The sequence below is a fragment of the Chlamydotis macqueenii genome, chromosome 2, assembly GCF_036417535.1.
Source record: "Chlamydotis macqueenii isolate bChlMac1 chromosome 2, bChlMac1.mat, whole genome shotgun sequence".
Taxonomy (NCBI): domain Eukaryota; kingdom Metazoa; phylum Chordata; class Aves; order Otidiformes; family Otididae; genus Chlamydotis; species Chlamydotis macqueenii.
This window is the reverse complement of record NC_141557.1, coordinates 16,449,039-16,551,957: the sequence shown is the minus strand read 5'-3', so window position 1 is coordinate 16,551,957 and position 102,919 is coordinate 16,449,039. Positions and strand designations below refer to the sequence as shown.

The 102,919-nt window shown below is 39.4% G+C and overlaps 2 protein-coding genes across 17 annotated transcripts; one reads left to right on the top strand and one right to left on the bottom strand.

Moving 5' to 3' along the window:
* Nucleotides 1–2,067: 2,067 nt before the first annotated feature.
* Nucleotides 2,068–21,133, bottom strand: LOC104473446 (microtubule nucleation factor SSNA1). 13 transcript variants are annotated; one of them, XR_015257820.1, is made up of 6 exons: nucleotides 19,990–20,134; nucleotides 19,374–19,527; nucleotides 18,569–19,063; nucleotides 6,715–7,254; nucleotides 5,448–5,871; nucleotides 2,068–3,601 (listed from the first exon to the last, which is right to left on the bottom strand). XR_015257820.1 is itself a non-coding variant. In XM_086742098.1 (3 exons), the coding sequence occupies exon 3, from the start codon at nucleotides 18,992–18,994 to the stop codon at nucleotides 18,650–18,652; it is 345 nt and encodes a 114-aa protein (XP_086598224.1). In that variant the 5' UTR covers nucleotides 18,995–19,063; nucleotides 19,348–19,527; nucleotides 19,990–20,134; the 3' UTR covers nucleotides 17,374–18,649. The 13 variants fall into 13 exon arrangements, 9 of the variants coding, with proteins under 9 accessions (XP_086598224.1, XP_086598223.1, XP_086598227.1 ...); XR_015257822.1 differs by lacking the exon at nucleotides 5,448–5,871; XR_015257823.1 differs by lacking the exons at nucleotides 5,448–5,871; nucleotides 6,715–7,254 and adding an exon at nucleotides 3,873–4,942.
* WAC (WW domain containing adaptor with coiled-coil) lies at nucleotides 20,164–81,193 on the top strand. Of its 4 annotated transcripts, none has more exons than XM_086742095.1 (14): nucleotides 20,164–20,287; nucleotides 21,076–21,112; nucleotides 22,543–22,738; nucleotides 45,829–45,935; nucleotides 46,712–46,827; nucleotides 47,265–47,377; nucleotides 48,850–49,158; nucleotides 58,851–59,096; nucleotides 61,101–61,223; nucleotides 61,740–61,888; nucleotides 67,086–67,204; nucleotides 74,501–74,687; nucleotides 78,136–78,263; nucleotides 80,975–81,193. In XM_086742095.1, the coding sequence occupies exons 1-14, from the start codon at nucleotides 20,271–20,273 to the stop codon at nucleotides 81,042–81,044; spliced, it is 1,917 nt and encodes a 638-aa protein (XP_086598221.1). In that variant the 5' UTR covers nucleotides 20,164–20,270; the 3' UTR covers nucleotides 81,045–81,193. The 4 variants fall into 4 exon arrangements, with proteins under 4 accessions (XP_086598221.1, XP_086598220.1, XP_086598219.1 ...); XM_086742094.1 differs by lacking the exon at nucleotides 20,164–20,287 and adding an exon at nucleotides 20,801–20,932 and having other exon boundaries at nucleotides 74,504–74,687; XM_086742093.1 differs by lacking the exon at nucleotides 20,164–20,287 and adding an exon at nucleotides 20,801–20,932.
* Nucleotides 81,194–102,919: the final 21,726 nt, after the last annotated feature.

The following is a 102,919-nucleotide window of genomic DNA, read 5'->3' as shown; positions in this document are numbered from 1 at the left end:
TTGACACCGCAACAGATGAGGTCTTGCGACATGGGATGCATTTGGTCCCATGGCAGGGAAGTTACGTGCTGCAGCTGGGAGGGACGTGAGCCACCCAGGCAAACCATTGCTAGGCCTTGAGATCTGCCACACGAAAGTGGCTGAACTCAGCAGCCTGGCAGCCAGAGGCTGCGCCGAAGACAGACGCAGCCACTCTGACGTATCCTGGGCATGTTGGACTTGCATGCGAGTCCAGACTGATTTGGTTTGTGCAGTGGCCATTTGCCCATGATTTCTTCTCCTCTGGTGGGATCCTCCAGTGGTGCTTGTAGCCAAATCTGCAATATAGGCTCTACCAATAAAATACTTCTTAACCTGATCAGTATTGTGTTTACCTCCTGATGATCTGCCCCTGGAAGCTGTAGGTTATGTTCTTGCAGCTGTCCTCACAGCTGCTGCCGCCTGGCTTCCCGCATCAGGGGAGGAAGTCAGAAATGCTGCTGGTTTGATGGACCAGCTCTGCTGATAGCTCCTTCTCTCTCCTGTCCACCCAGATTACTGCACTGCATCCCCTGACTTGGTGCTGATAAGGATTCGAGGGGTGCCATGCAGCTCCCTGGGGAAGCCAGAGAACGTGTTGCTGAGGATGACGCTAAGTTAGCCTAGTTGCTCTTTTTATTTGTTCAGTGGGAGAAATAACAAAATTATCTATGGACAGAACAAGAAAAGACAAAATATGACAGACAGAAAAATCTCAAATGCAAATAAAATGCTGGATCTGTGGAAAAAGACCGCCCTTTGAGCAATAAACACAAGATACTGCAATCAGGCTGTCTGCATTTTTTAAACCTGATTTGAATCCTGCTTCTTCACTGTCATCAGTCAGCTGGAGGAATGAAGCAGCAACTGGCCAAAGCAAGGACCAGATTGTGAAAGGATTTTAGGTGCCTGCACATGCAGGTAGGCATTCATCAGGACTTTTTAAAGTTCCTATGAAATAGGGACCAATTTTGTTGAGCTGCTGAACACCTTTAGGATTATGGCCATAAGTAATCCTAAAGGCATACGCAGTACTGCAGGAACTGAGTTGTAAAAGAAGAACATTTAAAATGTGTTTCCTCTAATCCTGGAAACGGCCAGGAAAGTGTCAAATCAGAAAGGCCAGAGGAATGCCAGACAGCAAAGGAATCTGCAGGGTGGCAGAGGGAAGCACTGCTGCTCTGCCAGGCAGGGCAGTTTGCACAGATTGCCACTCTGCCCTCGTATTTGCCTCAAAGTCATCATGTGCTCACTATAAACATATAAATATAAACATATAAATGAAATGTGTAATTCAGGAGAGCAGAACTTGTCTACTTTCAGCAAGAATTTGTAGCTTGAGAGGTTTCTGAATTCCTCCCTGGGTTCATTTGCAGGTTTTGCCAATCAGTGGCAGTTCTGCCACAAGAATATTTCTCTCACTTTTTAACAGGTGGTCACTGGCAAGTAACATCTATGGCAAGTTACATCTATAAGCCACCTTCTGTGTGTTTTAATGTGATTGATAAATGAAAGAGCAGTGATTTGTACTTTACAGGTTCAGTTTGAATGAATTAAGCATCACCATTATGGACATACAAAAAATATGTTGTATTTTCTTGCCCCCAAAGTCTGAACTTTTCTTTTTCCTGCGTATGAGGTTAACTGCATGGATTTTTGGGATAGCTGTGTGTGCTGAATCACTCTTTAGAGGTGCCAGATCTATCCATCGACTCTAGAGGGAAGCAAAGACAAGCTGGCTTGTAAGTTAGCCCTCTCACTTAGACGCCTGTAATTAGGTGGGATGGATGCAGGCCCTATAGTAAGATGTATGCTGCCGTTACCCTTTCTGCTTAAAGGATTTGGCAATTCTGCTCTCACCGGAGTGTCCTGAATTAAGTGTCTTGCACTGAAAAATCCCAAAATGTTTAAGACACTCATGAACATAAGCTCAAACAAAGGTCATTATGAAATATTCATATGCCTATCCCCTGAAGAAGGGACTCCAGAAGGATGGCACTGTGGGGACAAATTGTAGTTACGATGTGAGTTATTATGTCACACCACCCATGCAAGGTTTTTCCTATCCAAAATTTATTGAATGTTAACGCTTGCCTTTCTGAGTACATAATCATCACAATTTCTTTTGTAAATGTACTTCTTACAAATTAAATGCTAGAGGCAGCAGAAACGTATTGCAAGTGAGAAAATCATTTGTTTAATCTCCTTGCTTGATTGCAGATAAACTGTAAATCAGATTTTATCTCTTCTTAGTGAAGTAGAAATGAGGGGATGCATGAACTCCTAAAAATAACAGAACGGCTAAAATCCCTGCTTTCTCTGGAGAAAATGTAGCTCTTTGGGAAAGTGCAAGAAATACCATCTGTGTTTCCAAAACTCTGAAGTTAATTTATTGCAGACATCTCTCTATTTACTGTAAATGGACATATTTTGTGTTGCAAAACAACATGTTGCAGTACTGAAGAATAACCTCAATACTCCCATCCAATTAACTCCAAAGGGTTTTCCACCTGAAAAAGCTCTGTTTAAAAGATCAGTTTGTTTTGCATCAGACATCAAACCTGACTATCTGTTTTTTAAAAATGAGTTTCATACAAATACTGACAGCTGTTCACAGAGGAAGCTGAGAGGAGAAACTGTGAAGGAGTTCAGACTTTTGTGACAGACTGTATTTTTCTGATTATCAGACAAGAAGTGTATTTAACGACTAGCTGCCATCTTGGTGAGAGGGTTCTTCAGAATGGGCAAATCTATGGGCTTTCCTGACAAACTCTCCTTTTCATTGTACCTGCTAAGCACTGTCGTTCCTTGCAGTTCATGTTAGGTGTAAGGTAGCATTTAGAAAATAAGCTTTTTCATCAAATTATTTAATTGGAATTGAAAAAGAATTTGGAACATAATTCTGAGATGACAGAAATGAATATTTGCTCTAATAGAGCATATCTGATGGGAAGCCAGGGGAACACAGTACTTCAGCTGACGGCAGCAAAGCATATTTGTTTTAAACTACGGCTGGAATTGAGCCATAAAGTACAGATGGAAATGTGTATTACACATTTACAAAGATAAGTTTGGAACTAGATTTTAATCTAAACTTTTTTGGAGCGTAGAGACTTTCCAGACAAATGCTACCCTGTGACATGTAAAAGAGGAGGCAGCACATGGGAGGCTGAGGCACTGTCATGCTGTTGTTTTATATTTGAGTGCAAAAAGGTAATATATCTGTTTTTTCTTGTAATGCTTGGCCTTTGAACGACTGAGAGCTCATCCAGACATCAACTGCTCCTGTGGCTGCAAAAATCCTCTTGAAGAGTTGTTATCTCATTTTTCTCCCAAATCCAGACAACTGGGATATGAGGATGTAGAAAATGTGGAGTCATTTAGGCAAGCGGTGATGCAACCACAGAGAGGCGAGCCCCAGAAGGCAGCACCATGGCAGAGCGGACGACAAAGCTGGGCACTGTCACCGCTGAGACAAGTTCAGCACAGAAAAATGTTTCTGGAATGCATATGAGATTCCTCATCCCCGTCTCATTGTCCGGGAGCTTAGATCAATACCGCTGCAGCAAAGATTCCCAATGAGCTGAAACAAAACAAAACAATGCATTCACAGGAGCATTGCCATTCAAGAGCACGCACTTCCCAGTTAAAATGAAGGTCAGTCACAAACTACATCTCTGATCCCTCGGGATTTCTCTCTCTTGCTCTGTTTAGGCAGTTTAAGACTGCTTTGATATTTGAGCAAGGCCTTTCCCCGTGCACATCTGATCTTGATTACGGTTTATGGCAATGGTAATTCTTTACCTCCCCAAGGCAGCAATTTTGAGAAGAGAGAGGGAAAGCAAGTACAGTACGATTGTTCAGGAGAGAGGCACACTGCATTGTCTTTTAACCATTTCTCCATTTTACAGCTACGTCTCTTCCCCATGGATCAGATTGCCCTTGCACACAGCAGCACTAATACTGAGCTCTTTCTGTGGGAATGCCCCATATCCATCAGCGAAATTACTCTGTCTGGAGGCAGAAAACATCAGGTTGTGTATCTACATACCAAAACACTGACTTCTGAACAATGAAATTGTGGTTTGGGTTGGTTTTTAGAGGTTTTCTGTTTCCTGGGGAACACAAAGTAATCAGGTATCAATAAGCACCAAAGCTTTTCCTCTGGCTGCAAAGCGCAGCAGCCAGGTCTTGGGGTTACCCTCCCCACCTCTCTCCCGCCTTACAAAATGTTTGTACTCCGTTTCTGGAATGCAACTTTGTCAAAAGAGGTTGGATTTCCACATGGATCAACTTTGTGCCAGTCATAATTGCCAAGCTGCTAAACCAAAAATACACTGAGGCTTTGCACAAGAGAATGGGATGGGTGAAACTGAGTCTTGCACTGTTTTTCCATATATGCAAAAGAGAGAGGCAAATGTTCCAGCCAAGAACAAGTTGTTGAGAGCATTTGGGACAATGATGTGAAGGTGGCAGAAAACACTGGATGCTGACTTGCTTTCTCCTATAGGTGGTATGAGGCATTTTGTAACAGGCAATTATAATTGCAGTAAGATTTTTCACATCAGTTTGTAACATACACTTAACTCCTTTATTACTTTCACTTCTCTGGCTTGGATATACCGTGAGCATCTCTGGTTCATTGAAGCTTTTCATGGAGTTTGCAGTGTGGAGGGCTATTGAATAGGAATAACTGCTCTTGGAACTCTGGCACCGTCAATCTGCTCCCAATCAAAAATTATTCTTACAGACTTGGGAAATGATTTAGAAAATGATTTAATTGCCTTTCAGGCACTACAAATGCCATCCTGTTAGCAAAGACAAGTGATCGGTTCGGTTTCTTTCATAAAGGTGACCACAAACATTGCACTGGGAAGCAGAAGTAGCTGTCAATTCTTGCAAGTTTCGTGTTTGATTCTAGTGCCTGGCAGAAACACAACAGGCAGAATTACCAATTATTTTTTGTTGTTGCTTGCTTGTATAATACATTTTTAAAAGCTTAAATCTGTTTTATTTTATGTCTACATGCATTTTAAATGGATCTTCCAGAGTGCAGTAGAAATTCCTAGGTACACACTGTATTTTGCCATGAAGATACCAAGGAAATGCAATGAACAAAGGATACTCATAATATTTTCCCTGGAGTAAGGAAATATCGTAACTCCTCACACATAAGCCTTTCCTGAAAGTAATGCAAAACTTCCACAGTGCGGGAGAGGAACAAAGCTGTACCAGCTCTCACTGTTCCAGTGGAACAGCAAACCGGCTTGAGAAACATTTTATAAGCCAACGCTTATAAGCTAATGCTAAGGAAGGGTTCAACATGGGATTTTCCCCTCCATTTTATTATTTTAATTAGGCCTTCATTATTACCTTGGAATGTACAATTTGTGGAGAATACCATGTGAAGGAAAAACAGTGTTTATTACCTGTATCTGTACATTTTCACCAAGATGCAATGGCTGAAGTGTTGGGAGCCCTCCAGCCTGCTTGGATAGCTGGGGGTGGGAGTGGGAGCTACCAGGGAGGGCCAGTGCCGCACAGTCAGCAGCTGGGTGGGTGCCCAGCCTCGAGTGGTGAACGCTACAGAAGGAGAGCTCTCCTTCACTCTGTCGTTCTCTCATAAATCAGCCTAATTATTCTAACCAGGAGGGCTGTGTCCCTCTGCTTCGAGCCCTGCTGGTTTACAGAGAGAGGGAAGTACATAAAAAGGAACAATGCTGGCTGCTGCTGTGGGAGGGAGAACAATAGTTCTGACTCTCCTCTCTGCCACCGCCCCGTGGGATGGCTTCACACACGCCCATGGAGTTACTCCAGATCAGAACTGAAATCAGACGTAGGGCTCGTCGGCATCTGCTGAAAGAAAAAGCAAGTAAAACAGAGGGCAGAGGCATGTTGTTTTCAAGGCTCTAAGAGAACGTTGCTAAGGAAAGAAAAGGATGGGATATAAGGGTTTGCAGTGTGTCTGAGTAACTGATGCACTATAAATAACTGACCTGAGCTCCAATAGCAGGATCAAGTCTTAGCTTTATGCCTTTGGATTTTTTTTAGAGGTATATTTTAGTTTTTGAGTTAAAACTCCACAATTTGTCTCTTAAAAGATGTATTTTGGTCCATTTTCTTGCTCTGTATTATTTAAATCTTGCAATCATGAAAATTAGAAACTTGTTTTTCTGTAGTGAAATCTTAGATTCTTGTTTACTACATGAATCTGGGAGCTGAAGCTTTAAACAAACCACAAACTACCATGAGATTTATTACAGAAATATGAGAGCCAAATTTATACGCAGCCCTACTCATTGTTTTCTATATTTTTATCATGTTCCCTCTTATTGTCCCCTCACTGTGATGACTGAAACAAATAATTCAGGTCTAGATCGCATATTATTATACTCGCAAAGCCTCCTTGCTATTGTTTGGGACAAATTGAAAGCATTTGCTGAGAATAATTGCGGAATAGCATAAAAATTCATCTTCATTTTGCTTCATTTGCATTATTCTATTGTGATAAATAATTGTTCATGTTAGAAACTAAATTTATATATTTTTAATAAAAAACATTTGAAAAATTAGACAATTCTGGCAGTTCTTTCTCTCAGAAAAATTCCTCTGGATGTTCTCAGCAGCTTATCCTGTCTTTTGCAGTCTTAGTTTTACTAAAATGTCTTCATCCTGCCCTTTATACAGCATACTTACTTCTATCTTTAGCTCCAGTTTGATAAATTATTCCATTTCAAATCCCATCTCCAGTCTCCAGCCAGATGTTGTGATCATGTTTTTGGACTTTCACACTCCAAAGAAAGCCCCATTAGAGAATTCTTTTCTTCAGTCATCTTCCCATCTACCTTTGCTGTATTCATTTCCATGAGGTAAATATATTGTGATGTTAGGAGATCCAATAGACCCTCTTTCAGCTCTGAAATGCCTCTGCCTCTCCATTGCGCATTCTTCTAACATTCCCAATTCTGGGAAGCATCATGCCAAGCTGATATTTCTTCTGGCAGATAAGGGGCCACATACCACTGCTGGATGCACTCTCTCCCAGAAGCCAGCAGCCTTTCCTTCCCCTGCCATCCCCTGGAGCTTCCAGCTTCTGCTGGCATGTGAACTCCAGAGTTCAGTTCCCAAAGCAGACCTTGCTCCATGACACCTGCAGATCACATTGAGGCTGGACTGCAAGGAGCTGCCCTGACACTTCTGAGTAACATAGCAACTGCAGAAAGCTGTGTGAAGATGCTAGAGACAGTAAGAGAGGAATTTAAATATAAGAATTAAATATATGTGTACATATATGTAAATAAAGCACATTGTGCCCTACAGCATCTACAACCATAGATTACAAGAGTGCCCTTCTTAAAGTCATCTTAATTGCATCTTCTTTGACTGGAGTATAATCTGGGGTGAAATTTTCCAGAGGACTTTGACCATCACCAGCTTCCAGCATTCAAACAGACAAGCATCAGGCCAAGCACAAAGTGTGAGACTGTCATTAAGTCATGAAAAATATCTAGAATTATTTATATTTGCCTTTTATTTTGGAGCCTTTCATGTTTACTCAGTTTTGTGTTTTCAATCTCTTCTTTACAAGGAACAGAAATATAACTTCAAAGGTGGGGGAAGAACAAAGAAAATGCCTTGATTTCAGGAGCCAGGCCTTTGAGAAATGCACCAGGAATCCTGAATCTTAAAGTCCAGAACATCAGCAAGCAGACCACAAGACCCACTAACTTCCAGTAAGCCTTGTGGTATAAAATCCAGGAAAAGGATGCAGGTACAGCACTTAAAATCTCTCCTGGATGAGATTATCCAGGAAATGTACTGTTAGCCAAAACAAATTATTTTTTATATCTCTTTAAAATATTTGGCTGTGCTTTCCCATCAAACAACCAAATGCAGAAGTTATTTAAAGGAAAAATGTTAATGCAAGGGAAGATGCAATTTAAGTCCACAGAAGTCAAGTGACACCTCACTGTGTTTGGTTGCTGCTGAATTCACCAACACTTGAAACTATAAAATACATATCGGGACAATCTAAGTTAAAAGGGTCATCCTACTGAGAAACAAGCTTCTTCAATCCAGCTACATCAGTATAGTACTATATGGTGTAATAATACATGGCATATGAAGCCAGTGAATTGGACTTTTAACTAACAGGTACAGACAAATTTCATACCTATATAAGCACAAATATGTGCACTGCTTTATTAAGCTCATGTAAAATGAAAAATATATTTTAAAATGAACAAGTCTGAAACCAAAAATCCCTGGTTTGGACAGGCAGTATTTGCAATCAAGAAACTGCACACAAGAGTACAGCTATTGGAAGAATAATTGGTCCACAGTGACAAGCAAACACAGCATTTTTGTGTTTCTCCTTCCCCTTCAATGACTACTGGCTTTTAGAATTTGCATGATGATTTTTTTCTGAAGAAAAAAAAAAAAAAAAGAGCTCCCATGTTGCAGCTTTAGCTGCCTCCCATGTGGAATTGGCTTTTCTTGGAGCAAATTATCCCATTTATTATTATTCATTCCTTTAAAGATTAATAAATTCTTTCTGTACTCAGCCCAATAGTGATGTAGGAGTGAGTTAACTTAAAAAAAAAAAAAAAAAGAGGGGGAAAAGAAAAAAAAGAGGGGAAAAAAAAAAAAAGAAAAAAGTCCTCTCACCACTTTTGCAAGCAACCCCGCTCAATTCAGAGCAAGGCTGGCAATTTTGTCCTTTTGTGTTTTCCTCCTCTTGATGGAGGCCAGTACCAGACACTGCTCTGCCCATGGTTCTTTCACTACATTATCACAAGTCTGCCCTTTCTTTGTCAGAGATGAAATGATGCATGCTAATAAAAGAAAATAGAATTTGTCTGGTCTGAAGAAGCCAGTTTGTCACCAAGACTTTGCTATCAGTAAATAAAAATAGAAACCTTTACGCAAACCAGCCGGACTTTAGCTAGTGTGAAAATAAGTGAGCTACTATCCTCTCTGAAAAACTATTTTTGCATTCAGTCACTCCAGACAGCAGGAAAACCAATTGTTCCTTAAAACTTTGTAAAAGTCTGTGCAGACACTGTTGTTACCCAGAGATTTCACAGCATGCAGGCTTTTAATTAACTGCCTCTCGTTCCTCTCAGCAGACGAAGGCATCTGGAATGTTTATCTCTAGCGCACCTTACTGGGGGAATATATTAGTTTGTAAAATAGAGCAGGATTACAAAGAAAATTGCTGAATATGTACGATGTCTTGACATATCTTTTTACAAGTAGCCTTACTGTGAGCATACTCCACTGTATCTTAGCATGTGCTCATTATTTTGAAATATAGGTTGTATTCAGAGCTTTCAAGAACTACACAGCTGACCTGTAACAGCCTCCTCAATGAGATCACTGATCTGCCAGCTCCAGCATTATAGTCCTTTTTCCTCTTTTTTTTCTTTCAAGTTAGTCTTTTCTCAAACACAGTGCAATAATTTCTGGAACAACCTCAAGTCACTCTGCATATAGCCTTAATACTAATGAAATTACAGCATCCCATATAGACCTTCTTTATTTGCAGAATACAATAAACAAATTCAGCATTTGCTGGGACAAGGATATTCTCATTGACAAACATGATAAACTTCTGTTCTTTTATCTCCACAGCATATCAGGAACATCACTTCAACCTAGAAATCTTTTTAGGATGGGTTTTTCACAGGGTGAAACTCTTGGACTAGGTGTCTGTCGTTTCTCTACCATTTAATATTCTTATCCTGTCTAACCATAACCTTTATGGTACTATCAAACTGATTGAAATCTGTTTATCTTTCCAAACAATTTTTCCAAGTGTGCCAGAACACGTCTGGACAAAACGAAGATACTGAAAGCATCTCTGACCCACCACACAGCAGAAGAGCAGTGTGTTTCTGGTCAGCAGATTGGGAGAACTGAAAACAGGGTAATTTTGCAAGCGGCTGGGAAATTGGGGCAGCAAAAGCTGTTGCAGCTGGAAGAGGAGGCTAGGGCTACAAATGAGGGTTTATACAGTAGCAAGACTGTGGAGGCAGAGAGCGCAGAGAATACAGAACCTAATGCAAGTTGTTAATAGCCAGTCTATTCAAATTGTCCTTTCTAACGGCAGACAGTAATGAAATATTGGACAGGTTTTCTACCAAGAATATTCTATACTTACCAAAATGCTCAGTATATTTATATATATATTTCAATGTGTGTGTACATATTTATTGTGATACATTAAATAAAAGAGTACTGCTGTCAGGTGTCACCTGTCCTAGATTAAAGTATATTTAACCAGAATTCATAGAGCCAACTTCTTTTCCCTATAGAAGAGCCCTATCCACTGATATCTCTACAGTTCCTGATTTGCCATGCTACTTCAGTTCCATTAACCCAAAACGAGCTGTGGTGGAACATGGTTGCCATACAGCCTGTGACTGTTATATGTAGTCAGAATGCTGTTATGTGGTCTATATGCTGTTATAGGTGGACTAGAATTCAGATCCTCCATAGTGTTTAAACACTAAGGAGCCTTGATACCTAGAAAACCCTTAAAGGGTGTCGGTACAAATACCCAGTGGTCTTATATAGACTAGCGTAAGGTAATAAGCCTCATTAAAATGAGACAAAACAGCAGGGTGTGTGTAAAGACAAGCTATCTGAATAAGGTTAGGTGTGTGAAAGGTAATTAATTAGCAACGATCATTACAAGTTCTTTCTGTTCCTCTGACCCATCTCCTACAGTCAGCTTCCAAAAACCCGTGAGGAGGGGCTTGGAGAGAGCAGGTTTGGAAAGTGAGAGTAGCTGCTCTGGAGCTGGGATACTTTGTCATGAGGGGTGTATCCATGGGGATAAAGTAAAAGTAATACTTTTAAACATCATCATGACGCTGCATGCAATGTGAATTGAGTAATAACAAAAAGTATGCATCTAGTCAGTTATACCTATCTCCTCCCCCAACACACAGGTTGAGAATACATAATCCACTTGGTTTATGTCAAACATCAAACAGGACATAAATCCCTGGGAAGCAGTCCAAGCAGTCCAGAGCATTCAGTTGAGGCTGAAAAAGCAAAGCCTCCAATTCCCAGATCTGTCCCTGATTTGGGGCAGATTACTACTGAGCGTCACTGCCTATCAAGGGGGATAAAGATATTAACATTCTCTGTAAGGTACTTTGTGATCTATTAGTTGGAAGGACTTATTTACATATACTATATAAATATATCCATGTATCTACTCGGCATTTTAAAACACTTTTAAAAATAAAAATAACGTGGCATGAAACCAAATGTTCTTTCAGTTAAACTGCTGCTGTACAGGTAGTTTCTTTCTGACATTCCCGAAGAAAACTCATAAATTCACAAGCACAACATGAATGCATATGGCAGAGTGCCTCCACGGAGTACTTCATTAAAAAACAAACAAACAAAATCTGGAAGTACACTCCACATTGAACAAGCAACACTTGTTGCAAATCATTTGAACTACTAGGGAGCCACAAAACCTGCAACCTGACTGAAGGATTGGACAGGATTTGACCAGGAACTTGGTGTACTACAAAGTGAATACAAATCACTTACAGTCTTGCAGGCTTCAGTGGAATTTCGGCATCTGTATTTTTCCCCTTGGCCACAGGTTTTTGAACTTGGAACAACCTGAATCTAAAGCAAGAACACTTTAGGCTTCAGAGAAAAGCCCCTAAAGGGAATAGGATTTTAAACAAATATCCTTCTCATGGGGTCCTATCTAATGTTGCATGTCACTAAAAGACAGTTTCAAGAACAGAAACAGGTTACACTTTTCCAGCAAGTCCAGTGACTCCTGAGTACACAAGATTTCTTAAGTGTGTCCACGTGGTCAACTGCTTTTTTGCAGCACGAATTAACCGTTGCTGAGCCTAATACTAGCAGCAGCGACACTGCTTCCAGCTGTACCTGAACTCCTGCATTTGCAGTTAACCTGACTGTGATCAGGTATCAAATTCCTTGTGACTGACAGCATGGACTGGGTTTTCTCTTTTTCAGCTTGGTTCAGTGGACCTTGCAACAGTAAACTGTTCACTTGGCTTGAATCGTCTCGCAATCTTTTACCATGAGCCAGGCTAACAAAGATGCTCCTCTCCACAGGTAGGTTGTCTCTACCAAAAAGGCAGCTCCTCTTTTCCCCATTCCCCCCCAGAATGAAGTATCCATTCTCTTCATGTTAGCAACAAATCTTGAGGACAGACCAATATTTAATGAAAAGTACCTTGAGTTTGCCAATTACAGCAAGTAATCCCACTTACTAATGGACAGTAAGCAGCACAAATCTCTACCAGGATTTCTGTTACTGAACAACTGCATAAGCACATGAAAAGTTACTGCTAGTTTTTTTTTGTTTTCAAACATCTGACAGAATAGCATTCAGCCCTGAATATCAACTGTATTTTAAAAAAATGCATCATGGGGGTCTAACTGTCATGCTGATTTTCAACTCAAAGCGTTCTTACTGTATAAGAAAAAAAGAAGCTTAAAAAAAAAAAAAAGACTGCAGAATAGGAAAAGGATTTTGTCTCTGGAACCAAGAGACATGCCTGATTAGAATGAGTCTCTAAGTTGTATCAACTTGTTAATAACCATGTAACAACAAAAAGAGTATTACAAGTAATAATTTGATCTAATTCTGAATACAGACAGGGAGATTTGAAAGCATTTATAAAAGAAATTTGCTACTTCTTTTTACTACATTCAACTAAATCAACTATATGAAGTGGGTTAAAAAAAAGTTATAGATCTGCCATGGACTATGATGGAAATGATTTTTTGAAAGTGTTCCCATATACCACATATCAATTTCTGTCAGAAGGAAAACCTCAAGCTCATTACAAAAGCCTTGACTGGAGCATGAGAAGCTATGCATATGAAGCTAAAAAAATAACTATGAAGATTTAACTTTAAAATGCTCCATGACCAGTCTATTTGGTACCACACTTTTAAAAAATGTTTAAAATTAAATGTTAAAAATTGTTCAGCCTCTTACATTGTTTTACAGTCTCCACCTAATACTCCTAATGTTCTTGATTTAGGCTGACCACTGCAGGAAGCTGTGTGTCTGCGTCTAAGAAGATAATAAATGAGAACACTTAACACTGTTATAAATCCTTCAGGGCCAAGTACATATATTCTGTAAAACACGAGTAGTGGTAAACAGTCATCCCACTTCATATACTTTGAAGTGAGGTGTGAGCAAAATCAAAGCTCCCACCACAGTCAATGGAATCACGATCAATCCCACCTCCAGAAGAAGACTGATATGACTTTTCTCACATGCCTTTTCTTGAACATGATCTCTGTCTACAGGTGCCTGTTTTCCTCCAATACAGCTGAATCCTATTCCAAGAGTAACATTTTCCCATTTATGTTCAAATTAAGCATACATACAAATATTGCTTGCTACACTCAAAATGCAAAGATTTGACCCTATTATTTTAATGGCACTGCTAAATAAGGCATCAAAGTTTCTACTAAAATTTACTAATTTACTGTAGTGGTTACTGCACGAACAGATAAAAAACTGCAGATTGTTCCACCCCACAAGATTTTGTGAAATGACTTTTGAAACCACTACAAAACGAAACTGTTTTATTAGCCCCAGCTCTTCTAACATCATATTTTTGTACAAACTGCAACACTGAACTACTTTTCACACAAATCCCATAAGCTAAAGCTACGAATGATCAAACAATATATAGCTCCCTTTCCTGCAAGCCTGAATGTCTCCATGTTTTAATAGCTAACATGCAAGTCAGTTGCGCCACCTGCATGTGTCTGTTTTTTACAGCTACATATTGAACGAAACTTCATCTGAAAGTCAATTGAAGACGACAACAATTAAGGACTGCTCTGGAGCAACCGAAATTAAACACAGAATTATAAAGCAGTAAGGGGCAAAGCACAAAAAAAATCCCCAACATTCCCAGTTTGGAAAAAAGGCATAGAAAAGTCATTCAAGAAGCGGCCACTGTGCCTGACTCACTCCCCACACAGAAACACAACAACTGACAAGGCAATTGGTGCACAAACTAAACCAAAGGCTAATCTGTCCTTCTCCCAACAGAGGAAAAAAGAAGATATTTGTATCTATATTTAAAAGCACACATAGACATTAAAAACAACACTAAATAAGCACTCTGATTTTAGGAAAACTTGTCTGTCCATCTGTTAGAAAAAAAAAAAACCAAACATACAAATCAATAGTAAAGCATCTATTGATACTTCTTCACTCACTACTGAAGAGTAGGAAAAAACCTTATTAAAAAAAAAAAATTATCCACTTCTTACATAAAACCCCAGGAGCCCAGGATCTACTCAAAGTTAAGGATAATTTCAGCAACTGCCATGAACTACATCTTCTAACTAAAATTTCTACTAACAAGTGAAGTCATCTAAGGAGTAATAGATATCGGTATTCTGTGCAGGACTCATCTACATGATTAATTAACGGTAGACATTGGATCCTTTTGCTAACAACCTTCTGAATGCTCTTGTTCCAGAATTAAGAGTACCTTGTTCCAATTTAGCTTAATCAACTTAATCCATTTGGAGTGGAACACACACTACAAGAGCTAGATGGAATTGTGAGACTTAATTCTGAAATTACAATCTGAGACCCAGTGGTCCGGGTTTAGATTATACCTTGCTTCATTGTTTGAGTGAACAATTCTTCAGGTGTTTGAAGATGCCTGGTCTTCCTAGTCTGAAGACTTTCTAGTTTGAGGAAACATCTCTCTTGCATTCACCAAGTTGAGCACAAAAAAATTGCCATCCCTCTGCATGAATTCTCCAAGGCCAGACTGACACACATGCAAGTGCATTTATTACACTGATAGGTTTTATAAAGAACGGTCAGTCCTAAGTAATTCGCCCATCACTCTTACCAGGGCAGGAAACAACAGCAACAAGCATCTTGCACAAGACTGGCAGTACACTTACCCAGCAAACGGGATGCTCAGATCCACAGCCTCCTGCTGGAACTGGCCACTGTGTAGCTGAGCATGCCAGTTTCCATGGCCAGAAAGTAGTAAAAGGCAGAAAGAGGAAACAAAATGTAGGTTTCCTCTGTAGCTTGTCAGCAGACTTAAAGGAGGAGGAGCAGAAGATCTGGACTTCTGGTGAACCTCTGAGGATTTCTAAAATTTGATTTACTGGGGAGCAGGAACTGCAGGCAGTGATTCAGTACAAGTACACTTAGAGCAGACAGAAATCAAGAGTAAGTCCGCCTCTCTTTCTGTCACAGCCCCTCATGCTCCAGTCTTCCTGAACCAGCACTCCACATCCATGCTTTCTCTTTATTCTCCACGCCAAAAATTAGGGCCCACCCCAGTCCACTCACCTCCATTCCTGTAAGGTGACCAGCACAAACTGCATGCGGGGAGGTATCTGAACCGAAGGATAAGCATCTCCACAGAGACGGTTAGAGACTGTCAGTGACTGCCTGTATAGGAGATTTTACCCAGTGGTTCGTGTAATCACCTCCGCACAGAAAATTACTTTCAACATACCAGCCATAAACAGTTTCTTTGGTAACCACTAAACTCTTTCATACATAATAAACTTAGCTTACTTTGCAGGAGTCAACACTCAAACATTTTGAAAAACCTGTTAATCACTACAGTTCTATGTGCTAGGTATATATTTAAGAAGAATTGCTATAAAAGCTGTGAATCATTACCTCTCCTCCAGTTATGTACTGTTATTTGGAAACCAGGTGGAGGTGCCTGTACATAAATTCAGGAAATCAGACCACCACTCTAAATGTATTTCACTGGAGCACTGAATCAAGCACAGGGAGGAGTTTCAAAACCTGTGTATCCTCACAGATCAAATAAGCTACAAGACATCCAGCACAGCTCTTTAGATTAGGCACTACAATTTGGAAACTTGCACTTCTGTCATTAGGGCTCATAGGCTGCAAGCGCTCAAGTGAACTACTGCATCTAACCCAGTGAGTCATACAAAATCAATATAAAATTTAAGTCAGGAGTAAGTACGATGCTACGATGCTTTCAGTTTATAACCTACCTTATTTCACGACAACTTTCTGTTGCAGGCTAGCCCTACAGAGCCCTACATTATTTGCTGTAATCTGCAAATAATAATTTATGTTCTAGCAATACTGTGTATTTAGTTTGCATGTCTCCTATTCTAAACAAACTGAAGCCATTTAAGAAAAGCTATTTATGGCAAGACTTATACTACCTGAAAAAGCAGTGAAAAAGGCTTACCACTTCAATAAAAGGACACAGTAAGTCCAATTGAGTCAATACAGAATATAATGGTAAGAGCTATTTTTCAGTAACACTCTGCAGGTGCACTTACTTCACAATGAGTGCCACACTCCAGAGCTATTCTACAAACCGGCAAGCCTCAGAGATATGATATTATTGCTCTCCATTTGTGAATCTGAATTTAAACAGAAATTTTACAGATTGAGATCAATGAATGGAATTCTAGCAAAATTGCAAATTTTGTTTTCAAGTTGGGAGGCCCCAGTGTGTCTAAATACTAGCCAACAGTTATATCTTCCCTTAGTTTTGTAACTTAAAAAATTCAAACATCTCCAGTATTTTAGTTTTGATAGTGTAACAGCTATACTTAGACATACTAATGGTCATGAAGTAGACTTCTTTAAAGACTTATAAGGCTTCTCTTAAAACTTTTTTAGTTTTAAGTCTAAGTAGAGCAAGAAGAGGCATTATTTATACTAAAATTATTCTAAGGCAAACAAACTTGTAATTATTGTCTGAGACTGACAATACAAGAAGTTAACTGTACTGTTCTCTATAAATGAGCTTTCTATGATACAAATTTTTCCCACATACACCATTTCAAGTTCCCTTTCAGACGATAAGCAGTTTATATAGGCAACTCTAAAAAAAAGTCCTTGCTCTTCAGTTAATACCTTTTTCTGACTCTCCTATTTTGATGTAAATTAGTTACTATGACCAGATGAAGGGAAGAGAGAATGCCCAGAAACATCCAGTCAAATAATTACTTTTTTTTCCTACTAAAAAAATAGCAACATTTTTGTGTTTCACTTCAATATAAACAAGGTGGTTCTGAATACTGCAGTACTGCAACAACAGGAGTAGCCCTGAGATTATCTAATTTTATCACCTCAGCACTACTTGAGGGAAGCCAAGGGAAGTGCTGTACCAGTAAACTGTTGATTAGCTCAGTCACACCAATCCCTGATGTAGCATGGCAACCAGAAGAACATAAAATTTGCTCCATACTATTGGTGAAGAGCTATTACTGAAACTATTCACATCTACGTACTCTTTACACTTGCACCTGAGAGAGACACATAGTTATCAAGAAAGGAGATTACAACAGCACTTTCTTCAATTTAGTTAACTGGTATAGAATGAAGATGTGACTACAAGATACAGCTTAAAAATAAAGTTACTGCTTTAACCCACAAATGAGCAGGACAAAATGCATGTGTCTGTACCACACAAACACAGAGAGGTTTAGTAACTACTAGAAATAGAAAATAGGATTAAATTGAGATTTCTGCCATGCTGGTATCTCCTCCCTGGTCTCTAACCTAGGTTCTATTTTAACCTCATCTGTAAGAATTCCAGACAGCTGCAAACTACTTCTAATCTCATTCTCTACTTCAATCTTTCATTTGTATTTCTCTCCATTCCAGCTTGTCCACTGTCCTTTACAATCTCATTACAATTATTTAATAGATCAGTATAGAGCTAAAGGGTTTCAAGAAGTTCTGTAATTGGCTTTCAACTAAGATTATTTTCTTTGGCCTTGTATTTAACTCTTTAGCATTTTTGATTGAATGGTAGTTTTTTGGGGGACTTCTAGACACCATTGAAATACAGTTATCTTTTCCTTATCCGTAAGTGGATTAGTTGGTCTGAGCTTACATGGTATGCCCTGCACATGGGACACACGCACTTAGATCAGAACCTGTCTTTCCCCCCAGAGTGCCTCCTTTCTCAACAAGGCTTTTGAGTACAGCTTCAGAACATGCATGAACCATATGTAGTCCTACATTTTAAACTTCCATGCCCTGCATTAGTCATGGTTTCTCACCTTATCCCTCCATTATTCCATGTAATTAAGAGCTGATTGTAAACATATCTTTGTACATGCATCAGACAGAACTCCAAACTCCTAGAAGCTAAATAGTTGGTTTCTATTTGATCCCTAATGGTAAAGCCTAAACATTTGTAAAGTAAAAAAGAAGTAGTATCTGATCTACTTGCATCCACTAATCTTCAATGAAACAGTAATTCACTGGTAGCCACCCAGAGCCAACCAATAAAATACGTTTTGTTTTTCCTGTCTTCAGAATAGCCTTGAAGCATAACCATATCAAAACTTGCAGCCTCACATCTGCTTCAACTACCTATTTACAACATAGTTTTGTAGTGTTTAAGTAATTAAGATTTTTTTTTAAACAGCAAAACACCAACTTTATTTCATCTATTTTCTAGTGCATTTAAAAATAATTAAAAAAATACAGAGAAGTTGGAAGAAAATCCTTCTTTGCTTATACCTTGTTATAAGGTTCTGTGGCTAACCACATTTCTCACCTAGTGGAATTTTTAGCACTGTGGAGTCCAAAGATTTGTCTGTTTCACGTTACATTGGTTTTCAGTTCTGGTGTATGCTTTAGGCTTCCCACTTCCTTCTTCAGGACATTAAGCAAAGTTCTAGAACTATCCAAAATCTTCATGTAAGCAGCTTCAGTTTCAGCCAGAATTTTATCAAGCTCATTCCGTGAAGCTATCTTTTGGGCCAGGTTTTCAGATACACACTCCAGTTTTTCACTCAGTACCTGGATATCATGCTGAAGTTTATTTCTTTCCTCTTCTGCTTGCTGGATTTGTTTGTTCAGCTCTTCTTTTTGCATACATAAGTCTTCAATGCATTTCACTAGCTCATTATTGTAACCCTGAAGAACGGCTCCCTGCTGAGTCATCCTCCACTCCCCTCCCTGAGCTCTGCCACTACTCCCTGAAGCCCCTTCTCAGCAACAGCCTTCTGCACTCTAAAAACAAACAAAAAAAAAACAGAAAGAAAAATTATGTAAGAGAGTTATCACAAATAACGCTAGGATAGGACAGATAGAACAACGGAGAACGATGCGCTGCTTAATGTTAACATGCTAGTTCTCGGTTGTGCCACATCTCTTCCTTTTTCAGGAAAAGGGCAGAACAAAATTCGGCATCTACACTATACCTTTACTGAAAACTTGTCTCTCCTACAATACCCTCGTAGCAATGCTCAACTCTGGTATGAAAAAACCCCATATATTTCATAATATGTTAATACCATTCTGAATAGATGACGCTTTGTACCTCAGACCTCGAGGGTTTGGTAAAAAATAACCAAGTGACCCTTTCCTTGGAGAAGGCTCAGCAGTCACCAGCAGCAGCATCCACTCGGCCTGATGAAGGGGATCTTCCTCGCCAAGCGAGCGCCAGCCATCCACTCCAGAGAGCCCAGGGCCACCTGAAGCCCATCCCGGGCTACTCATGGGTCCGGGATGACAACTTTACGCGCGTCCCGAGACGCAGACGAGCTGCTTTGCTCGCCGGGATCGGCCGTTAGCGCCCCTCAACCGCCACCCCCCCAACCCTCGGCGGCGGCCGTTTAACCGCGCCCGGGCCGTTCTGCCGGCGGCGTTTCCCCAGGGGCCGGGAGAAGAACCCCGCCATCGCGGCTCGGGAGAAACCGGCGCCAGGGCCGGGCCCGACCCGTGCGGCCGCCGCCTCCCCCAGGGACATTTTAACAACCTCTTCACCGCCGAGCGCTTCCCCGCAGAAGATGAGTCGTGCACAAAATGGCTCCCGCCTATAGATCAAGTCCCTAGGCGGAAGGGGAGGAGGGGGTAGATAAGAGGAAACCTTCCTTTCCCTTTCCCATCTTGCGGCCGGGCGCCACTTCTCTCGCAATTCCCCCTATTGCCCCCACCTGCCTGGCGTTCCCGCAGAGAAAGCCGGTTACCCCGCCGTTGCCCCGCTCCCGCTCGCCTCGGCACGCCCGTGCGGGGAGGCGAGGCGCTGCCGGCAGTGCGCCCCCCCCGGGCAGTGAGGACTCCCCTGGGCCAATCAGCCGGGTGCACCCGGCCAACGGCTGCTCCGACCAGCAGTGCGTCCGATTCGCCTGGTGAGGGGTGACGGAAATACCCGAGCATTTCCGAACGCGGCGCCACCCTGACGGGAGCGTGAAAAACATCTCTACGGAAATAACCGATGTTTTCCGAAGACAGGTAGTGTTCGGGAGAGGAGGACGAGGGCGGGCCGGCCGGTGGGAGGAGGAGGGAGGGAGGGGAGTTACGGAAGGAGCCGATGTTTGCCGAAGGGAGAGATTGAAGGGCGTTGGGCTCGGCGGAGGCAGCCGATGTTTCCCGAAGGCAGAGTCGCCCGAGAGCAAAGGGGACAGAGGGGGACGGAGCGTGTCGGAAAGAGCCGAAAAGAGCCGACGTTAACCGAGCGCGGCGTCGCCCGAGTTTCCCGGATGTAGTTGGAGGAGCGGCGGCGGTGGCGGCGGCGGGCGCAGCGGGGGGAGGAGGCGGCCGCGGCGGCAGCAGCAGCAGCGACGGCGGCGGAGTCCGTGCTCCCGGAGTGTCTCAGCGCGCGCGGGGCCGAGTTGCTGGCGTCTTCCCTGTCGCCGTGCGCGGAGGAGATGGGCCCGTGAGCGCTGCTCCCAGCCGAGCTGCCTGAGCCGCCCCCTCCCTCCCTTCCCCCCTCCCTGCCCCCGGTCGGCGGCGAGGCGGAGCGCTGCCTCCCCCTCCTCCCCCCTCGGCGCCTGTGGCCCGGCCGCGGCCGTCCCCTCCTAGTCCCCTCACACTCACACACACAGGCCGGGCATTGATGGTAATGTATGCGAGGAAACAGCAGAGACTCAGTGATGGGTAAATCGCTTCCTCCTCCTCCTCCGCTGGCCCCTGGCCCCGCGGGGTCTCCCCCTCCCCTCCGCCATGTTTGGGCCCCCTTCCCCGGCGGCCGGTAACGGTTGTTCGCTAACGTCTCTCTCTTTCTCTCGCTTTCTCTCTAGCTGTCACGACCGCAGGGGGGACTCGCAGCCCTACCAGGTACCTCAAGCGCCGGCCGCTAGGCCCAGGAGGAGGAGCAGGGGAGGAGAAGGGGGGGGCAGCTACTCCAGCGGAGGCTTCGGCCGCCGCCGCAGGCCGCGGTGCAACAGACGCCTCGGTCCTGTCCCTGGGCGCCGTTTCGGGCCCGGGGGGAGCGGAAGGGGGGGTGGCGGCGGTCGAGCGCGGAGGGAACGAGGCTCCGGCGCTGTTCTGAAGCCTGCGGGGCCGGGGCGAGGAGGAGAGGCCTAGTGCGACCCGTGTAGGGCTTGGGCCTAGGAGTCCGGGAGGGTACGGTACGAGGGGCGGGAGAGCGAGCCGGGGACACTTGCAGTGGAGTGGAGATCCAGGGGGAGGTGAGTGTTTTCCTTTTAAAAACAAAAGGCGTCTTGTTCTTCTCCCACCCCCCTCCCCAAGTCCTTTCTTCTCCCCAAAACTGCTGCTGTGGACTGTAACCTGAGCAGGGCATGATTTTAGACCCTGAATAACTGGGGTTGCCAGTACGGCTTAATTTCTGCAGTTGCCAGCTGCTAGACGTGTTCAGAAACCATCAAATCCTTAAGCTGCTGACAATAATCTCAATTTCTGTAAGGTAGATGCTGTATTCCTCTGCTATGTCTACTGAGAAAAACCCACTTCCTGGGGTGTGAATCTGGGGAATGCCGTATATTGTGGTATTGCTCTCCTTAGGGCACAGAATTTAACTGTTTTATTACATTTCTGTGTGTTTGTATCACTGTGAAGTGTAATGTGACAGTCCAAGGCAGCTGTCAGTGACAGTTCGTGTACATGTAAACATTTGCTACTCAGAAGCTTACACTGCAAAATCAAGCAAGTCAAAGTGTGGCAGAACATGTAATTTTTGGTAAATACTTAAAAATGAATTGTCATATTACATGGTTTGGGCCCCTAGAATTCTAGGGTTTTTTATTACATCTGCTACAGGGTTGCTAGTAGTGAAAAAACCTTGCAGAAGTTCAAGGTAGCCGTGAAGCTGATTGGCCTTGAATATGGTATGGAGGACATATTCAAAGTTTACACTGATTCATTGTAACTTTCTGCTTATATTCTTAATACCGAGTGGAGACTTGTGCTTCTCCCAGAAGTGCAGAAGTACTGTGGCCCATTTACTGCTGAAAGTGTGCAGTCCGTCAGTGAAAAGATAGAGAAATTAGGGTTTTTTTAACAGCAGGTGTTATGTTGGATGTAATAGTGGGAGGAAATGGTTTGACTTCTAATTACAGAACTTGTTGCTTTAATGTAGGTAATTAAAATTGGAAAGACTAATGCTGATTGTTGAAATAGGAAGTGAAAATTAATTAACTTTGAAAAATGTTTTGGAAAGAGATCTAAAATTTAGAAGTAACACGTTAACATCGGTTCTGTAACTTCATATCTGATGAAAATACCTATTCTCTTGTGATCTGTTACAGGCTCTTAAGTACTCATCCAAGAGTCACCCCGGTGGTGGTGATCACCGTCATGACAAGATGCGAGACGCCACAGATCCTTCACCACCAAATAAAATGTTGCGGCGTTCTGATAGCCCTGAAAACAAATACGGTGACAACACAGGGCACAGTAAAGCAAAAAGTGTGCATACTCACAGAGTTAGAGAGAGGGATGGTGGTGAGTTATTTTTAATTAACCTTTATTTAAGCAGTTACTTATTTCTCACAGATATTAAAATTCAGCCATTATCACTCGAATAATGTGTGTGTTACACTAAATTTGCCTTGTACCATGCTTGGAAGACTACAGTGAAACCAAAGTGCAAGTTGCATTCGAAGCAATCATGTAGGCATTGTAACACCTATTAATTTTCTTATTTTTACAGGTATGGTAGTCTTTTGTATAACCATCAAGATTAAATAAACTTTTTTTTTTTTAACTGATACCTCTGACTGACATTAGACATACTGCAACATTTGGTAACATGAAATAGTATTCTAGATTTTTCACTAACAATAAATATTGGCTGTTTTAGAGACTTTTTAAATAACTTTGTGTGTTGTGGTGCTATACTGTGTAGTTACGTGCTTCTTAGACTAAACCCCATAAGAAATGCAAAAAAGCTTCATCATGTTTAGCTGCTGTGTAGAACTCTTTAACAGTCAGAAAATGTATTCATAAATAGCACTTACTAGAGCCTTTCTTGGCAGGAGCTTAGAGTTTGCAGTCAAGTCAGCCTCCTGTGTTTTTACGGGATATTGTAGACAGTAGTAATATCCTCAGTATTTTTAAAGTGATGTTATTGTCTATCCTTGTTTCCTAGAAAATGAAAAGAGTAGGATTTTCCTTTTAATAAAAAATTGTAATAGTTGCAGTTTAGAAAAGCCCAGTTACTGACTGAATTTGGAAGTGTGTTTTCTGTTTTCTAAGTACTGCATCTAGTCTCTGTATTGAGCTGTAAAGTGAAGCATTCAAGTATAGAACTTAGAGCTCTAAATCAGTGCTTTGTTCTAGATAAAGTCAACAACTTGTGGTGTACAGATGTATTTATTGCTGAACTATTGTTAGTTGTTATAATAGTTAAAGTAAAATAAAGAAAATATCTGTAAGTACTTTTTAAGGTAACACTAGTTCCGCAGTATGAATGTGTTTATGGTACCCAAGTGTTCTTACAATTGTTTTTCCTCCTTTGGATTAATACACAGGCTCTGTAAACCACTGGTAAAGTGATATTGCTATGCAGAAGGATTATAAAAACATGCACTGTATGTTAGTACACTGATTTTCATTATATCTGATTGTACTTGAAAATATAGTAATCTTAGAATTAAATGCTTGTGCGGGGCCCGCAGGCTGCTATTCTGTGCTACTTTTCAGGACACAGAAGTGTCCTATCTTATTTCCTGTTCACCTGTCCAAAGATTCTCATCCGACATACTCTTGCGATTCTGCTTAGTTTTGCTACAAACAGTAATTCTGCTTCAGTGGAGCTGGATTTAGCCAAGTTACACATATGTGACATCATCTGGAGGATGAGGCTCTATATGGAGAGCGTATTTACTCTTTTGTGTGTTGGGATTGTTTTTAAGATAGGAAAGACATTCTGAAGTTCTCACTGAGTCCACCTGGATAGATTTAATAGTTGGGGAATGACCTGAAGGATGGATGTATACAGTAATGATGAAGGAAAATGAATCATTTGTGATTTTGTAAGTGGAAGAGACACTCTCCCACTGTACCTTCTCCTTCCCCAGGCTGTTAACACAGTGGAATATCTCCTTTATTCTGATCTGAAAGTTGTCCTTTACACATCATACGTTAATAGATTGGGAGAAGGAAGTGGTCTTCAACAGTCAGAGGGAAATTACTGATTTTAAAAGATGAACATTTGTACTACTTAATGGATATAAGTGATATTCGGTGTTGTCAGTGAGTTGTCAGTTTAGTCCCAGTTTCAGCTTTTAAGAATATATTCAAAACAACCAAAGTGTGTGTTGTATGTAGTAAACAAAAGCTGCGCAGATGTGAACAGAAGGATATCAACTTTGTCTTTGATTTTCTGAATCTTTCTCTCAGTGTGAATTGAAGGTAGGTGTTAGAATAGGTGAAATGCTGTGCTATTACAGATATTTGCATATTGCTAATATGCAAAAAGCATAATCTAGTAGTTTACAATGGTCTCTGTCTATTGAATTAGCACTGAGGTACAGTTATGGATATAGTATTCCCTTAGTTTTGCAATTACAGACATACAATGGAAAAGAGGAAACAAATTTTTTTTAAATTGCTAAAATTTTTAATTAAAGTCCTAATATGACACAAGAGTATTAATCGGCTTTGCTACTGTAGTCTTCTTGTTTGTTTTCTTTTCTTGTACTCTTTTGAAAGGAAAAAAAATGGAGTGGTGGTGTGTTTTTTTGTAATAGGTGTACATTTCATTATTTTAAACTCAATGGTGCTTGATTTGGAACTACAAAGGTGTTATTGCCTTCCTATGATCTATCTGAACTTAACAAAACAAACCTAGTTGAAAAATCTCCAGTATTTATTTCCCCAGACTGCACTGGAGTCCCAAACAAACAATCTCGTTTTCTCTCATCCCTTAGTAAACAAAACAGAACAAAAATCTGGAGTATTACTGCTGAATGTAAAGCTGAATTGATCTAATCTCTCCCTTTCAAGTCGATGTTTTAAAAAGTCACTCCTGTATATGGCTTAGTGATTTTTGCTCTGAAGTGAAACAGGAAGATGCACTGGTGTAGCATGTTGATACTTGGGACTCATTTAGTCGTGACTGGTTCACTTTTTTTGTGGTAAAGACAGCTGGCTAAATGTCACTTAAAGATTTAAGTGTACATGTATAAAATGTAAGAGCTATAATTAAATTAATTGATAATTAGTAATTCAAAAATCATAGAACCTCCCCGGTGAATACCTTTGGTACCTCTATAAAGATATTTGTTGTTACAGCTTATTTTTGTAATACTCATTGCTGATTCTTTTGTGTTTGTAGAACTGTAATCTGTGGTAAGAAATTCAATTGCTTTCAATTAAGGTTTTAATACTTGTGTTATGGGTAAGCCCTCCATACTGATACAGTGCAAACAAAGCATTTTTCAAAGTTGCTTACTGCATGGTTTCTGTGGAAAGAGACTGCATACAGAGATGACTGTTTCTCTGGAGAGAAACTTCCAAGTTTTCCTTGAACTAAACAGGTTAGAGTACTTAAAGTTTTTGTCACAACCCTGATTTCCAAATAGTACTTGTACATCCAGCATATAAAAAATGCAGTAACTTTCTTCTTGATTTCAGGTTCTTGTGCATGGCGACATTATGTCTCTGTATGCAAGTGTTTAAAACATAATGAACAGCTACCCCCCTCAGTGCATCTCTTATTTCTAGGTCAGCTGCTATAGGCAAGTGTGGAGTTTGAAGAGATTAGGGGGTCTTATGAGACCAACTCAAGTGTGGAGTGCCGTAACAGTAACAAATAGGGACTTAAAGCTAGCATTGTTTACAGGGAATGGAGCTACGAATGGCCTTGTAGATGTGGAAAAGTGTTTCCATTAAGGAAAAAAGAGAAGTACAAAGATTTGAGAATTCTCATGCTTGAGGATGGACAGACTGAGAGCATCGATGATTCTTGTAGGTCTTTTTAAATGCATAAATGAGGTGATACTGCGGTACAGGAAGGAAAATAAAGAGATCAGATAAGTAGGGGAGCTTTGAGAATGCTGTAAGGGAGGTACATATTATTTAGGAGTAAAAATTGCAAGATGCAACCCTTGGTAAAAAAGGGAAAAGGATGTTTCTTTCTACTTACATGTGTGCAGCAGAATGACTGACCAAGATACATAGTAGAACTTTGGGGGGGGGGGAGTTCAGTTAAGCCAGGTGTACTCAGTTGTTTCTTATTGTGAAGATGATTCTGAGTGTTTTGCTACATTCATGTTTGAGACTTTGTATGTTTGCTTCATGACATGATCTTACTGAATTGTTTAAAATAACAATTCAGTAAGAGAGCGTTAATGTACACAGCATGAAATCTGTTGCTGAATTGTGTGCTCTGTAGGCTATTTTCATGACATTTGATTATAACTTGAGATACTTAAATTCCAAAATATAATTGAACTTTCGTGAATATGTTTCTTTTGCATGTTTGTTTTTTTTTTTAATCGGCAATTAAGAATACTGCCAATGACCAGTGTTACTGACTGTAATACAGTTCTAAGGTTCAAAGTCCTACTGCTATTAGAGACTAAATGAAATATTTTAATTCATGACTTCCTAGTTTTATTGAAGTAGTGGTGGGAGCTTCTGTTGTGAAGTGTTGGTATACTTTGTTTTCAGTGGTTCCTGAAGGAGTTTAGAGTCCTCATAGTAAAGGGACAGTGAAGAGCCAGAAACAGAGAGCTAGCTTTTCTTTCCCGTCTTAGCAACCCTCACAGCAGAGGAGGACAAGAGGCTAACTGTTGATTAAATTAACGTGATCGTTGACCAGTGGTCAGAAATAAATGGGGCATGAGGGCAGGTACAAGAGAGTGCAAGCTGTCTGGGCAATGTGCACTGGAAAGAGGAAATTGCAGGGTAGGTGGACAGAGGGAAGTCTGAGAGTAATGAAGCATAGTGAAGGGTTCAGGAAGAAGCTGGAATAGATTCTATCTGTTTAGTTAGTATTAACTGCTGTTAATATTAAAGTAATTATTACTATGACAACCATTTCCTCACTGTTAATGTATGGTCAAAGCTGGGATGAGAGAAGGCTGTGATCACAAAAGAGAGTAGGCTCTTCATGAAGCTGCTTTGAACGCACACACACCCCCCCAACATCCAAGTGTAAAAGAGGTGATTCACTCCCCTGTTCCTTGTGTGTTGACTGTTTGGACAGCTCTAAAGGAGGTGGGGTTTGGTGGTTTGTTTTAAGATAAATACAATTGCTTCCACGACCAGTCACCTTTTACAAGCTTTTCTCTGGATTAAAAAAATAAGGATGGAAAAAGTAGATTTCTACAGTTTTCTAATTTTGCTAAAAGCTTTATTTCAAGTCTCACTAGTACTGGTACCTTCAGTTGGGACAGGGTGGTTAATTTTAAGTTTACTTTAAAAGCTTATAAGTTTTAGATAGAAAGTAACTTTACATTTACTCGATGTATTTGGCAACGTTTCTGAAGTGAGTTTTTGCTGAATCAGTTGTATAACCATTTATTTTGTGACTCTGCTGTGAGGATCTGCACTAGAAAATAAATTGGAAAGTATGTGATCATAGAATCACAGTAAAGGATAAAACTTGTGTATATACTTCTTAAATTTTGAGATTTAAAATGTTAATGTTCAGAATTGCTTTTGAAAAGTAGCTGCAAAGCTTGCTTTTAAAAAGCACAGGATGGAAGATACAAAAACCTAACTTTTGTATTTTTTATATTAGGAAAGAATTGTGATATCAATATGGTGGTACCAAATGCTAACTATTTATGCATTTAGCTTGGTGGGGTCCTCTGTGTTTCTTTTTGTGAAGTTCAAGTATCTGGTGTAGGTTGTGAGGGTAAAGATATATTAATGGGAGACTTTATCCGAAGCTGCAGCAAATGGCAATAAGCAATGCTTATTGCTGCAGCCGCTTCCCCAAATCCGTTGTTACTAGGACTTTGACATTGGGAACTTGCAATTTCAGTTACTATTCTTACCTTCTTTTTTTTTGCTGGTATGTAAAATACAGATCTGTAACTAGGTCCTCAGAAGGTTTCCCTTTACAGTTGATCTGTTTAAGGAAATATGTGTCTTTAAGTGTTTTATGAACTCATAAACTTAGTTTTTGGATTGTAAGCATAGTATGTTCAAGTCAGTCTAATAGCCAGACCTGGTAAGCTTCTATATGTAAGCTTATTTTATATTTTGGAAAAGGGAAAATACTGTTAAATTTACTTATCTTTGGTACATAAGCTAATCATAAGGGAATGATTTTTTACTTAGCCTTATACCTTCTTAACATATGCTTCTAGCCTCTGACTTTGTAGAAACTGAATGTACAGCCTACTAAACTTCTACTTTTGTGTTCTTTTTCTGAAGGTGAAAAGAAGTGAGGAAAACTGTTAGTTTCTGATGAGCTCCCTGCTGCTAGGCTATAGTAAAGATAGCAATTTGTGAATTATGTAGCTTTTTTTACTGAGATTACTCTGTATTCTCTACTGGCCTCCAATTAAAGTTAGTTCCTTAACCACTGTTTGGGACAGGGCTGCTTTCTAAGAAGAGAAATAGTTTATTGACAGTTTAGTTTTGTTTTCCTTGCTGTTTCTACCTATTCTATAGGAAGTATTGAGTATGCCAAGTATCATTAAAACTATGCAGAGAAGTTGGAAGAGAAACATCTGCCTCTCTTCTGGCTGAGAGAGAAGGTGATGTTGTAATAACTTTGCTGTGGAAAATAGTAATTTAATGTCACCCAACTTGCAGCGTTAACTACGTTTGTTTATGAAGTTGGACTTTTCTACAATTTCGTAGGCACTTCCAGGGAAAAACCTCTCAAAGGTAACTTGTTTCTTACATAATTCTTCAGTAAAAAAAAAAAAATTCTGCTGGCAATGAAAGGTGGTTCTTTGTCAGTAGTCGTTTGTTATGTTGTAAAAATGAATCCTTTCTGGACTTAAATGTAGCACTTGAGAGAAGCATTTCGTTATATTGAGTAAGATTGTTATCTTCCTTATGTTTTTTATTGAATTATGAAGGGTTCACCAAACTTTGTTGTACCTGACTGCAGGTGTTCCCTGCTGTAAATTCAGCATTAGAAGATTGTTTCCTTTCTTGAAGACCTTTAACAAACTTCCTAGCTTTTAACAATAAAATTACCCTAGAAGAAGTGTATGAGTTCACTAGCTCTTCCTTTATCTCAATAATATATTGCTAGTAGTAAAAGAATGTGTTTGGTTCTGGGCTTCTTTTGCTTGTTTTACACACTTTGTGCATGTTTGCCTTTTTACTAAAGTAGTACGGTTTTCCATTTGAAAGCACTGGCCTAACCATACAGGGAATCGATGTCTGGATTTTGACATGAACCAGTATCCCTTCAGTACTTTTGCCTGTTAAAAAAAACACTAACCGGAGCAATTGTGGCTTACCAAATTTTTGCTGAATGTTTTATGCCTTACTCCCCTCTGAAATATGAGCTTTCTGCCTGCAGTTGTATGCACAGGGAGTAATCTTAGAATTACACAGTAGGCTAAAATTTTCATTTCTTCAAACTTTTGTTGGAAGTGTTGCTTTGTGAAACAGTATTTTGAAATTCATTCATCTCTATTAAAGTGGAAGGTCTATGGTGATGAATATAGAGAGAGCAAAATTGCATCTATTTCTGAAGTGTAAGCTTCTAAAATAAATTGCTGATCCCGTAAATTTTAAACACTTTCTAAATTATTCAAAGGCATCTCTTGAATCTGATATGTACCTATTTTCCTGCTGCAGAAAGTGTTCTTAAACAGCAAAAAACCAAACCAAAACAAAACAAAAAAAACCAAAAGCAAACAACCAACCAACCCTGAACAGTGAAATAGCCTGGAATTCTCCTTACGTATGTTTTTGCATCCCTCCTTTTCCTCGGCAGTGTTTAATTTTTCTCCCTACTTTGAAGCTGGTGAAGAGAGATGCAAGTATAATTTGTACCTTAAAACACGCCTGCTGACTAGAAGTAGACTACTGGAGCAGTATGCAAGAATATTGTTCAGTTGGAAAGTCTGTTCTCTTAAGTTACTGGAAAGGGAGATAAATTTTTGAGCAGGTGACTGACAAGAGGCTACACTATTCGCTCTTTTTATCAAGTGGGTTAGGAGATGTCTGATAAGCTTTTGTGGCCTTGACTTATGTTTCCATGCATGCAGCGATGTTACATTGTGTTTGAAATGAAGGGAAAACAAGAGGCCTGAAGGCCTTTGTTAATTAGGCCGCATAGTACTTTGGGATGATCATTCTGTTCCTTACTGTGACTATCTTAATGAGAAGAGTTGTAAAGGAACAGTATGTCAAAGTTTAATATTTTATTTTTTTTCTGCCACAATTGTAAAACATGTCTTGTTTATACAGAAGAGATATGATTAAAAAGTTAATATCCTGCTTTTGTCATCACTTAAAAAAAGAGATGTAATACAATATTAAAGTTCTTCATGACAAGGACAAGGCAGTCAGAAAGATGAACAGTTAGTTTCCAGAGCTAAATTCCAGTGTCTTGGGGGGTAGCAGGAATCATCAAGAGGTCTTTTTTCTGTCTAAATTTTTGTAATTAATTTTCTGATACATGTCAGCTAACTACTCTGACCTTCTATCCTGGGTAGACATGAAACAGGTAACTCTTAGCCACTGAGTAAAATGTTTTGAGATCTTTAACCAAGAAAACAATGCATGTTTTATAGATCAAAAACTGGTAACTGATAGATCCCAAAAATGTGAAACTTGTCATCATGAAATGAGCCAGAATTTTTTTTTAATGTCCATAGGTTTGCTCTTGGACCTATGCAAACGTTTTTTTTATGTACAAGGAATAAATCATAGGATCGTTCATACACTGTCAGTAACCTGAGACTGAATGGCAAATAATAAAAACTGTTCGCTAGTACAGAGCCAGCTGAGTTAATGCAGAAGTGAAAATGCTAATTAATCTACAGGAACACATAAAAGTGGTCCACTGTGTGAAAAGTTACAGGAAGGAGCGTAAAACTTTACAGAAAGTAGATGCTGTGCAGGGCAATGATTCTTAAATCAGATGTGAAACTCATACACAATTAAGAGCATAAATATTGAGTGCACTGTCAGCCAGAAAGGATATATGATCAGAGGAATGTCAGGTAGGACTAGGGAGATTACCTGTTAGTGCTAATGTGACAGCTACTGGAATACAGTCTCTGTTTTGATTCTCACAGTTCAGAAAGTATCCAAAATTGCAGATTTTCAAAGAAGAGGCAAGAAATGACAGCAATTGAAACTCGTCCATTAGAGTGAGAGACTTGAAGAGCTCTTGGTATAGTTACAAAGAAAATGTTAAGGGTTTAATTGATTAATAATTACAGGGGGGGGAAAAATGACATACTTAGGAGTTCTTTAATGTAGCAAACAAAGGTGCAAGATCCAGTTAGTTTAACCTAAATAGAAATTTGGCACAACTTATGTTGTTTGTAACAGTTGGAGTGACTTATTGTGATGATTTTTGCAGGAGTGGAAGTTTTGAGACTGGATGACTTAAAGACAGTTTTCTAAGGTTTGTTTCCTGCAGAGAATTGAACTAGTTGATCAGAGGTCCACTGGTAGATAAAACAGTAATATGTATATTTTTAGCTTAAGTGTTGTAGATTAGTGGACTTAAAATTGAAAGGGATTAAAAAATTGTTAATTAACTTTGTAAGTAGCAAAATTTTTTTTCACGTAACTGTTTGATCTTGGCTCATGCTCGTGGCATGTGAGGATTATGAGCATGTGAATCTGTTTCATATTGCGTTGTAGCATTTTTGGTCATTGAGATTATGTTGTTTTGAGTGCTGTTGTGGGGTCAGGTAGAACTATGATGGATCTGTTGAGAGTAGAATTCAGTATTTGCAGATGCCTGCTGCACTGGTGCAGTTTTCAGTTTTGGGTGCTTTATCAGTGCATACTTTTTTTTAGGAGCAGCTATCTTAAAAACTTTAGAATTGAATATAATCTAGATGATCAGATCTCTAAAATTTCTTACTAAATTGTTCAGAATTTATCTGCAGTTCAGTACAATTTGTATCAGACTTTGTATGTAGAGTGTATTTCTTCAAAGATGATTGCATACTTCCACTTTAGTGCAGGCTTTTGATGTTTTTCACTGATGTATATGTTTACAAGATTGGATTTTAGTTTGTTGGCTGTAACTATGCAGCTTCATCTAGTTGGACACTACTTTCTAGAGTGATTTGTAGGGCCTTTCCCGCCCTCCCTCATCACCTCCCAGCATACATTTGATTTCCAAGTTAATTTTTTAATATGAAAGTTGGAGAGTAATCGGTAGCTTCTGTAGATAAAGATTTGTCTTTGGGATAGAGAAATGCTGTACTCCTTAAATTCATCATGTTTATGCAGGATAATGTGAAGTGAATTTAGAGAATAATGAAGCTAAAATTATTATTTTTTTTTTTTTAATTCCCCAAATTAAAAGCTGGTTTAGGTTTATCAAATTCTGTTGTTTCTGTTTGCACATATTTTCTTATTTATTACAGTTAAGGTTTTGTTTCAAGTGTACTGAGAATTAAAACACATCTAGAATCTATTTTCTTCTGAGTTCTGATACAGAAGTTTTCACTCAAGGAATTATTATTGCATCTTGCGGAACTTCTTGAAGAGGCGTGTAATAGGCAGAGAGAACTTCTAACATTTATTAAATAAAGCTTTCCTTTAAACACACTGAATGAAACTGTAGTTAGATTTTTTTTTTCTTGCCTCTATATGAAGTCGTCTGACCTATCTGGATATTTTTCTTGTAATTCATTGTGACCATAAGGAAGCAGAGAGGCTAACTGGACATAGGACGAGGGCTTGACTGTGACATCTCGTTCCTTGCTATCCATTTTTCTGATTCCTGTCCTTAGCTTTAGCTTTGGCTGCAAATGTGAATGTGAGAAACAGGTCTGAGATAAGGCTAAGATGGCTACAGGATGAGATGAGAGAACCAGAGTAAGTTAGGTTACTTCTGCTTATTTAAAGATTAAACCAGTTTTAGTTAAATCTTAAATGAGCCAACATTGAATGGAAATAAGTCACAGATTATTTTGCAGCAATTTTACTAACGTTTTGAATAATAATAATAAAGCATGATCATGATTGAACTAGTACAGCTTCTTACCAGGGAGAAAATATGAAGGAATTTTAAAGACATTTGTAAAATTAATTTTTTCTATTTTTTTAAATATTTGTGATATTTATTTTTTAAAATGCAGGAAAAACTGCATGTTATGAAAACATTGTGTCATTTTGTATGTTTATATATGTGGTTAGAAAATGTTAGCTGCGTGTTTGATCAGTTCATACCTTCCCTGGTTTTAGGAGGCAGTGGTTGAAGGCATATGATTTTGTGGCTCAGGACATTGCTACTATAAAATCAGTGTGGGTTGTTGGGTTTTGGGGGTTTGGTTTTTTCTTCTTCTTTTTTTTTTTTTTTTTTTTTTTGTCGAGTGCAGTTCATTTGATAACATGACATTCCTTACCGTTTTCCTACTTTTAGAGAGTTGACATAGCTACTCAAAGTGTAAACGAAAATGGCTGTGCCTCCTCATGTGATTACAACCCCAAATGCTGCTGTATTTATGTGGAGAAGAATAGAGCTTGGAGGCACATCTCCTTTTACATGTATTTAGAGCTCAGCAAATAAAATAGAAGTTCTCACCTAGTGGGTCCTGAAAGGGCAATGGTGTTGAATCACTTTGATAAATTAAGAGGAAGAAAATTTATTTAGCTGTGTCATCTTTGTATGTGCTTTTGATCTTGGATACCATGCATCTTGAATTTACGACTACCTGCTGTTTTCCCTTGAAGAATGTACTTCAAAACTGGCACTGTCATTACTCCGTACAGTTGTTTTGTCTGAGAAGCTGCCTGTTGAAGAAAAACATGTGAAAAGATGAACTGTGAACATGCTTATTAATTTCTGCAGAAACAAAATGCAATCGGCTAATACTTAGAAATGTTTCTTAAAATATACTTTTTTTTTTTTTTTTAGTAAAACTTGAATAATTTCTGGCCTGTTTTAGTGAAGTGAGAGCTTCAAGTTTATTCTGTAACTGTACCTAAATATTTGAGAAGATTTAAGTGATTTTGGTTTTGACAATAGTGCTTTTTAGTCTGCTTATTCTGAGAATGTGAAAATCAGCCTTCTTGTTAAAACAAAACCTAGTTAGAAAAAATATTCATAGTAATGGGCATGTCAATATTAGACTTTACAAGATTCAAACTGTTATTGTATTAAATTTGCCAGTATTGGTGCTTTCTTATGGAAGAGATCTCAGCATAGTTAAACTTTTCCAAAAATCCCTCCTGCTCTTCTTTCAAACCTCTTACATCTGTTTCTGTAAGAATTTCAGTATCCTTAGAGTATTTTTTTGTTTGTTTTAAATATTTTTTTTTTAAGCAGAAACAAGTCTATATTTCACCATATTATGATAGAAATCTGGTATTATTTAGGCCTGTCAAGCTTCCTGAAAATATTGTAAGAAGTGATAATGATAGATCCATCCCAGTTACACAGATTTGTTTCTCTCCCTTGGTTTGCTAGGTTTCTTAAATATCATGCTGTTTTATGTCCCCCAAAGCAACAGTCTTCCTCAGTGCTTTCCTAGGTAGATTTCTTACTGAGTTTGTTAGAGTAACTGAATTTATAAATTATTCATAGCTATCAGTAGCATAAACAGGGAAAGGAAATCATGATCTGCCCTGCTGGTCTCACTTGTTGTTTCAGACATACCTATTCACTCCCAAATGTGGAAAAAACCCAAATAAATCTTTTTAAATAAGGCATATAATTCTAAATAATGCACATCTGTTCATAAACTCTTATTTACAAATCAGGTAATGCACTTTATCTATTTTTTTTTTCTATGGTGTTTATTTCACATAATTATGTTCTTTTGGATGATGATATGTTCATGTCAGGTGTCCCCCTTGAATAACATCAGTGGGAGTTCATATCTCTTCTAGTTAAGTAGTTTGAATAGTTTACACATTCAGACACCTCCAGCTGACTGGTTAAGACAGACTTAATTTTCAAAACTCACTTCTTTTGAAAGAATATTTTTTCTGCTTGATTTAATATGAGAAATAATATGATACTCTTCAAATTCAAGTAGTGTAAAGTTCACCTCTTTCACTGGCAAAACGCTGCCTATGGTAATGATTGCAGTCTCTTTATAGTTCTTTTGAGAGTGTTTACTTAACTAGGGAAATAAAATGAGATGCTTAGGCAACCAGACAGTTGTAAAATAGATTTCCAGTTTCTAAACATAACTTTAGCTTTTGTGGAGAGGCATATTTTCCTTTAGTAAGGAAATTCCAGGCTAGACCAGTTGAATTTTAAGTATATATTTGGGGATTATTTAATGAGAAGAAGGAAGAATTGTCTTGTTACCTCTTGTGCTTTAGGTATTTGAAAACCCTATTGCACAATACCTTTATTAAGCCGAGCTAAACGTCCGACCTGAAACTAAAGCTGTGAATCAGTCCTATTAAAATCACAACACTATATATATATATATATATATATATATAAATATATATAAATTCTTAGGTGGATCCTTGTTTACTGCCTCCCCACCCAAGCTGTGGGCCAGCATTCCTTTTTCTTAACGAAGAACTTCCATGTGGCAGAAATTCATTCGACTTGTTTTTTTTTTTTCAGAATGTTATTAGTGTCTCTTCTTTTCAAGAACAATTCCCAGTTGAAGATTAAATAAGCATAAAATTAAAATCCATATAATTGTTGCATATCTATAGTCTAATAAATACATATGTGGTATACCATCTCTTGAACTGAGAAACTAGTTTGTCTAAGCCTAATTCACAAGTTATCATGTAAAAGTTTATGGAGCAATTGCTCCTTCTAATACCAAATATTTTCAAATTAGCTTGCTCTTTTGTGATGAGTTACTAAAAATTTCATGGGCACTCCTGTAGTCTTAGAAGAGAGGCAATGTGCTCTTCAACTGGCAAATGTTAATAGCACTTAAGCAGTGATCTTGTGTTGAAGTGGAGTTTGGTTCTTGTCAGATATGGCTATTAGATAACTGGAGGATGAATAAGGCTTTCTTGTGTTACCCTACAAAATAAAAATAGAATAGAACTAAATGAGACAAAATTCTGCATACCTTTGAAGGGTAGTCAAATGTGATGTATCCTGAGATATGAATTTGAGATAATGTGACTTACAGTTAATATTTTAAAGAAACATTTAAGAAGGGAGATATACAGTGTCTTTTTTTGTTCTTACCTTTTTAAAAATGTGGTTAGGCATTGATTCTGCCACAGCCTTTTTATTAAGGATCTAAGTGTGATAGTTAAATCTGTGACTAACTTTTTTGCAGGGTTGTGTTAGTGTTTTGTTATAGAGACTCATTTTTTAATCTTTCTACAACACCATGTACTTGTAGAGTTGCTGATTCTGAATGGTGCATACTTAATTGAAATGAAGGAAATTTTTAAGATGGGATTAAAGTTGCAAGCGTTTGTCACTGCATAGCACTACCTACGTTCAGAAAGAGCTGCTGCTTCATCTTCCTTATTTTAAACTAAGTAATGTAAACTTTCCTGCAGGTTAATTTGTAAGTAATATTGCATTCACAGAATCTTCTGCTTAAAGTTCTTTGTCCCTAAGAAACTATCTGCAAAACATTAAAAGAAAACTGAGTTGCTGAACAACATGTTCTCGTTCTTATTTAATCTTATTTTTGCTCAGAGGATTTTGTCAGGGAGATTAAGTTGTCATACCTTGCTTAATTGGTTGGAGCTTCTGAGTGGGAGTACTAATTTGGTGCAGGTGATATAGAAAATGGAGGAGTAGTCTCAGAGCTGTGTTTTGGCCACTGGTTTGTTGGGGTTTTTTTTTGTTTTGGTTTGGTTTTTTTGTTTGTTTGAGTTTTTTTTCTCCTTTGTAAGCAGAAATTGTTTTTTTGCATGACCCTTGACTTTCTTCAAACTTTTGTTAGTGATGACCAGTTTATGTTGTATCAGCCTTTCATAGTATTACAGTACTGCTGATAATCTTAAAACTTTGTAATACCCAGTTTTTGGAAAGTGTCTGTACTTAAGCAGTTTCCATCTTATGTCACTGACATGTATGTTGTTAAACATAAGTGTTTTGTCCAATATGTTTTTGTTTTGTGTTCTTTGGGAAGCTCCTTGAATGAAAACTAAAAATTGTGACCTCCATAATGTTAAGGGATTTGTTTATCCAGTTTAAGTAAGCCTGATTTTCAGAAAGCATTTGAGCATGTGCCTATTGGTAATAACTTAAAAATACCCTGGATGATTAATGCATTTTTTAGAAAAATCTTGAGTCCTCTAGGTTGTTTTTTTTTTTTTTTTTTTTGTTTTGTTGTTTTTTGGCAGGGTGGGATGGGATCGGTGAGAGAAAACCTTTGTAAAATTGAAATTATCTGCTACCATTTTATGTATATCAGTGGTTGCAGAAATAGAGATTGAGGGGATCTGATGGAAGTTAATTTTTTTTTTTTTTGTGACATACACTGAATGTACTTTTACACACGCTGTTTTCTATTAAAGTGAACAGTTTCTCCGTCTTCGTGGTAACTGCTTATTATCAGTTGCTTCGCCATAAAGTTAGTTTTTATGACTCAGTTTAAAAACCTTAATATACTTGATTTTACATAACCTGAAATACTGTTCACACCTTCCTTGCTGTACTTAAGTAGTGGAGTTGTTATCTTTTGAGGAGGTATTAGACCAGTCTGAGGCACGAACTGGTGGCAGACAGTCTTCTGCTTACTCCGAGTTGATTAGGATTGTGGAAGTATTGTTGCCTCAAGTAGGTTAGTGCATCATTTCAGTGCTGTTAGACTTCCATTACCAAACTGGAATCTCTTAGTACTGTGTTACAGTTTGTTCATGGGAGGGCTGTTTGTTTGGGTTTCATGGTGTGTAGCTGGGGAGGGCTCAGAAGGGAGAAAATTCAGTCTGTTGCCCATATGCTGTGCTGAAACATGCTGGAGTTATCATAACATCATTATTAGTTCATGGTAAGAATTCGGGCTGTCAGTTTAACGCTTCGCATTTTGTGTGTCATAATAATTAAAAAGCCCCTTTCTGTTTGAAACTCTTATTTGAGGACAGAACCACCTTTCTTGTGCATTCTCTTACACTTTATTATAGACGTAAATGTTTTCTGAGCTACAGTCAAGAATGAAGACATAGTTTGGCTTTATTCTCAACTACCTCCAGTTTGTTTTTAGAAGAATGTTCCACTGCACGTAATACAAATGTGCAACGTTAAAAAGACTTTAAAATTGACTATCATCAGTGATGCTGTAGCAGTGAGTTTGGTTTTTAACACATTGGGATCTTCTGGGGTCATGAACTAAGCTGAAGAATTAGGGATATAACTGTTTTGCTGAAGTTCGTAGTACTTTTTCATGTTTTCCATGGGTAAAATTGCTTAAGCTGCTTTTTCAAGTTCATTGATCTCAAGTAAAGTAGGTGCCTTAGAGATGTTAAGTGGTATTGAGGATGTTGTGAGCTTTTTTTCCCCTGCCTTTTTTTTTTTTTTTTGTGAGCGGAACCTGAAGGGAAGAAATAGTAAATGTAAATCTGAAGAATTTGTTGTCCATATCTATTTCTTAACTTCATGTAAAATCAACATATAGATTTCAATTACTTTAAAAGTACCTACTTTAGTAACCTTTGGGTCTTTCTAAGATATTATCAGAAAGGTTTAGAAGCTGGATGGATGTTGCCTTCATTTAGGAGAAACAGGCAAATTCATCCAAATGATATTGCTTACTGCTCTTCAGAAATAGAGGATAAACTTTTTTATAGATACTGGTAAAACTATTTGTCCAGTCTTTTGCTTATTTTTGGTTTAATGGTTGAGATATCAAGAACACTGCCATTATACTGCTCATCTTTGAAGAGAAAAGTTGGTAGGGATTTATGTGTTTTATCCCCTAGGCTTTTTTGAAGGATATGACTTGGGACATTTGAGTATTGGATCTTCCAGAAACTCAGTGGTTCAGTGAACCTGAGCATTTTTCAAGTTACACATAAGTTGAAAAGCGATTTCTCTTTGCTACTGGGAGGTGGGCCGAGAGGAGGAAGAAAACAACCTCAAAATTATTTAGTTATTTTGCTATAGCTGTAACAAGGAAAGGAGCAAACTAGAAGGGGATGATTAGAACAGATATAAACTTAGGTTTGTCCATCAATGAGGACAACCTAAGCCGTTTTATCCATTTATACTGAAGTACAACTCTAGGAAAAACAGTCTGCCTGTTAGCTGCTGGAGTAGTAAATCACTGACTTGTTTCGTGAGAACTCAGAAGTTTGAATTTAATTTGAGCTATCTTATTACTGCCTTTTGCTTTCATTTTTTGAGGGGCAGATAACTGGTTTTCTTTTAGGGCAGTTTGTACTGTTTGCCCTAAAATTAAACTTCAGTTTCTGAAATAAATTGAACAGATGTAATTAAAAATAAAACTAAGTAGAAGACAGCAAGGTAGCAAACTACTATTACATTATGCGCTGTGTAAGATAAAATTCGAAGCTGATGTTTTTCATGTTAATAATCAGTAATATCATGATGTCCCTTGAGTATTTCATTAGTAAAACAATACAAGTTCTTGAGTTTCATTGGTTTACTGCTCCTGGCTTTTCCACCTTGAGGTGTTATTTTCTTATTATGATTTTAGAAGAAAGATTCTATTGTGAAGAAAACTGTATACTTACAGTATAATTTTCATCCTTTATTGGTCCTTTGTCCCACTCCGTGTATGTATGACTCTGTTTATACTGACATTTTGGACTAATTTCCATGAAATTTTGCGTGAATGGTAACTTGGAGAAAAAGATGAAAACTTCTTTACATTGAGACGATTATCCATTACAAAACAGCACAGGCTTTCCTGTCCTGGATAAGAGATGGTAGAAGAGGAGAGCAAGGGAGGAAATGAGGCTTTGTAAACTCTTTTGCTCATGGAGCTACTTGTTGACTGGAATGAAACATTTATTTTAATGTGCATAATGAGTATGTAACTGGGCAATTGGGTAGTACAGTGATCAGATTTTCTTTCTTTTGGCAGAGCACTCTGCATTCAACTTAATGTGTTACAAATTTCTGGAAAATATTACTGCACAGTTGATTTGCTCTCTGAGGCCATTGCTTTACTAGAAAAATTGCAAGTTTTTATGCTTTTAGTTGCCTATGGAAGGCAGCTGTATTTTATTTCAACACAGTAGGCCACATAAAAATGCAGTGAGGAAAAATTTTGTTTTATCATATTACTTTTACATGTGACAAATAAAAATGGCCATGATGGGCTGTTCAGTTACTGCTGAGACATTGGGTATTGTGTTCCTACTGTGTTACTTTTTTTTTTCTTTCCACATCTAGAACTTTAGAAAGTGTTCTGCACAAAGATTAGCACTGAAGTAACAAAGGCGTCAGCTGAAACACACTTTAGACCTTTTAATTTAGGTTTATCCTAGATAAATTTCTATAATTTTCACTGTTTAAACAAGTCTTAATTAGTTATCCCCATAAAATATCGCTACCATAAACTACCTTGCTATTAAGTTTTCTCTTTAACAAATAATTAATGTCTGTCAGTTGGGCAGTGTTTGTTCTGTTGAGGAAGTTCAAGTTCTAATACTGTCTCTAGTTTGATGGGTTTGATTGCATATTAACTAAGAGGTGGAATGTGGAGTCATAGAACAGTCTGTATGGACTTGAAACAAGTAGAATGAACTTTGCTTTTCTGCTGCTCCATGTTTTTTTTCTGAATGCCTCATTTCTGGACACAGAAAATAAGACTCCTAGAGCCCCAGAGCCTTTAAATTCCAGTTACAGCAGTCATAATTGCTAGGGAGTGTTTTTTGTGCTTCCTGCCCGGCTAGTGAGCGTTTGTAAAATTTCACTTGTATTATCTGCATTAACACTTTTTATTATGGACAAAAGGAGAGCTAGAATATTAACAAGGTGTTTGTCTGACTGAAAAGGAAATATAAATGCTCTACGTTGAACTGTATAAAATTAACTATTCTATAGTGCAACACTATACTCTACTATTGCAACTACTGTAATTTTACTGTTTGTCCCTGGCTAATATCTTGGGTGTGAGTGGAGGTGTGTGAACATGTTTACTGTCTAATTTCTTGGTGTACATTTATTTGAGGAGGATGAATAATAGCTGTCTTAAAAATTTTTAACTGTTTGCTAGTCTGGACTGTAGATTATCTTTTGAAGATAACTCTAATGTGTCTCAATGTTCCAATTTGTGCATTTCAGTTGGAGGTTTTATGTTTATGATACTGTATGATATTGTGAGCTAAAAAGAAGTTTAATTAGGCTGAGACACTTGCATGCCAGAGGATGGTGTGGAATGCATGGTGATGGATTTGACTCTTCTAATCAAGCTGCAAGAATATTTGTTTTAGCTGGTTACAAATGGATGCTGTAGTTGCTAGTATAGGTGTACAGGTTTTGGAAAGGAAAGAGTTTCAGCTTGTTCTTAAAAGATGACAGGGGAGAAGGGAGAGAAATCAATTGCCTTGTTAGAGCAGTGTGATCCTTAGCTAACTCAGAATTTCAACTTAATTTCTAAGAGTTGAAGTGGTATTAATTGAGACATGAATTAAATGTGATAATTACTAGAGCAAGTTGACTGTGTTGCAAAATGGAATATTCTTATTTACCCCTATGTTATATCTGTTTTCCAAGTCCAGCATAGTTTTGAAGCTTCATTGCAGTTCAAACTGTCTTGGATTCAGCAGTTTGGATCTGGAAACTACTAACAAGTTAAAGTGAGTCTTGGCATGGCAGAATCTCAAATCTGTAGTAGGAATTAAGTCACAGCCTGGTTTTTGAATTGGTTCCCAGAACCATAGTTTTTGTGCTTTCTGCTGATTTTCATGTATTGGTGAGGAAGATGTGATTTTCATTTGAAAGACTTGAAGATAGTTATGATTATTGAACCTTGGCTCTGACCTGTCCTATGACCTGTTCATTGCTAGAGATAGTGTTAGTGAAGGCCTGCTCACACAGTTGCACCACTGCAGTTTTGTATAACTGTAGTGCTGCTACTCTTGACCATCTTTCATTTAGGAATAGCTCGTTCCAGATTTAACTGCTTCCAAAATAATGATTAAGCTGAGGAAAGTCACAGTGATGGTGCAGTAAACATTACCATGGGGAGTTCTGTAACTCAATTGGAGGATTTATAACACAGTATGAATTTCCCTATGGTGCATCAAAGATATATAGTTGCAATTGCTAGACCTTAAGGTATGCTAATAAGCATTTTAGAAACAAGTCTTTTTATCACTCTTTCTTGTGGAAAGTGGGACTAGAAAGAAAGGTCTAACTGTAAGAGGAAAGGGTGCGAAGTGCTATAAGGGAATGTTTTGAGGGATAGTAGTGTGCTGTCCACCTTATCAGGCCTGTTTCTGGGATATGGACTAATCTCAGTGATCCTGTTCTCATGATCTACTTTGCCAGGCATGCAGCTGGGAGACACAGACCTGATTGCAACTCACAGCCACCTTAAAATGGCTCTGGGTTAGACTTTGCTAATGGTGAAAGCTAGCACACAAATAAGGGGAACCCCTGTTCTCTTTAGAGGTAGACCTCCACTTGCAGATTGCTCTCTGCATACCATTTTAACTTGGTGGCCTGCTGTGCAGGTATGTACCTCTTTATACTGAGGCAGCAAGGTTTTACTATGTGGTTAATCTGGTGATACGGTTTTGTTGTTCACAAATGATCTTTAAGCTCTTAAGTTGTGTGAAGTGCCTAAAACTCTTGTTCTCCAGACCGTCATCTGCCTTGGTCTTGGAAGCTTCCCAACAGCAGACATCAGTTTGGCAGCCCTTTCATATGCTCATGTCCTTGAAGTTTGGGTACTGATGCAAACGTAAAGCATTATTATGTATAAAATATAATGAAGGTATGGGGGTGAACCTGCATGTGTAATTACACTGTGTAATTGTCCTAGACAACATTGGGTATGTATTTATGGTTGGCCCTTGTAAAAGCCAATGTAGCTTGTCCTGGCAACCTGAGGCAATTGATATTGCTGGAGCAGCCGTGATCAGTTTTTATGCAGCTGAGGCCGGCTAAGGTAGGGCAGGATCCCTGATTCAGGACCAGCCCATGGTTGTGCAGCTTTGGGGTTCTGCTAGGAGGACTGCAGCTCAGCACAGAGAGGCCCGGAGGCTCCTTATGAAGGAACTGCTGTGTAGTAGGCGTTTCTACTGTCTGGGCCAGCTGTAAGTGGGTGTGACTGCTGCAGCTGCTCTGATACTCAGCTCCAGGGTGCTTTGTGACTCAGTACTGGGGCTGGGAACCAGGGTGGCAGGGAACAGTGTGAAATGGTGGGGGGATGTTGCTGAGCTGTTAGACCACGTCAGGACTGTAAGTCTGCTCAGTGAATTTGAGGATTTTGTTTATGGGTTGGACAGAGTTGGCTTTAAATTATTTTATTGATTTAATATGTATGTTGTTGGCTGTTACTCGTGTTTGGAAAATGCGTGTTAGATTAGATTCACAGTAGTGGTGTGTTTAGACCCCTACAGTATTTAAAAATCACCAACTACATCTTGAGTAGGCTGAACAAAGTGTAGTGTTACTGCATCTATGGTACAGGATTACAGTAAATTAACTACATTGGTGTTTTATAAAGTTTTGAAGTGACTAATACCAAACTCATCAAACAAGCCATCTGGTAAACTTTCATCTTGTTTTTTGCTTATGTATATTTAAGTTCTGGAATTTTCTATTGTACATAACATTGTACATTAGATACACAATAATGTATCTATGATAACATGTAAAGTCACATTATTCACTAGAAACTCATTTTTTTTGTTATTCATCTGTATCACAACCATGTACTGTTGTGAGTATTGCTTTGATAAGCTTAAGTTACCCCCACAGTAAGTCATTCGATCTGGCTCTGAGCATACAGGATACTTTTGGTGTAGGAATTATTGTCTTGCCTTTGGAAAGCCAGATCTTTGAAGAGAGTGACAAATGGTTGTAGACAAAATAGTGCAGGAAAGGATTCAGCGCTACTAGTGGCTCAGGTTGCAGTAACTCATGTGTGTGCAAATCAGCCTTTAACCTTTGTAGGGTGCTAAACAGATTAGTCATGGTATACATCTTTGCTTTTGTGATGGACTGTTTTTCTAACCTGCGGAGTTAGAGACAGGGAAGAAGACATTTGAAATAGTAATTTTGTCAACGCCTGTGTAGTCAGAAAGCTCAGAACTTGTGTTAAGATCTCACCCATTCTGCACCATAATATATCATAGTCATCTTCTGTTTGTGTGGCTCTTGGAAGACCTTTTTTTTAAAAAAAAAAAAAAAACAACAGTTTTAATGGCTCCAGTCTCTCCCACCTATCAGTCCACTATCAGTGGAGTGTTCTTTATTGTAGTTGCCCAAAAGATACAGTTTTTGCCATTTGCAAAGCACTTTGACTTCATATTTAGATTGCTTTACAGTATATGAAGCTGGTGATACCTAATGTAGTATCCCTGGGAATTTAGAAACTTCCCAGTAGGCAGAGGAAAAATAAAGGCAGAGGGAGTGTTGGAATATCTCTATTTTCCCCATGAAATATGCAAGAGAATGATTTTGCTTAGTTTGGTGTGATTTATATGAACATTTAAAACTTAGAGGAAATCATATAAAGAACGGAAGAGTTTTTACTTGCCTCCCATACCTTGAAAATGTCTAAGCCTTAGGAGCAGGAAATTTAAAATAAAATTGCAAAGCTTTTAATGGATGACCTTGTTTAATTGTAATTAGAACTGTTCAGCTGTAATTGGTGACTTGAGCTTAGGCACAAATGTAGATGTGAAAGATGTTGAGAATTATCTCCCTTCTCATTTCCCAGTTGTTCTTTTGTGTTCAAGTGTTTTTACAGTGAGGAAGAAAACCAGGTTACCTTGAGAAGCAGTTGTTAGGGAGGCCAGAAACAGCTGGTGATTTGGAAAATGCTGCTTTTGGTATTCCAGATGTCAATACTTATATTGCAGAAATCAATTTAATCTATATGCATAAACAGAACTAGTTACCTAGAACCAGTTACAAATAGTCTCAAAAGAGTTAAGAAAACAGCGTTGCTCCAGTGAACTTAAAACCTGATTATGTGTATCTAACTGTGTAGGCTGTTGATAAACCCATTTAAACTTTCTGACTTAATGCAGATGAGAAAATGTCTCTTGATTTCTGGAATTTACATCTTAGGACTCCTCCAGTCATCAAAAAATATAAAGACTACTTGTCTGTTTGTAGTGGAACGAGGTTTGAAGTAAGACTAGTGAAGGAACATGCTGCATTAATGTAATTACAAAGGCAAAGTGAGCTTTATGCTGTATGAAAAAGAAGTATGTGTATGATCTCCTGAAATACTTCTGCATCTACGCTGTGGTCTAGGCTGTGGACAACCTGACTTCTTCCCTCCCCTCTCCTTTCCCCTTGTGCCTCCTTAGAATGCAGATGGTTGATTTCTTTGAAAACAGACATGGTGAACAGTCTTTCTTTTTTCCTTTAGGGACCAGTTACTCTCCACAAGAAAATTCACATAACCACAGTGCTCTTCATAGTTCAAATTCACATTCTTCTAATCCCAGCAATAATCCAAGCAAAACTTCTGATGCAGTGAGTATTTGTGATTGATATTCATCCCTGAGTTACAGCATTCGTACACACTAGATTGTCATAATTTTGTCTAGAACAGGTGGCATGTACATTACATTAACTGCTTCATTGAGTATTCCAGCATCAGTCTTTATTTTATAAACCCTCTGTAAATCCAAGCTGCAGTTGTTATATGTTGTAAGCTATTCTAATTGATAATCATTAGAGCTTTGAGGAACTTACCTTGAATTTTAAAATATTAGATTATTTAAAAGGAGTAGATATAGAGAGAAATATTTTCCATGAACTTTGTTGATAAATCTAGGGAAGATAGCATGATTTTACTTATTTAAGATGCATTGTGAATTTTAGTCATTTTATTATCCGTGTTTTAGTAGTTAGGATGGTGTTTGTTAAAAATTGCATTGAAAACAGAACAGATAAATTTGTGAAGTAATAGAAAAATTTTGAAAATATAAGTAATTTTTTTAGGAAGTGTTAAGGTGCAGAAAAGATCAATAACGATATTACAGTATCCCACTAAACATACTAATAAATTTTTTTTCAGGGTTGATGGGAATAAAACAGAGGAAACTATTACAGAAGGCAACAGGACCATAGTGGTCACATGTTTAAACTATCAAAATGAAACAGGCGTTTAGAGATGGTTTAAATGGATAACAGTGATATGGGTGCATATGTGGATGCCATGTAGTTTTAAAAAAGGTGGAAGCTTTGAAATTTGTATATTAAAACTTTCAAGTAGTCTTTTGTCCAACACTGTTTGTATTTTAAAGGCTTACGATTCTGCGGATGATTGGTCTGAACACATCAGCTCTTCAGGCAAGAAATACTACTACAACTGCCGAACAGAAGTTTCGCAATGGGAAAAACCAAAAGAGTGGCTGGAAAGGTATATGTGTGTGTCTGTTGTCATTGTATAAAGAACAAATATTCCTAGGCTCATTTAAGAGCAGTTGAGCTTATCTAATAGATTGCTGCTGTAAAAGATTGTGGTCCAAGTCTACTGTGTTCCTACCCTTACCATGACCTCTGGCACCTATTTTATCCCTTGATGATCCAGAGCGGGAGGGAGAAGTATGGTTGGTTTCATTTTTGTTTTGTTTTGTTTTTTGGGGGCGTCTTTTTTGCAATGTTAGTGAGCTGAATTGTTTTACTGGGGGCTTCGACAGGCACTGGTGTAAGGAAACAGTGGCTGCAATTTGCATTGGTAGCAGCCAGCTCTTAGGATAGTTTAATTCATCTCATGTAACTTCACCTGTAGAAAGTGTTATCTTATTAGAGGATGTAAGTTCTTACTTAACTTGTGTTTTCTTTTCTTTTTTTCAGAGAGCAGAGACAAAAAGAAGCAAGCAAAATGTCAGTTAACAGTTTTCCAAAAGATAGGGATTACAGAAGAGAGGTGATGCAGGCGACAGCTGCCAGTGGGTTTGCCAGTGGAAGTATGTGTTTTTTATACAGTAATATATTCTTGCCTTATTTGCATTACTGTTTTATTTTCCAAACTTGAAAAAAAAATTAAAAATAGCTTACCTTAGCTGTTTTCCTCACCTTTTTATATCAAAAGACCAAAGCGGATAGCACAGACAACTCTGCCAAATGTTTCTTAAAATAACTTTGAGCCTTCACTAGTAAGTGTTTGCTTAATGCTTTTTATGGTGCTCCTCTCTTTTGCAGCTTTTACTGCCTAATTTAATTATCTTTATAGGTAGCTATTGAAACAACTTACACAGTTATGGTATAGTTGAACTGTCGTGGTCTTTGAGACCTGTCAGTGTCATATGCCGAGCTTACAAAGAGATGCAGAAATCTCTTCTAAAAACTTGATTTCACATCTGAAAATAATAAGCTAATTTAATGTATTATGATATCAGGGTTTTCAGAAGCTTGTGTGCATTGCTGAAAGCATATTTTTACCGTGCCAATACTCTTAGCAAAGCCTTTCCTGAACTATTAATTTCTGTTACTTGGAATGTTTTTTTCTTGATACCTAGCTTTAATCTTTGTAAAATTTTTCTGGGAAATGGTTGTACAGTGAGATTTTTTTCTGTATGCTCATGTAGTTTGAGTGAATTTGTAGCATAGTTCACAGGGTGGTTTAAAAGTAGAACCTAAAGTATTAATCTTCCTCACCCCTCTGCTTGGGACTTGACAAGGCAGAGATGTGTAAAGGGCTGTTTTTCTGTGTATGTTGAAACATACTGCATATGCTAAAACATACTGTATGCTACAAAAAGGTAGCAGAGATGCACATTGCAGTAAAAGGTTTTTTTGTGACAGGTGAAAAATCTAGGAATCAATAAAAAGAATTACTCTGTTTGCTTGGTGTATTCCCTGTGTAGCATATTTTAAAGTCTGTGATTGTTTGACAAATGCAGATTAGTCACTCATTTAATATATAGTCATCTTGAATTAATTCAATTGAAAGTAAGTTTTTTGTAGTAGTACTGAAGTGACTTGAAGTGGAATTCTTTGGAGGCTAGAATTTGAAACTATTAAGTTTTACTCAATGTTCAGGATTTTTAATGAACAAAAGAAGAATGGCACGAATTATCTCTTCACGCTAAATATAAGATGGAAATAATAGATTTTGATTTAGATTTTTTAGGAGACTTCAAAGGTTAACTTGACTGTAACACTTGATATAAAGCAGCCTTTCATCAAAGCACAGTGCTTAACCGGAACTCTAGATCAAGCAGAGGTCAGAGAAAATGCATTTTGTCAGTGAGTAAAATTAAATTTTGCCTTTTTTGATGCTGATCTGCTTGAGGCTTTTTTTTAAATCATAAAAAGTTCAATCAGCTTTAGTTGTTGATGTGCAGCTGTATTAATCAAAGTCACTGCAACCTTAGACAAGTTTCTAATTTGATCTCTTTTTCTTGTTGCAATGTTACTTGGGGAATCCTGAAAAAAGTGGAAGACAAGCATTCCAGTGACGCCAGTAGTATGCTCCCACAGAATATTTTGTCTCAAACAAGCAGGCACAATGACAGAGACTACAGACTGCCAAGAGCAGAGACTCACAGTAGTTCTACTCCAGTACAGCATCCCATCAAACCAGTGGTTCATCCAACTGCTACCCCAAGCACTGTTCCTCCTAGTCCATTTTCTCTACAATCTGATCACCAGCCAAAGAAATCCTTTGATGCTAATGGAGCATCTACTTTATCAAAACTGCCTACATCCACATCTTCCATCCCTGCACAGAAAACAGAGAGAAAAGGTATGTCTAATGAAATTCCTTCTACTATTTAAGATAATGCATTGCATTTACATTGCTTGATCGAAGTAGGTTCATTCTAGAATTTAAAGATATTTTTCCCATTGATTGTGTGTCCTTAGAACTCAATTGCTGTTTTGATGTGTTTATTTCCCCTTGAACCACCTTTCATATGTCTTAGACAACTTTAAATTGACACTACAATATTTGCTGTTTACTGGCTTATTCTGCAAATTACAATTTCAAATGGTAATCTGAAACACGTATTTTAATAGGATGTATTTTAATTATTGTCCTCCCTCATGTTGTTTTGGATTTTTGCCATTATTTGAGTACTTAACATAGATATAGTTGCCCCATTTGAAAGTCATTTTGGACCATTGTATTTTATGAACTACTGTTACTGTTTGGAATGCCAGTGTCAAACTTTTCAGTAAACGGAAGTGCAATTCTTACAGAAAGCAACACAGTTTTCTATGTGTCTGTAACAGCTACTCTTCTGTTTTGATCTGTGTCTTCAGTTCTAAAGCTTCCGAAAGTTTGTATTTCTGTATAATATGTACCAGAAACATTTAGAGTCGTCAAGCAAAGATGAGGACTTTATTGTGCATTGTTTGTGACCCTTCAAAAGTCTATGTTTTAATTGGATTTACTTTATTATTAGGGAAGAAGAGCTCAAGAAGATTGTGAGAATGGAGATGTGTGTTATTAGTGATAATGTGATACTCTGGTGTAGTAACATTCTTAGAGAGTAACATTGTATAAGAAAATCCTATTTTGGGAGCTTTGGGAGGGGAAAAGGTAATTTTTTATAAACATGTCTGGTTTTAATCTAAAATGTTGCTTAATGAGTATGACACTGAATTCTTTTTTGAAAGCTGGCTTGTTGCCCTGTTGGTATTTCCAAGTCTGTGTGGTTACAGAAGAATAGTGCAATGCTAAAAAGACCAAAAAGACTCGGGTCTAAAGTTGGTCTTTTACTCTGCATTTGTTTTCCTGCCTTCCAGTTTTCTTTATTAAAGAAAAGCTTTTACACAGAGATGGGTGCACTTGGCCATCCAAAATATCAAAACAGTACCATACATTGGCAAATATTGTGATGTAAAAAAATTGTGAGTAAAGAAATTTTGTATGTTTTTCTTGAGACTGTGCGATTTTTACATGACCTGATACATTAATGTTGACTAAACTACTGAGGGACAGAAGATTTTCATCAACCTTTTTTTTCTGTTCAGCACAGTAAAACAAGAAGTAAGGTGTACTAGTTTGTACATGGTTCTTCTACTTTATACCAGAGTTGCCTGCTTCAGTTCAACATCCGTGTTTTAATTACAGTTTGATGCACTTTTAAACACAACAGTGCAAAGCGTCCGTGTCAAGTGTTCTCTCCTTCAGCGTATTCTGTCTATTTTCATTACTATCTTTAAAATATACTTAAAGAAAACCCTTATTATTACTCAGTTCTGGGGTCTACTTGATTCCTGTTTGGTGTATGATCAGACTTTAAACTGGATAAATTCTTTCCCTGCTTTATTACATACCTTTATTAGTTGCTTCCACTTAAGTTGAGCAACTGAATCTTACTGCAGTTGAAGGAATTTCCCATTGTGACAACTGCTACAAATGTTGGCAGGGAGTTCTAGTATCTCTTGAATACAACATTCGTTTGAGAATGTACAACTGGGTTTGAATAGAGAAAATGATCGCCGAGGGCAGTCTTGACACTTTAAATGTTACTTTAGAATCTGTGTTAACTTGGATGGTTACATATTAAATAATCACTTAATTTTTGTATTCCTGTGTAGTTTTTTAAAGTTTGTATGGGTTTAAAAGATAGCTCCTCTGTAATACTCTTGCCTCGTTATCTACGTGTTTCGTGGCACTTCATTGTGAGCAAATATAATACTTCCTGAGCTTCAGACAGGACGGCTTACAGGAAGTTAGTAAGTAATTGAAGAATTAGAATAGATGAATGTTAGACTTGAAGTACTTATTCCAGAAGATGTGAATTTTCGCATGTTGCTTGAATACCTTTCTCCTTACAGAAACAGACAAAGTCAGTGTGGCTTATATTATGATAAGAGATCATTCAAAGGGTATATTCAACAGTCTTGTCTTTTTCTTTTTTGTGAATGTTGGATTTTTTTTTTTAATAAGAAATTTCACCAGTATAATTTCTGTAGCATTTTATGTATTTAAATTTAAAAGAAGGAAGGAAGCAGTGCTGTACATTGGGATTTTTTTTTTTTGATAGTTTGCTTCTGTTACTCATTTTCCCAGAAGTGACTGTGAACCTGTAGTTCTATAGGTATGCAGTGTTTAAAAGTATTTGTAGCTGTTACACAAAACAAACAAACAAAAAAATTGTCCTGAGACACTCAGTTCAAACAATCTTCTAAAAGTATCTTTGTAAAATAGGAAAATATTTGGAGGGGTTTCTTTTAGCACTAGTAAAGCAAACAGCCTTTGATCTTTTTCTGTTTGCTAGCTGTGCCATTTCTCTCTCTTTCTAAAAAGAGGTAAAGCAGTATTTCTTGCTTATGAAAGTAGCTTGGTCCAAATGACTGACTAGTATGTGCAGTAGTCCTTGCCTAATTGAGTTCTTGCTTCTTGTCAATGTGTTGCTGGCAACCTTATGCCAGCATATATGTACCACTGTTTTAATAGTTCTGTTCCTAGTGTGTATTTTTTTTAATGCAGTAATAGTTGTGAAAAACAAAACAACAAAAAACCACAAAAACTGACAACAGCACTTTTTTCAGCTCGATCTCTTTTGCTGCAGGGGTATGTTGTAGTCCCACAAGGAGATTGAATAAAATCCCTGGCTGAACTATAGCTCAGCTGTTAGCGGTAGTCCTCTGCCCTCAATGGCTGGCAGTAGTGGAGAGTTCCTGGGGAACTATTTGACCTCTACCCTTTGGTTTGAATGTTCCAGTCAGAATCTGCTGCTTCTGTTTGTGCTCACTGTGAGTGCTTTATGCAGGTAAAGTGTGGGGTTGCTTTTCCTATTTTTTGGCTGCTTTATCTGTAGGGCGCATCACATTTTCCTATTTCTAATTCAGCTACTGAATGAAATGTTGTATTGTCCGTTTCTTAGCAGTGTGTCTGTCTGTAGGATACTTATTCTCACACCTTTGCTCCAAATCCCATCAGGCAGCACTTCTGTTTCTAGTGCAGCAATACTCTCAGATTCTTCTGACAAAGCTCAGCAAGCTGGCCAGTGCAATGCTGGGGGGGTTGTGACCCTGATGCTGACAGAATAAAGTGGCTGGTCAGTGACAGCTGAGTTTCTTCCTCATCTTTTTCTCACCCCTGTGGTTTTCTTACTGGTAACAGTTGCTAGTCTTTAGCAGTCAGTTATTAACACTGCTCCTGGTATTGTTGCATCTTCTTTGGCTGAGTTTTTCAGTTTTAAGTATATTACTCAATTCATACAGTGGTTAGTGTTGCAGTTCTTAATCAGCAGTAAATCAAGCAGTTCAGTTGGCTGTTCTAGGTGGTAGTTGTTTAATCAGTATAGCAGGTGTGAAGTTTATGGAGCAATAAGGCATTGAATTTCTGACAACTTTGTAATGCAGTTTTCCTTCCACAGAGAGCACACCGCGAGCACACGTCCCTGACTGTTGCTAGCAGGGCAAAGATACAGCTCAAGCACACAATAGAGGGATTGGGTAATATCGTAGTGTTGAATCTGAAGGACTTTGAATGCATTGGTTTTGTGTTAAATGGTGTAAAAAAATTACATCAGTAGTAAAAGCTGTTGTAACATTCAAAGGATCAGATTGATAAGTCGGGAATTATCCAGTCAACAGTAGCGGGCAGTTTCCATCTCATTAAAAAAAATCTTTGTTGAAACAAATCAGCTGTCCATATATGCGGCAGAATAAGAGCAAGATTGATATAGCAGTATTTTAAAGCTACTCATTGTATAGACAGTACTAGTATGGTGGTTGGCAGGAGGACTGCGAAGGAAGTAATTGCACAAAAATGAATTTCCTCTTTTTGTTTCTTTTTTTTCCACACTCACTTCTCTGTCACTCTAACATGCCTGAATAACTTGGGACGCTGTGGGCAAGAAGGGAGTGAGCAAGTAATAGGAACAGGTACTGAAAAGACTCCTGCAGGTAGAACAGGGTGACTGAGGCACAACAGAGATGCGGGAGTGTTGGTGTCAAGAGCTTTTCATTGAAACAGAGTAGCTGAACAGTCAGAAGACTCATTTTTTCATGCCTCTGCATTAAACCTAATCTGGATAACTTTGTTTTGACTGTAACATACTACGCTGAGAATTGCCTTTCAGAATGAGGATCAGCTCTTTGCTTAGGAGCAAAAGTTCTTGTCATGAGGGGCAGAGATTGGAAACAGCAAGATTCAGCAACATTTTAATATACTGCCTCAAACTCTGAGAAGTGAAGTGTTTGCCTTCTTGTATCTGGGTTGTAATTAAAGAATACTGTGGCACAACTGCTAAAAATGATCTCTGTTTTGTTTTCTGAAAGGATTAGTCTGCCTTGTTTGCTAAAAATGATCTGCTTGGATATTCTCAGTGTAGTGTTTCCATTCTGACTTGACATGGTGTTTCTGGGGGAAGCAGTAGCTCCAGTTTACTTGAGTTCAGATACCTCTTTGTGAAACCTGGAAAAAAGATGCACCTTTTCTGTACAGGCTCTTGTCATAGAGGGTACTGCCTGATAACTCAAACTTCTTTCCTTTTGTCCAAAAAATATGATCAGAGGTCCCGCTCCAGCAGATTAGGTTATGAATAGAAAGCTCTTTAAAAAATAGAAATCCTTTAAAAATTATTTTCATTATAAAAAGCTTTTTTCCTACTCTATTTTAATGTAAAACCAATTAATAGTTCTTCCCATTATATTAATCTCCACATCTAGTTGTTTCTGTTTGCTAATTACTTTGTTTTCTGCCTTTTGGGAAGGGGTGGGGGGATTGGCTTAATTTCTTGCTCTTTTTTTTTCCATATGATTAAAGTTGATGGTCCAGAAACTTGTTTGGTTCTATGTTGTAGTTCTATGTGTAGGCTGCATCTAATTAGTTTGTTTACATGATTGTCAGAAAGCATAGCATATTTTCATATTGTTACAACAAAGTGAATGGATTTTTTTTTTTTAAATGTTTTCTTAAAAGCTCCAGAATTTCTTAAATGCTCTGGAAGTTGAAACTTTAATGTATTTAACATCCTGGCAAAATTGGTGCAAAGTCTTATTTTTTAAATCACAAAAAAAAAAAAATTTAAATAATCTTAATTTTTAATTTTTTTTATTTATTCAGAAGAATAACTGAAATGTACATTTTAATTAACAAAGTTTTCAACAGTTCAAGAGATTGCAGTGAGCTATAGTCTGCTTTTGTTTTTATTTTTTTTTTTTTTTTTTTATTTAAGAAGTTTTCCTTGGGACTTTCGTGATAATAGCTGAAATTTGTGTGAGGCTGAAGAGTCATTTGCATAGCATTTGTATGGAAATTGGTGTTGACAGTGAAGAGGCTGCGAAGTTGCCCTGTCCAACAGCAGGCAACTTCAGTCATAATCTAAGACTTTTGCAGGCCTTGCAGCATAGTGCGTCTTTTCTTTAAGAATATTTTTTATATAGACAGAGACAAAATTTGTATTTTATGTTTGTAAAATATCAGTCATAGGTTCAAAATTAGTCTGATGTATTAATGGTTCAAATTAGGTTTATGAATGACTGCCGTGTGATCAAAAGCCTTATTTTGCAATAGTGCTGTAGCCACCTTGTTAATGAGCATGAACTTCCATTGGTACAAGTGTAGAGACCAGTGTATCAGAGTTGTAAAACTAAGGGACTTAGATTTGTAACGCTATTTAACTTTTCTCAGTATGTGGTGGTTATTTTGACTGTTTCATGACAGCTGAGGCCTCAAATGCGTTTAAGAATTACAGAAATATGTAATTCTAAGCATTTATTAAAAATCCTAGTAAATGTTTTGGAAACTAGGAAATAGCATTTAAATGTTGAAAAATAAACTCAACTGTCTGGCAAAATATAAAATAAAACAGTCTCTGAAAGCAGATCAGAAAAAGGGGAGTTAGGGAGGAAGAGAAGGGAGTGAAAAAGTTTCTGCTTCTATTTGTGGAAAAAGCAGGGGAAATGCAGACACCCCAGTGAGTGATATCTGAGGGTTTTTCTGAAGCAAACGTTTCATCTGGAGGAGTTTTGACTAGTTGTGTTAACTTTAAAGGCAAAATTTGCAAGTGCTGTATAGCATCATAAATTAAACAAGTTTTAAACCTTTATAGTTCTATTATAGAAAAAAAAGGATGTATACATCTTTAGAGGCTTTGATTTATTGGCAGTATTTCCAGGATTTATTTCAGTGAAATCAAGCTTCCAGTCTGGAAACCATGGAGTAAGATAAGTTAGTTTAAATTAAGATAATGACAGTTGTGATTATACAGAACTATTCTGTGGTTTGTATTTTTTAGTGTGTTTGTTTTCATCACAAAGGACTTTCCCCTTGTAGAGAAGAAAAATAGCCATTCAGGCTACTTAATTCAAACAAGAAATGCTTATATTTCCACAAATATTTTTTACAACTTTTTCTGGCAGAAACAGGTTTATACCCTTTATTTCACTATGAATAACTCAATTACTTAATTTGTGAAGTGCAGTGATGTTCTGAGCATTCACTGTACTCTGCATCATCCATGATGTTCAACAGCATAGAGTTATGTACACTTAGTCTTGATCATAGAGATTTATTCTTTCGTAGATTTGCACTGTTGGTTTTGTAATGTTAACCATTTCAAAAGGTCAGAGTGGTACTGTTAGACACCATCCTTTTTCACAACACTTTCTCTAGGTGTTTAGTCTGGGTAATTGTACAAAAAAAAGATCTTTGACAGGTGAAGCCTGCAGTAATACAGCTACAGAATAGTGTCGTCTTATTGTCTAAAAGAATTAACTGGACTGTGTGGTTTTGATGTAGTTCAGTTTGCATTTTTGTAACAGAGAAGTTCACTCAGACTAAAGTACTTCTACAGACCTTTTGGAATTTAATGGTTTTGTATGACATACTTGGAGTACTTTTATTTAAGAAATGAGTAAATACCCAGAACTGGTCTGAAGGTTTATTTTCACTGCATTGTTAGCTTGAGTTTGCCTTTGATTCAGTTTATTTTGTGTTCAAAACTGCAGCATGGGTGGAAAATACTTCCAGCTGTTCAGTATGGTTGTGTGATTTGAAGCTCAGGTATTGCTTATGTGATTTAATAATACAATAACGAGTTGCTTCTTTGCTTAAAATAACTCAGTTCAACTGTGAAGACAAGCCTACATAATTAACTACATTAATTATGTTTTGAAATTAGTGCTGGTAGTTGCTTCTTATTTTTTTTTTCCCGTTTTGTTTGTTTACTTTAAGTTAGGTGTTTGTTCAGTGGTTGGTTTTTTCTGTTTGAATTTTTTTGTTGTTTTGTTTTTCTTTTTTGTAAGATTCTCAGAACTGTAGGGTAGATGTGTACTTGTAAGGATTAACGTGCCCCATTGTGCTTAATTCCCTTGCTTCTGTCTGCCAGTGTGTCTTGTCCTTGTGTGGACTATGACAGATCTAAGTTCAGTTTAAACTTTATATGGTTTTGTTTAGTGTGGTAAGATTCTTGTTTGCTTGATGTGTCTTGACTTGTAGTTGTCTTAAGTTCACTTTGAACACCATAATCTGAGATTTTTGTATGTAATACTTCTGTAACAGAGAGTTTTACTAATGACTTACTGTTTTAAGGGGGATGCTAACACCTAATCAGCTGTCCTTGTCGCATGTTACTGAAAACCATGTAAAAATTTTGGAACTGCTTTTTTTTCCCTCTTCAATCTTTGTAACACTTCTTGTGCTTTTGTAAGTGTTCTTGTGAAAGCTTCTGGCCAAATGACCAGGTGCCTTTACAGATACATCGAAACCCAACCTCTTGTCCTGAGGAGCTTGTAACTGGATAATGCTGCCTCTTTTTTTATAAGTTTGCCTGAAACACCAAAATATGTCTGTTGCATCCTTACAAGCTGTCAAATTTGGATTCTTCAGCATTTTTTTTTCTGGCTTAGATTTCTCAGCTGCTTGACTGGGTTTTTTTGAGTATTTGTGACCTATTATGAACTATTTCTACTGTAACTGCATGGAAGCCGAAGTCCCCTTTCTTTTCAATCTCATTTGCTTTACGTATTGATACTCGACTTCAGTCTTTTTTTTTTTTTTTAATTCTTCCACAATTTAGTCTCAAAAGTTGCAATTAAAATTGTCAGAAAACAAAACCTTTTTGAAATTTTGTAGCATTTTGTTCTTACATGACAAAACAAGGCCTTTTCATTTTTCTTCTTTACTGAAAGTCAGCCTTATCTTATTTTGACTATATCGCCAAAGAAAAAAAAAAAACAAACGCACCTTTAAAGTAAAAAAAGTTTCCCAGCTAGTTATTTTAGCTTTCTTTTGAATTTTTGCCTAAAATGTGGGATAGCCAGGTCGACGTTCTCTGCCCAGTTTGAGGTGGGTTTAAAATCCAGGTCTTCAATATTATGGGAAAGCATCCTGGGTAATATCTTGGATCCATATCCATCTTTCCACTCTTCATCCATCCCACTTGGTGCTATAGAGGCATTAGTCTTGACTGAATTTGGGGGCAGAGGTCTCTGATGGGTTTAATGGGGTTGAGAGAAGGAGAAGCTAAAATTGAAATGCAGTGGTTCATGCTTCTTACAGGAAGGGTATTTGAAGTAACTGATGGTACATCTATAGTAAGTGGAAATAACTTTCAGTTATATTCAGGAATTTCTCACAGTACTAGAGTGGAGGAGGAGCTTTCATGTTAACTGGAAGTCAAATTTAAAATTAATTAAATAACTGACGTTAATTAGAACAAATTGCCATACAGTATAATTGAATTTAAGTACTAAGCATTTATGTGGATAATAAGTGTTGATATTTGCTAAAATGAAATTAATAAAATAAAGGATATAGGTCTTGATGCTTCAGGAGAAGCTGACAAGTTTGAAATTAATTATGGGCAGATACATTTTTAGATGTTTTTTTGCTCTGTTTTGGGGATGTTAACAGCTCTTCTTTTACATTTCTCGTACAGCTCATTATCCTGTCTGGGAATCCTGAGTAATGTAGCTAGATTGTGTGTGATAAACTTGGTCTTTATTTTGTAGCTTCTTACGATCTGGCCTCTGAATAAATGAAGCATATACCTTCCCCTCAGATTTGACATATTGGCCTATCTGTAAAGTCTATGGACTATAATGTTTTTGTTCATAGTATATTAAAAAAAAAAAAAAATTAGCATAATGAGTAAAAACACAGAATGTGAGAATATACACAGTTAAAAAAAAAAAAAAAGAAGAAAAGAAAAACCAAACCCCTAAAGAATTTTTGGCCCATGTTTGTCCTAAAAATTTGGGGGGGGGGATAGCATAATAATACAGGCAACTTTCAGTCCAATATCTTGGAGTGGAAATTTTTTTGTCTGTATGTTCCTAGTTAATATTAAATTCAATAGCATAAATTACATTAGATAGTGAATACCTTCAATTTTTGTTATGTTCTTTTTTTTTTTTCTTATAACAATAGCTAAGCATTGGATCTTCTGGATTTAATATGAATATTATTCTAGTGAGAAGTTGTCAGATTATATTGGGGGAAATGAAAATTACTGTCTGTCTTCTGTTCAGAGTCTTCATCTGTGGACAAGTCTGTATCCCATTCTTGCACAACTCCTTCTACATCTTCAGCTTCTGGACTGAATCCAACTTCTGCGCCTGCTTCATCTGCTCCTACAGTTCCCGTCTCACCTGTCCCACAATCACCAATTCCTCCATTACTTCAGGACCCAAATCTCCTTCGACAGCTGCTGCCTGCTCTGCAAGCCACCTTGCAGCTTAATAATTCTAGCGTAGATATATCCAAAATCAATGAAGGTAAGGAATCTTTAAAGTTGATGTAATCTCATGTTTATGCATATTATTGAATAATAGCTGCAGTAAATGCAAGCCTTACTTTAAAAGAAAAGTGAATAAATGAATCCCTAGATGAAGTAAGGTTTGTTTTTTCTCAGCTGTTTTTTTTTTTTTTTTTTTTCTGTTAAACCTTTTAAAATTAGCCAAGTTATGTTTAAGGTTGTTAAGCTAATAGATGCTGATGTATGTGAGCCATCTAATTGAGACTGGTGACTTAATCGCTGTATCAGCATTCATCTGTCGCACAAAATTTAGTTAGAGCTTTTTGTTCTTTTGTTTCGTTCAGTGTTCTTTGTTTTCTGTAGTTTGTGCTGCTGTTCCAATAATATGTGTTTTGCAAATGCTGAAACTTCTAGGGATTTTTAAATCTTGTGGCCTATCAACTTTTTTTCTTTAACAGAACGCGTTAGCCTCTCTGAATAAAGACAGCATATCAGTAATTTTGATAGCAAGTTAAATTTTGTGCAGGTAGTCGGTGTATCCCTTAGATTTTTGTCACATTGGCATAGTTTACTGGAAGAAAGTTTAGAACTAGCTATATTGCCTTTTGCTGCAAGAGCAGGTAGAGTTGATGCATTTTGAATGTAATCTTAAGTAATGTGGTGTCTGCATATGGAAGGTTACTGATGAAGAAAGTGGCGTGGGATTTTTGTTTGCTGCTTTCTGAGCTTCTTGTGCACTGATCACCAATTTAAATAGGAAGGAAAACATTTACATGTTGGGCCCAGAGTTAGTTGTCTTTAAATGTTTAAAAGTGCAAACCATGAAAGTGAAAACAGTAAAGTCTTACTTAAAATTTTACTAGTATGTATATTACGATTATTTAGAAGGAAAAGCTGTCAGTTGACTTCCCTTTAATCAGCAGATATTATGGCTTCATTCAGTACTAATAGACGAGTAGATTATTGTTTTTTTCCTGTGCAGGGAGAAACTTTTAAAACTGCAGTGCCCTAGGTTGGACTAAAAAAGTAGAAGTATCATGGTTGTGTGTATTGGAAAATGACAGGTCCAATGAAGACTCCAGTTGTATTTTATTAGAAAGCTGCCAATTTAAGTTCTTAGTCTTTTTCTCTTGCTGTATCTGAGCAGCAGCTGTGTCTGTCTTGGAACAAGAGTGTTTTATATTGTTCTGATGGCCTGAGGGCCTGGCTGGCAAGTCCACATAGGCAGAGTGACTTCAGCTTGCACATCAGGACTACCCTTACTGTGCACATGACGCAGAGTTATTCTGTGTTAGTGCTGGTGAGTCATTTTTTTCAGGCTTTTACATGAGTAGTGTATGTTCAGGAAGTATCCCACAGAGCCTTTAGACCTTTTTGAAAGGATTAGTTCAGAGGCTGCGTCTCATTGGCTTATAGTGTAAGATGCTCTTCCTGTGTAGTGCAGTTTTAAAATGATTGGGTGAAAATAATTCATTTTTTACTGGAGGAGTAGGGAATGGGATGGCTAAACCCAGAACAAATATATTATTTGTTTTTTAAAGAAGAAACACTGAGTGTCTGGATTTTGAACTTGAAAGACCTTTTTGGTTTCCTTGAACAGAAAGTCTTTCAATCCCACCCCATCTCTTTTAGTGAGTTGAAATTATACTACTTTTTTTTTTTTTCTTTTTTAAAAAAAAAACAATTGTAGTTTACTACAGTAACAAATTGAACAAATATTCTCTTTATGTTTACAAGAATTAATATTGATCCATAAGATCAAGCTGAAGAGTTAGTTATTTTCTAAAATAACTTTTTTACTGTGTGTCTCAAAGATAAAACTACTAAATAAATTACTTATTAGACATAACAAGCATTCATTAATTGAATTCAAGTAATTGAAAAAAGTTCAGGTGGCTCTCTGGTCTGTTGTGCATATGGGAACAAAAGTAGAAAGAAAATGTGGCTTAAATGTATTTATCCAGTTTGAACCGTTAAAAGTGATGTTCTAGAATTGCCAGTAAAACAGAATATTTGTTTTTAGTTCTAACAGCAGCTGTGACACAAGCCTCTCTGCAGTCTATACTCCATAAAATTCTTACTGCTGGACCATCTGCTTTCAATATCACTTCCCTAATTTCTCAAGCTGCCCAACTGTCTACGCAAGGTATTCAGAGTCTTCTTTTCACTTATGTAAAATTGTTACATTGCATTTTATAAAGGCTGATGAAATTGAAACTTGTAGAAGCTGTCTCTTGTATCTTTGGCCATCTGGTGTAGAGTATGTCAAAGACTTCTTTTTCCAAAGATGGGATAAGATAGTTCTCGGGGAAGCTGACATACAAGTAAATATGCTTCTCTGTCTCACCTTTGCTTTCAGTTAAATAGCAAAATAGTTTAGTCTCTTAATGGGTAATAAGCATTGCATAACGGCTTCTTTTCTTTTCCCCTCCCCTCAAGTTTTAGAAGTGGAGAGCTCGGGGAAAATACGATTGTTGTTGAACATTGATTGTTCTGGTTGTTCAGCTCCCCAGTTGTCTCTAGTTGAATGTGTGTTATCTAATACAGCATACTGCAAAATACCAAAAGAAAATCTAATTCACATTTAAGATCGGATACGATTTTATTTAAAAAAACCAACCAAACAAAATTGTTTTCTTTTCTTATTTTCTTTTCTTTACAGCTCAACCATCTAATCAGTCTCCAATGTCTTTAACATCTGATGCCTCATCGCCAAGGTCATACGTATCTCCAAGAATAAGCACGCCTCAGACTAACACTGTTCCGCTTAAACCTTTGATGACTACACCACCGGTATCATCACAGCAGAAGGTAAGCTCCTTTTGATTTATGCTATACTAAGTGTTGCTGATATGTATCCATGTGCTAGCAGTTATATATAGGATAATAAAATATGTATGTTATCTTTCCCAATTGCAGCACAGCTCTAGCATGGAACTCTGGTACACTTTTCTGTTCTTGAGGAAAATCTTGTGCTCGCTTCAGATGCTGTCTGGAGATATTACCAAGAGATCAGAATTTTTAAATATTTAAATGGAAACAAAAACTCACTCCAAAGGCAACAATTGTTGCAGTTCTCTAGACTTCAGCCAATAAAACATTGCTAAAATGGGAGATAAATTATTGGACAAGATTACTTGATGTAGCCTCAAATTTGGTGTTTACATGATTAGTAACATTATGTCCCTTTCTGTCACTGCCCCCTCACTCCTGTTCATTCAGAATTCCTTAATTGGATCAGTGACTAGGAAACATGAATTGAAGCTAAGAAATAAACGCCTAAGGTTCTTCCTAAGGATGCAGTAGAAAACATTAAGTTGTCTTTTTTACTCTTGTGTGTGTGTGTGTGAGATCACTCTAGTGGGTCACTTTTCAGAGGAGAAATGTCTTTTGCAGAATCTGAGCTGAGTATTCCATAATCCTGCAAGTGGCGATATTGAGGAATAAATATGGTTGAAGCTGAGATTATTTACTTAATTACAGAATTCCTCTGTCCAGCATATCAGAGTCTATTTTGCTGTGTACAGATGGGGAAAGTAGATGTAATTAGAGGCACTCAAGATGAACTTTCCCTTTTCTTAAGGGTTTTTCTTTTTCCTTGTTTAAAGTCTTGTGATTCGTATTATAGAGCAAAGGTGGGAAAATATATTGGGTTAAGGAACATATTATGAAGGAGGATTTTGATATTAAAGGGGACTCAAGGCAAAGCTATTGATTTGCACCCTCTGGTGGAAGGTAATCTTTTGCATTCAAGGTAGTTTTGTAGTGATGGGTAGAGCTGCAGGATATAACACTCATATGCCTTTGGGGCAAATTTAAAAAAAAAAAACCAACCCAAAACCAACCAAACAAACAAAAAAAAAAACCCAACCCGAAATTTAGCTGTTTACAGTGTTGTTTTGACTGTGAAAAATGGAAGTCAGTTGAGGAGGACTTGGACATCTCCTAAGTTTTTAAGTTGTCATGCAATAGGAACTTGTCCTGTCTCTTCTTTGTGCGGGTCCTTCTTTTAAGACTGAGACCCTCAGATTTTAACCCAGTCTTATCAGTATGTTATTCAGTGTATGTACTCTCTTGTCAGCATAAGAAGTATCACTCTAGACTTTAAAATGAGACCAGTCTTGTTTGATTTTTTTTTTTTAATTATTATTATATTTTTTTTTTATTTGCTTTCTAAAATCTTTCAATTTTCTGCTTGGAAGAGAACTTCCTATGTCTTGAAGACCTTTAAGGAATGCTTTTATCTTCATGAGGACTTCAATTGCATTCCTTATTCTAGTCTAAGTGCCTCATTTCCTTACATTTGAATTTTTTCATGGGTACAAAGAAAACCAATTGATTTTTTTCGCAGCTTGTTGTGATTGACAATGGTAAAATGAATTGTGAAAGCCTCATATGTGTATTAATCCCACTTGTTATTTTTGTTTCTGCCCTTGGAGTACATCTTGAATCTGTGTGGTCACATCCCATAGCTAGGTGACAAGTCATGAAATTATCTAAACTTGAAACAAAGAAGGAAGATGTCTGGCACTTTCAAATCCCAGGATATGAAAAGGAATTAAGTTCATAAGTTGTTTCCTTTCAGTAAAGTTGATCTGTTCTGGTCTCTACAACCCAGAGATCTGGATCTACTTTCTTATAAAGTTCTAGTTATCAGCTACATGGCATAAGTTTATCCTTTGGGATCTTCTTTATCTACAGTGTTTTCTGAAAGAAAACTTGAAGGAAGGATAGCTCAGCAGGACTTTTTGTTTTTGGGGGGGTTTTTTGGGTGGTTTTTTTTTTTTTTTTGTTTTTCCCCCAAAGGCATTTATCCTTGTTTTATAAACTTTGCTTCTTTAGTATTTATCATCCTGCTACACGTTTTCCTAGGAGACAAACTTGAACCCACTGCCTTTCACCCAGTATAAAAGCCAGAGTTACACTTATGAAGTAGGTGATGTGGTAGTAAACTGTGCCTTAAGAGAATGTGAAGGCAAGCCAAGTGTTCTAACCAGGGCCAATTTGTCTTGGTAGACCAACTGTATAATTGAATATGCTTTTGGATGCACAAGCCTCCCCTCAGGTTTTCAGTAGAAGCAACAAACTTCAAGGCTAAATGCAGATTTGAGAAGAGTTGATCTGAATTTAGTGTAATTCATAACTGCAGCAAGGCTGCCATTCCTCAAAAACCAACAAAAAGTGTTGGTTATTTTATGCTTTGTCTGATATGAGGATCTCCACTTATATGCAGGGCTCTATGATTGCCTATAATAAGTTGCCTTGCAGGATTTCAGCTCTGATATTTCACCACTTGGTTTCAGAGCACAAGCTAGCTGGCTTAGGGTGCTTCTGTGCAGCAGGCATAGAGAAAGCTGAACGGTCACCATGCAAGCAAAGTAGGGCATTGTGTGTTTTTTATATATATATATGTATATATATAAAATAAAAAAATTCTTCTGACAGTGAGCATACTGTGACATATCTTGAAATTACTGTATTTTAATCCATCTTTCCTTAAAATTGCACCACAATAAGGTGAGATTGCGCATCTGGTTTATTTTTGAAGGACATATAATGTGGTTGCAGTCAAAGTGTTTAGTGTAGTAAATTTCTGAGATACTAGTTCTAAGCTGTAATATCTTTGTTTCAGAATGCTTTTAATCCTGATGGACTGTTATGCATTATTCTATACATTGGCAAGTTTTCACTCTCAGCCCTCTGTGAGGAAGTTGTAACTTACTACACTGGGATATCATAACCATAAAAGCTTTCTATTTTCTAGGGACCTCAAGTAGCTTCACAGATCAGCTAAACAGAATTAGTAGTAATGCTGGACAGCAGATCTTTTTTTAGTTTTTGTGTTCCTCAAATCTGGTGTTAACAATAGATCTGTTGAAATATTAACAGGAATTATTTGTGTATTAGTCCCAGAAGTCACAAATTCTGGTTCAGCAACAGATACATCTCCAGTTCAGCACGGAAAGAATTTTCTTGGTAGTTCTTGTATTCACATAATTCAATTCCATAAAATGAGATTAAAATGAGAACTTAGGTGCTGATAACTCCCGTGTGAGCATGTCTGTTTTAGTACTCCTTTGGGTATATCAGTGAGGTTAGCTTATTCCGTTCTAAGAGTTTAAGGTACATTATGGATAAGCAAGATGTGGTGCTGTGCCAGGACACGCTTGATCTCAGAGCACAAGCTAGCTGGCTTAGGGTGTTTCTATGCAGCAGACACAGACAAAGCTGAATTCGCACCATGGAAGCAGAGCCCAGTGCCAGATGCACAAATACTGAGGCTGGCTCTGGGAACAACGTAGTGCCATTTGCACAGTAGGGCCTCTTACTTCAGATGGCATGAGCGTACCTTACTGCTTTTGCACTCAAGCTGGTATGTCAGCCAGGAGGCTGCTCAGGTGTCACAGACTCCAGGATCCTAGGCATCACATTTTGCTATTTAGTTGTGCCTGTGTTGTGTGAAACTGTTCTGAATTTCTGCACAATAACTGTGTAAAGCATATGTTACACAGACCTGTCAAGTTCAATGAGAATGTTGCTTATGGATTTTTTTAAAATTTAATTGTATTTTATTTAGCCCTTATTATTTTTCTGTTCCTGGTAAACTTACTTACAATCTTTGAAACACTTGGAAAATAGGGAATAATTAAGAGTTTTGTGGCTCATTCATAACACAAATCCTAGTTTTTCTTTAAAATCCATTTTTGTTTTTATTTTTACCAGCCAAGGAGCTCGTTAGTTTTCTAGCTTGGATCTGCAAGGTGATCGTATTATCTCTGGTGGACTTTCCTTTTGAAATTGTTCCTTCTGTTCAAACAGGCTCGATGTTATGTCTGCTCACAGAGTGAGCAAAACTCAGGCATTGATAGCAAAGTTCTTCATGTCATACATTTCATAAAAAGCCTACCAAGTATTTATTCATAATCAATTTATGAATTGCTATTATTTCACCTCCCTCAGCTGTATAATTCTGTTGATTTCAACACACTAAGTGATCTTCAAATGGTCTTGCTTTATCTTTTCAGAACCATGACCTTTTCATGTGCTATTCAGCCTTTTTTTTTGGCTTTTGATGATAACTTAAAGGTGGCTTTTCCTCTTAGGCATATAAGTAGGTTTGAGATTACATTAAGATTTAATGTATATTTAAATAAATGAATATATGTCTTGAGTTTACTTTAGCAGATACTGTCTGACTTGCCATCTATGGTTTGTTTCACAGGAGTCTGTTTCTGAAACCAAGAAAATTTCTGGAGGTTCAGATGACCAATAGTTAGTAACCTACACCAGCTTGATGTCAGCAAATGCCAGACAGGCTGCCTGATTTATGTTTTTTGTCTTTATGGATCCCTAAAAACCATTTTTCTCCCTCTCTCTTTCTTAAAATTGTTACCTTGATTTTCCAGAGTAGGAGATAAATTTTAGACCTGCTTCCTTTCTTGTATGTACGTTAAAAGGGAAAGGGGTATGCAGAGCATGGGGCAGAAAAAAAAAGTATCTTGAACTCCATTTACTTTAAGTTAGACACTAGTGTATTTCCAAACTTTTCATCCTGTTGTAGTTCAGGAACTCACAGAAAAATAAAAAAGATGGTATCTTACTGCTCATGTCTTAATATTTTAAATTTTAATATGTACTACAAATGAAAAGCAAAATGCTACTGGTGACTTCTTTGGTTTTTTGCATTCATTTTAGAACTGACAGAACAGTTAAAAAGGGGGAGTAGCATGCTGATAAATGTGCTTTAGAAATACTTTTTTTTTCCATCTCTGATAGACATGTTATGATACTGTTACAACCTAATTCTGCTCTTGCTGTCTATCACAACTATGGAACTAGAGGTTATTAAAAAAAAAAACCACTTTGTGAAGAGTATAAAAAGTACAACAGAAGACCTTGTATCAAAAAACACCACTGCTCTTTTAACTTAAAATTTCCATGTTTTTCTGTGGTTCTTACACTTGATAGTTACTGTAGAGGAAATCTAATGAAGTTTTGAACTTTCCAGGTTGCTACTCCAGGTGTTAAACAAGGACCAGCTTCACAGGCAGCACCTCAGCAGCCGGTAATAGCTGACAAGCAGGCAGGTCATGAACCTGCCTCTCCACGAAGTCTTCAGCGCTCAAGGTAAATTGAAACACTTCTCTGTGTTGTCCTCTGTTTTTACTCTGGATCTAATGTATGTTGTATGTGTTGCAATTTATGGATTATTCTTTGGCCTATTTATTGAATAAATGATTTAACACTGCTGCTACTGAGCTCTTCGTTACAGAGCTAATGTGGTGGATTCTCCATTTTAGGACCACCACTAGTGTTCTGTTCACAGAAGCAAAACAGAATTAATATTTCTGCCGTGTCACTCTGGAGTCAGTTTTACGAGTAATTCCTTGTATTGTGACCTCTGAGTTTGGAGTTTTTGTTTCTTTCTGTGCAGTGATGGGATTAAATGCTTTAACTCTTTGATTTGCTTAGTGTTAGATGTTTGTGGTGCTGTAGTGTAATTTGATTTTTAAATTAGTAAGAACTTTTTTCTATCAGATGATTTTGCTGCTTCAATGGAAAACATTTTAAAAATTAAATAAGTTTCACAAATGCTTTTTCTTGGACAGACTTTTTTTTGTCAACATTGTAGCCTATTCAGATGTTGCATGATGGGAGCATTTAGCTATGGATTTACAAACTGGGTTTAGAATCTGTGTCTTGTCTGAAATTTTTTTTCTGGGACGATGAGCTTTTCATTGTGTAGGATGCTGTGCACTTTGTCATATTGGTTCTAGGGGCTGTAACCAAAGACTTGTGATAAGATCTTTCTGTGATGGAGTCATGGTCTAGAGCTTGCAGACTGACTTTTTTGAAAGTACATCATCACAGTGGATTCCTGTAAATCTACAACGTGTTGCACTTCTTTAATCTAGATTTTTAGAGTGGTTGAATAAGGTGTGTGGTATGATATTAAAAACAAACAAACAAAACCCACAAACAGAAAACCCAAACTCTTTCCATGTCAATATACCTGGAAGCTACATTATGGTGCTTTTCAGATCATAAACTAGTGAGGTCCTTTTGTCGGCCCTTCTGAGATTAATAATAAAGGGGACCTTTGATTATGATGTGCTAACTTATTGTTAGATTTTCAAATCTGTGTTGCTTTTTGTTGTTTCAGTGCGGAGAGGGGGGTTGTTTTGTGTTTGGGTTTTGGGGGAGGTGAGCTTTTTTTTTTTTTTTTTGTGATTGCTTGGCAGTCCTGTCCCAGTGCCTGGCTTTACTGGAGACACTATGATACTGATCTGTTTGAGGGTACCAACAGAAACAAGTCAGAAGTTTTTGAGTCTTCAGTGTTGGCTACCTTGCAGACACTTGATTCTCATCTTTGGCAGTTGTCTAACCTACAACTCATTTTCCTCTATGAGTAGAATAATGACATAGTGTACCAGCTCCAATCTCTAGTAGTAATGGATGGTGCTGTTTAAATCCTTCTGACTTGCAGTACCAAAAATAAAATTATACTTGGCAACCAACTAAACCTTTGTAGTAAGGAAACTAGACCTTTTTATAAGGAGCAGTGAGGTCTTTCCCATAGGAAATCTTGGTAAGGAAGATAGTCTTGATTTTGGAAACGTTCACCATGGCCTGGAGTCTGCGTGAAGTGATGCTGGTGGGCATTTGGCCTGCTAATCCGTACACCGTACTATGCATGTCCCCTTCCTTTGGAGTATAGGACTTCCTATTCGGCGTAACTCTTACCCACATTGAGTTCCTGTTAGGGACCTACTGGCCCTCTGTAAACCATTGCTCTGCTTGGCATCAACGTTTTGCTGGAGAAGGGAAGGTGAGTTTATCCCAGCAGCTGTGCCACTGAAGCAGAGGGGTCCTGCGGGTAGCGCTGTCCCCTATTTGAGGAGGAGGTGCAGGAGGCAGTGCACAAACAGAGGAGAATATGCAGCCTGGTCTCAAAGATACTGTGACAGTATTGGTATCGTTTAGTGTCCTATATCTCTCAAATTGTTATGTGTTTGTGACAGTGGTATATTCTGCATCATGAGTTCAAGATTTACTCATCCACAAAAGATTTCCCGTGTCTGGGCAATATTTCTGAAATTATATGGAACAGATTATTCCTTTGTAGGTGAAAGCAGTCAATCAGATTGTGGACTGCTCCTGGGGCTAACTCCCTTTACATTTTTTTATAGGAATGAACAACAACTTAGCAACCTGAACTGTGGACCAGTGGTCCAAAAAGAAACTCTATAAATTAAGATTGAATCTGTACTTAAGCTGTAGGAAAATTCATTGTGCAGATGTTAATCACAACTACATTTCCTTTGCTTTTACTATTACTAAAACTTTTAAGTGAAAAGAGCTAAAATTATTTTAAACTTGTTTGGGAGGAAGCACTGTCTAAGAAATATGTAAATAGCTATTGATGACTTTAAAGGTGTGAATACTTCAGTCATGTAAGTTAGGAAACTAATGCAGTGTAGGCATACAGTGAGTCTTTTTGTAAGAGATGATTCCAAAGACATGCTGTGAATTGTGGCTGCTTTAAAAACTGAACTAAATGAGTACTTCCATAATTGATAGTTTCATCAGGTTGCTAGTTTCTCTTTATTCCCAGAAAGGACTGGCAGTGTTTTTCCTTTACCTTAGAAATGCAAAACTGTTGGAAAGGGAGAGGTTTCATTGCATTTTTGCAATGGTTGTAAGATTTTGTAGGTTTTTTTGTAGTGTATTTCAGAACTATCCTGTTTTCATGTCATTGCTGCATTTGTAGCTCCCCCTGCTGCTGACATAGCAATGCTAGGATACTTTGTGACAGTATGTTTCGTTAATAATAAAGATACAGCTTTATTTTTGAGAAACACACAGATTTTATTTATTTTTCTGGAGTGTTTCTGATGCATTAGTGATGAAGTAGGAGTCATAGAAGCCAAGTCGATAAATGGAGAGGAGGCAACTCATTGGGGAACTTTGAACCTACTAGAACTAAGGAGTAAATAAGCATTGAAGGTGATGCCTCAATTCTGCTTAGTTAATAAATGTAGCCATTCTGAACCATCAGTATGCTGATGCTGTATGAATACATAGAAATATAAATTATTTAGGTTGGAAGGGACTTCTAGTTGTGATCTAGTCCAAGACCCAACTCAAAGTAGGACTGGAAAGTTTGAATTGCTGGAGACATTGTTTAGGTGATCTTTTTAATATATCTGAGCATCTTCTTCTAATGTTTGACTATCCCTATGATTAATTTTTTTTTCCTTATGTCTAATTAGAATTTCCCTTGTTGCAACTTGTGTCTCTGCCTCTTGTCCTATGACTGTACATCTCTGAGAAGAGTCTGGCGGTCTACTCTCCCCATAGGTAGTTTAAAAACAATAGGATGATCTTTCAATGCCTTTCCCTCAGCCTTCTCTTTTCCAGACTGAATAAACTCAGTTCTTTTAGCCTTTCCTGATACGGCATGAGCTTCAGCCCCCTGGTCATCTGTGTGGTCCTCTGCCACATTCCTTTGGTGTGGCAGTTTAGTTCTTGTCCAGTTTTGGGCTCCCCACTACACAGTGCTCCAGGTACTGTGGATCCCATAAGCTCTGAAGAGAGGGGAGGAATTTCTTTTTTCAGCCATACTCTTGCTAATATAGCCCAGCATGTGCTTGGCCTGCTTTGCCACAAGGATATGCTGCTGACTCACATTTAACTTGTCCACCAGGATCCTTAGGTCCTTTTTAGCAAAGCTGCTTTGTACCCGTTCAGCCTGTGCTGTTCCGTAGAGTTGTTCCAGAATTGTTGCAACAGGGTTATTCCACCCCAGATGCAGGACTTTGCCTTTTTTGAAGTTGGTTCCTGTCTGCCTGTTCAGGCCCTTCTGAATAACAGCCTACCCTCCAGTGTATTGACTGCTCTCCCCAGTAGCTGTCATCTGCAAACTCGCTGAAGGTGCACTGTGTGTCACGATCTAGGTTTTTAAGAAAAATGTTGTGGCCCCAATATTAATTAGTGAAGGACAGCACTAGTCACTGGCTTTTGATTGGTCTTTGTACCACTGACTGCAGCCTTTGAGCTTGGCAGTTCATTCCGTTTTCCACCCACCTTACACCTGAAATATGGACTGGGTAAGTGAACAGTTTGGCTAGAAGAATACTGTGGGAGATGATGTCACAGGCCTTGCTGAAGTCAAAGTAAGCAATGTTGCTGCTTTCCCTTTATCCTCTGAGCCAGTCATCTCAGGGAGGTTGGTCAGGTATAATTTCTTGATAAATCTATGCTGCCTGGCGCTTTCTTTTTTTTTTTTTTTTTTTTTTTTTTTTTCCCCCCTCTCTTCCCTTTTAGTCTTTCATGTAGCGGGAACCCCTTCCAGGAAGACTTACTCTGTAACTTTTCCAGAGGCTAAAGTCAGCTGGTCTGTAGTTCCCCAGGTTGTCATCCTTGTGCTTCTTGAAGATGGCTGTAACATTTGCTTTTTTTTTCCCCCATTATCAGGAAACTTGCCTGCTCACCATGCTGCTTCAAGGCGATGCAGCATCTGAGTTATACTGGCCAGCTCCCGTGGGTGCATACCATCTGGTTGCATGGCCATATGTCCAGTTGGCTTAACTGCTCCTTAACTTCTTCCTCTGCTGTAGATCATACTTTACTCACACTGACTGCTGATGTGCTTGGGATGTGGGAGGTATGAGGGCAGATCATACCCAGAAAAACCCAGGCAAAAAAAAAGTTGGCGACTATCCTGGCCTTTTTCATGTCCTTTGTCTCTAGGTCCCCTTGCCTCATGAAAGGACAACCCACCTGTTCTTTAATCTTTCATTTGCTCCTGATATACAGCCCTTGTTGCCCTTCTCATTCTTGGCTAGTTTAAACTCCAGCTTCTAAATCTAAATGCTATTTTTTTTCCGAATCAAATGAACATTTCTACAGCTAAGTGGTTGCACTTGTAAGTGACTTTGAAGTAGCTGAGCCAAAGCACAAAACCCAAAGAATACCTTTTTTCCTCTGCAAGTTACACCATATATTTCCTTTTGCAACTTCTGCCTGAAATCGAGGGAAATTTGTATATAGAACTCTAACAAAGCTGCCTGTTAAAATAATACATATATTTAAAAAAAAAAATTCTAAACTGTTAAACAAGTTTAAAAGGGGCTACTGCAAGGAATGAGGTTAAAGTCTTTGCTGCAGAGCAGTGTGTTGTACCTAATTTGCTGGCTGTTTGTTTGGAAACCTGCCGTAATTCTTTACAAGTGTGAGTGAATAGAATAAATGGCTGGGCACTGGGCTGTAAAGATAGTTGCATTATGCTACGATGTTTTCAGCCCTTAAGGTATTAGGTTAGGTGATGAATTAAGATTCCTCTCAAATTTGTTTTTTTCTTCATGTTCCTTTATATTACTGGCAGGCAAGTAGTAAAGTTTGAAGAAACAGACTGACATTATGGCCTCTATTGAAAAGCTACTGCCAGTGGGATTGTAAACATAATCTTACAAGTAATGGCTAGGTACTTACATAATTAGTACTACTGTTTCTCACTGTATGTAGTGCTAAGCAACGTTATAACTGTGAGGTACCATAACTGTTACTGTGCTAGTGATGCTTTTTAGTCCTGCGCAAGATTACTGTTTCCTTTGTCTTCCCTTGCAAGGGTAGAGAGGACAGAGCAGACTATTTTCATCCTTACCTGTCCTTGTCCATGTTTTCATGGATAACTAGCACTGCTCCCACCTCTTAGCGAAATAAAAGAGCAGAGCCCCTGTCTGGGAGTGTGGGGAGGATGGGAGTGATTGAATGAATGCCGGAAAGGGAAGTAAGACTGTAGAAGCCTTGTTTTTGCAAGGGATGGGTGAGTAGAAAAGGGCATGTGCTGAAACATCAGCTTCTAAGCTTCCCCACAATGAGTGTTATACCCTTCCCGGTGTGGTTTCGTAGATTGGATCACCTGGACAGCAGTTCTTGCAAGAAGACAAACCCTCACATTCTGATGCTTTGTTTGATAACAGTGATATAGCAAGTAGCAGGTTTGATGCTGGTGAAAGTCGCAGTGGAGTTGTCTATTGCTGATAACATGGAAATTGAAGAACAGTGATGAACTCTTAACACGTAGCAGAACTGTGTAGCTGCAGCCCTGGCAGTTGTTAGATGTAGTTGGATCCATACAATATGTGAGTGTAGTGTTCATGCTGGCCCCGATACCTGGGCTTCTGGACACGTGGAAAGTAAATTTAAGTATCGGTGATTTTCAAATGTTTTAGGGGAACTACTGTAGCTTGTTGGCGCTTAATGTATGGTGTTTAGATTGTATATCATAGTTTTATCGAGAAATGATACAAGTGCAACAAAAAAACCTCTTCTACTTTACCTAGAGAGCTTACCATTCAAGAGTAAGGTGGAGGATGAGTATTTGCAAATTGGGAGTACAAGAGTCCTTGTGGATTAGTCAGTCATATCAATTTACCAAAGATTTACCTAAGCAGTACCCACCTTTTATAGTCATTGCAGCAGGAATAGACTTTTATAAAGAGATGGGACTCTTAAGAAGGCCCCTCCCATACATGAGGAGTGTCATGAGATAGAGAGGAAAAATATCTTGTAAAGTGGTGTGAGAGGATAATTATTAGAAGAATGCAATTAAAAAAAAAAAGTGAAAAAAAAACCATATGGAGATCTGAAAGTGGACAGTCAAAGGCTTTGTCTGAGGCACAGAGTTTTAAATTCAACTTAGAGTACACATACCAGCTGAGTGTATCTCCATGCATCTGTTCTCCAGCAACAGGTTAACACACCAACCAGAAGAATGGCAGCATATGTTCCAGTAAAGCAGTCAAGTTGGTAACAACAAACATACTGCTCCTGTAATACTTCTGTTCTCTTGAGCGCTTTTAAGCGAGGACGTACACATCACAGAGTCACCTAGGTGTTTGTGTTTTGACATTAGTAAACGGTTATATTTCTCAAAGCCCATACGGCTGTATTTTTAGATCAGGACATCAGGCTTTGTACTTCATGATTATTGTGACACTTGCCAATATTCTGTTGAATAAACCTGCTTGACTCCATCTGATACATCATTATTGAAGATCTTAAGTTTGTGGCTGTTTGAAGGAGGAACATACATATATATATGTTTCTATCCAACACTGAAACGCAGACACAGCTTACATCTCTTGAAGAGCTGTCAAAGTTAAAAAAAAAAAAAAAGAACCCCAGCCAAAAAAAACCAACCTGTTATATTGCAGCACTCAGTTCCCATAGCACTAGGAGGTTTGTGGAGAAGTGGCACAGGTTTAGTCTAGCAGAAGTATTTACTTGTGGTTTAAATGCTTTAGGTATTTTTGTGGCTGGAAGCAATGCATTTTAAGTGTTTATTTCTCTATAGTTTTACATGTTTTTAAATGTTTACCTTTTTTTTTTTTTTCTTCTTTAAATTCTTTCTTCTAGTAGTCAAAGAAGCCCATCACCAGGTCCAAATCATACCTCTAGCACTAGTGCATCAAATTCAACACCTGCACCACAAAATACATCTGTACGACCCACTTGTTCATTAACACCTACGCTAGCAGCACACTTCAATGAAAATCTTATAAAGCATGTTCAAGGCTGGCCTGCAGATCATGCAGAAAAGCAGGTGAGTACACTTCTGCTTTGTTCCCTGTGAGACTGAAAAATGGATAGCTTAAAATCTGGTTTTCTTATGCAGGTTACTTTTTCTAGGAATTAAAAGTATTTAAAAAAAAAACAAAACAAAACAAAAAACCAACTAAACCCTGATGCTTGGCCTTAGCCAGAAAAGAGGAGAGGGAAAAGAAATTGGGGCAGACCTGCAGGTTTTACATATGATTACCATTTAGCAGTTGAGTATTTTGAGTCTCACTTAAAGTACTAGTGCTTTTGAAATTCTCTCAGATGAATAGCTACCTCATAACCATTTTCTTACTGCCAAAGTTCTGTTGAAATTTACAAAGAACATAAATGGCAACAATTTTTTATTATTAATATTTTTGTTATATGGAAAATGTTATGTATTAGGTGATACTATTTTGAGATTAGTCCACAGTTTGAGTCACTGAGTTGTTGGCTCTACACAGTGAAAAAGGAGCTCTGCCTTGTTTGTTGTAACCAGCTTTTAAGGTGATGTAGAGGGCTCAGACTGAATTTGTGCTATTTTAAAATAATGGGAAATCCAGTAGAATTGCCATCCGTATTTTACAGCTAACTGCATGAAACCTATCCTGCTGTGGTCACATAGGGAGAGTGGATACATGTCAGCTGCTTGGAATGTATTACTCAAATGAACCTTACTGGTTGAGTCTCGTTCAAGACCTTTCGCAGGCAACCCTGTCTGACACAGTCTGTATGGGATATTAATCTTACCTAGCCCTGTTTGCTTTGGTCTTTTGAAGAGTGGTTGCATGCTGGCTCAAGCCTGTGCTGCAGGCTTTTGGGTAGTAACTTGAAGGACGACTCTTAGAAGTACAGTCTAGACTGATACCCCATTTGGACTCTTACTTGGGGTTCTTGTTTTGTTTCTCTTTATTGATTTTTAAAATTCAGTTTTAAGACATTACCAACCTGTACCAAGTCAAATGACTGAGCCATTTCTGTGGAATGTGTGTTTAAGGAAATGGTGCAGCACAGCCACTTCTCTATAGCCCGTAGTTTTGATAGTGTTTTTCACTGTGTACTGCATTTACATGTATCTTAATGCAGAAAATATAGATGTATGCAGTTCATAGGTAATTTTTTCCAACTATCAGTAAAAAAGATATTTAAAAAACCCTAAGAAAAACCAGGTAACACTAGGCGGTCATGTACTCAGTTGGATACTTTTATCTTTGTGCCAAGTGTTACATGCTGTATTGTCCTGTCTGCTATTTCAGATTATTTCACAGTATTGTTTATAGACCAGTTTTGAATAGTAATACTTGAGGAACTTAAGTGACATATTTGATTTAAAAGAAACTGTGAATGAAAGTATAGGTACAATACATGGTGAAGAAGGTAAGCTAGATGAAAGTGGAGAGGCTAAAATATGCAGTGCCTTGGTTTCTTCAGATTTCTAACCAGATGCATAGCTTAAATTGAAATTAGGGTATAAGAGCGCATGCCAGAGTAATCTGAAAAGTAAGTAAGTAAATAAATTAGGTGAGCCAGGACAGGTATGTGTTAAAGCAGTCAGACTTGAAGAAATGTACTGGGCAGTAATTAGTAGCTAAAAGAATTCTTGAACCACTAGCAGCTATCACGCAGAACTCAGAAGCAGTAGTTAATGTATAAGACTGGAAAACAATCCAGTAATGTGGTTAACTGGAAGACAGTCAATAAGATATCTTTAGATATCTTTAAGAAATGTGAGAAGCAGAGTTGTAGGTGGTCTCAACTCAGTAATTGTAGAGATACTTTGAGTATTGTACAATATCTAAGTAGAAAAAATGATTGCTTTACATTTTTACAAATTCCTGAAAAGAAAACTGTGATAATTTCTTTCTAAATGGTCCATGCTGACTATTATGCCAGGTTTTTTTGTGTGTTTTTTCTTTTGATAAAGTATCAGGCTTTGGTAATATGGGAAAGAAATAAATGTTATATCCTGATTTGCAGCAAGGCTGTTAGCGCCTTTTAACAAGAGTCTTGTATGCAAAAGTGACTTTAAGGCCTTTTGAATGAGATTACTTTAAGATGAGTGACTGGTCAGCTTACAAAGAAGACCTGTGCTAAATACCATTATTTTTGTGAAGGAAAAATATTAAAGTAAAAAAGTATTCAAGTACTTAAGCAGATGTGTAAATTAACCCTGGTAGGCAGCTAGGCACCACACAGACACTTGCTCACTCTCCCCCAGTAGCATGAGAGAGAGTATTAGAAGGGCAAAAGTGAGAAAATCTGTGGGTTGAGATAAAGACAGCTTAATAAGGAAAAGGCAGGGGTGGTGGTGAAGTGATGCAAAAGCAGTCACTTACCACCAGCTAACCGATGCCCAACCAGTGCCTGAGCGATGGCAACCCCTGGAAAACTGCCCTGCAGTTTTATTGCTGAGCATGACATTATATGGTGTGGAATATCCCTGTGGTTAGTTTGGATCAGCTGTCCCAGCTGCATTCCCTCTCTGCCTTTTGTCCACCCACAACCTGTTTGCTGGGGGAGTCAGAGAGAAAAAGGAAAAACCCTTGATGCTGTGTGAGCGCTGCTTGGCAATAGCTAGAACACTGGTGTGTTACCAGCACTCTTCTGGTCACAGATCCGAAACATAGCCCACATGGGCTGCTGTGAATAAAATTAACTCCATCCCAGCCACGCTCAGTACAGCAGAGAATAACACTGCTGAACAGTAATACTGCAGGGAAGGATCTATTTGAAACATAGGGGTTTTTGCAGTGTGCCACTTGCAGGAAGTCGTCTTTCCTTATTGCAGTTGGATATACAGGATCTCAGAATAATTATACTAGTCTGCTTGGTGCTGTTGAGGAGTTCTCTGGAGTTACATATCCAGTTCAGTGACCAGACTTTAAGAAATGTACAAATTGGGGACAGGTCATACCTGTAAATTTATACTTCTGCTTGTCTCCATCTGACTAAGTGGAGATATTAAAATAGTGGAGTTTGTCTGGAAGAGAACACCTGTAAAGGGTTGCAAAGATTTTTCTTCCCTGTATAAGGTAGCTGGAAAGAAGATGGAATTCAATTATTTTTGTCACTAAGGCTTAATTTAGATTTAAGTGTGCCATTGAAATAGTGGACAGAGACTTGTAACTACTTGAACAAATTACTTTGGAAACTTGGAGCCCTATCATGTACTGTCTTTCAAGATGATTGGGTAAATGTTGGGATCAAGGAGATCTAAACCATCCATGTCTTAGCGTGGGCCTGGGTTAGACAATCTCTTGGCAGCCAATGTTGTTCATTTCTGATTCTAAGTGGGCTTTTGTAGAGAATTTAATGTACTTCTGATTTAATATTCTCTTTCAAAGTTAGAGTGCTTTGCTATTTCAAGACATGCTCATCTAGCAAGCCTCTGGCTACAGCCAGTTGTTTCCAAAGCATGATTCAAAATTCTAACCTTTGTGTAACCATTGCAGGCATCAAGATTACGTGAGGAAGCCCATAACATGGGAAGTGTCCATATGTCAGAAATTTGTACTGAATTAAAGAATTTAAGGTCTTTAGTTCGAGTATGTGAAATTCAAGCAACTTTGCGTGAGCAAAGGTAAGTGCATGCTTTGTGTTTATTTTGAAAATGGTAATTTTCAAGGTGTTACTAAAAATCCCATTCTGGCATTGTTTTGCATGAGATGTATTTACTGATGACTTTGTAAGTTTGCTAGTATTTGCCAGGTACGCAAGCTGTCTTCCTTGTGTACATTCTACCTGTTCACCACACAGATACCTCGTAGTCTCCAATGAATAGAACGAGATACAGAACATTGTACGTTGTTCAGTAGGGCGTGTTGTGACAGGGCAAGGGGTAATGGTTTCAAAATAGAGGGAGATAGATTTAGATTAGATATTAGGAAGACATTTTTTACAATGAGGGTTGTAGAACACTGGAACAGGTTGCCCAGAGAGGTGGTGGATGCCCCATCCCTGGAAACGTTCAAGGCCAGGTTGGATGAGGTTCTGATCTAGTCGGGGGACGTCCCTGCTCCTTGCAGAGGGGACTAGATGACCTTTGAAGGTCCCTTCCAACCCTAACCATTCTATGATTCTATTGATTCTGTATGCATTTTCACTTGGATAGAAGAGAATTATCTTTCCAGATACATTAGTCCATTAGGAAAACCTGATTAACTCGCACATTTCAGCATACTTCTAAACTATCTGTCCATCCACAATGTGTAGATCACATAGGTACACATCTGCATGGTTTATACTGGTCTTAAACACTACAGTTTGCATGAGATGTTAGGTCTAAAGCCAGAGCAAGTTTGAACAGGTGATGTTGATATTACAAGCTAAGGAAAAATTAATGTTACCTAGGGAGAAGGCATCTGAGAAGGTCTTGGGGTTCTTTAGTGAGATGTTGATTACAGCAAAGTAGATTTCTGCTTCTTAAGTCAGTAATAGTGGATGTCTTCTGTATCACTGAAACAATGTAGAACCACATTGTTCAAAGCTCTGGCAAGACTGAAAAGTTTAGTCTTACAATGCATGCTGAAACTTTTCACCAGTAGTCATGATTCTGAATCTACTTTCATATTTGGTTTCCTTTTTGAATGATGTTGTCCCATCTATTAAGTCACACTACAATTTGAATACAGTAATTCTGATTTACTATTTTAAGCTGCTTCAATAGCATTGCATGCTGTTTAAACAGCTAGCTTCATCCTATAAGCTCTTGTTTTTTGGCAGTTAGTAAAACAATCCTTTAGACAGAAGAGGGCTATAATCTATTTATAAATCTGTAGTCAGAAGTAGGCTATGATATATTTGTAAATCTTTCCTAATAAAGAACCAAAAATACCCATTCCTTCTCAGATTTTATTTTGTATGTGCATTACTTAAATAACAATTTCTGTAGTATATTTAATGAACTGCTTGGTTTCTCACAGATTTCATTTCCTAAGGTTTGATTTCTGTTTCTGTGTGCACGTTTGGTCTGAAATAACATGTCAAGTGTCATTGTTCAGCTCCCTAAATAGCACCTTGTTTCTTGTACACTGTGTATCCTTAAGCTATCAATTGATAATGATTATTATGGCTTTGAATCTGTGATAACATGTATCTTTTATTTTTGCTGCAATCCCAAAGGCGTGGAATACATGGCATAAGTAACAAGTTGGTGGGGGGATGCTTTTGCAAAGGATGGGATTATCAAAACAAATACATTTGAATGATTGTATTAGTTCTCCTCTGTGCAAAAGTATAGAAACCTTTGATTTTTTTTCTAAAAGGGAACTTTATCTCTAGGCAAAGCAAGTGTATTGTTTTAACCATAACTGACAGCATGTGAAAAGGCACTTTTCATTGACTGATGTATTTTGTGTACCCGTGCCTTTTAAGTTTAATGTTTTGTTCCATGTGTCTATCTTAATCACTTTTCACCTACTTTTCAGTAGACAATTCATTTTTAATGAACTGGGGACATATTTGAAAAGTGAAGTGGATGCTTTTTCTGCATCAATTAAAGTTACTTCGAACTTTATTTATACGAACCTTCAACTTTCCCTGAATATTTTCTTAATTCATTCACATGCTTGCATTACATTTCAGCATCATGAAAAGTTGTTTCAAAATATTCATTAAAAATTCTGGGAAACAGTTAATGTAAACCAAATGTTAATTAATCACAACAATTGTTTATGTCAGTTCAGTAGAAGATGGAAATGTATAAGGGAATTGTTAGCAATATAATTTACTTCTAAGCCAGGTGTAGTTACAACTTCTTTTCCTTAGATGTCTTGAGCTTGAGATTGGAGCTTACTGTAACTAGAGACTACTGCTAGCCACAGTGCCACGTACTACGAAAAAAGTGTTGCACCTAGAAGAAAACATGCTTGTTTAAAAATAATTGTGAGCGCTTTGTGTTGTTGTACCACCTGGAAAACTGCATGACACAGGCATAATACCATTCTTTGGAATATTCAGTTACTCGGTGTACTCTTCCAGTGTCCCACGCTTTCTGGGAGTTACATTCCAGTGGAGAGCAGGGTTAAACATAACTGTATATCAGTCATAATGAAATACAGCAACTGAATTTCCTGAACTAAGATATTAAACATGACAGGTCTCTGTGCATCTGCATTCGGTGTTTATAGGTGATTGAACAGATTGGGAATTAATTTTAAAATATCTGAATTTTATTAATAAGATAAAAAGCTTGATATATTTCACTGAAATTTTAGAAGTACTTGTGTAGATGCTTATTTAATATCTGTATAATGGAAATGTTTATACTAATCTGTTTCTTTTCTCTTGCAGGATACTATTTTTGAGGCAACAAATTAAAGAACTTGAAAAGCTAAAGAATCAGAATTCCTTCATGGTGTGAAAAGTTGTAAACAATTGCACATGATTTTGAGTACAGGAACTATTAAACTGATGCCCAGTCTTAACACTTTTGAGCTGCATTTGAGTAGACTTTGGACCGTTGAGCTGGGCAGAAAAAAAGTTGACATGGGGAAGGGGACAGGAGGGAGTCAAATTCAGGGGAAAGATACAAGAATGATTTGTAAAACCCTTGAAATGTAGATTTCTTGTAGATGTATTCTTCACGTTGTAAATATGTTTTGTAGAGTGAAGCCATGGGAAGCCATGTGTATCAGAGCTTAGACATCCAAAACTAATCAATGCTGAGGTGGCTAAATACCTAGCCTTTTACATGTAAACCTGTCTGCAAAATTAGCTTTCTTCTTTTTTCTTTTTTTTTTTTTTTTTGTTTTTGTTTTCGGGTTTTGTTTTTTTTTGTTGGTTTTTTTTTTTTTTTTTTTAGTTAATTTATCATTCAGAAATCTTGCATTTCCTAAAATTCAATGCAAGCGCCAGGCGATCTGTGTCTAAGGCTGCAACAATTTGGGTAATGTACAAAATGTCATGAAACAACTGTTTCCACACTTGCACCAAATCGAGAGCAGTGCTTCTCCATTTCTGTTTTACAGAGAAATGTTTTTCATTTTCTGTGTTCCATTTCCCCGTGAAATCCTAAATCTGATTTTATCAGTTTTTTAATGCTTCTAATTTTCTCTTTTCTTAAGGCACTGTTGCTATGGCACTTTTTCTATAATCTTTTCATTCCTGTGTACAGTAGCTTAAAATTGCAGTGATTGAGCATAACCCACTTGTTTGTATAAATTATTGAAACGTATTTCCATTTGCACCCTGTAAGAATGGACTTATAGTACTGCTGGGCATGTGTGCTGAAAGTACATTACTTGCTCAAATATAAGGAAATAGCCCAATGAACATGTTAACATGGTTGTGGGAGGGGAAAGAGGAAAAAAAAAAAAGCTAGTCAGATGTGAATTGTATCTGTTGTAATAAACATGTTAAAACAAAGAAACACTGGTTTTCATTTCCTTTGGTCAACACATATTAAAATTTGGTCTGTTTGGGGACTCTTTATTAGAACTGTTCTTGTTGAACATTTTTGTACTTAAATAATTCCTCAAAAGAGGTTTTGTTTAAAACTTGTAAACAGGAAAATGTGTATAAAATATTTAATGAAATATAAAATTCAACAAGAATGATTTAAGACACCTCCCCAACAGTTGTCATATGTTAACTCCTGGTTTACCTGTCTTGATATTATGACATTTCATTTCGAAGGATGTTTGTGTTGTAGCTAACTGTTTAAGTCTGGTGCTGACTGCTGTTCTTAACCATCACAAAACGCTGAATTTGTGTAATTGGAGCAACCCACTGTTTGAAAATGGTGGCAAAGCTCAGCTTTGTATATTGTTTCCTAAAGTATATTAAAAATAAAAAAGAAACTATTGCTACTACAAAATAAATGTGACTTTTTCTTTGCTTAAAACCAACAAAAATAGTGATGGCAGTACTAGTTTGATATTTGCAGAGGTGTATATTTTACAGTAGTCTGTTTAGTAAGAAAGGTTGTAGGTGATGGATTTAAAAAAATAACCGAGTGATAAAGTTGTTGACATGTGATGCTACGTGTTTTGTTCCTACAAAATACTACCTTTCAGCACCAGAAACATTACTTAATTTTTACTTTGGCTTGTATCATGTTGAGTGGGCTTGGACTGATTTTTTTAAAATCAGTTTTTCAGTGGAAGTTGAAGGCTCTGTCCTAACAAGACATTGCAAATGGAGCAAATTGAAATACTTTAACAACAACAAATGAGAAATCAGGATAGATTAACTTGTAATTGTTCCTCACATATTAACCCAGTATGTGCTGTTGTGTTTCATATCATGCAAATGTTTGATTTTGCTCAGAAAATGGGAGTAGAACAATCCTGAATTAATTAATTTAACATACGTTGTTTCTGCATTTTTAGAGACCAAGGCCAAGTGCAGAAGGCTTCGTGAGACTCTCATATTTGCCTAACGTCCTGTTTCTTACCTGCTGAGACAAAGGTTGCTTCTGTTGTAATAGATATGCTAGGCCTATTTTCCACAAGTTTATTTTATTTCCTTTTGATTCACATATTGCCCTCTATAAACATCCTGTATCAATGAACTTCATAAGTTAACTTTGTTGTGTAGAAAATTATTTTGGATTCTTTTTTAAACCTGTGGTTTGAATGCATTTTCTTATATGCTTAGCTGCTGCCTGTTTTCATTGCTTTACAGAAGAGTCTCTCTTCTAGCCTAAAGAGTACTAGTCTGTTTTATCACATGAAAACTTTCATACTGTATGAATGGTCACACATAACTTGGAAGTAAGAAGGATTAACATGCTACTTTGACCCCTTAAAAATACATGGATACATACATACACATCACACAGACACACGCTCTCTCCTCTGGTGATGTCCTCCCTAATGAACGCAATAAAGGCTACTTCTTTGTCAGCATCAAATGGCATCTGAAAGCTTACTGGCTTCTGTATTTGCTTGCCATGCATTAGCTTTCCTCCTCCATCCTCCGCACCCTTCCTAAGCCTGGAGCTGTCATTAGCTGAAGAGTGACGGCTTGGCAGACTTTCACTGGCATTAGACAAGTGGGGAGGAGGATTAAATACACTGCTTTAAAGTAGACACTAAGCAAATGGCAGGATCTGGGTTAATGGCCTTCAAAATGGCTTTGCTAACGTACAAATGCACTTTTGGCCTTGATAATGTGATCTGGAGACCCTCTTCAGCGACATGCCGAAACTGGCCCTCTGTATATTGTTTGAGAAGGGAAAAACCCCTTATTTTTGCTCCTTCCTATCAAATCTGTATCTGAAGCTCGACAACAGAAGAAGCAGGCAGGTGCCCTAAGACCTGTTACTAGATTACTGGTTTATCATTTATTATCCATCCTGAAACTGATGCTGTCCTTACAAATGTAGTCAACGTGGTTTAATGACTGGGGCTTTACTGGATTGCTCTACACCTGCAAGTCAAATCAAGTGACTTTCCCCTGGGGCAAATCTTGTTTTTCTCCTAGGCAGGTGCTCAGTAAGTGTGTGTTGGTGTCATGGGATGTTTTCTTATATGAGTGGTCAAGGAATAGGGATGAGAAAATATTGAAAGAACTGTTGTTGTGTATGTTGTTCTTGATTTTCCTGTTATGCACGTGGTAAGCAACTATTTAGTATAACGGAGAAACAGTCTTTAGAATTGCTTAAGAGATTGACTGAGCCTGTACAATCACACTGCAAGCAGTGCAGTTGGGATAGTGTTTTATCATCTGTGGTGGCATGTTTGAGAACTCCAGCAGAAGGAGGGGCTTAATCAATTATAAAGCCACATGACTGATCCGGGGGACTCCCGTTTGATGCTTTTACAACTACACCGCTTATTTATTTAATTATTTCTGAAGGCCCTCTGATATCTTTGAAGATCTGTGTATGTTTTTTCACTGGTCTTGATCCCAAGATGCTTTGGTCAACTGCTCAACCTTGGTCAACGTTCCCTGCTTAGACTGATCTCTTGCAGCTATGCAGTGTCTCCTTTTCAGACTTGTTTTATGAATCATATCACGGTGCCTTGGGGACACTTGTGAGTCAGCTGTGCATAAGGGGCAGTCACTCCAACCTGAAATGAACATTTGACTACTGTATGTAGAGTTACATTTCAAGTCCATTCTTGGAACTGGGAGCTGGACATTTTTGTGAATATGTCATCCCTATTGCTGTTCCTAGAAAAATAATCTATTTTATTCTATAATAAAACACAATCTCATTTACAGATGTAAGATGATAATGAGGCAATCCTGGATGTTTTAAAAGCGCTACCTTGACCTTTGAACGTTTCCTGCAGAGGAATATTCTGAGCTGAAGTGCCATCAATCAGACATTAGCACTGCTCTTCTGCCCATAATAACGTGTGGGAGTTTCTTTTGTATTTTGTTTTTGTTTTCGTATTTATTTTATATTATTTCATAAGAATCAGGGCTTTTGATGTAGGAGGAATTGTTTCTTTGCCTAGCCGAATTTTCTTTGGCAGTTGTTTTCTTTTGCAGCTAGTCAAGCAAAAGCTTTGGTTTGCAACTGAGATCCATATATATGTTGACTTCTTTGGCAAAGAAAATTGTTTTCAGCTGTGATACAGTTTTGGATTCCAGTTACACATCACTCTTTTCAGATATCTGTTAAGCTCCTCTGTCTTCTATCTCTTTGGTCTCCTACAACAGGCGTTTGGAAAGATTCAGTCTTTCATAGCTGTAGGCGCCAGCTCTATTCTTCTGACCCTCCTGGATGCCTGTTGCTTCTGCTGGACTAATTTCGGCTGGAATTGTTCCTAGAAGATGCTCCTTGCTACAGATTTCTGTATTTCCCAACCATGGCTTTTTGTTTGAAGATACTATCTGAGGGAAATGACTCATATAGACTTTCTACCAATTAGGGCTTTAGCTAGCTGGGGATCTGGAAGTCATTAAGCACTTTTCTCCTCCCTAGTAAAAGACACTAACTCATCTGATCTAGGACTTCCTAGAGAATGAACTGTCAGGTTTTGTCTCCCATGGGAACTAGTAACATCCTGGTAAGTCCTGTTGCATCCCGAACAGGTCCTGCCTGGAGCTGCTGGGTCGTATGACACTGCATACATGGCTCCATACACCAGACTTTGCACAGCAGGTTTGCAGACACGGCTTGAACAACCTGATTTTTCCAGCAGTTATTCAGTACGTGTGACAGTATTTTGTCACCTTCTGTTAGTCACTTGTGCCAGAGAGCATTTGCAAAGCGATGCCACCTACTTCTGCATGCAGCACCATGCTCGAAGATGAGTCCCTTCGCTCCAATTTGAAATCTCTGAATTTGAGCTGAGTGAAAAGTGTGTGTTAACGTAGTGAAGCTCCGAAGGGTCCGTTATGCTCATCTTGCCTTTTACTGTATGTTACAAGAAAGTCCATCCAATTAATTATGGATAATACTGGCACACTCATCTGCACCAGCAGCTAGAAAGGTGCAAGTCACTTAAATTGATTCTCTCTCTTTCTTCCTCCCAAATTTCTGAAGTTGGCATGTGGGGGTCTGTTAGCGTGTTGCCTTTCAGAGCTCTGAACAGCTCCCTTGTCCTGCCTGGCCAGGCAGAATTGCTGTCAAGACCTTACATGCTCCTCTGTCCAAAAATCTGTAGTTGGATCTTTTTTTCAGTGTAATTGGGATGCTGTCAGGGTTTGACTGGAGTTCTTGTTCTTCTGCTAGCTGTGTCCTCATTAGCAGCAGAAGCTTGTGTACTGGGAAGAGTTGGCATAGTGACCGAAGCCCATGGCAGATGGTGCTACAGAAGGTGAATGTGTTGTCAGCAAGTCTGGACTACTTGGTGGTGCCAAGGGGCTCTGATGTCCATCAGCACTGTCCAGGTTCCTTTAGCTGCTGTTCTGCATCCTCAGACTAAAGGCTTTTGCTTGCTTCCACATTTTGAAAGGTTTAATTGAACTTTTTCTTCTGGTCAGGGATTCAATTCCAGAGTAAGTTTTCTATATATTTTTTTTTAAATGGGAAAGCTATTAAACTGCTGACAGCGTATCACCATCTTCAGTTACTGAATAAAACTGCCTTTCTGCTTGCAATAACATTGCCAGTAGAAGCATGGATAACTAAACCTCTTGATTTTTTTTTTTCTTTTTTTTTTTTTTTAGGATAAAAAGTCTGAGTTCACTTTGACCTAGGGTGTCATCCAAATTTCACTTTAAAGAAATAATTAATTTGTTCTCATGTCCCCTGGCATCTCTTCACCCGAACAATTAGAGACGCGGAGGGGTGTAGGTGTGCACAGTGCATATATGTAACATGTAGTGGTAGGACAAGATCTTTAAGCACTCTCATTTGCTTCATAGGTAGTTTCATTGAAAGAATCACTCGGTGAGGGTGAGGCTTCATGCAGTGAGAGAGCCTGTCCGACATCCAGCTCCGTGCAAAAAGAATAGACCCTTCCTTGTTGCTTCCCTGCTCCCGGTGATGTGCTCCTGCTGAGTCTTTTTTGCCAGCCCTGAAGCAATTTAGGGAGCAAAGCCCCAGCAGAAACCTTCCTGGTAAATGTGTCTGCTGACTTTGCAGGGTGAAGAGGCTGGCACCAAGGGGCCAGGCAAGGGCAGGGCTGGCACCCTCCAGCATGGAAGGGCAGGTCAGAGTAACTTGTGAGGCAGCAGTAAGCTCAAATGGTGAAGACTACCAGCTCTTAAAATGCCAAGGTACGTGTGCAGAGAGATGGGCTTGGGGCATGGAGGCTGCTCCAAGTTAGGTATGTTTGGCTGAGGTTTGGATGCACGTGTGCATTCATCTAAAAATTTCATCTCTATGAATGTTTACTTGCTGTGCAGCTGAACAAAATCCTCACCTAACCACCAAACTGCCATATTAACTGCAACAAGCGTTTTCAACTAAGCATGAGTAAATGTCTAAGTATCAACTGTGCTCTCAATGGTTTATTTAAAACAAAGCACCAATCCCAAAGCAAAGGGTGCACCTTTAATAGGATTGGAATACGAGTGGAGAAGTGTCTTCAACGAGATGTTATTCCTCTTCAACTATTACTCCCTGTTAAACTGACACTGATCAGCTACTCTCACCCTGGATGGTTTCTTTAGATCTCAAAGCTCTCTTGAGAATGAGGGAAAATCACCTCGGCTGTCCTCATCTGCCATCTGACGCGTTTGGAGCGTTTCCTGAACTCCTTAGTTGTTCCACGAGGATTTTGCAGGCTCCCCTGCAGAAGCCTTGTGAGCAAGCGCGTGTCCTCGCTGCAGGTCCCGAGCAGCCTGCCAGGCTGGGGATCTCCCACCGTTCGTGGGCCAGCTCGGGTGCTTGGCAGACCTCTGCCTTGTGCCGGTACACGGAGAGACGCAGGCTCTTTCTCTGCGTGTGCTTTCTCTCTCTTCAGACAATCTGCCATGCTTCTGGGGCAGCTGGAGCTGTGTTTGGTGCCTTCTCGGGGGAGAACACGGTATCTGAGCCGGTCCAGCGCTGCCCCTGGCTCAGCAGAGACCAGTGTATGGCCTGGTAAAAAGCTTCTGCTTCAGCTGGCACTTCTGTACTCAACTGCAGTTTTTTGTACTGTAGTAGCTGAGGAAGCTCCAAGGTGCAGGAATCTCTCTGGCACCTCCAAGGGATCCAACTCTGGAGAGTCAGAGCAAGAGAACCACTGAAATGGGGGCTTGGAAAAGCAGGGCTGGGTGTCAGTAATCACCTTATTACAGCCAACTCGGATCTAATTTTGGCAATGCTAGGTCAGACCCCTGTTCCTCTGCAACTAGATTTCTTTTGCTTAAAAATTGATGTTACCAGTTCTGGGGCCCTGATATCCCACCTAGAATAATCTTTGGTATAAGCCCTTAAATCTCGGTATTTTTTCTCCTAGCTAACACACATGGCTTTCTCTTAACTCTTAAATATATTTGAACTTGTTTAATTCTCTAGTGCCCAGTTTCAGTACTGATCATCCTTGACCAAGATGAAGTGGAGTTTATGTTAGGTGTAGATTTCTGACTGATTTCTTAAATCTGAAATGGCAGCAGTTGTTCCGAGCGACATGGGACTAGAGGTATAATTGGAATAGTTTACTGAGCAGAAGGCAACATTTCGGTAGCTGGTTCATGGGAGTTTGCTATGTGCTTTTGCGGTTTCACACGACTGATCTTCATGGTGTTGGTAAAGCGTGACCATGATCTGAGTTTCACAAAAACCTGTCTTGTGCAGTGGGAAATGGGATGACAAACATCATCCCTGGATAGTGCTTAGTGAGAGACTTTGCTTCAGGTGTGCTCTAGATTGATTATTCCGTATTTTGTAGTCTGAAAACAGGTTTCTGTTATCATGCATCGACACAAATAGCTGCTACTGGTTTTAGGTAAGCTGTTCATACCACACGAGTAAATTCTGCTCACGTCCAGTGTGCCCAGCCATGGGCACTAGATTTTGGAGGATCTAGTATGAAAACATCGAGATGCAGAGAGGCCTAAATCTGCTTCAGGCTTGTGCAGTCATACACAGTTTACCTCCTATTAACTTCCTAAATAGTTGTTTTAAAAATTTAAATATCATATTTTTAATGATGTTCTACTCTTCTGTACTGCCTTGTTCAACTCTGGTGAGATTTGGATTATTGCAAGGGAAATTTTGTTAAACACATTTTTTTTTTTCAGCTATGGCATCCTTGGCTTACAAGTAGAAAATATTAATATAACCTCAGATTTGGTACCTCTTCATAGCAGAGGTTATGAAATTTTCTCTTTAGAGCAGGAGGGATTAATTCACTTATACAGTTATTCAAGAGAGAGAATTTCTACCTGGGAATCCAACGTAGTTGTGATGTATTTTCGTAATGCCTTGATCTTTTTTTTTTTTTTGCATCAAGCAAAGCACACAGAACTGAGAAATGTCTTAATAAACAGTATATCCTAAAAACCCTGAGTACAGAAAAAGCTGTGAGAATCTATAACTTTCCTGAGGGAAAGCAAAAGTTAAAAATTAAATCAGATTTGTCTGTTCATTTTGTTACACGCTTGAATTCTGCACAGGCTTGAAGTTTTCAGTGAAGTTGGATTCAATTTCATTAAATACCATCTCTTCTGTGTGCTTTTCCATTTTGTGGAATTTCCTGGGATGAGGGACAGGACATTTGTGAATTACAGGAAATAGTTTTAACTGAATCTGCTTTTCAATTTTAATCTAAAACTCAGAGATTATTAATGCATTTTAATCAATGCAGAAGTAGGCTGCCGTGGCTTTAAAGAGAGTTCCGTGAAGTGATAAACCAATCTGCTAATTCTGTCCATTTTGAACCATCCAGACCATTTTATTAGAAATGTTATTCTTCCTGTTTGATATTTGAGGCTTGTTTTTCTTCCCACTCCCACTTTTACATGAATTCCTATCCTTACTATGCCCAGTCTTAGTGAATCTTCATCTTTGGTCATGGATTGTGTCCCCTCTTCGGGCCATGTAACAGCCTGTGCCAAAAATGTCTCGCTGTGATTTTTCAGTTGTGCAATTTCTCCTTTTCTGGGCAGGATTTTATCACCCAGTGCACTCTTATGATCTTCATGCTGAAGTTTTGACAGTCACAGCCTCATCTTCCTCTACCTGGTTTTGTTTCCCTGCTGCCCTTCATCGCCTTTGGTCAGTGTTTCATAAACTCCAAGGTCCTTCTGTTGTCTAAGGGTAATTCCCTTACTCCCCTGGTTAAAACGCTCGCTGAGTACTCCATGGACAGCTTGTATGCTGTCTTTAAGTAAAGTTCTTCCTCCTCTTAGTGATGGCCAGCCCTTACACCGTTGGCTCTCCTGATCAGAAGCCAACGCTCGGTGTTCGGCACCCGAAACATCTTGGGAGCACCAGCAATGATCCTCGTCAGGCAGAAGCCAGTGGAGAGGGCAGTGGGTGCCCCAGGGTGGTGGGGGTGCTTGGGTGTCAGTGCTTGGGCTGGGGGGCAGTGGCTCCATCCCTCTTGCCCAATCTGCCCCCTCCATCACCCTTCTCTGAAGCCAGCAGCCTGTCCTTGGGTCGGGCTGCAGCACTGCACGATGCGATGTGTGAGACGGGGGCCCGGGGCTCCCACTGGGCTTGCACACAGACGGAGCTAGCTAGGGACAGGTTTTAACTCTTCTAGCATTTTTCTTCAAAGCAGCAGCAGCAGAAGGTGGTTGTGCTACCTCAAAGCCAAAAGCATCATCCTCTGAGGGGCAAGTATGCCCGCACACTTGGCGTATGAAGTGAAATGATGCAAGCTCTTGTTTGGGATATCACAGGGGGCTGTTTTCTGGGCTAATGTGTGGTTTCTCCTCCTCTTTACCACCCACACCTTAATCCTATTTCCATGGTATTTCCCAGAAGGGAGCATGCAGAGGCTTGTTTTGAGGCCAATTGTTTGAACTTCTGCAGTTCTTCACCAAATGCAAACCCCACCAGCTCCCCCTGGAAAAGCTCCATCTTCTTCCAGTGCTACATCTGGTTTCTTGTAACCAAACCCCCAGGGAAGCCAAACATTTTCCTGATTAAAGCTGAACTGAAGACATAAGGCTGGGTGAAAAACTGAGTGAGTTTTTTTTTGTTTGTTTTGTTTTGTTTTGGGTTTTTTTGTGCTACTTGTGCCACTTACTGTTATATGAGCTGCCATTGTACCTTTTCTGCAAAAGATGCTTTGGGGAATGGGATTTTTTTTTTTTAAGGTTACTCCTTAATAAATAAATAAGTCAGTACTTTGTGTGTGTGAGTGTTACAGCTATGTCTAAACCTTAGAATTTCCTCGGTGCACAAGGGCTTGCAGCACCTGGAGGGAAGGAGGGTGATGCTCTGCCCCACCGTTGGTGTTCAGCCTCATCTTTCCTTCTCACAGTGTTCACCCAAATCTGCCCCCAGAGACACTGACCCCAGCTACTGTAAAATAATGGCAAGCAAAAGCCTGATAGGAAGGAGCAGCGCTTTGGGTATTCCTATATCATCCTGGAAAAGATGCTTGATCTTAAAGCTTATGTTAGAATTGGTTTTGCAGGTTAGCACACTTTTTTTTTTCTCCCCTGTTTGATTCTCTCCTTTTTTAGCTGAAATAAACAGAGTTTTAATGTAAAATATAATAGAAATATAATAACATAGGATTTGCTACAACAACAAAAGGATCTAGCCACGTAGGCTTTATTCTTGCTACTGTTAGTTGACTGGAGCGGATTACACCATTTTGCAACGACTGCTGATCTCACCAGGGCTGCCCCAGCGGTGCGCTCAGCCCTCTGTCTGGTCTGTCTGGATGTTTTCTCTTTCAAGAACTTGCTATACTTGGGGATGCAATTGGGAAATTACTGGGGAAAACGTTGTTTTCATATTGGTTGTTTTTATTTGAAGTGTTGACACATTCTGTCCCTCCAATCTCAGTGATTAAACGAGGAGGCTTTTGACCCTGGAGATGACAAACAAATTCACTTGGTCTGCCAAACTAGAAATGGAGTGTTTCGTGACGAGAGAATGGTGATGAATTTTTTATGCCTTTCCTACCCTTGTTCTCCCTCTCTACGTCCATCCTGCTTCCCCAGTTTTGTACGTGGCAGAGCTGCCTTGTTCCCTTGATGGGTGGCCTTACATTTCCACACACCAGACTGCAGGAGCGCTGAGCCTGGGTTTTTGCATACCCAGCCCTAAACCCCAGTGAGCCTGGAGGTCACCGTGCAATTTAAAAATTTGCTTCTACCTGGAGACAAAGTTCGAACTTGCTTCTTTTTTCGCTCCAGGGTCTTGAGAGTCTCCAGCATCAAGCCCAGAGAAGAGAAACCATGAGCGTGTTTCTCACAAACTACCAAATGAAGATGGTGTTCACCCAGTGTCACTGCTGATGGGAGACAGATCTGAGCAGCCACGAAACATCAAGAACCTTTGGTACCCGCTCACCTTTGGTCATGCACCCTTCTGCTCCATTTGCTCTCCTGTAGTGGGAGTAAGGCAGGAAAACCTCACCAGGCACAGTGCTTGCCCTTCAGAAACCCCAGAGGACGAGGTAAAAGGACAGGAACCAGTCACCCAGGACTGGCCTGCCCGCCTCCCAAAGAAATGTGAGTTGACTTCCAGCTGACCTTCAGGCTTTTACAAGTTTAAAGAGAGAGAGTTACAGAATTGTTAACAGCTATTTTATTACACTTACGGATTGTGTGAGTTGCGTTTTATTGGAACGCAGGCTTGGCAGGTTCTGCGTTTGGCTGCAAGGGGAAGTCGAAGGGCTGTGGTTACTCCAACACGTTAACCCCCTGCTTCCAGCATCTCCTGCTGTGCTAAGCGAAGACAAACGCTTGGGCACAGCTGCGACCTCTTTCATGACAGAGGTGCCATGCTGAAAAACAGTGGTGTGGAGCTAGTAGTCTCTGACCAGGAGAGGATTTATCATGGGGCTGAAGGTATCCAGGGGCAGAGGAATACTTTTTGATCAGAGTGCCATATGCTAATGCTATGGCTTATTGCTCAGCTTTGAGGAGAGGTGATGCTGTTCAGGATCTGGCAGGGTCAGGAATTTCTTCCAAATGTTTTTTGAATAAGAGCTCTACTCAGAACAACACCACCTAAGAAAGAAAACCCCTCGTTCCTTTTTCTTCCATGGGCATCATTTTGCATTTGGATTTTTTTTTTTTTTCAGTTGATGCTTGCAGTGATAATTCACCCAATAATGCCTTAAACAGCAGTGAAAGGCCCCTGCCAAAGGCATTCTGTGTAGTAACAAATTAAGTCTCAGAGGCAGCGTGTGCAGCGCTCAGCCTCTCTTGGGGCGAGGCCCTGGCTGCTGCTGGCACTTGCTGGAGGTGCTTTCACACTGCAAAGCTGGTGAGAAAGGGGGACCACAGGCTGAGTGACTCCCAGAAGGACATTTTCACAAGGTGCTTTGATTCACGGAGAAGAGCAGTTATGTGAGGATTCTTTGTTTCTTAAAGAAAGGTTAGGATGTGATTTTGAAAGTGTTTTTGATTAAAATCCACACTGGGCATAAAGTGGGACTAGTCCCCTTGGACCTTGTTAGGTGGCTTTGTTTTCTTTGATGTTTCTTCTCATTTAGCACTGCTCCATGACATCAACTCTCCTCTGCATTTCTGTCTAAGCATCCCTCGCTTCTTACAGGGATTCCATAAGCTCATTTTAGTGCAGGCCTTAGCAATTTGGGAGACAGAAAATTTGGACCAGAGGATGGGAATGCTGTGACTGCCTGTTCTCTTTGCTCTGCTCTCTGCCCTGATTTTGCATTTATCTGTCTTCACAAAGGAAGAGGTCCTGGCAACTCCCACAAGTGGGGGGATGTCGCAGCTTGTTTTGCTAGTCCCACTGTATACTGGAGGGAAAACAAAATCTGATGACCAGCCCAGCTTGGCAGCACAACCAGCATGTTGCAATGAGACGATTAAGAAGTCTAATTGATTGATTTTAATGTGAGAACAGAGACTTGGCTCCTGTATGTTTGACTTCCCAAATCTGCTTGGACACAGACTTGTTTCTCTGAGAAAATACTTCCTCTGTACCACAAGCCCATGTCTAGCATTAAGAAAACATTTTCCTGAGTGTGACCTCGGTGGAGATCCTGTCTGCTACCTGTCCATTCATGGTTCAAATGTCACCATGCAATAGCAGCTGGAAGGGTCACAAGGGTGTCTTTGGCTTTGGGTTGTGCCAATGGTTGATCAGTGCTCAGGCTGAGTAAAAAATCACTTAGACTTGGGAGGAATTATGAGAATGGTCCTCATAATTTTAGTTGAGAATAGGAAATAGTTGCTTCTGAGCTCCAAAAAGGATTTGCGGCATTTCAGAAACTAGGACATGGCCCTCACTCTGCACAGCCCAGTCTGTGCACTGGCAGCCACTAAAAGTACTGGGAAAGGAAAGAGGAAGCTACTGCAATAAGTGGATACCTTAGCTTGACCGAAACATGAACTGCCTGAAGAACTGACTGTAAAGAAACAGGGGGACATAGTTACCATCTGTTTCATAATGTTCAACATGGGAAGGACCAACCTCATTCTCTTTTCAGAGATATTGAAAATAGACAATATGCGTTCAACTGGATAAGAAGAACAGCTAAAATAACAGAGATTAAGCCTTTTACCAGCCTCCTGTTGAATGACAGTGTTCTTAATGCCTAACGCGCATACAGCTGACAAGACTGATGGTGTGCATGCTGAGGGAAAAAATGTCTCTCTGAAAGACTGGGCTTCTCTTACCCATATGCAGATGCCTACTTGAAGGAGAGATTGGCTCACACAGGTGAATCTCAGCTCTCTTTCTGACAAGGCAATCTTGTAGTGAAAAGAGCTGATCTCTGGAATTGGTGCAGTCAACCTGATTTCTCTTGTTGTGAGACAGGCTGCACTGGCAGCCAGAAGCAAAACCTTGTTCAGAAACAGATTAAGGGGTTTTGTTGTGGCTCTGATGCTCCTCCTCTTCACCTGCTTTAAGACTCTCTCTCATTCAGTCTTACCAGATCACGAGAAAACTGGTCTGATGGAGCTGAGTTTATAGGGAATCCCAGCACAGCCACATAATCCCTCCAGCCAGAGCCATCTGCTGCCGCTTCTCCAGCTGCATCGGTTTAATAAAAGGTAGCATCTCTGCCCTCCTTCTGCAACCTAATAAGAGAGCAGGAGGCAGCCAGGCTGGGAAAGAGTCCGTGAATCCTCAGCCCCAGCAGCTGTGACTGAACACAGGACAACAAGGGGCGGTTTCACAGGACTAGGGCAGGAATGATGGGACACAGTGCTGCTGGAGCTGAGATTTTCCTTGACCTGCAACCGTGACGGACAGGCCCACGTGGTCACCACAAACATGCTATGCTTCAGCCTGGATCCTGGGCTGGGTTACCAAGGGCTGAACTCCATGTGTTCCTGCTGGTGATGGTGAGGAAAACAACATCCTCCAGTGTGGAGAGCAGTGCTGGGGAAATTTCTACAGTAGCAGGCTGCAAGAGCTGTGCAAGGAAAGATCAGGTAGACACAGGTCCATCATCCTAACAGACCCAGAGGAGTGGATATAGAAGACTCCAAAGGAAAAAGCTAGGAAGTTGGAGGTTTGCAGCAACATCACTGATGGGAGAGGAAATGCTGCTCTGAAAAGAGAGAGCGGTCACTGCTTTCGTGGTCATAGCTGCTCCTTAGTAGGGAAGATTGACTAGATCATCACCCAAACAAAAAATGAGGACCGAATGTCATTGGTGCGGAAGGAAACACCACACACCTTGACCTCTGTGCAACTTGTTGCTGTTACACGAATGAAGATGCAAAGCATGGAGTTAGGAGCCCATCCACTGCTTTCACAGGGGGTTACTGGCTCTGTCAGTGATGCCAGAAGGGTCAAGGAGTGCTATGGCTGTACATGTTTCTGCAGGCTGCCATACGAGGAAAATGGGGTTGCCTTTCAGCAACCAGCAATGTCATCCGAAGCACAGAGAATGATGGTCATGGAGACCTATAATCATCTGTGCATCTGCTGGGAAAGGACGAGTGGGATGCAGAGTAGCGAGAAATTCCAGCGCTTGTTACCATAATGAGTTTCATACACATATGTGTATATTCCTGACTATATTAATGAGATAAAAATGATTTTTTCCACCTTCTTGATATATATAAAAAACTAATTAAGAAAGAAATTCTAGGTTTGACTCTAACCAGTAAAGCAAAACAGGTTGAGTGTGAAGATAAAAGGTAATGTTTGTACTGCTCAGGAATACAAAGTGAGAGAACAGCAAACTAAAGACAAAAGTCTTGAGTAAAAATGGAATTAGTAGGTAATTATAGGGAGGAAGCCTAAAGTAGAAAGGAGTTAAGCAAAACCAGTATTCCTTTAAATAATAATCTAAAGAAAGTGGTAAGAGTGGCCAAAAGAAGTGGTTCCAGCATGGATGGACAACAGAAAAAGCAGTGAGAGGTGATACTGGCTAAAATGTGATCTCTTCTTCCACAACGTAGGAGTGTACAGAAATTGAAAAGTAGCTTTCTGGAAAAACATGAGATGAAACTCATCGGTGAGAAGAAAGAATGTGCACATTCAGTCTGGAGAGGCCACCACAGGAACATGGCTGGGCAGCAGCTGCTGGGGGACCAGCCGTGCAGAAAGCACACTGCAGATTATCCGAGAGTCCATCCTGTGGATCACGACCTGAACATGGTCACTGGTGGTGTCTCTGCCAAACATGGCTTGCCTAGTGATGCCAGTCTTCCCAAACTCCCTCTCTAGCCAGTGGAGTCTCCTCCTACATACAAATTTGGGCCACTTCAGCTAGAGAACTGCTCTGAAATTCCTCTAGAGTGGCCTCTACATGTACAACAGGGAGATTCATTTCTTCATTAGGGAGAGCTTTTCAGCATATGTCCCAGAGTGTTGCTGTTGCAGAAAGCAGCGAGTTCAGGGGTATAAACCGCATTCAAGTCTGCAAGACACACAGAATCAGGCAAGGAGGTTTCCTTGCCTCTCTTAGTGTGAGAAGTGTAGCATGATGTCTGTATTTGTAGGCTACAGTTTAAAAAAAGCCTGGAAGAGAATAAGGACAACAATCTCCAAAACATGGCCTGCTAGAGAGGCCTGAAAAAACAGGGCTGGCGTAGGCTGGGGAAGCCTAAGGGGGAACGAGGGCAACATGCAATACACAAGTCTTCAACTATAGTGAGGTCTCGCAAGAAGAAAAGGGTGTCCTGTGTCCTTGACAGGTAGCACAAGGAATAAGCAGCTTAAGCTGCACGGAGGAAGACTTGGGTTGCTGTTTGTAATAAGATACAGTAAGTAAAGAGCTGGGAAGGGCTGCCCTGGAAAGCTGTGGGGCCCCTGCGCTGGGTGCTGGTGAAGAGCGTGTGGGACAAGTATCTGCTGTAGGGAGACATGATTCTGCTCTGGACCAGGAGAATGGACTTGATGACCTTTTAAGGTCCTCCCTAGCCCTATTTCTCTATGTGGTTTTGGTTTTTTTTAAATCAACCATTACTTCTATTTTTCCTTTGTTCTGAAGTGATAATGTGTGCTGGAATACTTTATTACTGCCTGCAGCTCTTTCCTTGTCATTTCTGGATGATGATAAATGAACTTCCAACATCTGTAGAACTTGATGGCTTCAATTTTGGATGCTGAACAAGTCTCGCACGTTATTTTATGTACTGGAGCAGGAACCCAGTGCGGGGCAGGGCAGCACTTTGTATAACTGCATGCTTTCTGAAGCTGGATTGAGAAATACGGTTCATTTCTGTTCCTTTCCTCTGTTCTTAAGGGGTCAAACAAGGTGGTATCTGATGACTTCCACAGATATGCCTAGTATTTCCTAATGCTTTTCTGGTAAGAGTACTGTTCAAGAGAAAGCCAGGAGAAGAGAAGGTCTTGTGTATTGAGGTCTGCTGGACTCCTGCAGTATAGCACTGTCCACAGCACACTGCCTTCTGCTGAGGGAAGACAATCTGTTGAAGTAAGTGTGATTTTTCCAATGGAGATGAGATGCTTTCATGAGTGTTACTGCTGGGCGTGCAAATTGACTGACTCATTCTGGCTGTAGGTGCTACACAGCTTTTACCAACGACTTGCTCTGCTTCCCAAGTCTGACACGTTCAGACCTGGTTTGTAACCATCGCTCTTCAGTAACATATGATTGTTTCTGTGGCAAACGGGAGCTTAGCACCATTCAATTCCCCTGAAGGATCCCACTCTTAATTGTTAAGGCTGGAGGAAATGAGAAGCTCGTGAACAAGTTATTGTGCTTTCTGAATCAGCTGTAGGATTGCTCTTGGTAACCGTCCAATGAAGTCTAATATTGCGATAAGAGCCGTGAGGGCTGGTGGCAGAATTACGTGTTTCACAATTTGCAGAGAATCAATTGCCATTTATTTCTCTTGCTTCACAGTTGGCATGTGCATTTCTGTTCAGGATTGTCACCCTCACCACAGCTGAGAAGGCACAGGTCTTTTAATCAAATATAATGAGAATTAATCATTTTGACTGGGTTTTGTACCGGGCTTTGGGGATCTTTTGGCAGAAACATGCTTCATAAGCAGAGAGTATCTCCTGACATATTATCTGTCAATCCCCTCTTGTTGGTGGCGGGAAGTCATTGCATACCAGTGCGTTTTTAAGCAATCTGTGCTGAGGGAGTCTGAGGCAGCTGTGTAGTTTTAAGGATTAAGGTAGGACTCTGGCACAGTCTCCATTTCCAGATTTCTGACAACCCCTTCTTTCAACACAAATGAAGTAAATCTCTGACACAAACGTAGTGTGAAGGACTGCTCCAGATGTGCCAGCAAAGAGGGAAGGAGCATGCTTTCTCAAAAAGCCACATCATTTGTGCTTTCCTAATTATGTCATTGAAATCAGAAAGGAAAAAACTCAGTCAGCCATGGTGAGATATTCCTCATCCAAGCATTCCTGCAAGATGGTCAGGGATGGAGTAGGCCACGGGAAGACTTGTTTTCTGGGCACAGTGAAAAATCCTAAGCTTGGCATGTTGGAAATAATGTTCCATTTTCGGAGCAAGGTATCAAGTTTTTGGAATAAAAGTATGAGCGCTGTTGCAGAATTGCCAAGGACGCAGAGGGCCCCTTTCCACAGAGAGAGGGTTCCTGACAGCACTGTCCTGTGCAGGCGGTGTCCCTGAAGGCTCCTGCCCTCCTGCCCCCAGCCAAACACCTGCTCCTCAGATTTCAGGTGTGTCTCAGCCTCTTTGCACTCTCTCTGCACCTACCCCTCACCCCCAGTTCTCCCCAGCACCTTCGCAGTGCTAGCTCCTCAGCCTGTCAAGCTGCAAACCAGTAGAGAGGACAGTGAGGACAATTTTTCACAAGTGCGTGTTTGGCAGTGCCGGTGCCTGTCAGTCAGCAAGTCCTTAGCCTTCATTACAGCATCCCTTTTTCCTGGCACGTCTCACCTTGTTCCTTCAGCACGGGGCTGGGCCAGCTTTTCTCACTGCAGGGTTCACGCTCAGATCTGCTTGCTGCTTCTCACTACGGTGGCTCATTTATCGTCCTTCCTCCCTGCTAGCTTTTTGGGCTCCTCTCCATTTTGGCCTGTTTTCTCTCTGCTTTGCCTTGTCCAACAGCTTAGCACATCTTCCTGTTGCTACTTTCCAGCTTCATGTGTAAATACAGGGAAAAACAGGGTGAGCAAGAGAGGCAAAGGTGCATTCAGGTTTTTAGAGAGAGGCCTGAAAAGCATTTCAGTAGGGATGACCTCGAGCTCCTTCAGTGCTGACCATATGTGAAAAGCAGAGATTTACGTGGGAGCCCACCAGCACAGGGAAGGGGAGTGAGTGGTTCAGTCACTGCCATGTGCCCTGCAATGGGAAACAGCTCAGAGCTGGTTAGACAGATGGCTTCGTGTAGCACCGGGGATTCAGAGCAGCCAGCACTGGCTGGGTGGGCTTCAAACCCTGCAAGAAGCAAGAGCCCTAATAACACTTGAGTTCAACTTTTAATCTGTGAGCTCTCCTCTTCCTTGTGTAGCTGCTTGGCAGTGCCTATGGCACAAAATCGTCACAAAGTCCAGGCTGGAGCTCAGGAGAAAGAAAAAAGGCCATGTTGGCCATGCAGCAAAAGCATCCAGGTGAGTTCAGTGTGACCGTTCATAGGACATGCTGCATGCTGGCATCCTTGAGAGAGCTTTCCTAACACGAGTGATGCTTCTGGTGCAAATACTTGCTTTTGTTCTCAGCTCCTCGATGTTTACCACGGCTGCAATACTTTCATCACTTTCCCCAGCCCCTGTGCTGAGGGTGGGGAGAATAACCCAGCCTCAGCCCGAGCACAGGGCTGGCACTGAGTGAAGAGCAGCCCAGGAGCCCTGCGAAGCCCTGGAGCCCTGTGGCTGCTGCCAAGCATGGCCGTGCTGGCGGGCATCTCACATGCTCCAGGGTGACAGATGCTGTGTGAAGCAGCCTGAAATGGTATCGTGCTATCACTACCTCCTTTTTGTAACTTTGTTGTGTCTATAAACAAAAAGGAGGAAAAATAAGTGAAGGAAAACTGTTCTCTCCCTAAACGTGTGACAGCAGTGAACACAAAAATGTGGAAGAACAGCACGTTGGAAGTCTGGCAATGGCAGCGTGGAGGAGGCAAGCACCAGTCGCGTTCCGTGGTGCAGAGCTGTGAAGCTGGAGGCTGCAGGCAAGGCTCAGCGCTGGCTGCCCGGCAGCACTGGTTGTGGGGCTCTGGGCAGCACTCCCCGGCTCCCCACCTGCAGCGTGTTTAACTCTCATGTTTCACCACTGCCTTGCAAGCCTTTACCTGTGAGAAGAACCTCAGTTTAATGTCCCACTCTGCTATATAATACTCTGCATTATAAAGGATGCTCTGAGAATAATCAGGACTGCTTTCTTACACTGGGGCTTCTTAATTTTTAGTCCTGTGTAACTATAATGTTTTGCACTCTGCCCTTTGGTGGTTATGAAAACATAGGGGGCCACACTTCTTCCCCCTTCCAGGATTATCAGCTCCTCAACTCATCTCCCCTGCCCCCTCTCAGCCCTGGACTGTGAGGAATTTGAGTTTCTGTTCCACTTGGTATCACTTTCTGCCAACACTCTGCTTCCCTCCACCCATCCTTTCCTCTGCCAGATCTGCCTTTGATCTCGCAGTGCTCCTACAGATGAGGCCCTGTGGCATCTTGAGATGTTACCGGCAGGAGCTGCATATCCTTCTCCTCTGCCTGAGATTGTCCTCTCCGTCGCAGGGTGGCAGGACAGTGCCAGACCTGCTCCTTGGGTGCTTCAGTGCCGGGCTGCGGATGGCAGGGATGGGTGATCCCTTCTGCGGTCTCTGCTGCAAGGGTAGGAGTCCCTCAGGGAGAGCTGGCAGAAAGCTGGGAATATGACCACCTTCACCTTCCCTGGTTAAACCCACCAGAGACGGTGGGTTTGGGTCTTCAGATGCTGCCCTGCCTGGCACCTGGGGCATTCAGTGCCGCCAGCCTGTCGCATATTTGCCAAAGATCCCTGCAGCTCCTTTTGCCCTGTTATTTGCCCTTTTTTACAATTTTTCTGACTCCCAGTTATCAGAATGACAAGCTGTCTCTGATGTAGTTACTGATCCTGCCCTGGAGCCAGAGGAGAGAAGCCTCCACGCTCTCCCTTCGTACCCTCCCTGGCCAGCTCAGAGCACACCACCACATGCTGCTAGAACTTCAGGTAGACCACAGCCCTGACTGACTCGCAGCTCCTCTGCCCTGTCTCACAAATGCTCTTGTCCCTTCTGCTTTTTATGGTAAAGTGAGAACTAAGGTTTTACTCTTACTGCACATCTGTGCTTAGATGTCCTGGTGACTTCTCTTTCAAACAGCAGCTTTCTGGGGCTGAATTATTAACATCTTATGAAGATACATATCCATCTTCTTGAAGCTGCTGGTCCTTGCTCGGAGATCTAGCTCTGCTTTTGGCCCTTTCTATTGCATTTGCAAATGCCTGTCAGAACTCCAGGTTGGGGTAAACTGGCAGAGTGCTGCCCACTTAAGTAGCTGAGACTCCGGTCTATCATAATGTGCATAAGATTTCCCGGCTTGCATTGACTGCCTCGTCTCTGGCATTTGGCTCTGAAATATGCTTCTCAGAAAATAGAAGTTGAGCAATAAGTACTGACTAATATTGAGTAACATGTCACTGGAGAGTTTCTTTATCTGCACCAAAAGCTTTTAGAGCTGCCATGGTGGAGGGGCTGCCGACAACAGTTCTGTGCAAGAGCAGCCATCAGCCCCTGCAGAGCATCCCAGGTTTTGACTACTGGGCGTAAGCCCTCTGGGGAACTGACACCTGTGATCAGACCTCCTGGGCAGCCTTTGTGTGTGCAAATATGAGCCTGACATGCTTCCTTAGAAAGGCAAGAGGCTTTTTTTTTTTTTTCTTTCCCCAAAAGATGCTCTGGTTTGACTGGCCAACATGACTGTTTCACTAGATGTCCTATGTCCAAACTATACCTTTCTGTAGTAAACATAATTCCAGCTGCGTATTCTGCACTGCTCTAGCGATGCTCAGTTTCCAGTTTTTTGGCCCCGCCAGACTCTCCTCTCCCGCGCGCCTGCTAGGCCGTGTCAGGACATAACTGACGGTTTCTCCCGCTCGGGATCCGCAGTGAATTCCTACTCTTTGCCAAACCTTATCTCTAGACACCCGATCACTCAGCTCTGAGAGGTGGTGCTTGACTTTTCGGGTACAGCGTGAATCCCGACAGGTAACACCTTGCCGGGGATGTTTCGCGAGGTGACGGCTGTATCCCGGACGTTACCTCCCGCGGGCGGGATGCGGCCCGGCTGCACCCCCGGGCCCAGCGGGGGGGTCGCGGTTCCGGCCGGGGGCTCGCTCACGGCCGCGCCCTCCCGCTCTGAGCGCCGCCGTAGCG

Bases quoted from the DNA above. Each gene is read 5' to 3' on its own strand.
- LOC104473446 (XM_086742105.1), bottom strand. From the start codon at position 18,994: ATGACTCAGCAGGGAGCCGTTCTTCAGGGTTACAATAATGAGCTAGTG.
- WAC (XM_086742093.1), top strand. From the start codon at position 20,892: ATGGTAATGTATGCGAGGAAACAGCAGAGACTCAGTGATGG. The intron at 46,828-47,264 runs GTATATGTGTGT...TCTTTTTTTCAG, and splicing joins CCAAAAGAGTGGCTGGAAAG to AGAGCAGAGACAAAAAGAAG. The intron at 74,688-78,135 runs GTGAGTACACTT...TAACCATTGCAG, and splicing joins CAGATCATGCAGAAAAGCAG to GCATCAAGATTACGTGAGGA.